This window comes from Xenopus laevis, chromosome 8L (genome assembly GCF_017654675.1).
Source record: "Xenopus laevis strain J_2021 chromosome 8L, Xenopus_laevis_v10.1, whole genome shotgun sequence".
Taxonomy (NCBI): domain Eukaryota; kingdom Metazoa; phylum Chordata; class Amphibia; order Anura; family Pipidae; genus Xenopus; species Xenopus laevis.
The window spans coordinates 26,730,676-26,874,854 of NC_054385.1; the positions used below are offsets into that span (position 1 = coordinate 26,730,676).

At 40.6% G+C, this 144,179-nt stretch overlaps 4 protein-coding genes and 1 long non-coding RNA gene across 12 annotated transcripts; 2 read left to right on the forward strand and 3 right to left on the reverse strand.

Moving 5' to 3' along the window:
• The first annotated feature begins 5,827 nt into the window (after nucleotides 1-5,827).
• Nucleotides 5,828-66,978, forward strand: shroom4.L (shroom family member 4 L homeolog). 3 transcript variants are annotated; one of them, XM_041572560.1, is made up of 11 exons: nucleotides 5,828-6,137; nucleotides 12,465-12,600; nucleotides 38,129-38,280; nucleotides 46,147-46,278; nucleotides 47,093-50,090; nucleotides 51,556-51,623; nucleotides 55,631-56,260; nucleotides 62,531-62,869; nucleotides 63,558-63,747; nucleotides 63,942-64,214; nucleotides 65,526-66,978. In XM_041572560.1, the coding sequence occupies exons 2-11, from the start codon at nucleotides 12,598-12,600 to the stop codon at nucleotides 65,772-65,774; spliced, it is 5,034 nt and encodes a 1,677-aa protein (XP_041428494.1). In that variant the 5' UTR covers nucleotides 5,828-6,137; nucleotides 12,465-12,597; the 3' UTR covers nucleotides 65,775-66,978. The 3 variants fall into 3 exon arrangements, with proteins under 3 accessions (XP_041428494.1, XP_018085114.1, XP_018085115.1); XM_018229625.2 differs by lacking the exon at nucleotides 12,465-12,600; XM_018229626.2 differs by lacking the exons at nucleotides 12,465-12,600; nucleotides 38,129-38,280.
• Nucleotides 66,979-75,611: 8,633 nt separating this feature from the next.
• On the forward strand, nucleotides 75,612-87,705 carry LOC108698266. 2 transcript variants are annotated; one of them, XR_001932605.2, is made up of 4 exons: nucleotides 75,612-75,894; nucleotides 76,860-76,925; nucleotides 79,455-79,550; nucleotides 86,786-87,705. It is a non-coding gene; the product is annotated as an uncharacterized LOC108698266 (long non-coding RNA). The 2 variants fall into 2 exon arrangements; XR_005963262.1 differs by having other exon boundaries at nucleotides 75,612-76,925.
• Nucleotides 87,706-87,750: 45 nt separating this feature from the next.
• XB5960368.L (provisional ortholog of eva-1 homolog C L homeolog) lies at nucleotides 87,751-104,764 on the reverse strand. Of its 3 annotated transcripts, none has more exons than XM_018229623.2 (8): nucleotides 104,601-104,764; nucleotides 97,559-97,758; nucleotides 96,478-96,601; nucleotides 95,836-95,988; nucleotides 92,657-92,800; nucleotides 90,749-90,820; nucleotides 89,937-90,026; nucleotides 87,751-88,547 (listed from the first exon to the last, which is right to left on the reverse strand). In XM_018229623.2, exons 1-8 carry the CDS (start codon nucleotides 104,683-104,685, stop codon nucleotides 88,156-88,158), a joined length of 1,260 nt encoding a protein of 419 aa, XP_018085112.1. In that variant the 5' UTR covers nucleotides 104,686-104,764; the 3' UTR covers nucleotides 87,751-88,155. The 3 variants fall into 3 exon arrangements, with proteins under 3 accessions (XP_018085112.1, XP_041428495.1, XP_018085111.1); XM_041572561.1 differs by having other exon boundaries at nucleotides 97,559-97,695; nucleotides 104,601-104,758; XM_018229622.2 differs by lacking the exon at nucleotides 89,937-90,026 and having other exon boundaries at nucleotides 104,601-104,754.
• A 7,045-nt stretch (nucleotides 104,765-111,809) lies between these two features.
• LOC121396914 (regulator of cell cycle RGCC-like) lies at nucleotides 111,810-118,263 on the reverse strand. Of its 3 annotated transcripts, XM_041572563.1 has the most exons (5): nucleotides 118,187-118,263; nucleotides 115,311-115,457; nucleotides 114,336-114,422; nucleotides 113,760-113,822; nucleotides 111,810-112,760 (listed from the first exon to the last, which is right to left on the reverse strand). In XM_041572563.1, the coding sequence occupies exons 1-5, from the start codon at nucleotides 118,242-118,244 to the stop codon at nucleotides 112,753-112,755; spliced, it is 363 nt and encodes a 120-aa protein (XP_041428497.1). In that variant the 5' UTR covers nucleotides 118,245-118,263; the 3' UTR covers nucleotides 111,810-112,752. The 3 variants fall into 3 exon arrangements, with proteins under 3 accessions (XP_041428497.1, XP_041428498.1, XP_041428496.1); XM_041572564.1 differs by lacking the exon at nucleotides 111,810-112,760 and having other exon boundaries at nucleotides 113,623-113,822; nucleotides 115,383-115,457; XM_041572562.1 differs by lacking the exon at nucleotides 111,810-112,760 and having other exon boundaries at nucleotides 113,623-113,822.
• Nucleotides 118,264-134,866: 16,603 nt separating this feature from the next.
• Nucleotides 134,867-142,794, reverse strand: LOC108698265 (regulator of cell cycle RGCC). The gene is made up of 5 exons (XM_018229621.2): nucleotides 142,677-142,794; nucleotides 139,313-139,459; nucleotides 138,313-138,399; nucleotides 137,743-137,805; nucleotides 134,867-136,295 (listed from the first exon to the last, which is right to left on the reverse strand). Exons 1-5 carry the CDS (start codon nucleotides 142,777-142,779, stop codon nucleotides 136,288-136,290), a joined length of 408 nt encoding a protein of 135 aa, XP_018085110.1. The 5' UTR covers nucleotides 142,780-142,794; the 3' UTR covers nucleotides 134,867-136,287.
• Nucleotides 142,795-144,179: the final 1,385 nt, after the last annotated feature.

The following is a 144,179-nucleotide window of genomic DNA, read 5'->3' on the forward strand; positions in this document are numbered from 1 at the left end:
GTGCACGCGAGTGCACTATTCAGTATTGGAGCACCAATCGCTTCCTTGGATGCAGCAGGGCGGCATGCCGCCCCCAAAATTTTGCTGCCCTTGGCCCGGGCCTATGTGGCCTCACCACAAATCTGGGCCTGCATGGGTCAGAGAAGGAGGTACTGGGGAACTAGGGCACCAAAATGAATCTGTATCTAAAGGATAGGATAGTAGGGCTCCTCCTCAGCTACCTTCCATTTAGTTACCTCCTGAGCATATATAACTGGTGAAACCAGCTATTGGTATAGCATATTAGAGAAATAATCTCACATATTAATGTGTTTGAAGTGTCAAATTAAATATTATTGATATCATTGGATCACTATTGCACTAATGTTTTGATACAACTCATTTTGCACTACTTATATTTAGTTCTAGTGGGTGGAGCACTTATTCTGCCCACTTTTGGGCATTTGTAATTACTTATCTTTGTTAAATAGCAATGTATTTGACAGTTTGTACAGCCTCTTTTTGGTGGGTGGTGCCAAGGTGTCACCAATATTTGTATAAGTTAAAAAAGAAAATGGTTTATGGCGACAGAATGTTATTTTAGGCATAATTTAATCTATCCACTGCAGTGGTGAAGCTGATGTTAAATTCTTTCTTCAGGAATGGAAAGTGTGTATCTTGACGTCACCTGCTCTTTGAGGGAGCAGATATGTTTGGGACACACAGGCTGAAAGTACAAGAATAGGTGTGTAGTGTTTATTGATTCATTGCTACTGACCTTGCACCTGCAGCCCCTTTGTGTAATACTTTCACGTAGTGAAACCGGCCACAAACGCACAGACTGTTTGCATATTTCTGTCATATTCTCACTAAACTTGTGTGTATTGCCATAAAAATCCAAGCAATCAGTTACTTGCCTAATCTGACTGATGGGATCTAAAAATTATCACTATCCACTTGTGCAGCCTCCAGGCTCAGGCTGGCAATTTGTGGGTTCTGTTAAATGCCACTATTTATTGGGCTAGTGGGGGCTATTTGGGCCTCTGTGTATTTCAAAGGCCAGTACCTATTTTTAATCCCAGGCCTGACATGGTGCTCACCTTCCAGTCATCCCTTGCGCTGATTATCAGATATCATTAAAGATGGCCCCTAAGTGGCAGCAAAAGGGGAAAGCTGGAAGTCCTGCTTTAGATGGCAGAATGCCTTGGAATTCCAAAACCAAATATAGGTACAACTTAAATGGGTCATTCCAAAGCAGTCATGGCATCCTGAAAATCCTCCACCTCCTTAGGGTGGTGGCAGACATGGAGATTAGTTCGACAATCGACAAATCTCCTCTTTTGCCGGCGACTAATTTCCCCGTACTTCGCATTTCCAAAGTTGCCCCAAATTGGGAGCGCTGGTCGACTAATCTCCCATCTGCCACCACCCTTAGTCTTTCATCTGACCAAATTGGCTCAGTCTTGACAACACCGTATCTATTGTATGAATGAGATCTAAGGCTCTGTGCGCACTATTGATTTTCTTATGATTGTAGTATGAGTCAGTCAGCCAAGACTCTTTGATTTTATGCTGATCTGCGCTTTTGAATCTGGGTTCTGGACAAAGTGCTGCTCACATACAAAAAAAACCCATTTTAATGCACACAAGGCAAACAGAAATTGCATCCACCAACCATGTTGAAGTTGTAACAGTGGGCCTTTGAACTGGCACACAAATCAAAGAGCTGCACCAGTCTAAAGCTCCCCATAGAAGCGACGATTCTTCTTGCCGAACGACCAATTTTAGGGAAGCCCAACCAATCCTTCCAAATTATCGTGCGGTTAGTGGGATTCGAACGATCGTACATTTTACGATTTTTCGGCCGACATCTGTCAGGAAATTGATTGGCCAGGTCAAAAAATCGTTGTCGGTCCCAGTGCAATCTATCTATGTTTGCAGGGCCAAGCAGGCAGCTCCCCTTTGTTTTCCTGGCAAATTGGTCTTTTTAGTTGATGGTCAATTTGTACGATCGTTCCGAGAAAATCGTGGTCTCATGATGAGGATCGGATCTTTTAAAAATCTCAACATCTATGGCCAGCTTTAGACCAGTTGCAACTGATAATATTCTTGAATGATGGGGCTAAAGGTGCAACATTATTAGAAAACGTGTGCACTCAGTTGTACACGAGTCTGGTCTGACTTTGGATTGGAGTCAAGTTAAAGCATGTATTTTGGTATCAACATATTAATGATATCCATTTAATTAGGAAAGATCTTCCCTTTAGCAAGGTCTGCTACCTGTATAGTTAACAACTCCACTCTTTGGGCATATTGCGCATTCGTCAGGCATGCACAGGTGGCCATACATTTGGCAAGGTAGCAAACCAAGTGAGCCACCCCTTTTAAACATCAACTTGTCAGCGAGCACCCCTGTATCTCCTTAGTCACCTAGCAGTTGCAGGATCTGATTTTATTTTATTATTCTATAATCACTTTACAGTGATTATTCATCATTCACTACCCTCACTGTAAGGTCCTTATTACATTTAATAAGGTTAGTTTTATTAGTAGACAATTAAACTTTTTTGGAACTGGTGTACCCTCAGGAGACACACACAGACACATGGAGAACCAATTACACACCTTGCAGGAATCAAACCTAGGACCCAGCGTAACAGTGCAAATCATTGTACTGCCATGCTGCCCTGCCCCACTGCTTTCTCTATAGTTACATGTCTGTCTGCAGTATTTTCGAAACCTCCCACATACCCCGGTAAGCTTTTATCAAGCCCAGTCGTTCATCTATCCATTTTAGTGAATTCATGTTGGTGAGAATCTCTAAAAGATGAAAGAGATCAGGCCTCTTTGTACTTGAAGTGCTATATGGAATATATATTATATGGAATCTTGGGCTGGACCTGAAGTATATTAATGAATAACCTCCACAGATTTTCTCCCTAAAAAGTCTATTGTTTTTGACTGTCTGTAACATAAAATTGTTGTCCTCGCAAATTAGACACTGTCTAATAAGTTAGCCAGCTGCAACGGTGCCGTGGCCTGCATGCAATGGTGAACCTGCGATTCTGCACTCTGATTCTCATGTATCTGTCATTCCTTAGTTCATTGTTATAGCTATCGATTATAACCATATCCAGTTTGATATATATATATATATATATATATATATATATATATATATATATATTATATATATATATATATATATATATATATATATATATATATATATATATATATATATATATATAAGGAAGGTCCATGCGTGGACCGAAATCGTCACGTCGGCTATTCATGCATAAAATGAATACACTTTGATTTGCTACACAAATATCTTGGTGTTGCTGGTCCTTTTGATGATCCTTGCTGGTCCTTTTTATATATATATATATATATATATATATATATATATATATATATATATATATATATATATATATATATATATATATATATATATATATATATATATCTATCTATCTATCTACAAGTCAGGCTTGACTTTTTCCAGTTGGTGTTTCCTCACAAACTTTGTAACATCCAGGTAGAACCAAGGGGTGTTCCAGTTGTAAGGCTAGGAGCTGTCCCATTTGCCTCACCCCAGCACGTGACAGAGTGGCAAAAGAAAAAACGAGACATGGAGCTGCCAGCAGAGTCCTTGGCTTTTCTGGTGATTGTCTGGTGGATGCAATCACACATGAAGAAGCTCCTCAGCAGAGTGGGGATATGAGTGACAAATTTCCCACCTTTGCACAGCTCCTTGTACATAACTGCCCACTTTACTCTGTCCATATTAGAGCCCCAGATTAAGTGAAAAACTGTCCTTGTCATGGCTCTGCAGACAGTAGCCAGAGGTGGCCATGCTAGGGCCATGTACCGCAGGATCCAAGCACCAGTGTTTCCCTTTGATGGTGAGATCTCTGAGGCTCCAGAGACAAATCTTTTGTCAAACTTTTGCAAGTCTTTTATCCCAGCACTTGAGGGCAGCACCCTCGCCACAAAACCAAACTCCAAGAATTTTGATGAAGTCTGACTTGATGGAAAAGGGGATGGTGTCCAAAGTCAGGTTCCATTCTATAAAGAGCAGGGTCTCTAACTTCCTGCAGTTGATTTTAGCTCCTGAAACTCTACCAAAGGGCTCACAGGTATGGACTAGTGCTCTCACCAACAGATGATCAGCACAGAAGATGGTCACGTCATCCATGTAGAGCAAGCACTTGATCTGGGATCTGGTCCTGGTACAGTGATCCCTCTTATCTCTGGATTCCACCTGATACACTAAACAAAAGGAGGTGAGAGAGAACAGCCTTGTCTGACCCCAGACAAAACTGGAAATGGGTCAGTTTTTCAACCATTTACCAGCACCAAACTGAAAATATCATGGTACATAAGACTGACATACAAACAAAACTTTTCTCTCAATCCAAATCTACCTAGGACCTTGTGCATGAAGACATGGGACACACGATCAACGGCTTTTTACCGATCAAGACTGACCAGGGCCTTGTGTACATGGCGATCTTTGATGTCGTGGACTGTATCTCTAATGAGAGCAATGTTATTTGGGATCTGTCACCCTGGGATACCGCAAGTCTGGTCCAGCTTGAAAATATGCACAATGACTGTCTTTAGCCTGTTGGCGAGTACCTTGCTGAGGATCTTGTAGTCCACATTCAGGAGAGAGATGGGATGTCAATTTGTAGGTCAGATTTCTCCCCCTTCTGTTTATGCAAGATTGTGATCATTCATTCCCTCAGCAACTGTGGCATTCTACCCTCCACAACCATCTCCTCAAACAGCTGGAGTAGGTCCTGATCAATGAGATCCCACAACACTACATAGAACTGGCTGACAGACCTGCGGAATCAATATTGTTAGTGATACCTGACAGCCAATGCCAATGTCTTTTCTGTGTCTTTCTCATTGTAGAGGGAGCTGTGGTAGTCGGTGACCACTCCCATCACTCCATCCTTTCCTGACTGGACGGTGCTGGTCCAAGTTTACTGTGTGATTTGCACCACCATCACACAAACCCTGCAAATTATACTCCCTGAGACCATGAAAAGTTGCTTCTTTAGGTTCAGTGGCCATTGTAGCCAAGCTCCTTAAGCAATGGTCGCGTTTGTTTGGCTGACCCTCCCCTGTCCTCATTTTTCATTAAATGAGGAGCGGTCTGAATCGAGGTGCATGGAGGTTAGCCTGAAAAAAAGAAAGGCTGGAACATGGAGAGCCTCTCATTATTTCCAAGGTGATTTGATTTTTTAGAGTTTATGTTATTTATACTGTATTTGTTGTTTACCTGGGGAAGTCGTACCTCAGTGCAGCAAGCGCCTAAAGGGTTAATCGATTTCCAGACATTCAATTTTAGTTACTGAAATCTTAACCTCTGCAATTTCTACATACTTGTGCGGGAATGTCGGTAACGGAAAAACTATTCTCAGCGCGCAAAGTTATGCCTTTGTGCAAACAAATTTTCCTTTGCACGACTTTAATATAGCTTTTGTGAACCCAGAAACTTTTTCACCACCTCTTCCGACAGTGGAAGAAAGTTTGCGAATTTTATAGTTTGCGCCAATGCGCAGTGAATGTAATAAAACTTCTTACTGAAAAAGTTAAGTTTTCTCCAAAAGATTACGATACCTTCAAGCACTTCTTAAAATTTGCAATGTGACTTCCTGACGGGAGGGTGCTGGTCTGAGTTTACTGTGTGATTTACACCACCTACACACATACCCTGCAAATTATACTCCCGGAGACCATGAAAAATTGCCTCTTTAGTTTCAATGACGATTATAGCCACGCCCACTAAAGCAATGGCCACGTTTGTTTGGCTGCCCTACCTTCTAAACCTCCCCCGTCCTCATTTCCTCATCTATGAGGCTGAGAGTGCACACGGTTCGGACTGGGGGAAGCTTACTCTGTGCTCCTGGGATCATTGGGGCTCCACAATTTTATGGATCTGGGGGTACTCTGGATTAAATGACAAGCAGCTTGATCTGGATTAAAGTCCTGCAGTGCATGGAGGTTAGGAAGAAATGGATCCACAGCCTGCAGATGGGACTTCCCAGTGCATCCATGTGCAGTTACAGGGCGGCGCACCGTGGGGATTCACCCTAAAAGGAGGGCTGGAACATGGGGAGCCTCTCATCATTTCCAAGGTACTGCCCCCCAAAAGATACTTGATTTTCTGATATGATTTCTTAGAGCCTATGTTATTTATACTGTATGTGCTGTCTACCTGGGAAAGTCAGACACTTAAAGGGTTAATAGATTTCTAGCCATTTCGATTTTAGTTAATAAAATCTTAACCTTTGCAATTTTCTACACACCTAATTTATATATATATATATATATATATATATATATATATATATATATATATATATATATATATATATATATATATATATATATATATATATATATGATTTAATCCTCACTTAAGCTGATTAGACAGTTTGTCGTGTATATGTCTAAATTCTGAACCCCGGTCTTATATAAAAGTTTAGGAAACCATGCAATTGGACTGTTCATTGCCTCTACAGGGAGAGAAAGAAGGCGCATACTGTTCATTCTCTGTAGCCATCCCATGCAAATAAACTAATCCTGCGCTTAACCCCTCAGAGCCCAGGAAGCTGCCCCACCCCCACCCCGTCACCTCACAACCTCTGGTGCTCATTTTATTGTTGTTACCCCTAATACATGTATTTTTGGATCTAGATATATAAGATCTCTCGTGGAAGTGCTAGAAATATATGTCCATTTAATACCTGCAAGGTTAGGTCTCTGGGACAACCACACTGGCTAACAATGGGGATAAAAATAAAGAGGACCAACGGGAAAAGAACAGACAATGCTAGGTGAAATTAGATTTTGTACATACAGATTAATGAAGTCACAATGAGGTGCAAGTTATGGACACCCTGGGGGGGGGGGGTTGAAGGGCATTGGTGGATGTTAACCCTTTCACCCTCAGGAACTAGCAGACAGAGGTAGTGTAGTACATTAGAATTCAGTGTGAATTCTGTATGAAACATGGATTTCAGATGCAGAATTGTGTATTATTTGAATTTATTTTGCAGCAATGCCTGAATGCATTTTTGTCTCAAGTAGGAACACTTTGTGCCTTATTAGAAAAGAGTTTTGCTTGGATACTTTCTCCCCCTTTTTCCAATTTGCATTGGCCTAGATTTCACTTGGAAGTGGCTGTGATACAAACCGACTGGATGCCTTTTGTTCAGAGCAGAGGGATGGGGGAGGGACACTGAGAAAGTTTTAGCTTTTTTTTTTTTTTTTTTAAGTTTACTTCTTTCTCCTTAGCTCTCTTGTCCCATTAGGTCTAGTTATACATTAACATCCTAAGTACCAACACATTCTGCTGTGCTGGGGGTGGATTATAATTAATACAACAACACCTGCACCTAGAAGCTATTAGGTGACAATAGTTCCTTCTTCCTTTTACATTAAATAGATCTAGAACCATCTGGGTGATTAAGAATCCTCAGTGACATACTGTAGGGTCACATGGTTGACACCCATTGTTTGTGAAAGTTTTATTATTTATTTATTAAAGTGGGAGCAGCATTGTGATAGCAGCAATATAAACATCCTGCAAAATCAGATTCCTGGTTAATATGTATATAAGGCGCCCTATACGGACTGCACTTTACATTCTTCTGCAGGAGAATTGCCTTAAGGGCAGATTTACTTGTGCATTTTTTCTGCCTTGGTGCTACGACTGCTGCCGAGAACAAATTGCCCAGAATGTGAGTGCTCTACCTCAGTTACAAAAGCATCTGTAGGATTCATCATATGCTGAGGTTTGAGAACTTCAATGTGTTGTGTGCAAGGCAGCAGTTTACTGGAGTCATTAAATATTTTCCATTTATCCTCATTTATATATTGAAGGATTCTATTGCCGTCTTCATTTGTAAAATGTTTCTCTATGAATATAGTTTCCTTAGAGACCTTAACATACCATGAACAACTACTTTACAATATTAAAGGTGAAGGTTGGAATGTCTGAGGTTGAAATCGCAATACTGGGGTCCCACTTGGGGAAATCATATTGTGTGTCTCTAGTATGGCAGGAGCACAATGCATGGAGAGGTGGACTACACTGTTTCTTTACTTCATCTTTTGTGTGCCAGATAGAGTTGCCACTTCACCCCTTTAAAAACTGACACATATGGAATCCACAGCCTGCATGGCTAAATAGCAATTCATTTAAATGCATGCTACAGACTCAACTGATTTATGTGCAGCCATGCATCTAAATTAATTGCTTATTAGCCATACAGGGTGTGGATTGCATATGTGTTCATTTTTAGGGGTGAGGTGGTAACCCTACTGCCAGACACAGCATATGCACTTTTTGGTCCAGACTGGTCAGGAAAAGTAGTTTAATTGGTGCCAGCATATTTTACCTACCTGAGCAGATGTGATTTAATAAGGAAAAAAGATAAAAAATATAGAAAAGGTGTTAACTCTTGTTACTCATTATGAGAGGGGGCAAGCAATGGTATTTGATATCAGACCAGCATGCCCCCTGCCATGGGAGTTGCATAAATTCTTTTTAACTGTATTATTACATTTATTCCAAGGCCTGGGCCTAGGGCACCAGGATTTTAGGGGGCAGCATGTTGCCCAACCACACCCAAATTGGTTCAAAAACACTGGGGATGTGCAGCAGATACAATCGATTTTTAAATTTCCTGTGCAACAATCCCCATTGCTCCAGTCCTGATGATGAAAATTTCCATGAATAAAAGGGAGGGGACAGGAGCTATGAACAGAATTGGGCCTAGGGATGCCCGCTATGTAAATCCAGGCCTGATTATAACAGTTTGGGTACAAGTTGTCACATTGCTTTCAGACTGTGACAAGATGGAAGTTTCTCTCCATAGACATCAACAGTATCTAGTGGAGTGCATGGGTTACCACAAATAAGGTTAACTATTTGGCAGCTCTCTAATTTCCATACCTTCAAATTAGGGATGCACCGAATCCACTATTTTGTGGAATCGAATGTTTAGGCATATACATGTAGTACTAAAGTAGAAGGGAAGTCTGGTAACACTGATCCTATGCTGGCGTATGTCAGACATGTATCTGCTAAAAAGGGATTATTCTAGTGCTTTCCTGTCATGCAGCATGTGGAAGGAGATGATTTTACATTTATAAAACTATACAATATTAAAGTGAATTTCCCTTCTATAATGGGTGGTTCTGAAGAGAAGAACACAAGGGTCTTACAGGGTCAGTAGAAACTTGTACCTTGTATCTGCAGTGTTGAAATCCAACCATGATTTAGTGTAAACTTGGATGTGAGAAGAATGTTTTATCAGCTGTGATGGGGGGGGATATTTTCTACTAATAGATGAAGCAAAAGGACTCTGATTTTAGGCATGCTGAGTTTATAGCACCAAATGGCATGATGTAGTTAAAGGTGAGGGAAGTAGCATTTCATCCTTAGAACTGTCCTTACTGGTAGGGTGAGGGAATTCCTTTGTTGTGCCATATTACATGATTTCTGATGTTTATTAAAAGCGCTAATGTTCGATCAAAATGATTCCCTACACCATAAACTAGTCTTTCCATAGAGGTTATCCCTGGTCATTTGTGTACAGTCGGAAATTGCACCAAAATAGAACCATAATTTCTAGGGGATGGAGACTCCATCTTTGCGTATTTCCATATTATAGGTTGCCATATTCTCATATGCATATTATCTGTACTATAAGTGCCACAAATTCAATTGATTATAATGGCAATTGGTATTAGACTGTTTCTAGCTTTTTGTTGCTTTGGTTTTTCCTCAAGACAAAAATGCAGAGATGTGTTCCATTAACCTAATCTTTAGTAAATTCCAGTATTGGATACAAATGAGTTACTAGGCCATTTATAATGCTCGTTTATTGAGTATGGATGAGGTATTGTATGCAATAATGTAGGAAATCTAACTGCAGGTTGTGGGGGTGATGAGAACGGAGTTAAGGTGGCCATAGACGCAAAGATTCGCTTGTTTGGTGACGTGGCAAAACGAGGGGATCTTTCCCCGATATGCCATTAACAAGCATGGCTATATTGGGGGTAATCTGAACGTTCGGCCGTATAACCAAACGATCAGATTACGATGTGCAATGGGCTCCGGCGGGATCAGCCGGGTCAAAATCAAACCTGTCCGATCGACCAAACGGACGAAAGACATCGGCATTCTCCACACACGATACGAAAATCGTACGAATCCTCGATTCGTACGATAGGATCTGTGCGTCTATGGCCAGCTTTACAGGGCAGCATCGTAGGTGCCATGACTCTTGCACCCAAACCAAAGCTTACCCTACTTTAGTTCTTCAGAATCTGTTAAAGGGCCATTCCTCAATGTCAAAGAAAATGGGATAATTTTAAGCCGGAACAGTGCTGCCTCGCACTATGTTGGGCTCAGGACTAAACAGGTCCAGGCATATGCTGTAGCGACCTGTGAAGGGGTGAGCATGGATGAATTTTGACAAGGTCAGAATATGCACTGCCCTTGTAAAAACCCCTGTCTGCTCCCTGACCTAGTGTGGTTTTAAATGTTCCTGAGAAAATTAACTGTATACTGTGGTTTCTTTCTTGTCCTAAACAGGGTCCATCCAGCAAGAGTATTTCCATGCACTTTCAGAGCCATCGGCTTCTGATATCTCTGGCGGCTTTGCAAAGGTTAGGGGTTGGTTTGGGGCCCCTAGGGTAAGGGAATGCTATGGTGGGCAAAATGTTATGGATCGTCCTGGGCCTAGAGTTCGCTTTACACAAGTAATGTTGACATCCGTTGATATAGAGACTGCATTGCAGAGTTGTACTAGTCCAGAAAGGAGCCAATCATACAGTGGATGGAATAAATAAACAATATTAGGAGCAGTGTTCCCTGATCTTGTTTTTTATTTATCTGTTTGACCTCACTGAAGCATGGTATTTAAACCTACTTTTTAAGATCCGTTCATTTCTCTGCGTTATTCTAAAAGTTGACTTCACAGCTTAAAATTTCCAATTTTATTGCTTTGTCCCTTCCTAGAGAATTAGAAGTCAACAGACTAGGCCCTGTAGCCTTTTAAATGGGAGCCTCACCCCCCAGCCACATTGGGATATAGAAATGCAGAACTGTGCAGTGGGGTTGGCCGACATGTTTGGCCTTGTCACATCCGGTGTTGGGCTCCTTGCCCAGGAGCATGTGCTCTGGGTTAGGACCATGTTGACTTCCAGTGCATCCAGTGATCTCCAGGGCTACTGATTCCAGATGTCATATAGCTAAACATGTCTGCCAACCCAGCTGCCCAGTTCTGTAATTCTTGTTATGGGGGGGGGGGAGGTGGGCAGTGGGGTTTATTCAGCAGGAAGAGGAGGTGGCAGATCTCATATGCAGGGGAATAACTTTAAGGTGATGTGTGTGTGTGTGGGGGTTGTTTCTCTTTAAGAAGGCCGGGATGTCAAACTTGTGGTGCTCCAGCTGTTGGGAAGTAGAACCCCTGTCTCCTCTAACAGTTGGGCCATGTTTACATTGGGTGATGGCTGTCAGGTTCAAGTTTGTTTATTTAAAAAAACAAAAGCAATTTTACTCATTCCCTGCACACACTGACCAGATTGCACTGATGTTTATTTTGTACAAGTCTTGTGCTCTTAGAAACGCACAACTAGTTTAATAAAACCAATAACCTGCTAATGATACCAGAAACAAGCAGCCTATCAAGGGGTATCTGCTGTGCATGGCCCGTGCCACTTACTCACTCTCTCCCTGTCCTTAAAGGGATACTGTCATGGGAAAAGATGTTGTTTTCAAAATGCATCAGCTAATAGTGCTGCTCTGTTCTCAAAAGGGAAAACAGATTTTTTAATATTCAATTTTGAAATCTGACATGGGGCTAGACATATTTCCGTTTCCCAGCTGCCCCCAGTCATATGACTTGTGCCTGCACTTTAGGATGGAACTGCTTTCTGGCAGGCTGTTATCTCTCCTACTTAATGTAACTGAATCAGTCTCAGTGGGACTTGGCTTTTACTATTGAGTGCTGTTCTTATATCTACCAGGCAGCTGTTATGTTGTGTTAGGGAGCTGCTATCTGGTTACCTTCCCATTGTAGGTTGCTGGGGGGGCGGAGAAAGGGAGGGGGTGATATTACTCCAACTTGCAGTAAAGTGTGACTGATAGGTTGCTTGGTTGCTGGGGGGAGAAAGGGAGGGGGTTATATTACTCCAAATTGCAGTACAGCAGTAAAGTGGGACTGAAGTTTATCAGAGCACAAGTCACATGACTGGGGGCAGCTAGGAAACTGACAATATGTCTAGCCCCATGTCAGATTTCAAAATTGAATATAAAAAAATCTGTTTTCAGAGCAGAATTCTGGTGGAGCAGCACTATTAACTGATGCATTTTGAAAAAAACATGTTTTCCAATGACAGTATCCCTTTAATGAAATCAAAGGAAATTAAACTTTTTTTTTCCACAGTTCCCATCAAAGCGTAACATGAGAAAAGGTCTAGCAGAGGAATGGAGCACAAGGTCCCTGCAGCGCAGCACTTCAGACACAGCAGGCAGCATCCAATTCTGCATATTTATCTGAGGCGGATCTGGGAGAGCAAATGGTGGCTACCTTTTGTTTGGACTGTTTGTTTTGTATGGCTTGCTTCGAATGTTTGGTTTAATTATACAGCACTTTTGCTCCTGTGTATTCTGTGTGGCCGAAATTCTATATGCTTCAAAAATGCTTTTGTGCATAAAATGGAACTCGCTAGTTTCTTGTTGAGGTAAATGACAGACATGTCACTGGGAAAAATTATGTGCACAGAAAACATGACATTCCTTCTTGAATTCATGGTAAAAATAAAATAGCATGCAGTAAGTACATATTCTCATGCGATATAAGTAAAGAAGAGAATCTCCATCTGCAATTATCAAGAATACAAGCAGGGGGTTTATAAATTTCTGTCTGCTAGATGTTGCTGAACTACAATTCCCATAATGCCTTGCCAATCCTATAGGCTACAAATAGGGATGTAGTCAATCCAGGTGGAGAAACAGCATGTTGTGCCATTAGCCTTAAAATCACATTATTTTAAAGCACTCCAAAACTCAAGATCATTTATTTATAATGATGAAATATTTCTTTTATATGCAAGTTAGGCTTGGGATTCTATTTGGTATTCAAATGAATATTTGCAGTAGCATTCCATTTACAACCAAATCCAAAAATTGTGGATGTGAAGCATCCATAGTTAAAATCCCACTTTACTTTGTCCATACCTCCCAACTGCCCCGTTTTTAGACGGACAGTCCCTCTTTTGACAGCTCAACCCTCAGTCCCTCATTTGTACTGGAAAGTCCAGTTTTTTTTTTCTCTGCACTGAACAGCCAGAAAAAGAAACAACATTTCTAACTTAATTGGCTTTTGGCAGAGAGCCCAGAACAGCCACAGCAGAAGATAAGATACTTTTGTAACAATTTATAGATAAGCAAATAAGTAATTGTAACTATATAAGATAACAGGTCCCTTGCGAAAAGTTAGACTCACAGCTTAAAGGGCAATTCACCTTTATTAGCAAAACTGTAATAACTGGAAAAAAAACACAGAAATATGTTCAAACTTTCATAACCTGCCAAATTTTGTAAAATGAACATGGTAATTAGGCCACAAAAATGGCATTCCCATATCTAATACCTGCAAAATTCACAGTAGGAGAGATTCTTTTCCATTACGCATACAAGTGCATAGTAAGTGGACAACTAATTGTACTTTGCCCTCTGGGTCCCGCTTTTGGTTCGCTCTGTGTATAATCATAGCGTCTGTAGCCTTTCCTGTGTGGGTGTAAGTAACCGAAGCCTGGCATCACCATAGAGGTCCCACACTGTAACTGCTGGCAGTCTACTTACAGAAATTGCTGTGGGCAAAATTCTCATTACAATCTGCAATCTATGGGTCAACTGATACTGTATTATATCATATGCAAATATAATGTCGATCCCAATAGTGTGCCCTAGAATTTTATCCTGTATGAGACAGTACAGAAAATATAAGGGTTGTGGGACTTTCTGGATATCGAGGGGTTAAGAGCAGTTCGTACACGCTGCAGAAATAGAAACCTAAAACCAGCCCCCTACATATAATGCTGTCTTTATGTTTCGAAATCAAACACCTCCTTGTTTCTTTCCACGCAGCCCCTAGAAATCCCTTCGGTGCGTAACCATAACAGGAAAATACTATGAGGTTTACATCGATTTAAATTCCTCCTTGAATATGAAACATATATTCATATTGTTGCTCGCTAGCTTGTGCCTGGCATAAGGTCATTTTGGTATTACGTGGGTCACCACCAATCCTCTAACCTCTTGCATGTCCCCCACCCAGAAACAGATGGGGAAGTGAGAATTATCTTTGACTCTGGTAGTTACATATTAAGGGAATACACAGCTGCTTTATGGAGGAGTTAGCCAAGTCTGTGTGATTTGAAGAGTTAAGGGAAAATAGATCCTGCTTTTAAATGGGATTTATAAGCATTCACTTCTCTGATGTAAAATAAATATAAGGCCGGTAAGTTTGACATCTGTGGTGGGCAAATTATTTGAAGGCTTGTTAAAGGGGAAGTAAAGTCTAAAATAGAATAAGGCTAGAAATGCTGTATTTTGTATACTAAACATAAACATGAACTTACTGCACCACAAGCCTAATGAAACAAATGATTTATGCTTTCAAAGTTGGCCACAGAGGGTCGCCATATTTTCAAGACCAAGATTCAGTGTGGTCTGGGCTGCGTAGGGAACGTCATAAATTATCAAAACAGCACAAGTATGTGTTTGATGTAAATATTCGGATGGGGTTTTTTTTTACAGTGAAAGCTGTGAAGATGTGGAATTCTCTCCCTGAATCAAGTAGATGATACGTTAGATCGCTTTAAGAAGGGGTTGGATGGCTTTTTTTTTGCAAGTGAGGGAATACAAGGTTATGAAAGATAGTTCTTAATAAAAGTTGAGGGACTTGTCCAATTGCCATCTTGGAGTCAGGAAGGCCCTCTGAGACAAATTGGAGAGATTCAAATGGGGGGGGGGGGTTGCCTTCCTCTGGATCAACTAGCAGTTAGGTGGGTTATATGTGGACTTAAAAGCTTGAACTTGATGGATGAGTCTTTTTTTTTTTCTCAACCAAACTTACTATGTTACTATGTATAGTAGCACTGTTTCACCATGCACATGCAGCCTTATTAATTGGTTATTTTAAACGTATTCACTGAAGTAGCAGCAGCCATGATTGCTTTGATATGGTAAACCTGTTCAAGTTGAGTTGGCACAGATGGGAAAGTTAAAATGGAAATCGCAGAATTTCTCCTAGGCTTCAATCATCTATTGACATAATGTAATAAAAGGCAAACAATTTGCCTAGGTCTTGTAACCCATGGAAACCAGCGTTTGCTTTCTAGGGGTTGGCCAGTAAATGGTGCTGATAAAAGCTATTCTCTGCAGACAGAGTTGCCAGCTTATTTACCCGTTTATGGGGCCTTTCCAAACGTCGACCAGATATCCATTGGGCAGATATTAGTTACACGTTAGACCTGCGGTTGAGCACTTTTAACCGGAACGCAGGAGAGCACAAGAAAAATCGTTGGTGTACAAGCCCTAAAAATCCTACAGACAAGGGCTGCATTGGCTTGGTGATACGGTTCTCTTCTAGTGGGTCTCTGTATATCCTCATTGTAATCCGATTATTGGTCGGGGGGGGGGGGGAAGTAGGATCTTCCTGATTTGACCCAGCATTTTGGTGGCTTAATGGGGTTAAGAACTGCTAGTTTCATATTACCAGCAAAATAAAAGGAACACAAAACATGCAGTAGGGCTCAATTAGCAACACTGTCCAAATCTTCCCCTGGGCAGTAACCAGTGGCAAATATATGTCAGACCTAGTTGATTTGGTGCCCTAGGAAAACCAGGCAAAGAGGAACCGTCCTGCTCCAGTTTACCCTCCACTATTTTTAAATATGTTTTTGAGGTACAATTCCAGGCATTTTACAACATAATCAAGGGATGCTAAGAGTTGTATTTCTACAACATCTGGAAACAAAAAGTTCACTTCACCGTACTCCATAATTCAGTTTATTTTCTCATCAACCCTTCTCTCTCTCCATGTGCCGTTTCTCCTTCATTCCCTTCATAAACAGTTTTTTATATTTTAACTGCTTCAGTATAAGATATGTGATGCTCTATGCACTTGTACAGCACTTTTGCAAGCCCTGGGAGACAATGAAGAGATATATAGTTAATGTTCCTTTTTACAAGTATAAGTAAGTGTATTTAGACAATTTGTGAGTTAGAGGATTAGTATGGCCAGTAACAAACTGTGCTGAAAGTGGAAATAGACATTCTTGGATATATTTCTCTCTCCTAGGAACAAAACATAGGTCAGAAGCCTGCATTATAAATATGAGTTTTACCAGCTTTGCTACCCATCTGTGACATTTTTTTTTTTGTGAGTTGCAATAAAGAGCCTGCAGAGTTAAAATGTAAAACATTGTGAATGTTAATGCTGTTTTGCAGTGCTTGTCTAAATCATGGCAGCAACAAGAACTGTTTTAGTCAAAGTAAAGGTGGTTTGGTAAAAACTTTATTGGCCGAACTAAATATTTCTTTCTACTCTGATACCATTGGACTAGTCCACTGGATACCAGAGTACTCTTCGATATCAGAACAGTCTCAAATTCAGTAAAAATGGGTCAGATATTTTTGTATCTGCGATAATAAGCCGTTTTGTTAATTTTGAATGTGGCCTCCTTGATGGTTGTATTTGGAGAAAGTTTAGATGTTTTTGTCTAGATGGTATTTCACTTGACATGTGGAACATTAGGAAGTATTAACTATTAGGTTATGGCACATAAAGTGGCAATGCTTACCCTGTCTGACACATGGTATGTGCAGGTTTGAGCATTTACGCTTACAACAGCGGTTATAAGAGCTGTTGGAGCAAGGACCGGATCAACTAGCTAATGCAGTCCCTGATTCGAGGGAAAATCAAACCTACCCAATCACCATATGGATGATTTTTCACCCATCGGAGGTACCAATACACGGGCAGATATGCTACTGAATTGGTCTAAAGGGCCCAAATTGGCAGATTATCTCTGCTTGTGTATGGCCACTTTAAGAGCAGGGAAACGTACAGCACAGCCACATTGCGATCCAACAGGGTCCTGATTTCAAAACAGCATATCAATATCAAATCCAGGGTATTCCTTTTTCTGTAAAGACTTTAAAAAGCAGGGACAGCACCCATAGTGTAATTTGCTTTTATTTTTTATTTTTCCAAAATGTTTTTATTTGCACCAATCAACACATATTAACAAACAAAATTGAATGCAAAACAGTGTTTTAGTTTTACATAGGGTTACAAATAAAGGGTAGGCCTACAAACATGGGTTTCCCCCGGCCAACTTAAATCTTCATTGATGAACATAACAAGATAAAACACCCTATTTCTATATATATGTATCTTCGCCGCTTTCCCATGGGGTTACCTAGTTATATTCTGAATCATAATATATAAATGACCACCTAAACCCTCATTGATTCCATTATCTTTAGATGCTTGTAGTTAGTGGATTTCTCCCTGCCAACTCTTTGGACATGAACCTTGATTGTTGGAGTTTCATCATGCTAATTCGAGAATGGTTGCCTTGCCTTTATTTTTTAAAGTTGCAATACGTTTTAAAACCTTTTAAAAATAAAGGCAAATTACACTATTACACTCATTTTACCTTTTAAAGAAAGCACTAAAAACACTTTGTGTGACTTAATTATAATTTTATTTTTAGCACCTTGTAGAAAACACTTTAGCACTTTAAAACACATACGAAAATCTGTGCATATTAACAATATTGCACTAGGTTCTGTGGTTTGTTTTTTTCCCTAGCCTGTGGCGCTGACCTATAATTGTATCTTGATGTCTGTTGCTATGTAAGAAGGACTTGCCTACCTTAATATGTCCAGCTCCTGATATTAGCCATTTTTATGAGATAGGTACATGCTGGTCATGTGTGTAGCCCTGGACTTACTAGTAAGGCAGAGGTATTTGAAAAGGCTATAAGGCTACATTGGAATTAGACTTTCCCTTTTCCCCAATGTGAGAAAGTCATGGGGAAATCCAGGCACTGTCACTTACAGCATCAGTCAGCCTGCAGCCAGACAAGTGGGGTCAACTGAGAAACTTAAGGCCCCCATACATGGGCCGATAAAAGCTGCTGACAGACTGAGTTGGCAGCTTATTGGCCCGTGTTTGGGGCCATCCAACGGGCTTTACCGATCGATCTCTGGCCAGATCTCAATCGGGCAGGTTAAAAAATCCTAGGGCCCACGGATCAGCACCGATATCGCCCACTTCAATGTGGGCATATTGGAGAGAGATTCGCTGTTTTAGCGACAAATGAGCAGCTCTCTACGTCTATGGCCACCTTAAGTTATGGCCACTCTGATTTGCCTATTCCCTCTGCTGGTCAGAGGCCAGAGTTGCATGCTTGGCAAGCCAACAGAAATGCCCTTCCATAGTGAACCCTTGCTGAGACCTTACTTGATGCCATAGAGTTCTTACTACATCATATTCGTTTGTTAGGAGACTGGCCCCATGGCCCAGGTGTATATTCTGTTTTATATTGAGTAATCAGCTTAGAAATTCCCCAACCGGGTTTTTAATGCTTCTCCCATTTGCATTTGCATTTTATTACTGTTCTGGTAATTATTTACAGTTCTACCCATTGCATATCCTCTGATCTTACCAAAGCATGATCATTTCGGGAGATTGAAACTTGGATATTCAAAGTGTTAAGGTGGCCATAGATGCAAAGATCTGCTCGTTTGGCAACATCGCCAAACGAGCGGATCTTTCCCTGATATGCCATTAACAAGCATGGCTATATCGGGGGTAATCTGATTGTTCGGCCGAACAATCCGATTACGATGTGCCATGGGCTCCGGCGGGATCGTTCGGGTCAAAATCAAACCTGACCGATCGACCAAATCGTACGAATCCTTGATTCGATAGGATCTGTGTGTCTATGGCCACCTTAAGGGAAAGGGTAGCATAGATTCCTAGTGGAATGGAAAGTGAAATAATGCATTACTGAATGATTAGGTACAGTAAGCGTTAGGGCAAAATGCAACAGTGGTGTAGAATTGAAGAGGAAGGTGAATCAGAAGCTCAGAGTATTAAAGGAAGGTGACTAACAAGTGCAGAGTGGAAGAGGGTAGTAGAGGTGCAAGATGGCTTAAATAGATGACAATTGGGGGAAGAGTAAAGCAGCAGTGCAGAATGGAACAGTTAGAGGGGAAATTGAATATCTTGTTAACTAAAAAGAAGTAACCCTAACAAATATAGAGCAAAGCGACTGTAAATCCATTGCTTTTGCTAACATGTACCTATTTTAGCCTATATAAAGTAAAAAACAATTGTAAATAATTAACTTGTATTTTTGTGACATTTATCCACTTCGTACACTTCCTTCTTTATTCTAAAACTCTTCAGTACAATCTCTCTCAAATGTTTTGAAATGCTAGTGCAGGGGTCCCCAACCTTTTTTTACCCGTGAGCCACATTCAAATGTAAAAAGAGTTGGAGAGCAACACAAGCATAAAATAGTCCCTTGGAGTGCCAAATAAGGGCTGTGATTGGCTATTTGGTTGCCCCTATGTGGACTGGCAGCCTACAAGAGGCTCTACTTGGTACTATACTTAGTTTTTATGCAATTAAAACTTGCTTTCAAGCCTGGAATTCAAAAATAAGCATCTGCTCTGAGGACACAGAGAGCAACATCCAAGGGGTTGGAGAGCAACATGTTGCTCGCGAGCTACTGGTTGGGGATCACTGTGCTAGTGGATCGTGCATTCTTCATCTTGCTTGGTAACAGATCCCATTTGGAAAAGTACATAAAGTATATTTCAGTCCAATAAAAGGACAGCCACCCTCTTTGCCTAGGGAACAGATTTTGTGAAGGAAGCCTGGGGCTAGATTTAAGGCTTCCCAGCTCAGCTTTCCAAAGAGTTAATGGAGCAAACTGGTTAATATTTGACAGGGTCCCTTCATCCTGCATTCCTAAGGTCTCTTGTCACAGCCTGTGTCACAGTCTGAGAATGTGGCCTCCCACCCAGTCAAAGGGTCCCACTGCCTCCTGCAGGAGGGAGAGAGTATGCCCAGCTGTGGAAGCACTGGCCTTGGGTGTTCGGGGTGGAGGGGGGGGACATGACACAGCTGTATAAAAAGAATAGTGCAAGCAGGACGTAGGAGACAGGAATAAAATGAGGTGGGGGGAGAGGAATAAAATGAGGTGGGGGAGAGAGAATGAGCTTGGAAGAAAAGGGCCACAGGGCAGCGCAGAGAGTGTGTACAGATGTTAAGATAGCGTAGAACAAATGTGGATTGTGAGAGCAAAGTCTCAATGTATGTATAATAATCAGAATTGTCTTTTTAGTGTTTGTGGCTCTGCAGGCCTCTATTATGTGGCACTTTCATCTGTCTGGAAAACAGCAGGGGACAAAACTCCCATGTCACTATTCCTTTTAAAAGGGTGGTTCACCTTAAATTTAACTTTTAGTATGTTATAGAATATAGATTATATGATTTTTTTTATAGTTTTTTTTTTTTTTTTTAATGATTCGTGTTTTTTGAATCTTTCCAACTTTCTATACAGGGTGTCTCCTATTCATGTTTGAGTCTCTTATTGAAATCAATGCATGGTTGATTTGGACGCTAGAAGCCAGATTGCTGAAATTGCAAACTGGAGAGCTACTGAATGAAATCTTAATATCTCAAAAACGACAAATATATAATCAAATTAAAACCAGTTGCAAATTGTCTAGGAAATATAGGAAGGCTGGTATATTTTCCAGAAAATGTGGCAACCCTGACTCTCACTTGGGCACCCATATGTTGTAATACTGTAAACATGCATCAAACATATACAAAAGTGAGAATTCATTTAAGAAGATATAACATTTTTCCTTTAAAAAAAAACCAGTCAGTACATGCACCCTCTTTACAAAAACAGAGCCCGTCTGTACTATGGAGTACACTGACAGTGTTTCTGTATTACATGAGGAAGTGTCATGTATTTAATCCAGACCTTTCTCTTTCGCCTGTCTTCACTCAAAAAGATTTTTCTTATGTTATTGTCAGTCATTGTCGGTAATATTACTTCTCTTGTCAGCCAAGAGTTATGGTTGTGTTCCTACAGGCATGCTGTTCTTTCTCCTTGATAAGCATATGTACTATGATTTCCTTGAGGGCAGAGACACGCGCTGCAATTCAGGGCGACTAATCTCCCCAAACTGCCTCCCTTGCCTTCAATGCCGGCAATTTACATTCTAGGAGCTCTGAGTGCTTCATTTTCCGAAGTCTCCCCGAAGAAGAGGAGATTGGTCGTTGGGAGACTAATCTCCCCAAATAGCATTGTGTGTCTCTGCCCTGAGGCTAATAAATAGTATTTTATATTTTCCTTCTTCATGACGTCTGTCTCCCAGTGTATTCTTTTCCACTGTTCCACAAATAGTACACCACCAAAGACAAGGCTCTCCATTTTTTTTAAACATTTTTCCCCAAGTGCTTTTGTGAGAAACTTGTGACGGGAATGGAATGTTTTAGTTATGAAAACAGGCTGTCCAGTCTGGCTTTGTTTAAGATAAGCGATGCCTAAGATCACATACAAATAAAAATGGGCCATGCCTTTTCAGCAATAGATGTTCGAAAAGGAACGATGGATGAGAGGAGAGTAGGATATTTGTCTTTTCCTGTCTCAAAAACAATGACGCGTATGGGATCATTTTTTTGGAAACCCGTTATCCAGAATGCTGTGAATTATGGGATGGCCAAATCCCATAGACTCCATTTTAATCAAATAATTAACATTTTTAAAAATGATTTCCTTTTTCTCTGTTATAATACACTAGTACCTTGTACTTGATCCCAACTAAGATATAATGTATCCTTATTGAAGGCAAAACACGCCTATTGGTTTATTTAATGGTTAAATGATGTTTAAGTAGAAAAAGGGTGGTCATCCAAATTACAAAAAAAAAAACCCTTATCCGGAAAACTTCAGGTCCAACATTCTGGATAAAAGGTCCCATACCTGTATTATGTTACTGTTAGGTGGAAGGAATTTATTATTTTTCTTGAGTGGAAGAGCTGGCCTCATGTAGCATATTAAGTCCACAATTAGTGATGGGGGGCAAATCTGTTAGATTTGCCTAAAAATGTGCAAAAAGGTGAAAAATTCACAAAATGCATTGAAGTCAATGGGGGTCAAAATAATTTTGACGTGTGACAATTTTGACACAAGTGATTCTTTTGTCCAAATGCATTACATTTTTTTTGGCCACAGTGAATTTTTCACAACAAAATTTTGCTGCTGTTTCACAAAAACATTCCCGGGTGGTGAAATGTGGAAATTCCCCATGAATCCATGCATGGTGAATAAATTCGCCCATCACTACCCACAACTTTTCAGGGGATTCTGCATAGTGGGCATATTTTTTCCTGAAGTGCTACTACTTCCTAATGTCTGTGTTGCATACTATATACTATTTACCCCAGGCATTAAAGTGGTTGTTAACCTTTAATTTTAGCTTTTGCCATTGGAATTCATATTTTATCATTTGGAGCATTTGTTTTTAGATGGGGTCAGTGACCCCCATTTGAAAGCTGGAAAGAGTTAGAAGAAGGCAAATAATAAGCAGAAATTATAAAAAAGAAAAAATGAAGGCCAATTGAAAAGTTGGTTTGAATTTGCCCTTCTACAACATACTAAAAGATAAAGGGATACTGTCATGGGGAAAAAAAATTTTTTTTTCAAAATGAATCAGTTAATAGTGCTGCTCCCGAATTCTGCACTGAAATCCATTTCTCAAAAGAGCAAACAGATTATTTTATATTCAATTTTGAAATCTGACATGGGGCTAGACAAATTGTCAATTTCCCAGCTGCCCCAAGTCATGTGACTTGTGCTCTGATAAACTTCAATCACTCTTTACTACTGTACTGCAAGTTGGAGTGATATCACCCCATCCCTTTTTCCCCCCAGCAGCCAAACAAAAGAATAATGGGAATGTAACCAGATAGCAGCTCTCTAACACAAGATAACAGCTGCCTGGTAGATCTAAGAACAACACTCAATAGTAAAAACCCATGTCTCACTGAGACACATTCAGTTACATTGAGAAGGAAAAACAGCAGCCTGCCAGAAAGCATTTCTCTCCTAAAGTGCAGGCACAAGTCACATGACTTAGGGCAGCTGGGAAATTGACAAAATGTCTAGCCCCATGTCAGATTTCAAAATTGACTATAAAAAAATCTTTCTCTTTTGAGAAATGGATTTCAGCGCAGAATTCTGCTGGAGTAGCACTATTAACTGATGCATTTTGAACATGTTTTCCGATGAAAGGATGCTTTTAAGTTAAAGCTGAACTACCTCTTTAATAGAATTTTCTTTGGAATAACAACTCATGTAATTTCCTCATTTGCAATTCAGAAGCACCATCTAAAATTCAGTATAGAACAGCCAATTGGCCTTTCAAAACCCACACTGCCAGGCACTATGGTCAAAATCTTCCAGCCGAAGCTTGGTATAGTGGTTCCTGTACAAGAAGTGATTTACTGTGTACACTTTAAAGGGGTTGTTCACCTTCCAAACACTTTTTCCAATTCAATTGTTTTTAGATTGTTCCGCAGAAATAAAGACTTTTTTCAAATACTATCCATTATTTATTTTTTACTGTTTTCCCAAAATCTAAGTTTATAGTGTAATGTCCCTGACGCTGGTGTTTTGAGTCTGGCACCACGGTAATTCAGGAGCAGACTCTAAACTGTTACAATTTTGCAACATTTAGTTGATACATTTTTCAGTAGCATCTATGAAGTATTAGCAACTATTGTATCAATTCTAACAGTTGCCTGTAATGAAACCCAGAGATTCTGCTCAGCAGGGACAAAGATAAGAAATGTTTCAACTAAATGTATCCATTTAGAACAGTTTACAGGGTCGTCGACCCCTACTCCCTGGGCTGCTTCAGAAGGTGAAAAATGACACTTTACACTTCAATATTAGAAAAACTGTCACACATAGAAAATATAAAGTCATTGGAAAAAGTCATTATTTCTGGTGAACTATCTGAAAACAACTAGTTGAAGGTGAACCACCCCTTTAAGCCATTTTAAGGGAAAACACAGAGAAAAGAGTGATGGAAACACTAAATACCTCATCCTGCAAGCATTTATTGAAATGCTGTTAGTATGCTTTAATAGACGCAAATATTTTTCTTTGTTGAACGACCGATATTCGCGAAATCCGACCAATCCGTCAAATTATCGTGCAGTTAGTGGGATTTGAACGATCGTACATCTTACGATTTTTCGTCGACATCTGTCAGAAAATTGATCGGCCAGGTTAAAACATTTTTATAGGTCCCAGTGCAATCTATCCATGTTTGCGGGGCCAAGCAGGCAGCTACCCTTCAGTTTTGCTGGCAATGTTTTTTTTAGTTGATGGACACATCGTACATTTAAACGATCATTTCAAGATAATCGTGGTCTCACGATGAGTAAAAGTTCTTTTAAAAATCTTTACATCTATGGCCAGCTTTAGGCTGTGTTTCCCAAACTGTGGAGCTGTGGCACGGAGCAGATGTTTTGGGGAACTTAGCCTGAGTACAATTTGTGGCTGAATGATTTATACATCAATATTCCTATATCTGTAAACTTTCTATGAGTGGGGCCCAGAGTCAAGGTTGTGCCCAGATTTGTGGCAAAATATTAAACCACTTTCTGAGGGGCTGCATCTCGGGAAATTACGACCCTGGTTGTCCCACACCACCCTTCTATGCTTTTGGAGAAAATTCCTTATTTAACTTGACCCTTAGACTATGCCTGGCCTCTTACTTAATGGATTTTAGCCAGATAGTACGTTTGGGGGCCAAAATCCATGCTGTGTGCCAATGGCATGGATTCCAGTTCTGTCAATAGGCACACGTAAAAAAGGTGCAAGAGAGGAGAGTGATCTGTGTTTTTTCAGTAGCGATATTGAACATTTACTTTAAGCCTTAGGCCTGAACTTGTAATTTCCTGGTATTTTTTTTAATAGCTCAGAGTACAGTGGAGGTTCTGCCTTGCACCTGTTTTATTATATGCTGACTGTGTCCATGTTTGAATAAGACTACGACAGGAGAATTTGTTGTGGTTGTTTAAATGATGTGAGAGAGTCTGAAAATGCTTTGCTGGGAGCCCTATGGCCACAGCCACAGGCAGCATTTAAAACCCTTACCTTGCCTGTATCAGCAATAGCCACTTCAGAATTTTCAGGCCCTAAACTGAACAGTGTCTAGTACAGTATTGTTCCGATGGCATACAAAATGCTGTGTGTGATATAGGCAATAGATGTGCAGGTCCTCTGTAGTTATGAGAAGCTTGACTGTTAGGCTATAGGCCCTGTCATATTTGTACAGCATTGTGTGTTAATCATTTACAGGGCATAGGGATCATCTTTATTTTTTTTCTTGCCATTTCTAGCACTAGCCTCTTTTTTTTTTTCCTGGCTCTTGTCCTAACCTCCTTTTACTCTGACATACAAAAGATTTCTTGTCCCGTCGCATATTTTGACGGCTGTGGTGGGATGAGTCCCCACCCTTCTGTAATGACCCCCCCCCCCCTAACTGGGGCTCTGCCACTCCAAGACTCCATTAGGCAGCATAGGCACAGTTTAGCACAGAGCACGGAATTAAACCACCATTAAGGCATTCCATATATCTGGCTATTGGACAAGGTAAATACTCATATAAATAATTGTTTAATGAATGTTTTAATCTGCATTTTACTAACCAGAAGGCATTCTGATGTATATATAATTAGCAACTTCGGACTCGGGTCAGACCAGACTTAAAGTAACAGGATTGGGATAATAAAGGCAGTTGGATATATGGAAAAGTCACTTGAAGAAGTACTGTAGTTTAGATTGACAATGCTTGTTAACAAATCACATTTATACATCAATGGCTCACATTTCTTAGCAGGAAATTGGAAATATTCACAACTAATGTATTAAATTGATCTGTAGCAAACCAGTAAAGCTTGGATTATTGGAGCTTGGAATTGTGTGGAGCATTATCATTATGGGCTAAACTGAAATGAGCGCACCGCACCTAATGCATCACATTGGAAAAGTTAAAGTCAAAATTCAGAGGGTTGAATATTATTCATGTCTCTCTGCACAGCTATAAAACGGAAGTGTTTCTTATATTGAATAGGTCAGTTTCTGCCTAGAAATATGTTCACCTGCTACACTGTTAAAACCCATACATGTAAACCAAATATTTTTACGTTTATGATGATGTAATCCCTTTTGAATTTGTACCTGTAGTCTGCTGTTGGGTGTTTGAGGTAACCGGAGGGCCACAGGTTTTACATTCTTATAAAAGTCCCAATTTGTATTGCAATGTGTTTATCACATCTATGCATTGTACGGCGCTGAGGCTCCTTAACAGTGCTTTACATATAAAATTATATAGTGAATAAAGTACCCCCTCTTGTAAAATATAAGGATATTATAAGTTACCGAGGAGTTTCATGACCATATAAAAACACGAGGCCGAAGGCCGAGTGTTTTTATACAGGTCATGGAACTCCGAGGTAACTTCTAATATCCTCATATTTTACAACTGGGGGTACTTTATTTATTATAATACACAAATTTTAGTAAGTCATGTGACAGAAATGACATCACTACTCACCGTTTATAACTGATGACATCACTACTCACCGTTTATAAGGATATAATTTACAGGATATTCATGGCTTTTGTGTATTATATATGCATACTGTATTCAGCCATCTTTTATCTTTGAGTAAACAGCCTCACCCAGCCTTTTGTGTTCAATGGAACCCACTGCTTCCAGAAAAACTGTAGGCTTTTCAAAATAAAAATATCAAACATTCCAGTGACGTAACTTTGCACCTGCAGGTCCCTCCACCCCAAAAATGCTATATGATAAAGCGGTTGTGAGGGCTATTCCCTGATTCCTCTTGCCGATCTACAAAAAAGGTGGGGAGCCCATCCACTGGACAGCTGGAACTATAATCAAATAACCTGTTACACTCAAAAGATCAATGAGGTGGACTGGAGCAGACCGTTAAAAAAAAAATTTGAACAAGCAGTTGCTATTATTAAACCGATTTAGAGGTTTTATAAATTATTATTAAATAATAGTGTACCCCCAAAGCAACCAGCACTTAGGGAATGGGAAAGAGAACTCTTACAGAGACTGTACAAGTCACTTTGGGAGATATCTTTGGTCTCAATTCACAAAACTTCCTGTGCGATAAGAATTCAAGAAATGAATTACAAATTAATCACTAGGTGGCATTACACACCTGTAAAACTAAAGAAAATGTATCCAAACAGCTCGGATATGTGTTGGAGATGTGATCGTGATAGAGGCACACATGCCCATATCTGGCTCACCTGTCCGAAGTTAAAATCATTTTGGCTAAAGGTTTTAAATGTTATAAAGATAGTCACATGCTGCGCTATAAAACTTTATACGACGTAATAAAATAACCTATGTACATTTTTATATATATATCTATATATCTATCAATTATCAGCAGACCAGCACTCCCTTTTAAAAAGGGTCCAAATGTGGACCGAAACATCGGTTTGATACCATGACAATAAAAAGTATTACATTTTAAAAGGGAGTGCTGGTCTGCTGATAATTGATATACATACAATTACCGTGCACCCCGCTACTAGCAACAGCCTTGGATTGAGGATACTCATTGGAAAGAGTGTATGTATGTATGTATATATATATATATATATATATATATATATATATATATATATATATATATATATATATATATAATTTACTCCTTCTTTACAACTATGTAATTATACGCCCTACCCCCCTTACCCTTCTTGCCTTTTGTTTTCCCCTTCCTATTCTATGTTGTTCTGTAATTAACTATCCTAAATAAAGAATAATATAAAAAAAAGGCCAATTGAAATGTTGCTTTGAACCACCCCTTTAAAACAATGTAACAGGAGTCTTCTCCAGGAGTTTTACAGCAATGACAGCTGGAACGTTTTGTCACCCACGATTATTCTCTGGTACAGGGTCTCTTCTTTTTTTTTTTTTCCCTCTCCAGCAGCTAAAATGGAAATCGCCACTGGGGAAACCTAAGCAGCACTACTTTCTGAAGTAGCCTGAAGTTTTCACATAGGGAAACTTCAGCCAACCTCATGCCTGCATATGTTTCCCCCACAGGGTTCCACCTGGAGAGTTAACAAAAGTTTGATTACATTGCAGTTGACAAAACGTCTGTCATTGCCGATTATCAGCTGACTTGCAACATTGCTACAGCGCTATCCGTTCAGAAAATGTAAATAGCCAAATAATTTTAAATTCATTGAATTTTTTTAAAGGGCATGTAAGGGCAAAAAAATAAAATCCCATTTTTACTTTCTTTAATGAAAAAGAAACCTATTTCTAATAATCTTTAATTAAAAAATGTCTACCGTTTTTATAAGAAACCTGACTGTATGCAGTGAAATTCTCCCTTCATTTACTGCTGTTGATAGAAATTGTCAGACAGTCCCTAACTGCTCTGCAGGGAAACAATCATACTTATGAACAGCAGGGAGGCCACCCGCCTTACCTCCCAACCGTGCAGAACTCAAGCAGCTTTGTTTGTTTCCCTGTAGAGCAGTCGCTGACTGTGTAGAGATTTGTATTGGATTTTATTTTGGCTTTACATCCCCTTTATTGTTTCCAACTCCAACTGCAAGGACAAAGATCATGGAGGCAGATTTAAACAGATAAACTGGGATTCTATTTGGAGGATTATTTTGCTGCAGCCACTGGTTCTGCAGAGTTGGAGAAGGTATGTATTAAACAATACAACAACTATAAAATCCACATTAGGACCCAGTGCAGTCTGCCTATTCTGATTATTAATCAGTCTTGCTGTATCTGCTTTTGGCAGATATTATTTGACTTGTGCTGTTTTGATAATGTATGATCCCTATGCAGCCCAGACCACACTGAGCATGTGCACAGTCTTGGTCTTGCAAAGATGTTTAACAAAGTTACAAGATGGTGACCCTCTGTGGCCAACTTTGAAAGAATAAATCATTTGTTTGATTAGGCTTGCGGTGCAGTACGTTTGTTTAGAATGCAAAATACAGCATTTCTAGCGTTATTCTATTTCAGACTTTACATATATATTGCAAAGTTGCTTAGAATTCAATTTCATCAGTGTAAAAAAAAAAACTAGTGGCGGACCCCTTTAAAGGTTAAAAAAATCTGCCCAGCAATAATTTGAGGTATGTAAATTAAATAAAATACATTTTCCGTATGGGATGCTATTTTCTTTTTGAAAACATGTACCTGTGAATTTATTTAGCTCAATATATAACCCATTAGAATTGTTCATTATATACCCTGGGCTGGGTAGTGTCTGGGTGTCATTAGTGTACATCTATTCTGCCTTGAAAAGCAGAATATAAGGGGTCTAAAATATATTTTGCTGTGTTACTTATAAAATACTGACTCATGCTATTGCCTTTGGTATGTTCTGTAAAATCTCTATGTTCTAAAGTTATACAGTGGTGGTGGGGGGGGGGGGGGGGCACACACTGGGCTCTCTAATTTGTTCTCCGGAAAAATAAACACAATCTGAGAGGGAAGGGGTTATATCGTGAAGCAGGAAATGCTGTCTGGGTGTAAAGGTCCTTTCAAAAACCAATCCCCCAATCACATTCTACCCCCTTAATAGTGCCTCTGAGATGCAACGGGGGAATTGAGGAATTTCGACAAGCAGAGTTCCTCTGACCACACAGAAAATCCTTTTCCAGCATGCAATTCCAATATAACTATAAACCCTGCATTTGTAACTCTGTTCCCATGAAAGAGCTAAGAATGTATCCTTCTTGTATAATACATAATGTGTTTATATGTGTGTTTCATAGACTCACACACTTATATAACCTGCCCTGCTGAAATTCAAAGATCACTTGCTTGCATGTGATATGTGTCTGTTTTCCCATAAATGTGTAGTATATTAAGCATCCGTGTTTTTATGGCTCTCTGCCTGCAGCTGTTTCTAAATAATTTGCTACCTGATGATGATGGAAGAGGTATTTCGGTGGCAGCTAATTTGTCATACTTTCCGTAAGTAAGTAGTAAACCCAAAAATAAAATCTTGTATACTGAAAGCAAGTGTCATTTTTATCAATTTCCTTATATAAGGACATGTGGGGGTTTTTTTTGTATATCAAAATCCAAATTTTTCTGATGTTTTTTAAAAAATAAAGTCAGACCCTTATTTGTCATTAAAATCAGATCCACAAAAACTGCGACTTTTTTGGATTGTTGCACGAAAAATCTGAATTTTTCAGATTTGACGCCTGAAAAGTCCGTTTTTTTTTTTCTTTTTTTTTTTTTTTTTTTGTGGAATCATCAGAAAAGCCCATAATGTTTGGATTATCGTACAAATCCCAGCACAGACCATAATATCTTCTTTTTGCATCCTCCGGGGGTTTTAGGTTGGTGATTGTAATGACTTTGGATACCTGAATTATAAAAGGGGTGGATCACCTTTAAGTTAACCTTTCGTATTTATGGAATGGCTAATTCTAAGCAACTTTTCAATTAACTTAATTTTTCCATTTTTCCATTTTTTTTTAATTATCTGTCTTTCCACTGACTTTTCAGCTTTTAACTGGGAGTCACTGACCCCATCTCAAAAACAAATGCTTTGTAAGGCTACATATATATTGTTATTGCTACTTTTTTTACCCCTCTTTCTATTCAGGCCCTTTTGTATTCATATTATAATCTCTTATTCTAATCAATTCATGGTTGCTATGGTAATTTGTTGAAATTGTCAACCGGATTTCTGCCAAATAAAAAGCCAAATAACTCAAAAACCACAAATAATAAAAATTAAAACCAGTTGCAGATTTTCTCAGAATATCACTCTCTACATCATACTAAAAGTTAATGTAAAGGTGAACAACCCCTTTAATAATTATAGGTACTGGTTAGAGTAGCTTTTGCTACTATTGAAAGTAAGTACTGGGCTAGGGTTGCCACCCGGCCGGTATATTACCGTCCTAGCCTGTAAAACACCTGGCAGGGCCGGTATAGCAAATTTACTGGCAATGTAGCTGCAGGTAATTTGTAATTCTCTTAACAAAAGCCCTTGCCCTCCGGTGAAAACGTACCTTTTCTTCACCATCTTGCCCTCGTGTGATGTGGCTTTGCTCCCTTTTGCTGTATGGCCCACCCCTTTAGTCCCGCCCCCACCACTGGCCGGTAGGTGGCAACCCTAGATCGGGCACTGTGGTGTAGGGTGTCCCTGAAACATGCAAAAGTCACAAATTGATTCGTTTGTGCAGGGGCTGGTGGGGTTTCAGTGGATTTGGGTTTTAAAAGGGTGTCTGGATTATGCAGCATTGGATTCAGGCGTAGATTTTTATTGGCTCCCAATGTTAACTTTGCTAGGGTACACTCTTGGAAGGCTACTAACATGTCCAAATTGGTCCCTGGACTTCTCCCATTGACTTATACATGAACTCGCCAGGTTTAAGGTGGCGAATAGAATTTGAGTTCTTAAAGGGCCAGAGTATGATAAATCTCGAAATTCTAATCAAATTCACAATTTCACAATTCGAATTACATAATTGAATTACATAATTCACAATTCAAATTTAAGAGTTTTGACGAAAAAAAACCCCGTAAATTTGAATTTTCGATCAGACGCTAAATGAATCTGGCCCTTGATATTTTATCTCCATACATGCAATGAGAAAACAGAGTGTTTTGGCAAGTTATACTTGATGCCGCTATTTTTAAAAAGTGAAGATACCGAAATAGGAGCACTGGTACTTTTTATAGTGGTGATCCTATTCTTCAGTGACAGGCCTCTTGTTAGGGAATCTTAGCCTAGCCTAAGATTCCATTGTCTCTGTTGCCTGAAGTTCGATTTTTTCCTACATGCAGATTGTTTGACCTGTTGGCCATAATGAAGCAAATGCCTACTTCAAAGGATAGGCATAACTATTTATTATTAGATAGTGGCTGTCCATATAGACCAGGTGATTATTCTTCAGTAGAGAGAGTCAGCTTCCAGCCACCGCAGGTGTAAAAAGAAGGGCAGTAACTGCAACGTCTGCAGGGGCTGTCAAAATAGTATAGAGAACCCTGTAATGGGTGTATACCAATTGAATACTGTATATGTGTGCAAATCAGATCATCTTCCATATAGAGTGAGGGGGTTCCTAACTATATAGTTTGAGGCCCAGTAACTTAGGCCACTTGCTCCAATAAATGATGTATGATGAACACCCTGTACTCTATAAAATGTAGCAAATGTACTTATTGTGAATGCAAATAATACCATTAAAGATAGTTGCTGCTCACAATTCACCCTCCTATACTCCTTTGCGAAGCATTTGCCTGCTTCCTAGACCTCCCATAGGCACAAATAATTTACATTTTTGCATTTTCTTTGTAATATCACCCTGTTAACAATAGATTTTGGATACTACCACTAGATGGCACATGCGATACATATAGTCCAATCACTCCATACAGTCCCCTTTGTACTAAAAAAAAAAAATAATGTTAAAAGGGGTTTTTGTAGATAACAAGTTGTCTAATTCTGGGCAGGGTCATTATGTGGCTACTAAAGCAAATAAAGTTCTGTCTTGCATAAAAAAGGGCATTAACTCAAGGGATGAAAACATAATTATGCCTCTTTATAGGTCCCTCGTGAGGCCTCATCTGGAGTATGCAGTGCAGTTTTGGACTCCAGTCCTTAAGAGGGATATAAATGAGCTGGAGAGAGTGCAGAGACGTGCAACTAAACTGGTTAGAGGGATGAAAGACTTAAATTAGGAAGGTGACTGTCAAGGTTGGGGTTGTTTTCTCTGGAAAAAGGGCACTTGCGAGGGGACATGATTACACTTTACAAGTACATTAGAGGGCATTATAGACAAATCGCAGGGGACCTTTTTACCCATAAAGTTGATCACCGAACCAGAGGCCACCACTAGAAGACCACAGACTAGAAGAAAAGCAATTTCAATTGAAGCAACGTAGGTGGTTCTTCACAGTGAGGACACTGAGGTTGTGATGGCTGCCTGGTGATGGCTGATTCTGTTAATGCCTTTAAGAATGGCTTGGATGATTTCTTGGACAGACATAATATCAAAGGCTATTGTGGTGCTAAACTCTATAGTTAATATAGATATGGGTATATAGAATTTATGTGTAAAAGTTTGGAGGGCTGTGTGTATGGATGCGGGTTTTCATTTGAAGGGGTTGAACTTGATGGACTTTGGCTTTTTTCAACCAGATCTAACTATGTAACCAGGGCCGGCCTTAGGTCTACAGGACCAATTGTGCCCAATAGGGCCCCGCACCTCTGGGGGCCCCGCACCACAGGGCAGCACAGATAATATTTCCCTCAGCACATGATGCTGCCTGGCCTGCCCCCAACTTTGAGAGTTCAGCCCATCCCAAATCCATAGGTCCAGCCCACCCCCAACTCTGATAATCCAGCCTATCCCCCAACTCCATAGGTCTAGCCTGCCCCAACTCTCATAGGCCCAGCTTTCCTCCAACCTTGATAGGCCCTGCCTGCCCCCAATCCAACCAAGTTTGCTCCCAAGCTGATCGGCCCAGCCTGCCCCAAACTAATTGGCCCAGTCCACTCTCCTATTTCCTCCCTCTCTCTCTTACCCTGTGTGCCCCTATTATGTGCCCCTATTTCATCCCTCTCACTCTTTTACCTTGTCTGCCCCTTTCCTTTCTATTTTGTGCCTGTATGCCCTTATTTTCCTAAATAATTGGTGTGTCAGTAGCCAGCAACACTTTGTCTAGGGGCCCCGCCAACATGGTCCCAATTGGGCCCCACATTTGATAGGATCAGCCCTGTATGTAACTATGATGTTGAAATGCACCTAAAATTGCCATTTTAACTTCCATGGTACCTTGTGGAAAATGTATGTTTCTTTTGGCAAAGTATGCCAATTACCTAGTTACAGTGGATTATTGCTGTGATTTTTTGTGCAAAGACAACAAAGGAGCTACACTATGCTTTGGTTGTAAACTACTTTACGCATTTTTTTTAGCTTGCATAAGTGCTTCTGAGCAGAGGCCAGCCTCTTCCAGCTATGTGTTGGTAGGCAATGCCAAGGAGAAGAGAAGATGGAGATGCAAAGTGGCAAGGAATGTATATAGTGTAATAGTGAATTATCACTGGTAGGGACGTGGAGATTAATACAGACGAAGGTGGACTGGTGTGGATCAGTAGCATACAATAGTTCAAAAGACTATGGCTGTATGTTGGTGGTGCTCTATCCAGAAAACTTGCTGCTTGACTTGGTTCCCTTGTTCCATATAGTAAAGAAGTAGGATGGCACACACTGTTGCAATCGTGCTAAAACATAAGTGTTTTATTTTGATCTCAAACACAACGTTTCGGAGGTACAACCTCCTTTCTCCTTTAAGGAGAACATTTGATAAAGGAGGTTGTACCTCTGAAACGTTGTGTTTGAGATCCAAATAAAACACGTATGTCTTAGCACGATTGCAACAGTGTGTGCCATCCTACTTCTTTACTATATGGACTGGTGTGGATCATCTGATCACAAGATCTTTTAAAACAATATTGTCTTGTAGTTTTTTTTTTTTTTTAGTTTTTTTTTATTTCTATTTTGTCAGGTGCCTTTACGAAGCCAAATATGTCCCAGGAACTAAAGTGTCTGTCTGTTTGACATGACAGCCTCGCTTGGTGCCTGCCTCCACTTCTCTCCATTTGCTGGCTAAAGGACCTCTTACAACAATGTGTCAGCCCACATTCAACACATGCCACTTTAATGAACTATTTAGTTTGAGGACACAAGCCTGAGCCCTAAAGTTAATAGAACACTTTGTGCTTTTCAATGGCTGGAAAGCGCACAAAATTACCTCCTGCAGACTCAATTGAGTGGAATAGGAAGTGCCTAATAGTGCTGGCACTCTCAGACATTCCCTATTGAAGTCAAAAGACTGCCTTAAAATTTGACATGCAGTGGGGATTATGTAAGCATTACATTCGGGGGGCAGATTTACTAAGGGCCGAGTGAATTTTCGAAGTTAAAAACGTAGAATTTCGAACTATTTTTAGGGGACTTCGACCATCGAATAGGCCTTAATTCGACTTTGATTCGAATTGAAAATACTTTGAATATTTGACCATTCAATAATCTAAGTACTGTCTCTTTAAAAAACGTTGACTTTAAAACTTATCATCTTAAACCGGCCGAATTGCTATGTTAGCCTATGGGGACCTCCTAGAACCTATAGCCTTCTAAGTTTTTAGAAGTCGAAGTAAAATCGTTCGATTTGACTTCAACTGAAAACGGCCAAATTCGATTAAAAAAAAAACTTTCGACATTCGAAGTAATCCAAATCGATGGTAGAATTTCTAAGTATTTTCCACTTCGAAATTCGACCCTTGATAAATCTGCCCCTCAATGTGCCTTCCACCTTTATCAATGATCTAAATTAATATATTGCTATTTAGAAAATGCATGGCATGTGTTAATGTCTTGAACAAGTTAAAAGTTAAACCCATTTTATTCACTAGTCTCCCCAGGGTACAAGGTTTACTGATGCATCCGAATTCCCATTTATTGATACATCCGGGGGTGGAGAATAAAGTTCCATTTGAAATGTAGTGCCTTGCAGTCTCTTTATCAAAATGTGTGCATAATTCCTCATATGTCACTGCCTGCTCTATTAATTTAGAAATATTGACCCAAACTCCAATGAAATTGCACTCCCAGCAGTCATTTGAAGTGCACCATTAAAGGAGAACTAAAGCTTAATTGGCTTAAATATTTTTTTCACCCAGTGACGCCCATCACTGTACCCGTTCCAAAGTAACAGGTGGGACTTGAGATTTGAAGGAAAATTATTTGGATTTAAATTTAGAAATTATTCAAGACTATAAGTAGAATTTTGAGGCTCGCCTTCTAGCATTCCATTTTATTAAAGAGCCATTATGCAGTGAATAATGTTACACTGTTAGAGTTGGTATCACCCACACATCTGTACACTGAATATCATGTGAGCAAACTAAAATTTCACAATAGACAGCAAGAAGAGAATGTGTACTTGTTGTATTAGGAGTGTACATATACACTGGTACTGAAAGACCGTAGCTAAATATGTGATCTGGAACTCAAAATGCAAATAAACCATACTGAGCTTTTGGGCAAATAGCGGTTATTTTCCGATTTTAATTTTATATACCCTTCAATTAATGAGGAACAAATTTGTGAATTAGCGGACAACCCATGTTTTCCCCTAACACCATTGATTTTCCTTTAAACATACATCCTTTTCACTAAAGGAGTTTGCCTCTCATTTTCCTGAAATACAAGTTGTAGTTAAAAATTACACAGTTTAACTTTTACTTCTCTGTATATTTATATTTACTCTGTACTTGGGTTATTGTCATTGGTTAAAGCTTTCTACATACAGTAGAACACAATGCCAATGTTTCAACTAGAGATCACAAAGGGATTGTTGGTGTTGGCAAAGACAAGCAATATGTCCTCTCCATCTTGTATTTTTGTTCAAAAACTATAGAAATTGGCACTTCATAGAATACAATGCGTTATTGCATGAACCACTCGCTGTTTTACTTGGACCACTGTTTCAGTGGGACCAGCAGTTTCTCTCAAGTGCTTTATTACAAGGTCTAGCCTTGAGAAAGGATGGTGGTACAGCTGAAAAAATGTTATCCAGAATGCTTAGGACCTGGGGCTTTCCAGATAATGGATCTTTATGTAATTTGGAGCTTCATACCTTAAGTCTGCTGGAAAATCATGTAAACATTAAATAAAGCCAATTGGCTGGTTTTGATTCCAATAAGGATTAATTATATATTGGTCTTGATCAAGTACAGTTTTATTATTAAAGAGAAAAGGGAAATCCATTTTTGGATTATTTGGATAAAATGGAGTCTATGGAAGACAGCCTTTTTGTAATTTGGAACTTTCTAGATAGTGGGTTTCTGGATAATGGATACCATACGTGTGTTTGGTATTTGTACTTGTATTTGTCTATATGTATTTTGTGTTCACAGCCTCATTGCACCCCTGCCTAATGGGGAGAGAGAGAGAGAGATTTGTTGCAAAGACCCGCACACCAATGTTATTTTCCTCAAAAATAGTGATTTTATTTAGTACATAAATCCGACGTTTCGGCCTACATTTGGGCCTTTTTCAAGGATGATGTATGTGTGGGTAAAGGAGGGGTGCATAATTTGAGTGGAGAAAACAGTGGGAGAAGAATAGACCTGTAGGGAGCAGTGGACAGGAAAATAACTAAGACTAAGAAGCTGGGGGGGCTTGTAAAGTGAGTCACATATGGGTGGGTGGCTTGAGACAGCAGTTGGGTTGTGAATTATTGGTTTGGGTGAAGGGTTGTAAAGTGTAAAGTAGTTTCCCCTTTGGTACCAATGTTACTTGGAGGGGGTCTGGTTGCAAATACATTATACTGTGTGTGTGTGTGTGTCTATATATATATATATATATATATATATATATATATATATATATATATATATATATATATATATATATATATATATATATATATATATATATATATATATATATATATATATATATATATATATATATATATTGTAGCTCAGATTATGTTCTGCAGGAGTGTGAGCAGTCATTTTGGTTGTTTGACTTTGACTCATTTTTCATAAGTCCGTGGAACTGTGTGTAGATAATATCCATGGTGAGCTGCAAGCCAGCAGAGAGTTTAGGTTGCCACTAATACAAAGTGAAAATGTTCTGACTTATCAGTCCTGTAAGTGTTGCCTTGAGCTTTGCAAATAGTGCAACTTCCACCACATTCCTATGTATACCCTGCTGGCCAAAGGTGTCAAGTCACTCCATATGCTATGAATTTTGACATTTGAGATTTGCTGTTTGTATGAGATGTGTGTGTGTATATAATTTTTTCTGTACTTTTTTATATAGTGAAAGGGTTAAAGTGGCTCTATCTACTTTATGTTTTCAGATTGAAAATGGTGGGAAAGCATCGATGTGTGAGAAGATGGAAGTTGGGGATGAGCTGGTGAATATAAATGGCACTCCATTGTATGGCTCCCGACAGGAAGCTTTGATCCTGATCAAGGGCTCTTACAAGATCCTCAGAATGATTGTCAGGAGGTAATAAAACTTTTATCAACCTACTAGAGAGAGAGAGAGAGAGAAGGGGCTGCCTCTTTGGTCCTTAAATTATCTCTGTGCCTTTGTTTATATCAGTCCACATTGTTCTGAGAAACCTTCCTGCCATCGTGTGGTGAATTGAGGCAGCTGTACCTCGGCACATATGTTCCAGTCAAAATATGCATTACATCCATCTCCAAGCTGTTGTTTATCTATTGATGTCTGTGTGTTTACTTTACAGATATTATCATCATAACATGTCCAAAATATATACATGTTTGTGGCAACAATGTAAAACTTTTCAGTAGTGTGAGACATTTCCAAAATACATTTTGTGCAGTACAAGATCCCTTGTGCAAGAGTTTTCATTCAGCCTTACAGGCCTTATGTCTGACACCCATGGTGGCCTTGGAACCCAAGAACAGGGCAAAACTAAATAAAAATCAGGCCCTTTCCATTAGAGGCAATAGAAGGGAGGGCACATGGTTACGTGCAATTGAAGAAAATACTTTAAGCTGACCATAGACGCAAAGATCCGATTGTACGAATCATCGTACGATCAGACTTCCCCATTGCCCGACCTGCCACTAACCATTCCGATCAAATAAAGTACAAAACAATAGATCAGCTGATGTTCTGCCCCTGAACGCAATCGTATGAAAGTTATGTCCGACAAAAGCTAGCGACAGTCTCCCTCTGAAAATCGTATGATTGGCAATACATGCAGAGATATTATCGGCAGCCGACAGAAATCTTTTAACCTGTCCGATCGACCATACGAAAAATGTCGGGATTTGTACGATATCTATGGCCAACTTTAGAGTAGGTTGGTATGTCACTGGCCCTGCCTGTTGATGATGATAGAGAAAAAGTTCACCAGTATTTTTACCTCAAAAGGCAACCATGCCCTAGTCTAGGTGTCTTAGTTTATAAGGGAAAATCCCCTTGTACATGAACTTGTAAAAAAAACTTGTAAAAAATAGTGTATCACCCACTATGGAAAGCAGAGGAGTTTCAAGTCCCAGATTGCATCACATTACAATGGTAAAAGGTGATAGAGCGGTTTCATTTCCAAAATGTTTTTTTTCTGTTGTGTGATTCATGCAGAGGAGCACCAAAATGAAATTGAACATGGGCCACTCATGGTTCCAGGTTGTTTTGGTTTAGTTTGCATTATAAAGCTACATAAAGGGAAATATTTCAGATTGATCTATATATATGCCTGTCTGCATGCCAATATTAAAAATATTCTGCCTTGTTTTTGACATTTGTAACAAACTGCATGGGTCCAGATCAAAAGTACTCACATCTCTTAAACTGAGAGAACGCTCAAAATGACCCCTCCTCTTTGCTTCTAAACATGCCCTTTGCCTTTTTTTGTGGCTCACTTCTATTTTTATTTATTTTCATGCAGAAGCTGCCCCTCTGTACAAATAGATTGGTAAAATACCAATGTGTGTTCTATTATCAGAAGACATTGTCCTTGTCAGTGGCGTAACTACCAGGGGTGCAGGAGGTGCGATGGCACCGGGGTCCGCACCATATTGGGGCCCACCGGAGCCACGATAATGGGGAGATCGTGGGTGTTTGGGCAGGGGGAGATTTTACAGCGCACGCGATTCATAAGGGGGAGGGCCCGACAGGGGGGCCCAGGTGCTCATCCTATACCAGGGCCTGCCGGTGAGTAGTTATGCCACTGGTCCTTGTGTTGTGATTGTTGTGAGGTATCGGTGACCACCATGCTCAGAAGCTAAATTGACATATACATTGTCATTGTCAGACATCCTGAAGCTGAAAGTCCTGATGTTATATAGGTATTGCTAGTGTACTGCTTTAAATCGGTATGGCAGGCATGTCCAAAGTGCGGCCGGGGGGCCAATTGCTGCCCTTTTTCACAATTTACACTGGCCCTCAGCCTCCATCATGAAAATAATAATAATGTGGCCCCCAGCACAGTGCAATCAGGAATAGCATAGCCATAACAGTAATATTTGTGCACATTAGTGAAATGATCTGCCACTTGGTCTATACTGCTGCCTGTGTGCTGAAGGTGTTGGCAATAGACACATACTGGAACGTAGAGACGAGCTGTTTTCGCATACTTTTTTGGGGCTGAAGGTGTCAATAGAAGTACTGACGTGCCAGTACAGTAAACTAATGAAGTATGGCGTCACTATGTTCCAGTATGTGTCTATTGCTAACACCTTCAGCACACAGGCAGCAGTATAGACCAAGTGGCACATCATTTCACTAATGTGCCCAAGTATTACTGCTACGATTACTCGATTCCTGTAATTTAATGTTAATGGTTCAAAGAATGTCGTGCTGAATAGTCGGCCCCCACACATTTTCACCTCACCAAATCTGGCCCTCGGTGCAAAAAGTTTGGGCACCCCTGAGGTATGGACATAATCCACAGTGTAAGCATTCAGCTGAATAATATATCCTGCACAAAAGATGTCCTTCTACTAAACTGATTTTTTCTAAGGTTATGTATTCTCTTCTAAGCACTGGGAAAACCTTGTTTCTTGTTAACCCCAGTCCAGTTTACTGCGATCAGATGCTTTGGTTTTTATTAGGTTAATACATACTTTTCAGAAGTATAGATGCTGGCATTATTTCTATATTTGCAATATTTTTAGACCTGGCACATATTTCAGAGGATCTACCCTTCATTTTCATTTATTCTTTAGCTACCCCATAGATGGAATCTTGCATTTACTAGCCTGTGTCCTGAGCCAAACTCCCATAATCCTCTAGGAGTGACAGTCGCATGCATTGTTCCCTGGATTTCTGTCTCCCTCTTTCTCTCCCTATATAAATAAACACTGTATTGTTTGTAAGACCAAGGCGCTTCCTGCCAGGCCGGCTAATTGCCTAGAGATTTCCTACACTGGTGTGGGGGGAGCTATGGAATGCGGCCCCTCGAAATAATATACATGGGGAGGGGAAATAAACAGACATAATGGCTCACATTCTTAGGTAGTCACGACAGTCCCACAGGGGGTGGGAGCTGAACATGTTTATTGCATTTATAAGGTAATCTTATTACAGAGGGCAGAGGCTGGGTATAAAAGGAGAATGCAGCCCATGTATGTATAGTAGATATGCAATGCCACGTTTATTCTTCTGGATAAGGGCAAGAGTAACAAGTCTTGTACTTTGCAAAACACGCAGATTTGTCTTCAGGAGTGTGAGTGGAATTGATACCCCCTAGCCTTGCCACCCCCTATGTGGCATAGTGTGTATAGTAAGGCAAGATATCATTGGGAAAATAAGTATAACTGAGGATTTGTGTGTATAGAAAGGCAAGGTGGGGTCAGTGACGTTATTTGAGGTGAAATATTGTGAGAATTACAGGTTAAATTATAAATAAAGGGGCCCCACAATTGGCATTTTGCCCTGGGCCTGCACATACACCTGCGGAGGTGGTTACATTTGTCCCATAGCCCATTCCTCTCAGGAACAGCTACAGTCCATGCCCACTCAACCTTGTATCTGTACAGCAGCCTATATTATTCCGTGTCCCAGTGGGACATACAGGCTGCCCTCTTCCCCTTTGTGATATAATGAGATCCCCAGACAGCTTGGGAACAGCTACAGTCCATGCCCACTCAACCTTGTATCTGTACAGCAGCCTATATTATTCCGTGTCCCAGTGGGACATACAGGCTGCCCTCTTCCCCTTTGTGATATAATGAGATCCCCAGACAGCTTGTGCATTAAGCAACCTGCATCTTATTCACTATGTTCTGCCTGCTCTTATCTCGCTCTCCTCCGTTTCCTCAGCCTTTCCTGAAAGGTTCAGGAATGTCGGGGAGGGGACCACTGGCAACGTCACACTGTATTTGGGGACACTCCTTCTCCCTCAGACACATCTTCAGCAGCCCCCCCATGCTGTCCTGGACGTCTGCAGGGCACCTCTCTCCCTCTTGCTCTCCTCCCAAAAATCACTGGAAAAATGCTCTCATTTTTCTTTCATAAAACTAAACTCTGGATTTGTGTCAGCGACAGATGGTGCTCCTTTTCCTCTCAGTAGATCTGAAATTGAGACGGTTAATGTCGTCTCCCTCTCCACCCCCACTTTTGCCTCTTTGGGCTGTTTTGATTTAATTCTACACTTGAGCATCTCGCTACTGATTTGCAGTCTCTGGTAAGTGCTGCTGCTCTTGTCAGCTGTGCTGACAATTTTACTGCCTGTCCGATATCCGTTTGCTAAGTATTACGCGCCTTTTGGTGCCACTGAAGGAGTTAACAATTTTAAGGTTGGATATGGCGGGGCAGTGGAGCCATGGTGGGTTTTTGTTGCCTGCTGCCAGTGTGGTTACTGTAAACGCTACAGATTTTCCCATTGCGTTCTGGGTTCTTGTGCATGGTTTTTGTGTTTATAGTGTGAATATAAAGGTGTGTTGGCCTTTGCAGTCTCCTGGGTAGTTATTCTTTAATTCCAACCTCAGCAGTGTCAGCTTGCTTTCTTCATGCTGTTGAAGGACTACATCTCCCAGTAGTCTTTGGCTGTTATAGGGATGCTGCAAGTTGTATTCAACTATCAGCTGCTGGACATGTGACATTATTTTTGTACATCCATGGGCACAGGGAACCTTGCAGCTCTTGGACTGCTAAACTAAAATTCCAGCATCCCCTGCCAGTTTCTTTAAGTAAATATATATATATATATATATATATATATATATATATATATATATATATATATATATATATATATATATATATATATATATATATATATATATATATATATATATATAACCCACTTAAGCTGACCATAGACGCAAAGATCTTATCATACGAAACGAGGATTCGTATGATTTTCGGACCGTGTATGGAGAGTCCCGACATTTTTCGTCCAGCGGAGATCGATCGTTTGATCGATCGTACAGGTTAAAAGATTTCTGGTGGCTGCCGATAATATCTCTGCCTTTATTGCCGATCGTACGATTTTCAGAGGGAGACTGTCACTAGCTTTTGTCGGACATAACTTTCATACGATTGCTGTCAGGGGCAGAACATCGGCTGGTCTGTTCTTTTACTACTTTATTTGATTGGAATGGTTAGTGGCAGATCGGGAGATGGGGAAGTCCGATCGTACGATGATTCGTACGATCGGATCTTTGCATCTATGGCAAAGCTTTAGACTGTAAGCTGTATGGAGCAGAGACCTCCTTCCTCTTGTCTTTTTAACAATTGCCAATTTATTTTGAGATTATTTGTATTTTTTTGAATTCTTACAGTATACAGGGCAACCTCAACAACTTGTGCTATATATATATATATATTCTAATATACTGTACATATACAGTTATTGAAGTTATTACCTTAAAGGGTGTTGTTCACCTTCCAAACACTTTTTTCAGTTGTTTTCAGATTGTTCCCCAGAAATAAAGATTTTTTTCAATTACTTTCCATTATTTTTTTTCTACTGTTTTTCCAAAATCTAAGTTTAAAGTTTAATGTCCGTGTCTTTGGTGTTTCAGTCTGGCAGCTCAGTAATTCAGGTGCAGACTCTAAACTGTTACATTTTTGCAACATTTAGATGATCCATTTCTCAGCAGCATCTCTGGAATATTAGCAACTATTGTATGTCAAACAGCTGCCTTTAATGAAACCCAGAGATTCTGCTCAGCAGGGACAAAGATAAGAAATGCATCAACTAAGGGTAAGGCCACCCACACTGGGCGTTTTGGGGAGATTTGGTCGCCTGTCGACTAATCGCCTCGTCTTTGCAGCGACCAATCTCCCCAAACGCATTCCCTCTTTCTGTGCCGGCTAAAATGAAAAAACGCCGGCGCTAATCACATGCGGCGTTTGGGCGACTTCGGAAAACGAATCGCCGCGTGTGATTAGCATCAGCGTTTTTTTCATTTTAGCCGGCGCAGAGTGAGGGAAGGCGTTTGGGGAGATTGGTCGCCGCAAAGACGAGTCGATTAGTTGCCAGGAGACCAAATTTCCCCAAAACGCCCAGTGTGGCCTTACCCTAAATGTTTCAATTGAGATCAGTTTACAGGGTCGCCGCCCCTTCCCAGAGCTGCTTTAGAAGGTGAAAAATGACACTTTACACTTGAATATTAGCAAAGCCGTAATAGAAAATAGAAAGTAGTTGGAACGAGTCGTTATTTCTGGTGATCTATCTGAAAACAACTAGTTGTTTGAAGGTAAACAACCGCTATTAGACAAATCCTTTACTCTTGTGCATTTTTTAAAGCAAATCCCCTTTGTAATTTTTTTTTAGCATTTAAAGGGGAAATTAACATATAAGTATATCATTATCGAATAGAGTATATTAGAACTTTTCAGTTGATGATTTGCCATTCGCTTTTGCCTTTTTTTCTACCTAACCTGTAACTGGTCAGCCAGTTACAAAGTGGACATATGGTAGGAAATCTTTATTGCTGTTTCTGATCAGTCCCTTTCTATTTGGCCTCCGGTATATCATTCAAACAACTGTCTGGTTGTTAGATACCATAGTGACCAGCTAGTAGTTTATGTGCAAATAAGTTGTAAATACAAAAATAAAAAAATATGCGTAATGTAAAGAATTTTTTCAGTTCCGTTGGTTTCAGATGCTGCACCTGAATTACTGTTCTGCCAGATTTAAACACCAGAGACACCAACATTTAACTTTAATTCTGGGGAACAATCTGAAAACAACTGATCTAAAAAAGGGTTTGGAAGGTGAACAACCCCTTAATATAATTTTTGCAACAAGTATTTTGGCACTGATCCTCAATGGAAAAAGAAAATATTGGAAATATGTGTATGTGATAAAACTGTTTTCTTATGGAATTATTTGACATAATAATGATACCTTTATTAACATGGGAAAAACGGGATAGGAACAAGGCTGTGTATTTATTTTTTTTGCTCAGTTATCTCAGCTTTATCTGGCTTGTGATCAACTATTCATATTATATACATCAATGTGTTTAGTGAATATAAACTTACTAGGCAATATTTAGGCCTGTACTATTTCAAGTTCTATTAACTTTGCTTGTGAAACCTTTGCCCCTGAATCAGCTGTACAGGCTGATACATTAGATAGCTTTAAGAAGGGGTTGGATGGCTTTTTAGCAAGTGAGGGAATACAGGGTTATGGAAGATAGCTCATAGTACAAGTTGATCCAGGGACTAGTCCGATTGCCATTTTGGAGTCAGGAAGGAATTTTTTGGAGAGGCTTCAGATGGGTTTTTTTTTTTTGCCTTCCTCTGGATCAACTGGCAGTTAGGTTAGCTTGATGGACTTGGTGGACGTGTCTTTTTCCAACCAAACCTACTTACTATGTTACTATGAGTTTTTAGCCTCCCATTTAGGCTAATTCAGAAAGCAAAGTAAGGGTTCTGGGACACAGCACCCCTGCAATGGCATCATTCAAAATAAATAAATAATTGGCATATGCAGGATGTTATATATGTTAGATTAAGAGAGTGTTAGCTTAGTGGTGTCTTTACATCTTTAATATGAGAAATATATAGTAACAACTCAAGGCAAGGTGTCTTATCCAATCATTGGCCCTAGAGTCATCTGCTGGGGCCTATAGGGACCTTTTAGACGAGCAACGAATCAATGTGCTCCTTGTCCAACGGGGTTGGTCCCATACAAGGGTAGATAAGTTGCCAACCCTCTGAAACATCTGAATCGGCAGCTTGTAGCTGGCAGTGTATGACCACCATTAATTGCTTAATTGCATTAATTGCTGTGCTTTGTATGTTAATAGCCTATAACGAAACATGCAATAATTTTCAGTAGTGATGTTTTCCTTTTATATTCAATAAGTGTTTATATCACTTGTATTTGATTTTTCGGTCTGAATAAATACTCATTCGCTTTATCACTATTATGTTTATAAGGAGGAACGCTTCAGCAATCAGACCCCACTCATGGCACCTTGCAAAGCTATCCGAAGTCCACCCGGATGTGGCCAGCATGCAGTACCCCACAGATGCCTTCAGCTTGTCTTGGCACTCAGGCTGTGAAAACAGGTGGGAAAATGTTGGGGAGGATCTCATACTTATAGGAGAACTAAACCCTAAAAATGAATGTGGCTTAGAATACCATATTTGACAAATTGAACTTATTGTACCAGGCTAATGTTTCAGCTTCTCAATAGCAGCAATGATCTAGGACTTCTAACTTGTCACAGGGGGTCACCATCACGGAAAGTGTCTGTGACACTCCAATGCTCAGTGGGCTCTGAGCAGCTGTTGAGAAGCTAAGATAGGAGTAGTCGCAAATTATCCATCTGAAAATTAAGTTTGTCTATAATATAAGCTGATGCTACAGGGCTGATTATTCAATTATGATGCTAGTTGCATTGGTTTCTGTGCTGCCATGTAGTAATTATCTGTTTTAATTACTAATCAGCCTTATGTGACATTTATATTCTATGTGTACTGTATATTGTGAGCTGTGCCAGAACTTTGCTCATTCCGCAAATGAATGAGCAAAGTTCTGGAGGGGAGTAAGAAAATGCTTAATCCAAGAAGCTATTCCCTGCAGTATTAAGGTAGGAATCTTAGGAGAAATGTTAGGAGTGCCAGTGTGGCATTTGCTTTTTGTGGGCTTGGTAATGTGTGCCCTTTGGCTTTGATTTCCTATGAAAATCTTTCAGAAATATATATTTGTTAAAATGAGAAATGAATTTAAAAATTTAATACTTCTCGCTATAACAAATTACAAGAAATCTGTTCTGGTTTCACTGGGTTCTTAAGCTTTTAAATTTAAAGGTAGTTGACAAAATTTAACCTGGCAAGCTTGGATAATTTGACTAAAAAATGTTCTTCTTTTCTTTTTCAGTGAGCTCCCTATGCAGTGGAATCCTCTTTCCCGACACTGCAGCACAGATAAAAGCAGTTCTATTGGTAGCATGGAAAGTCTAGACCAACCTGGACAGAATTACTATGAGGGGACGCCGTCACCTATTGATCCCAGCATGTACCAAAACAAAAGGGACTCTGCTTACAGCTCCTTTTCAGCTAGCTCCAATGCTTCAGATTACACCTTATCTGCAAGGGCAGAGGAATCATCTCATATAGATTGTGTAGCAGATGCTAAACCATCTGATGGCCGATATCTTCACACTGGGCAAGGTGCCATAGAAATTCAAGAAGAGGCTTCTTCCCCCAGCCCAGCTGAGCATCAGCAGAGACCTTCTTCTTTCCCTTTTGATTCAAACCATCTGCGTTTTATAAAGTCTCCACCCCAGCCACCTATTCGGAGGGACAGTTTAAGGGCATCTAAAAATCAGATGTGTCATGGTGAGGGAAGGAGGGCTTCAGCTCCAGGGGATTCTTTGCAGATATCAGGAATGTGGTCCTCAGAGGACCAGCAGCACAAAAACTCTGACACATCACAGTGCAAGTGTGGCATTGAGTTGTGCACTGTACATTTAAAAAATGGTTTATCATTGGACCAATATTATATGCTTAGCTCTCAGAATGATGGGGGCAACCAAAGCACTGACCAGCTTGCACTGGGTGACAAGGCGATGCCAAGCATTTGCTCTGAAATGCAGTCCAAGTGGCAAAGGGATGGTAGAAATGTTAAACAGACCATCAATAAGGAAACCGAGAATGTATCATACCAATCAGTGCAAGCTGCCAAAGACTCTCTTTTGAAGCATCCCTCCTGTCTTCATATAAAGTCAGTCAGTCTTCCTTCATCTGACAGAGAGGAACCAAGTGTTCAGACAAAGTTTCTGAAAAAAGAGTGGAGAAAAACTCAGTCAAAAGAAAACACTCTGTGCCAAACAAACAAGTGCAATGGAATATCTAGCCAAGAGCACAAGTGCAATATTAACAGGGTTTCTGAAATCTACCAAGTGGAATCAATAACAGATACAGGTGATTTTAGCCATCTCTCAGGGAAAAATAAAGAACAGTCACAGCACAATACTGCATTGGAGAGATCAGTTAGTGAGCCTAATGAAGTAAGAGAAACATTTCCAGTCTTATTGCCAAAACACTCTGTAGGAGGCATGAGATCATCCTGTAGTTCAGAAAAATTGCTAGAAGAGAGTCATGAGCAGGAAGAGAGTCAGGGTCCAACAAAAAAACCTGGATCATCACGGCATCGGTCTGCTCAGATGCGAAGGAAGAGTGACCGATTTGCAACCAACCTGAGAAATGAAATCCAAAGACGGAAAGCTCAGTTGCAGAAAAGCAAGGAGTCTTCAGTGCTTCTTTGTGGGGATGAGCCTGTTGAGGAGAGAGAAGAACCAACAGAGTCTCAGTCTCCACCTCGAACTATGCCTCCACCTCCACCACCTAAGAACAAGTTACGACTCTTGGAACTCAGGAGAGCAAATGCAGAACAGTTTCATAAAGGTACAGACCCCCAACATCTGGAGCTGAACAAACAAATCCTCCCCTTGAAGAGGGAGACTGATAAAGATAACCAAAAGATTGAGACAGACGAGAATTCCTTGAATGCAGTGGAGAATGTTACCAGAACAAATGATAGGTCATTGATCTCCAAAAGCATATTACAGAATGAGTCTAATAAACCATTCATATATGATCCCAGGCAAAATCAAAGAATACCTGCAGTATTAAATAATGAAAGTATGGCGCCATCAGCTGAAAACTGCAAGGAGGAATGGAGAACAAGAGAACCTGAATTTCAAAGGCAGAATTCCAAGTGTTTGGAACAGAGAGAACCTGAATTAGGAAGTGTTTCTGAGTGTCCTGACACCTGTATAAAGAGGAATGAAGTGTCTAGGGTTTCGCCAAACTCTGATGTAAAGGTTTCCCATGAAATTTGGAGAACAGGCTCATCTCTAAGCATTAATAGTGTGGGGTCACAAACTGAAAATTTTAGAAGCGTTAGTGTTGAAAGCCACAGCCACTACAGTGGCCATAAATCTTTGGATGCAGATGCAAGTTGCAATGGCCTTCTCTCTAGCAAAGAACAATTCTATTCAGATGGCTCATCTAACGATGAGTGGCGGGTAAGTTGCCTGGATAATGATGAGTCAATGCAAAGGAGCAGGGAAATTATGTTTTCAGAGCCGGGAAGATCAAGTGACCATCCATCTCTCTTTGCAACACAGTGGAGGTCTCGCCATTCATCTTCAGATTTTGAAGATACTGTTGTTCAGCAAATGCCTAATGGTGGCCGGTGGAAGTGGTCTCCAGAACACAAGCTTTTGCCTCACCCACATCTGGCAAAAGGAAGCCCTCCAGATGTCAGTGTTATGCATGTTGAGAGCTCCAATCTTCCCAATTGGGCAGCTACAGAGGAAAATGTTCTGATGCCCTTTGCTGATCGAAGAAGATTCTTTGAAAACAGCAGCAAAGTCCCCAATGTTTCCCACATTCCTTTACAAGTTAAAACAAACAAAAATAATTACTGTCCCAGTTTCTCAGACCCACCTCTCTCTCAGAAGGTTGTTTCAGCTGTAAGAAGACATTCTGTTGACCATACCTTCCATCCTTCCTCTCCCAGCAGACCGGATAGTGCCTTACCTTACTCTGAGTATCGTCCCAATCATGCCATGGATCCTTTGCTGTGCTGCAGTCAAGGAGGACATGCTGCTGATTATATTCACCACCCTAATGGGTATGGATGCAGAGTTCATGAAAGTTGCCTCTGTTGCTCAAGTGATCTTTGCCCTGCATTGGTAAAAAGGAATATGCCTATGAGTCATGTAAGCTGCCACTGCCTCCACCACCATCATCACCATCACCAGTGGTCACGGTGTGGAGATTTTTTATGCCCTGTGCAACATAGCACATTGGATGATGGTACATCTGTACATGCAGATCCTTGGCATTTGAGGAAACCTGTGTTACAGGTGAGAACTTACAATGCTATAATTTTGATAACCTATTATTTAATTGAATATGTTAATTGGCTTTATCCTAATCCAGATCCAAATAAGCTTATGAAAATGAGATAAAATATGAAATATTCTCCTACAGAGAAAGGCAGTACATCTAAAAAACATTGGGAGCCAATCAGCTTTGTATGAAGAACATCAAGTACACAGTGAATGATATATTTGTCAGAGAAGAATCTATTTCTGCAAATACTTTATTTATGGTGCTCCTTTTTCCATGCTGAGGGCTCCTGAACTAACCCTAGTTCCATGTTCAGACCATCCAATCAGTAGCACAGTGATTTCATGTGAGCAAAGCAGAAGGTGCCGTCTGTGGCCTCCTCAAAGGTCCCATCAGATTTAAACATATGGTATTCTTTTGATCTGCAGTTTAGGGCAAGTGGCAAAGCTATCAATTGCTATCTGCCATGGCTTTTCAATGAAACATTAACCCCTTTCAGTTTCTGACACGTATCTGGTGAGAAAAAGCCATAAGCTTTACTTCCCCTATATAAATATACAAATAATCAGGTGGTCATCATCATAACTTTTTTTTTTTTTTAGATAAAACTGATCTTTGCTTCCTTATCAAACACACTTGGATTTGTAAACTATGGGGAAAATTTAATACAATTTTGCGAATAAAAATTTGCCAGTTGCAATGTAATATTCTTTGTTAGATTTTTATTGCATTTGCGAATCTTATTTGTGCATTGCAGGCCTTTAACACCTGCTCTGGAGTTTCGTAAAAAATGGTTTGCGATTGCAAAATATTATTACATACACTGCAAACGTTTGCAAAAGCAATTTGGTGTCAATCTTTGCGAGAAAGTCCTTGAGGTCTTAATCAGTTAAAAATGGAGCAAGCATGGTCGCTAACAGGGGAAAGCGTCTTTGCGAAAGTTTTTTTGCGATAACAAAGCATATTATATTCCCAAGATTGTATTTTTTTATGTAATAATAACAAACAAGCAAACCACACCTTGGCTTTTAATGCAATGGGCCCTACTTGCCACTTACATAAACGTCTCCACCTAGGTTCTAAGGCATCTCCTTGGTCTTATTTTCTACCAGTGGTTAGGTTTGGGCACTCTTCAAAGAGCAGTCGTTCAACTGGTAACCAAGCCAGTTAAACAAGTTTGCTTGTGGGAAAGAGGGGCAGGCGAACAATGCATGTTCTTTTTCTTCTCTCTAGTCGTTGGTTTACTCTGCAATGCTTTTATCCTTTCTCTGTCGAATCTTTTGCCTTGCCTTTCTGTTTGTATTAAGCAGGGATAATTCAGTAGAGGAATGCAGAAACTTTGACCCACTTAAACATTTATAATTCTAAAAGGGTCCATAAAGAACTGCTATTGACCTTTTGTTTAGGCTGAATCATACATTGTTAATTTTGTTCTTTTTTTTTTCTCTTTCCCCCTGACTTGTGGAATGTTGGATACAGGAAGTACCGCTCAAGGAATGGACCCAACAGCTGAAAATCCCAAACAGGAAATGCAGCCAGTCTGGGAGGTGAGATTTTTTGTTTTAATGTGACAGCTAGCCAGGGGGGCAGTGCATGATAGGGTAAAACCTCATGTTTTTTTGGCATGTTTTGTAGACTCTGGCATACTTCAAAATCAAAACCTGCTTATTTTAAGTAATAATGAAATAGAAATGTGGTAGAAGCAGCTTGGGAGTTTCAGATATCACATTAGGGAGTAAATTATCACTATAAGCCTTATGGGCTCCCTCAATCTAGATAAGGCTGGTCCCATTAATGGGATAACATTTCAAAGTTTTAGGCCCACTTTCATTAAGGTACTTAGGGGCAATCTGTAATGACTTCTGGTTAGGATACGTGACAAAGAGAGATCTTCCATTTCCTCTGACTGTCTGGGAATGCCCGTCCTAGAGTGTCCTGTTGCTTCCGAATAAGGTCTGCTCTTTGTAGTTCTAAGGAAGTGATTTCAGACCCGATCCCTTTTTAGCAATGACATCTTGACAAAAGCTAAAACCATAAAAGGGAAACCAATCAGGGTTTTTTTATGTACTTGTTTTGTTTGCGTCAAGTTCAAGATTGTTTCCTTACATTCTGTTTTATGTAATGGGTGTTATCATTTGGCATTTAGCCTGGTAGGATTGTTCGATTATTTCCTAGCACTGTGGATTCATAGTCTGGCTCCATTGCTATTTATGTTGGTAAGAAGGTCAGATAACTGTATGGCCAAGTTCAGCTAAAATAACATGGAAATGTCACAGAAAATGCTCTGTATTTAAACAATCACTAAATTTAAATTAGTGGGATTTAAAAAGGCCACCCCAATATTCCCATGGCATGGGCATGAGTTTTTTTTTGCAGCTGTACAACTGCCTAAACCTCTAGCCCTGGTTCTCTGTGTGGAAAGTCAATCTGCTGATCTCTTGCAAATATGAATGTAGACAGCAATGACTACTAACAGCTGTACTTGCATTTTTAAGCAAAAATAATCTAGAAATCGGGTCCTGGTCATGATGAGCATACAGTTAGTTCCTTTAAATGTGTACATTAGAGAAGCTACTTGGACAAGAACAGTCCCTCCTATTGAGAAGTATTATGTGATCTTGTCAAAGAAGAGCAAGAATGTAAAATACTTGTGCATGCCTGTTGTTTAGGCAGCCACTATTTGATTGAAAATGTCTACTTCAATATTTCTTTAAAAAAATTTGCTTTAAAAAAAAATGGGACCACTGCACCCTGCATCACCCTGGGGGCACATGCAGTATAGCAGTTTCAGATCTATCTTTACTTCACAGGCACCTATCTTGAGTCAGTGCAAGAGATGTCTGGGAGCAGGGAGAAAATGGGGAGCAGAGCTCTGGATTCCAGGGCTGTTGAATGCTTTCTAGAAGTGAATCAACCCAGAGTAAATTGTAATATTAGTGACGGAGGATGCCTAAAAATCGTACACCTTCTAGTATTTTAGGCTTTTATTCTCCTTAACATGGAGATATACTTTTCAATATGAGAGTTTTCTCAATACATCCATTTAGTTCCTTATTTTAAGGAGACCTCTGCTGACTGTGTTTAATAAAAAAAAAACAAATGGTAACATCCCTTGTTTTAGTCTGGCACTGGATAAGATCGGTAAAGTTCTGATGTGGCCAAGGGCTTATATTCATGGCTTACTTGTCTAAGGCTATGGGCACACAGTGTGACGGCTCCGGCTGTTGTCAGCCTGCGTATTTTTTCAGGCTAAGAGAAGCAGATCTGCTCAGTGCCCTGCTCCATTGATTTGAATGAGAATGCAAAAATTTGCAGGCTGACAACAACTGGAGCCTTCAGCCCGTGTGCCCATAGCCTTAGACAAGTGAGCCATGAATACAAGCTCATGGCCACATCAGAACTTTACCTAACTTATCCAGTGCCAGGCTAACGAATAGTTTCTATATATTTTAACAGACTGGAGTGTAGCTACGTTTTGTTTAGATAAACTGGTTAATATCCATTTGGCTAGTTTTTCTTTTCGCTGTGGCTTCGTAGTCGCAACTAGAATTCAAGATCTAGTCTATGATGCATAACTGTAAATGTATAGGCTTCCAGTAAATATTTCCACCCTGCTCCCTCCTTTGATTTGGAGTTCCTGTGAGAGGGTGTGCCTGGCTTAATCTCCTAGCTGCCCGCCCTAGCCAGTTGCTAACAGGAAAGTAACATTTCCATGATTCAGCTCACATTGAAAAGGACAATTGAGGACTTGCCGAGTAAGAAGCTTAGAAATACACATTTTGCAAAATTCCTAATTGTTCTCATATAATACAACTTTCATGTAGATTGTTTGGAGGTACATCTATTGTGCTGAATATTTTGGATCTCTGCAAGTAATTGTAGTTGGGTTTGAGCCTCCATCAAAAATATTCAGCATTATAGATGTGTATATGAAGACCGTTTTCTACAAAATTCTGACCCTTTTCAACAGTTTTCTGACCCTATAGCCACACTAAACTCCTTAATATAGGTGAGCATGTTGGCTTCTTCCTCAAACCATTGCCATACCAATTATTGATTGGCCAGAAAGAAAAGCCTCAGAAGGCACTCATTTAAAAAAAAAAAAAAGCACTCATTTTAAAAAAAATTCTTCTAAACAAACAGTCTTGGTAAGAAAACCAATAGAAGTGGGTAAGAAGAAAAACTTGCAGAAACAAATGACCATAGACTGATACATGACCTGGAATTAAAGTGAAAATTAACTTTTATTTCATTAAAATCACTTTATTTTATTAAATAAAGTCAACAGAATCTCTTTATGAAATGTTATTTAGATTGCGGCCATTAGTGCTGATTGAGGCCTTCTGTCTGTAGCCAGATAGACAATGTAATGTCACTGCTGACACTTCATTTTGTGGCAGTTCCCAGAGGCTGTTATGGTCATTATCCCAGGTGAATCCTGGCCTTAGCCCTAATCAAATAATATTATTAATATAAAATGATTTCAATTATGCAATTCAATTTATCTAAGTCATCCATTGATAGATTTGTCATCCAAGCTTTGATCCATTTTGAAACAATTTGCCTGACACATTTTGTGCCCAAGCACACTTGTGCCTATGATTAAGTACGCTTGTGCATGAAACGCGTCAGATTAATTATTTTAAGATGGATCAATAAAGTCAAATTTTAATAGACATCCAAATGGTGGAAGTTGATTAAGCTGTTTTCATTTTAATGAGGTTTGCTCCCTCAAGCTACGGGTTAGGGGCTTGTTGCACCCGGACCACCTGTTGACTATGGTGAGCTAAATTAAATGTGTCTGGAAATGTGTCAACAGTTTAATGAATTTGGCCATGTCAGACCGTCTGCTATTAGCAATGCAGATGGATTTTCTTATCAGCTTAAAGGGGTAGTTCACCTTTAAATTAACTATTAGTATGATGTAGAGAGTGATATTCTGAAACAGTTTTTATCATTTGTAGCTTTTAAGTTATTCAGCAGCTTTTTCAGCAGTCTGGTTGCTAGGGTCCAAATTACCCAAGCAACCGATACTGGAATATGAATAGGAGAGGACCTGAATAGAAAGATGAGCAAAAAAAGTAGCAAAAACAATAAAAGTGTATCCTTACAGAGCATTTCTTTTTTAGTTGGTGTCGGTGATCCCATTTGAAAGCTAGAAAGAGTCTGAATGGGGCAAATAGTTTAAAACTAAAAAAAAAAAATGAAGGCCAATTGAAAAGATACTTAGAATTAGGAATCAAATAACATACTGAAAGTTTACTTAAAGACAGACCACCCCTTTAATGACATTTTCATTAACAATAATTTTGAGGTTGATAGCAGTAGTGGATTATAATTATATGTCCCCCCCCCCCTGAGGCAAATTGGAGAGGCTTAAAATGGGGCATTTTGCCTTCCTCTGGATCAACTAGTGGTTAGACAGGTTAAAATAGCTAAATAGGTTGAACTTGATGTATGTGTCTTTTTTTCAACCTAACTTACTATGTTTTATAATACTATGTCAGAGAATTCCCACAATAATTTGAATGTTTTCCTGCATTCTGAATTTTAGTGATTTGTGCCACAGTAATTCTGGATTCCATCGGGCTGGCCCCTTCAGACCATGTTGTGACAACAGTGAGCAGGACTTTCCCCAGTGCTACAGGACTGTGTCTTCCTATGACCTCTCCTGTGAACATTCCATCCGGCCAGAGCTGTCCTCTCTCCACGATGCACCTGGTGAGCAAAATCTAAGCAGAGGAAGAGCCTACTCTGTGAGCCAGCTGAATTTAGATTGTTTTGCTCTCAGGGACAAAAAAGAGACTTCTTTGTCTAAGCTTGAAGAGCAGGTGCCATCTACTCTAGTGAAAAAACAAAAGCCGCCTCGCCCACCTCCACCAAACTGGGACAAATACAAAGAGAGACGGGCATCACATCAGCTTACAAACTCTAGCCGTATTTGCCATCAAGAAAATTCTGTTGGATCCGGTCATAACATAAGCATGGAATCTGTACGGCAGCGGTCTCAGAGTCTGCCGATGGAGAGGATACTTTTAAATGCAAAGGAGATCTACCACCCTTCCTTTGAATACGAACCTCCACAAAATAGAGATTGTAGCCCAGTACCCTCTGATTTAAGACCTGCTCAGCAAGAACCTGATGTGCCTTCTGAAACCATTTCTACAATCCTTGAGCATGAAAGGTAAATCAATTACACATCATTCATTTGCATTTACCAGACTGACCTACATCATATCCCCTCTAACATGCAATTGCCATTGAAGTACATTGAAAATTTCCAACAAATTCTGTTTCATATTGTAATAAGAAGTGCTGTAAATTTGGGCTATACCTGTACAGGTATGGGACCTTTTATCCAGAATGCTCAGGACCTGGGGTTTTCCAGATAACGAATCTTTCCGTAATTTGGATCTTTAAACATTGTCTATTAGAAATAAACCCAATAAGCTGGTATTGCTTCCAATAAGGATCAATTATATTTCGCGTTAAATCAAGTACAAGGTACCGTTTTATTACTACAGAGAAAAAGGAAACCATTATTAAGAATTTGGATTATTCGATTATAATGGAGTCTATGTGAGACAGCCTTTCTGTAATTCGGAGCTTTCTGGATTATGGGTTTCTGTATAATGGATCCCATTCCTGTATCTATCTTATCCCTTACCCCATTAATGAGTCATTCATGGCCACCTCTCTCAGTAGGTAGTTCTATAACCTGACTTGCTTTTATTAAAGAAACTTTTTCTATAGTTATGGTTTTATGGGTGGCACAGAGATCCTTATAAGCCAGCGCCATAGATTCTTCGTTCTGATTATAGTTTTTTGTTGTGCCTAGTTGCATAAGTTCACGTGTCTAACACTTAAGAACACTACAGTTCCCCAGAGTGTGCAAACCTGGAACAAACAAATGTAACATTATGCAATAAGGCATTGTAACATTAAATGGGAACTCCACAAAAACACAACTTAAAGGGCATGTAAAGGCAAAAAAATAAAATCGCATTTTTACTTTCTTTAATGAAAAAGAAACCTATCTCCAATATACTTTAATTAAAAAATGTGTACCGTTTTTATAAGAAACCTGACTATGCAGTGAAATTCTCCCTTCATTTACTACTGTGGATAGGAATTGTCAGATGGTCCCTAACTGCTGAGCAGGGAAACAATCATACTTATGAACAGCAGGGGGAGCCCCCCGCCTTACTTCCCAGCCATGCAGAACTCAAGCAGCTTTGTTTATAACGATCCCTAAGCAGCCCAGACCACACTGAGCATGTGCACAGTCTTGCAAAGATGTTTAACAAAGTTACAAGATGGTGACCCCCTGTAGCCAACTTTGAAAGCATAAATTATTTGTTTGATTAGGCTTGTGGTGCAGTAAGTTCATGTTTATATTTAGAATACAAAATACAGTATATCTAGCCTTATTCTATTTTAGACGTTACATGCCCTTATTAAACATAATTTCAAGCAACTTTGCAATATACATAAATTCAAAATATGCAGACTTTTCATGATTTTTCTGACAGTTCCCTAAGCCTAGCCCCCCGCTCTTCTTCTGATCTTTCTGACTACTTTGCTGAGCTAGCTGACTACTGTTACTTTGTATCAACAGCCAGCTGTCCTTAGACTGCATCCTCCAAACCCCACAATTCCCTGCACATGTGATTTCAATAGGGATATGAACATCATAGTGCAATGCATTGTGGGTTATGTAGTTCCTGCGTGCTGTCTGTAAGCTGTGGATAACTTGTTACAATTTGTAACATCAGTGTTTTAGTCCCTCCCTCCCTGCCAGGATTTTAAATGATACAGAAAGAGAAAAACTGTTAACCAGCGGGTTTGCAGCATAGAAAATGGAATTTATTAATACTTTTTAAAGAAACCAGTAACTGTGAGGGGTTTCTGTGTTATCTGGGCCTCTGTATCAAATTTTGGTTTGGAAGCCGGAGTTCCCCTTTAAGAATGAACACCATGTGCACACCCGGCAAGGAACTCTTGTCTGTTAATTGGTGTCCTGGTTCATTTCTCTCCAATTAAAAATGACCTGGTCACTGAAACTGATAGGAGGTGTCAGAAGTTAGCATTGTGTGTTAAAGGGGATGCAAACCCACAAATGACATTTTGCCTTATGAAATAAGCTGTAAGCTATTGGCATGGGATCCATTATCTGGAAACCCGTTATCCAGAAAGCTCATAATTACAGAAAGGCTGGCTGCCATAGACTCCATTTTATCTAAATAATCCAAATTTTTAAAAATGATTTTCTTTTTCTCTGTAATAATAAAACCGTACCTAGTACTTGATCCAACCTAAGATGTAATCAAACCTTACTGGAAGCAAAACCAGCCTATTAGGTAGACTTGAGGTGAAGATGAAGATTACAGAAAGATCTATTATCCGGAAAGCCCTTCCATACCTGTACATGTAATTCCAAATTACAGCAGCAGACAAATATTAATATCAATGGCATTTACATTTACCAAAACATTTCAAACGTAGAAAGTTGCTTAGAATTAAATTTTCTTACATTGCACAGACTTTTATTATTGGGTTAACAGCCCCTGGAAAGGGGAACTAACGCAAAAATAAAAAAAATAGTCTAAGGTCTATCTCATCAAAGTAGGAATCTTTCTAAATTTAATCCATTAAAAATTCTTTCTGAAAACAATTTATTTTTCATTTTCTCTCTTGTCTCTCTCTCTCTACATGGAGCTGTGTGGTTATTTTGAAATTGCTCTAGGCAAAGGAAGCGCACTCCAATGTATTAAGAGCTCAAACTGTCAAAATCTGACTCCGATTCCTGAGTGAAGATTAGCTTGATTATAGAAAAGCTACACATTTTTTTTATTGATAATATATCAATACTTTTTTGTAGACAAACCCCCCAATTTTTCAGTTGGTCTCTGCTTTTTAGACTATTCATTTGCTTCAATTCTGCTTTGCTCATCCTTGTTCAAAGATTTGTAGCATGCACGTGATTTTGTTGTCCTGAGAATGCATAGTTTTTAATTTAAAGAGTAGCAAGCTCTTTATTGTTTATACAGGTATACGATCCTTTATCCAGAAACCCGTTATCCAGAAAGCTCCAAGTTACAGGAAAGCCATCTCTCATAGGGGTACATTTATCAAAGAGTGAAGTTCTGCCACTAGAGTGAAATTCCGCAGCTCTCCATCCATTTCTATGGGATTTTGAAAGGCGTATTTATCAATGGGTGAAAGTTCACCCTTTGATAAATACGCCTTTAAAAACCCCATAGAAATTAATGGGAAGTGGCGGAATTTCACTCTAGTGGCGGAACTTCATTATTAACTTCACTCTTTGATAAATATACCCCATAGTGTCCATTTTAAGCAAATTAATTAAAAAAAAAATGTATCTGTAATAATAAAACAGTATCTTGTACTTGATCCCAACTAAGATATAATTAGTTTGTATTGGAAGCAAAGCCGCCTGTTGCGTTGATTTAATGTTTAAATGATTTTTTTAGTAGACCTAAGATACGGAGATCCAAATGACAGGAAGACCCCTTATTTTCGATAACCGGTCACATACCTGTATAATGGAAAGCGGTTGGTCAAGGAACCATGCTTAATTTAAGTGGTGTTTAACAAGTGTCTTAACATTATGGACTGCTAGGCATCCTGTGTCTAAAGTCATTTCTTTAGACTTTGCCCAATACTTATTACCTGTTACTCAAATGTATATCAGATTTACATTGTGCATATAGCCATTCTTCTGTGTTCATCTTCACATACTTGTGTATTTACCTTAATATATTTCAGGATGTCCCCCAGTTCTACACTTCTCTTTCCTTCTCACACACGCAGTGAGCTGTTCTCATAGTCCCCACGTAAGATTTCTTCCTCCTCCCCCTCATCTCCGGCCTGAATCATTCCTCTGTTCCAACCTCTCACGCTCTGTATCCCACAAAAAGCATCTTTAAAGGAAAATCTGACACATTTCCTTCCTTATGGACTTAGAAACACAGGCGGTGTCAGTGTGACAACCCTATTCTTTTTTTAACTAGCTGTGCGCTCTGTATAAGAAGCTTTCTGGCTAAACGTTTCAGCAGTGAGATTAGGCGAATGCAGGCACCACCAACTCCCAATGAAAGAGGACCATATATATATGAATTGTTAAATGTTCATAGTTAACAGTTACTGGTCTCCAAAGCAAAATCATTTTACAGCCCCCCCCCCCCCAAGTAGTTCTTTATCACATATAGTGGCCTCCAGAAGGGGCAAGCGTTGTTTCTCCTTTTGTAATGCAACGAAGTAGTCCACATTCCACCTGGCAGTGTTGATACATGCTAGTTTAGCTCTAGGTCAGTAGCCATTTTATGTGCAGGATAAATACAGAATGTGATTGTCCAGGTGATCCTTTAGGGCAGGGGTCTCGAACCAGTGGTTCATGAGCAACATACTGTTCAACAACCCCTTGGATGTTGCTCCCAGTGGCCTCAAAGAAGTTGCTTATTTTTCAATTTCAATGAGGCAAGTTTTGGTTGCATAAAAATCAGGTTTATGGCCAAAGAGAGCCTCTTGTAGGCTGACAATTCACATATGGCTACCAAATATGTAATCATGCCCTTATTTGTCACCCCCTGGAACATTTTTCATGCTTGTGTTGCTCCCCATCTCTTTTTACATTGGAATGTGGCTCAAGGGTAAAAATGGCTGGGGACCCCTGTTTTAGGGCCTTGACACATGGGGCAATTCATCACCTGGTGGGAAATCTCCTCTCCCAAGGTCAATGGAGAGCTTTACAATGTCTGCCTTTTCACATTAGTTGGAATTGCAGCATTCCCCCCCCCCCCCATTTTTGAGTGATTACCCAGGATTGCCGGATTCAATGCGTTCATACGCTAATTCCAACTAGTGGCAAGCGTTAGCCAGCGCTTCATGACCAGCGGGAAATGTGATGATGCACCACTTGTGCACTTTGGTCTGACAAACTGTTGATGAGAAGGAGGGCTATTTTTGGGGGGGGGGCGGCAAAAGGGTTTACCCTGTTCTGGTATGTTCTTTCTTTTTTTTTCTTTGAAGTATGGAAACATTTATCTGTAAAATTACAACAAACCCTTTTAAGAAAAATAAACTGATACAGCTACCCTGAAGCACTTGCATGCCCTTAATGGATTGTTTCCTCTAGTGCGGATGTAATTTATTTTTAAATATTTCCTTCATGCCACTATATAAATGTTAAGGCTGTTTGCCATGCAATCAGATGCTTGCTTCCCCTTAGTCTCATAGGATCGTTCACAATAATGACTCTGAAACAGGCCTGTCGTCCCTTTGGTGCTGTGTCTGGATTCCAGGCACGGAGGGTTTTAATGCCAGCCTAAATATTTTTAAGTCCAGGAAGTTGCATCTCTCCAGTGCTTAGTGCATGCTTAGGTTCTTGTGAGATGCCACTTCTGGTGGTCGAAGAGGTTCTCATGAAGGGTGTTCCTAGGCGTTTCCTTTCTGTATAATCTGTGCAGTCTTGGTTATTCACTCTGTCACTGGGAAAAAGGGAAAAAGATGGGCATGTCTAGACATGTTATCTGCCATTTTTATAGAGTACATGTATCATTCATTGTGCTTTATGTATGTAGTTTTTGGATTTAGTAAGTAAATTATGATTTACTGATTTTTGTAGCCCAGGACCAAAATACCTCAAATCCCCCCCCCCCCACCAACAAAGTGCAGAATGGGAGCCTTGGGAGCTCAACATATTTGTATAAATCAGTTACACAAACTCACCACTCATTTTTTCATCCACACACAGTGTTCCCTCTCCAGAAGCCTCCAGTGCCACCATCATGTGGAAATGCAGTAGAAAGGTGCCATTAGCTGTTGAGTGGGTCTGCCCTCCCAATAATGCTTTCCCCTACTAATATCTTGTGTCCAGCATACAGTGACCAAGTTTATTTCAAGCGGTCTATCTACAGCTCCTGTAGGATCTCACTAACCTACTCCTAAACTCTCCAGTTCCCTAACTGGTACACAGTCCCCAAGGGATTTACTCCAAAGTTCTCACTGGGGTTACAAGTTGCAGATACCTCTCACCTCTGAGGTGAGCCTGATATCGAGCTTCTAACTTGCCTAGTCTTAGCAGGGTGCAACTCCCACCTGGTCCTTTGATGTTTTCAGGGCAAAGAGGGTCCCAGGCTCCTGCATGTTCCTTTATATAGGCTTCTGGAGAAGAATTCAGTTCAAGATAACTATTATCTGATAAAATATTATCAACTATTTGTGGGCAAGATTATTTTTAAAAAAATATGTCCTTTAGAGTCTGTGAAATGCTGTATTGTGTTCCTCCAGGTGGACAGCCTTATCTGTATTTGTTTTCTGAGCAGTAACTATTGTTCTCACAAGTCAATTAACCAGCCCAGAAGTACAAACATTATACAATGTCTGCTCTCTAGGTTTGCAAAACTAAAGTTTTAATAATTTGTTTCCCTAGACAGGAGACATTTTCAGATTGTCAGAAGTCACTCAGAGACAAATCTCCACCCAGGACTGGTCATTCTGTACCTTCTGACCCAATTAATTCATCCCATCATGAGACAACTGACTTCTATAGTCCATTAGAAGCTGGTAGTATTGAGGAGCCAGTCAAATCTGCTGCAGAAGAACCCAAAGATGGGGGCACCCCTCCTGATTCCTCTCATGACAACAGATCCCCAGATATTGCTGAAACAGAGCACCCTGCTAACTTACTAGATGCATATGAATCTGGCTATCGGAATTATGAGGATGAATGGTCAACAGACAGAGAATCCGAAATCTCCATTCCAGACAGGTTTGTTTATACAGAACAAGGAAGCTGTGCATGTTGCATTTTGAACATTTGTGTGAATGGTTGTAACTTGTACATCTTACATCAGCATTGTACATGGGAATCCATTAGATAGCTAGGCGTTAATTTAGGGGCCCAAACAGGCAAGGCCATTTCATATGATTTGATTCAAAAAGGACTCGGGATCTCTTGCACTCAACAAAATCTTTTAAGAATATTTGTATTCTTGAAACTATTTATTTTTTCCTTATGCTACATCACACCCTTGTGGCCTTTCTTGATTAGAAGACTCTCCTGTAATGTCCGCAAGATCCTTCCATAGACTGGAGTACTGTTTTCAATTGTAAATAGCCTAAAGAAGAATTGTGCCAGCTCCAGTATGACTGCAGAGGAGCCTTAAGCCCAGTTGGCGTGTCAGCTCATATAAGTATCACCAGGCTGGGGGAGGCTTTAGGGTACTTTTGGCCAGAAATATTTAGGCGCTGCAACTCTTAATAATGACGTTCCCATAGATTTTCATAGGAATGAGATTTAGGCTGCTGAGTAAAATCCAGAAGCGTGAATGGCAAGGCACTGAAAAGATAATAGCAGACAGGTGAAGTTTGTGTACTTAAGTTATGAACTAGGACAAACGGCGACCAGTAAAATGACATCTTGTTTACATGTAAATTATGAAACAAATGTATTCCAGGTATGAGTTCCAACCCATCTCACCACCTCCAGTGTGTGGAGCAGGTAGTCCCACCTCTTGCTCTGCCTACTACAACACGTCAGCAGCTAAGGCTGAGTTGCTTAATAAGATGAAGGAGCTGCCTGGCTTGCAAGAGGAAGTTGGGGACCAGGTAGAAGTGGAAGAGGAGGATGAATTGTCAATGAAGAAAGTAAGTATTGGGACTGCACTATTGGTTGGAGGTGCAATTTGACATTAGCCAAATTAACTTAAGATAATATGTAAACTTCCTCATTTTCCCATCAGTTTTTTGCATTTTACCTCACTATTCTTTTGACATACCCGTGTGGCTTCCACTTTCATTTTCTAATCACTTTTTTTTTTTTTAATTGCTTTGGGTTACAGGTGCAGCTTATTGAAAGTATCAGTAGGAAAGTTTCTGTCCTACATGAAGCTCAGCAAGGACTTCAGGAAGATATACATGCAAACACTACCCTTGGTTGTGAAGTGGCAGATCTCCTCAAGAGTCTCTGCAAACCTAATGAGTATGAAAAATTCCGGACCTTCATTGGTGACCTAGAGAAGGTTGTGAACTTGCTGCTTTCACTCTCTGGGCGCCTGGCCAGGGTGGAGAGTGCCCTGAGCAGTGAGGATCCTGAGCCATCAATGGATGAGAAGGTAAGGATTGCTAATCTGCTCAGACCTAATCTAGGTACTCTTTTAAAGGGGATCTATCATGAAAATTTTAATTTTAAGCTTTATCTTGCTGAAATTAGAAACTTTCTAAATATAATTTATAATATAATTTAAACAGTGCAGTTTATGAAATAATAAAGTTACTCTTCACTCTCCCACTCTGAGCAACCTGTCTCTGACAATTAGGTTTAATACATCCTTTAAGGGGGTTGCACCCTTTGCCTAGAAGATGTTTTAGAGCTCACTCTTAAAGGAAAACTATACCCCCAAAATGAATACTTAAGCAACAGTTTATATCATATTAAATGGCATATTAAAGAATCTTACCAAACTGGAATATATATTTAAGTAAATATTGTCCTTTTACATCTCTTGCCTTGAACCCCCCTTTTGTGATGGTCTGTGTGCTGCCTCAGAGATCACCTGACCAGAAACACTACAACTCTAACTGTAACAGGAAGAAGTGTGGAAGCAAAAGACACCACTCAGTCTGTTAATTGGCTCATGTGACCTAAGAAGTATAGTTTTTGTGTGCACAGTGAATCGTACGATCCCAGGGGGCGGCCCTTATTTTTTTAAAATGGCAATTTTCTATTTATGATTACCCAATGGCACATACTGCTAGAAAACTATATTATTATGAAAATGGGTTGTTTACATGAAGCAGGGTTTGACATATGAGCTGTTTTATGCAATATCTTTTTATAGAGACCTACGTTGTTTGGGGGGTATAGTTTTCCTTTAAATAACCAGATCTGATCGCAATCTTGTTCTCTGCATGCAGGGTGTTTGCCAGAGTGTGCTATTTCATTACCTTTTGTTTATGCTGGAGTTATGCTGAAGTGGTTATTAAAATTGACTGTAAACCATCTGCACTGAGAAAGGGATAGCTTTCAAAAAACATATTAGACTCACCTGTCAATCAAAATCTGACCTAGAAATTCGCATGACAGGTTGCTAAGAATAAGTTACGGAGAGTTAACTTGATTATTTCTTAACCTGTACAGAATTTACTGATTATATTTGCAAAGTTTTAGTTCTGTAAGATGAAGCTTGTTTTAAATTTTCATTTTTGCCTATAGATCCCCTTCGTATTTATAGACAATGTAGATACTCGTATACTATATATATAATCAATCATTTATGTATTGCACTGTTAACCCATTAAAGTAATGACTTTATTTGTATTATTGCTAGTTCTTTAAACTGTGTTTTTTACAATAATCAGACTATATATACGATTGGCTTTTGTTGTACGCTTTATGGCACATATTTCCTCTATCCCGCTCACAGCTGAACCTGCTAGAGAAGAAGAAGCAGCTTACTGAGCAACTGGAGGATGCCAAGGAGCTGAAGGCACATGTCACTCGGAGGGAACAGATGGTTCTCGAGACAGTGTCCCGTTACCTTAATGAGGAGCAGCTTCACGACTATCATCACTATGTCCGAATGACCTCGGCTCTGATTGTAGAACAGCGGGAGCTTGAGGACAAAATTCGTTTGGGAGAAGAACAGCTGAGGTGTCTTCAGGAAAGTCTGTAGTTTGGCACCCCAAAAAAAGGATCTCAAAAGGGGTTTTGCCATTCTAGTAAAACAGCAAACTCTAGCCAAGGCTTTTGACCCTCAATGGCTCTTCCTTAATCAGTACTTTCAGTATCAACATTTACTGAGGGGGCCAGTTTCCTTGCAATAAGTGTGTATGTAACTCTTGTGTCAGTTTGGGCCTGTCCGTGTCCTACCTTAAATGCACTCAGCTGAGTATTAGAGCTGAAAAATACAGAGAAGCCATTTTTCTTGATATTTCTGCCTGCGAAACAACAACTACTGTGGATCACGCAGAACCAGAATAATCGTTTTGACCAAATACTATTCCATCCTGCTGCTTTTCAAGATCCATATGTGGTTTATTTGCTCTATACTGAGATAGTGGTGTTCTGAATGTGAATTTTCCAGAACTTCTAGCTGGAACATCATCTATGAACAAGAGAAGCATTGGTAGCAAAAGTCGCTAGTGCAGCTTACATGCACATCTACTACATAGGTAGTGTATCTGAGAGATGTACTTGATATTGCCTTTTATGCCTTTAAGCTTTCACGAAGATCAGCAACTCTGCATAAAGAGTGGGCTCGGAGGAAATAATCTGCACAATAACCAAGGGCAGCACTGAGTTAGTTAAGTGTATCTGAGTGTTAAAGCTTTTACTGAAGTCTGTTCAGTACATTGTAAATCAAGTAGCTTTATCCTACAAGGTCGAAATAACGCACTATGAACATTTTACCTCTTTTGGATTCTATGCAAGTGCCTTATTATAAACTGGCATATGGGCTTGATGCAAATGTAGATCTCCTGGATCTTTCATCCACAGCATACAACTGGAATGAAGACGTTTGAGTGAATACTTGTTGCCCTATTGAGGGTAATTTTCAGGCAACCAAAGACAAACACTTTGATACAAGTTATGTATTGCTCAATGTTGGTTTTTGTAAACCACAAACCTCACCAGGGAGTCTGTTTCAAACCTTAATGAAATTTATATGCAGAAATGTTGTAACCCCCTGTTGTGTCAGCTTGTTTAGTTGTCTACTGTCATAGGCCTAACCATTATGCCTTTGAACCACCAACTTCAAAACATATCTTTATGTAGATCTCCTCCAGTAAACATTTTTTTTTCATTAGAGGCAAAATATCAAGCAATTAGTTAAGCAATTCTGGATTTGGAAAACAATAAATATTCTTTTAGCATCATGTGTAAAGCAGGGGTACCCCTATGTCTGGGACAGTGGCTTAATTATAGAGGAAGCAGGGTCGGCTTCCTCTATAGCTGTAAAGACATTCCGCCACCCAGGCTGTGAGATATGACCAGGTGGTCAGGGGGATGGGACTTGGCGAGCATTCAGTTGCAGTGCATGCCAGGCGCCTCTAAAGATGTGATGTGCAGGCTGACTCGACCCCCATGGGACCTGCGGGTTTACCACTTTATCACTCCACCCGCAACCTTCTACTGCCCCACTTCTGTCCTGATGTGCTCCTTTGTATATACATGCATTGATGTGCCCAGCCCCCTTCCATGACATCATAGCAGGGCAGGAGCGTGTATATATATATTATTACACAAATGATATCCTTATGTCTGATGTCATCAGTTATAAACGGTGGGTTCTGATGTCATTTCTGTCACATGACTCACTGAAACTTGTGTATTATAATAAATAAAGTACCCCCAGTTGCAAAAAGTTCCATGACTTGTATAAAAACTCGGAATCGTATTTTGATATGGTCATGAAAACTCCTCGGTAACATAATATCCTTATATTTTATAAGAGGGGGTACTTTATTCACTATATATATATATATATATAACACTAGATAGGTGCACTCAGATAGCCATGTTGATGCCTAGGTGCTGGACAAAAATTCATATCTATAAAGCAAAAAAACTTCTGCACACATAGGTCTTGATAAGTGAAAAAAAGCTGGTAGATTTATTTCAACGTTTCGGCTTACAAACTCAAGCCGTCATCAGGAAGACTTCACTATATATATCGCACTGGGGCACATTTAAAAGGTTGAATTGGTTTGTATTCATTACATCTACCCTGGAGAACTGTTTTGTTAATTCTTGATCCTAATGCACATGTTCTGTGTACTTGTGTCTTTTACATAGCTGACACCCAGGGGGTCAGAAGATTATATAATAACCGCTACCTTGATCTGCATATAAAGCATATTTATTTTTTAATTATTATCACAAACATTAGCCTTTTCTTCCTTCACCAGGAAAATCATTTTAAATTTAGGACTTGGTGTTTTATTAAAAGTATTGACCGTTTTATTTTGTATATTTTATTAAAAAAAAAAAAGAAGGGAATTTGCTTTTGAAAAGAGGAAGAGGAAGAATTAGAAATGTGTTGATACTCAGGATGAAGCCCAAGAGACCAAAATGCTTTAACATCTCTAAAGATTTTATGCCAAATTCAACTTAAATGTATCATGGTTTTATAAAAAAATGTTTATAATTATTATTATTTTGTATGTTTTAATATTGGTTTTTTTTTTTTTTTTGCACATTATGGATTATGACCCCTTCACAGCTAAAAGAAATTTGGTTGGTCTGTAATAGTTTTCAAATTACCATAAGCAGTCTGGGCTAAGGGATTTTTTTTCAATGTTATTATATTGGCATATTTTGGAGCTAACCACAATAGAATGTTCTAAATTACATTTGCTGTTTTATGGGAGATTTTCCTTGTATTCTTCCATTGTAAAATATAGCAAGACAGTATTCTGCAAGGAGCAATGGAGGAGTTATTTTATTGCAGGTGGCTTCTATACATGGGAATACAGCTGCTCTGCGCTTTGCTTGAAAGATAAAGGTATGCAAAAGTATATTTTGGAAGTGTTTGTTTTATTATGCCTAGCTGTTCTAGGCAGTGGCGGTGTACATGGTCAGACTGGGCCCTTGGGGGCCCCGCCAGCCTAGTCCCACTATTGGTGCTACCCTCCGACCCCCGGTTGTGGCCATGAACAGGAAAAAGTTAAACGCTAGGGGGCCAGTGGGGGGGGGTGCAGCTACGAAGTGGAGGAGTGCTTGGCCAACGTGTCTTTGCTGCTGGGGCAGGGGGCAATGTGGGTGCCTTAAAGCAGCACTCCCAGTGGGCCCCGGGTCCCCCAGTCCGACACTGGCAGTGTACATCCCACAACCAACAGTTCTGTGCCACATTATCTGTGATCTGAGTTCCTCTGTTCTGGGTTGCTCACAAGGCTCCATCTTTGTTTGCAGAGTTCTGGCAAGTTTTTTCAGTTGAGCTTCTGTAAATAAGGTATATATAAACACTATCTGATCTGTCAAACCTAAATATATAACTTGCAGTGTCCATTTCCCTTACCATTCTGCTGATAAAGTACAGCTGGCCATGCACGGGCAGATTTTGTTGCCACCCTGCAAACATAGTAAGTAAAGCTGGCCATAGACACAAAGATCCGATCATATGAATCCTCAATTTGTACGATTTTCAGACGATTTGTGTGAAGTGTCCCGACATTTGTCGTGCCGTGCCGATCGGACAGGTTAGAAGATTTCTGTCGGCTGCCAGTAATATCTCTGCATGTATTGTCGATCTGAAGATTTTCAGTGGGAGACTCACCAGCTTTGTCGGACATAAACTTCCGTACAATTGCTGTCATGGGCAGAACATCGGCTAAACTGTTCTGTTACTACTTTATTTAAACTGAAGGTTAGTGGCAGGTCGGGAGATGGGGACGTCCGTTTGTTCGTCCGATATTGCAGGTAAATCTGCAAGTGAATGGCCACCTTTAGGATGACAAAAGACACACGTCCATCACGATCGTATTGGCTAACCAATCGTTTAAACGAACGACCCAGCCATCAAACACTGTCCAATTGACTGCTGGGACAATGTGGTCAGAATGTCTGTAAATACACCCAATCAATGTAACCATAAGTAAACGATTTTATTGGATCATCCTAAAATATATATATATATATATATATATATATATATATATATATATATATATATATATATATATATATATATATATATATATATATATATAATCTTAATTTTTTAGATAGTGTTTATGCACTTTATTTAGGTAAGCCCAATTAAGTGAGTTAATATAAATAAGGGGGTATATTATTAAATGGAGGAAATGCTAGAAGTGAATTCAGACAGATGGTTCATAAGCTTGATCATATACAATGTGTTGTTAGGCAGTGACTGCAAGTTTATGGGTTGGGTTGTCAACCTTGAAGAATACTATCTTAACTATATTTTTATTCCCTATTAATAACATTGGCATATATCATCACTTTCACCCACCATTTTTCAACTCTAGCTTGGTTTGGTATATGGCATTAAAGGGGTTGTTTACCTTGAGTTAACAATTGGTATGATGTAGGTTTTTCAGTTATTTAGCTTTTTATTCAGCAGCTCTCCAGTTTGTAGTTTTAGCAACCTGGTTTCTAGGGTCAAAAATACTGTAGCAACCATATAAGAGTTTTTGAATTTGAATAGGAGAGGGCCTGAATAGAAAGATGAGTTATAAATAATAGAGCAATAACAATACATGTCTAGCCTTACAGAGCATTTGTTTTTATATGGGCTTAGTGACCCCCATTTGAAAGCTGTAAAGAATCAGAAGAAAACAGCAAACAGTTAAAACTATATATAATGAAGAAAAGTTGCTTAGTATTGGCCATTCTATAACACACTAAAAGTTAATTGAAAAGTTAAACCACCTCATAAATCCTATTATGGCATTTGGGCTATTCCCTTTGCCCATTTACCAAGTAAGGGTGTCCACAATTGGCTGAATCTAAATTATTTATGATGCCCGCTGTTCTGATATTGTTTCAGGATATAGTAAAACCAGTGTTTGGCTATGAAGGGGTTAATAATCTATTGCATAAGCTTTGAATCTAATCTGTATTATTTTAGTAAAAAAAAAAAAAAAAAGTGTTAATGTTGTGTCTCCATGTGTAAACCTATGTTCTTGTTCTCATTGTGAATGCCATCCTTTGTAACTTTATTTCCTGGAGAGGGGTCCCCAATGGCTTCTCCTGCACTACAGTAAATATAAAGTAATGGTGCTAAAAGTTTCCAACAGGGTTCTGTGGCACTTATTTGTGTGTCTTCTGTATGTATATTTGTGAGACATCTGAATGTACTGTATATTGCAGCAGTAGCTGTGTGTCTCTAATTGCTGTGCCTGCCAGATATGATTGTACAATGTGGTTGTGGCTATGAATTTCCATACTTCCTAGTGTTTCCAGTAAGGCAGGACAATCCAAAATCATGGGTGAAAGGCTTACAGAAATGTAAATGGCAGCAGCGTAACAAAGTTGCATTGGGCCCCCCATGCAAAAACACTTAAGAGGGGCCCTCGCACTGCACGTTCAGCCTGACACTCCCTCCCTCTACCTGCCCACCCAGTTGCGTCCCTGCTCCCCCGGCTGACTGCGTCGGAAAAGGTAAAGAATCGACTGTTCCCAGGGCCCCCTGCGACCACTGGGTCTGCTTCTTCTATAGTTACACCAGCGGTGAGTGGGGTTTAGGGGCAGAGAAGTGTCGTAACTTGTTGTGATCGGGGAAGGCTAGGGACATGGCCTTAATTATACAGCTTCTTAAAGGGATACTGTCATGGGAAAAAATGTTTTTTCGAAATGAATCAGTTGTTAATGCTGCTCCAGCAGAATTCTGCACTGAAATCCATTTCTCAAAAGAGCAAACAGATTTTTTTTTTATATTCAATTTTGAAATCTGACTTGGGGCTAGACATATTGTCAATTTCCCAGCTGCCCCAAGTCATGTGACTTGTGCTCTGATAAACTTCAATCACTCTTTACTACTGTACTGCAAGTTGGAGTGATATCTCCCCCTCCCTTTTCCCCCCCAGCAGCCAAACAAAAGAACAATGGGAAGGTAACCAGATAACAGCTCCCTAACACAAGATAACAGCTGCCTGGTAGATCTAAGAACAACACTCAATAGTAAAAACCCATGTCTCACTGAGACACATTCAGTTACATTGAGAAGGAAAAACAGCAGCCTGCCAGAAAGCATTTCTCTCCTAAAGTGCAGGCACAAGTCACATGACCAGGGGCAGCTGGGAAATTGACAAAATGTCTAGCCCCATGTCAGATTTCAAAATTGAATATAAAAAAATCTGTTTGCTCTTTTGAGAAATGGATTTGAGTGCAGAATTCTACTGAAGTAGCACTATTAACTGATGCGTTTTGAAAAAAACATGTTTTCTGATGACAGGATCCCTTTAATATTTAAATGTTGGGTGGTCTGCACTCCCATAACTGCTTTCCAAATTAAATTTCTAGGGTCAAATTAAATCATTGTCCATTCTCCATTCATGGGTCTATGCAACTTCGCTCTGCATAGTGCTCATCTTTTAACTCTTTACTGAGACACTTTTATAGTGCTTAGAGTACTAGATTGAAGTCAATTACAAAATTAATATGGCATGGACTTTCATGAGGGCCCATTAGTGGGGAAGCTTTGCAACCTGTGCCCCCTTAAAGAAACAACCCCCTCCACATACACAATTGTATTCAGCATTTTCACCAGGAATCTAGAATACACACAGATCAATGCATGTCCATTAACTTTATTATAAAAGAAAAAGTCTGCGTGAACAACTCACTAGTTACACTTTAAAAGCTGTCTTTGTATAACAAATTAGATAAAAAATAGTTCAAAACCTAATAGTAACCTGACACAAACAAAATACATTAGGAAAATAGTTCCCATTAAAGGGGACACATATACCATATTTTTTTATTTCTCAATTGTTCCTAGGCAGTACAAGGGACAAGTGTATTAATACAGCTCTCCTCTAGGAGGATGAATGATGAAGCAAAAATTGTGGGTCCCTCCACCAGGGGCCATGCTCTACCTTGTATTAAACCTGCCTTCTTCAGTTCTTTTCTATCCTGAATGGATATAGGATGTTTATTTAATTAAATTTTACTTTTCAAATTGGACATGCTACAGCACTGCCCCACTTCTCTCAGAGCCTCATCTGGCTGAATCAGTAAACTGTTCCTATTAAAGGGGGACATGTACCATATTTTTTGTATAAAGCACCAGTAGATAGAATATAGTCTGAAACAGAAAGTAAAGTCGTTTTTAGCATAACAGGCATCAAGCTTCTCATGGCTCCCCAGTGCTGCTGCCAGCACTTTCCCATTTAGACACAAGGGTGCATCATGTAAGTAATAATTGGGTGGGCAGATTCTATAACATACTAAAATATATTTAAAGGTAAACCACCCCTTTAACTTGCATCTGACCCTAATGTTGCCATTTTTGGACCTGTGCCCAACCTGTACCCATGTCTTCTTCCTCTGTACACTACTTCTGTGTGCACCTCTGGTTCCAAGGCAGTGAGTGTTCAGGAGCAGTGGAAGAGTGTACTTCCCCAGTCTGACCCGCACTCAACCCTAACCCACGATGGTTGACCAAATTTCAACTCAAACCCTGTCAACCCGTAGGTCACAGCAGGCTTTGGATCAACCTGCACATCACTTTTGCCTACTCCATTCCCTGATCACCACCAGCACACATTACCATCCACCCCCATCACCTCCCTGATCACAAGCACAGATCGCACTGGGGGGAGGGTTAAGACTATGGCTTAGGTCCATAGCTGCACCAGTTTCACTGACCTAGATGTTATTCTAGTCCAGGGCTGTCCAACTGTCCAAAATTTCTGTACCACAGAAGTTGGACAACACTGTTTTATTCTGCCCTGTAGAGTTTGCCCTCCTATGCTGAGCAGTCCAGTGTAGCAAGGAGTGGGGAGACAAAACAACTGCTCACCAAGCGAATGGCTCAGCATAGGAGGGTGAACTCTACAGGGCAAGACTCTGCTATCTTTCTAAACCTTAAAGACAAGGGACACTCCTATGAAGACAGCAATGTCCAAATCTTGGATAAATAACACCGCTGGTTTGAAAGAGGTGTGAAAAAAGCGATTCATGTCAAGGTGGAGAAACCATCCCTGAACAGAGGTGGGGGCCTTCAACACCACCTGTCTGCTTAGCAGACTCTACTACATAAAATGTTCTAACATATGTACTCTGGCAGTTTCATAAAACTTCACACATCCATTCATGCAACTCTCACAAGTAACACTTGTTTCTAGTAGTTGCATGACACATTGGTAATCCGATCACAATAACTACACAGGATCAACACCTGTGAATTTCAGATGTCACCTCTCTGAAGACAGAGAGAAAAAGAAGAGAAATTGTTTCATGCACATTCCCTGGTCCCCTGTCATATAAGTAATCTATGCAGAGGCAAATATTTACAAAGACAGGGTTTTTTATGATCATAAGATTGATAAGCCACCATACCACGTCAAGGTAAAACCCATACGGTGGTCCCTAACTATTTACCTCTGATCATAATATCAAATGCTAAAGCCTCCTGGCATAAGAGCATTACCTGAAATAAAGGTCTCCCGACCTGGGCATTGGTTTTAATCATAGGGCTTAGTCCTCCCCCGCCATTAGCTTTCAAAGGGGAGAGATAACCTAGACCCCAGCATTGGTTCCATGAGATTAATCCTCCCCCGCTTGCAGCTTTTAAGAGAGAGAAACTGCCCAGACCAACACCCATTTCCAAAGGCATTGTTCTACCATTTAAATAAAGGGACGGGTGTGGGGGTGCTACAACCACATGGAAGCCTGGCCTGCAGCATAGCTGCTGAACTTCCAAACAGAATAGATCTGCTACAATAGTTAATTTGGCCAGATCAGTAGCACTTCCATTGTATTTTATTACATTTTTATTAAGCCATGGAGTGCTCCCACAACCTTTCCTTTTTGCAGCTCTCTGAAGAATTACAATGTGCCGTTGTGATTGGATTAGTGGAAGAGTCTATATGCCGAGAATTTACCACACCAGTCAGTTGGACTGAAGAAGCTGCTCAGATGAGTAGTGAAACGTCTTCAGTAATGACTCTGCAAGTCCAATTTTTATTCTTTCTTTTTTTTAATCACTTATATTAGACATATACGTAGAAGTTTCAGCAAATGTAAAAATACGTAGAAGTGACCTAGTAGAGATGGGCAAAATTTTTAGCAGTGTTGAAAAAAAAGTTGCATAAAATAACGCTCATTGACTTCAATTTGTTGTGCACAAGTGACACGGGACAAATTCACCCATCTCTAGTACCTTCTTCTTTTTCACATCTCCAGCTGGGGTTTGAGCTGTTCTAGTACAGTTTGTATATTTTAGCTGGGCTTTAGTGACATCTAGCGGCCAATTTATAATTTATTTTATTCTTACAGTTTATTGGGAATTATGAGTACTAGTAAAGATTCTCTACCATAGTTTATCTAAAAATACTTTTTCTAGATCCTTTTCCTAGATGTTGCCCCCATCTTTATTGGATACCTGCAAGAGGTGTTCCCTTATTATTATTATTTATATCATATTTTTAGAGTACCAACATATTTAGCAGGTCTATAAAATAAATGTATTTATACATTTTATATTTAGACCATAGTATATTTACCTGTGCAATATCTGTAATATGAACAAAAATCATGCGGTTCGCATCGGAGCTCACCTGGAAATGTTGTGTCTTCCCAGCCGCTGCCTTTGCGAGACGCCAGCTACTCCATGCTGGTAATCATTGTAGAACAAACGGTACTCTCACATACTCGGTGCCGATCCAGGACTCCGTGTGAGGACAACAGCGTTCGTGTAGAATTTTCGGCTTTATTTCAACAAACACACAGGTAAGGGTGCTGCGGTGGGTGTACAGGGCTGACTACACCCACCGCAGCACCCTTACCTGTGTGTTTGTTGAAATAAAGCCGAAAATTCTACACGAACGCTGTTGTCCTCACACGGAGTCCTGGATCGGCACCGAGTATGCGAGAGTACCGTTTGTTCAATATCTGTAATAGCTTGTTCCAGTTCTAACCACATTTTCTTTTTCTAGAGGCCCATTTAAGGATGCGGATTAAAACAGCATACAGGCTGGTATCTGGGAAGGAAAGGCCTCCCCATCCTTTGGGAGTAATAATAGTTTATATTTGAGTCTGGGGTTTTTGCCTGCCCAGATAAATATTGTAATCATGGACTTCAAACTAGAACAAGAAAGACATTGGTAATAGCATGGGTAATACTTGTATTCAGTACATAACTTTGGGCATTAGCATCCTTTTTATTGCCTGTGTCCTGTCATACCATGATCGTTTCAGCTTCCCCAATGTTCGATTATCTGTTGTCATGCACAAAATAAAGGAGTATAATTTTCTTGGTTAAATTGCTGTCAGTGCTGGTGGAGCCCGGTTACAGGAGGTGCTCCAGATGCAATCTTTGCTCTGGAATTGGATTTGCAGAAGGCTCTGGCGGGCCCAGAAATGGTGTGGGCCCCCCACATGCCTTGTAGTCTCTTTATGAGACCTGCTTTTATTTCTTCAAAAAGGTTTTATGTGGTTTACTTTTTGACTTTTTTGAACAAAAAAAATTTAGTGTGCACAACCTTGTGACTTACCCCTATAGTATAGGTCAGGGGGCACAACAAGCAAAAGTGAGAGAGATTCTGACCCCTCAAACACATCATGCATTGCAAGGCAGAGGGTACTGGCACGCTGGGTATGTTATACAGTGGTTACTGAAATTCCAAGAATATTAAGTAGTGAAAGGCAGTAGTTACTGGTATTTGGGAACTGGAACTTCAATTTTTCAGTAAGATGCAATGGGTACTAAACATCAGTCACACATATATTTGTATGTTGGGGACCTATCTCTGCATCAGGTCTGCAAATTTGAGAACTATCAGCAGTTTTACAAATGACCAACTCAGTACCAGCCTCACTATCTTTCTTGGGGTAGCTTTCTGTTTTAACAACAATTCTTCTTCCATGTACCATGTGTCAAGTCAATGGTAGGGAAGCTAAAGCTGCCCATGCACTGGACATAGTGCAGAATACACATCACACTACTGCTTTTCCTTTCTTTTTAGTTGTCAGACAAATGATGTGTAAGCATTGGGCACTAGTGATAGCTGTATTTGATGGCTTCATTCCCAACATTATTAAAAGTAGATTAATGTTATTTTTTTTGCAGTTTTGCATTTATTGAAACATAGGAAAGGGAAGAAGTGTGAAGAAGTGAGCACAGGCACAGGACAAGGTAAGATTGCTGTTGTACAGTGCATTGTTCTTAACACCATATAGGTGTCATATGTTTGAGGAAGGCAACAATGTCCTGGGGGGTAGTAATAGGCTTTACTACCATATTGTAGAAGATGCAAAGGTCTGATCATACAGGAGGATGCTTTTACTTTAATATGTATGTCTTCTATAGTTGGTAATGTATGCTTTTTCCAGTGGCTGGCAATGAGGGATTGGCTATCATAAATTATATAGATAGTAATTTGCTTATGGCTCTCTTCTATTGGTTGTAAAATAATTCCCAGTAGTGCTATCTCAGGTTGAGATTTGAGTGTAGAATCGGGGATATTTTGAAGCTGTGAATCATAAAATAGTGTTCTGGTTTCTTTTCGGCATCTCCAGAAAAGGTTATATGCATTTGAGTATGCTTCCTGGATTTTATCCGAGGTTAAAAAGAACTGTACATCCGCTTTATTGTTGTCTCTTGGTGATTTAGAGACTGGGAATATTTTGGTGTTTGCTGATGTAGGAATTCCCAGTGATCCCTGTCTATTTCCATTTGGAGGTCTATTTCCCAATAATCTTAGAGCTGGTAGAATTTCTTTGATGTGTTTCAAGATAAGCTGCTGCAGTACCCTTCTTTTTTGTGGAATTTTGAAAAGATCTTTGATCAGACTGTGTCTGGGGGCTTGTTACTAGAAGTTGGCTCGACTGGAGATAGTGACGTATTTGCAGATAAGTATACAGTTGACTGTTGGGGAGGTTATAGGGTCCTTGAATGTTTGAGAAGGCGTTTATGCTATTATGATCATAGAGGTCTCCCAATTTTTGTAGGCAGGCCTGGGTCCATAAAGTCAAGGGCAGATCTTGTATGACTTTTTCCAGACTAGTAAGGGGAACCAAGGCAGCTGGGGGTTTTGTTTGTTTTCACTGCCTGTCAAACGAGTAGTATTGCCTTAACTGGTAGTGGCAAGAGTTGCATAGCCATTCTCTCTAATCTGCCATGTGCTCAAAGATGTATTGTTATGGCTCGATTATGCTCGTTTTTTTTAGCCAGTGTTGATGATCTATCCAACTCTTTCTGTTCGAGGCTAAGTGCCAGTCAACCATATGGTTCAGTATGGTAGCTCTATAGTAAGTTTGTAGACTCTGGCATGCTAGGCCCACTTTTGTCTATTGGTTTACATAAGGGGGATCATTTATGGACACTGGGCAAATTTGCACCTGGGCGGTAACCCATGGCAACCATGCCATGGGTTACTGCCTGCTTAACCTGCTGCTGGCTAAAAAAAGCTTGGTTGCTATAGGTTACTGCCCAGTGTTTATAAATGAGCCCCAATTTCTTGGAGCTTGGTGTGGCCTATCAATCTCTGAGTCCAACATAATAAGAGGAAGAAGGAGAGGGAAGAGAAGAGAAGAAGGAGAAGGAAGGTATTTTTTTGTCTGGGGGTGCCAAAATTTAGGCAAGTGATTGTATTTACTTACACCCCGAGCCTGTGCTCCTGACATGACTCTCTAGGAGACTTAAGGTATGAAGATCCATATTACGGAAAGATTTATTAATCAGAAAACCTCAGTCTGGATAACAGGTCCCAGATTCTGCCAGCGGAGTTCCACGCATCCATCTTCCGGGTCCTCAGTAAGCTGACTGGAAGATCATCAATTTCCGCATAATTCCGCGCCTGCGCAGTTGTCGCAAACCGGCATACTCCAACTGCGCATGTGCAGAAATTCCGATCTCCCAGTCAGCTTACAGGGGACCCGGAAGATGGATGCGTGTAACTCCGCTGGCAGAATCTGCGTTGAGGGGTAAGTATATAGTATGGGGCATTTCCCCGGGGGGGGGGGGCAATTAGCCTGGGGGGAGGTCTACCTGGTGTGGAGGTGCTCAGTTCTTTACAAATCGGTTGAATTCTCCTTTAAGGCAATTTGGCTACATGGGTAAAGGCTGATGATAGATCTGCACAGATTTTTATTTTGTTTTAAGGCTGAGGAAGGGATTTTTGTTTTCTCATGAATTGCATATGGCCTTCTTTAATGTGGTAGAAGTAAATTCTTAGGATGAATACACAAGGCACCCCACTGGATGCATTTTTAGGCTTTTCTGTGAATTCTATCGAACAAGAGATGATCATCAGGGGTCTCTGGCAGGGCTGCTAAAATAAGATTTTGTTTGTATTCGCAGAGTTAGGGTTGCAGGGTGCTCTCTGGCTCTCCTCTTACTCTAATATCATTTCTTCTGGAGCGATCCTCCACATCTGCTATTTTATTTTGCAGGGCTGCGATGAGGGAGTCTTGTGAATTTAATGCTCTCAGCCTTTGTATTGTGCACTAATTTAGCTATTTTATTTTCAAGGTGGTTCTGTGCGGGCAGCTGTAGCTTGCAGTTCCATTCTCAGTTCTTGTACAGTTAGGGTTGCCACCTTTTGTGGAAAAAAATACTGGCCTTCCTATATATTTATCTTTTTTTCCCTATTAATAACATTGGGTGGCAGTTGTGACAGCAGTGGCTGGCTATGTATCTTATCTGTGCTGTGCTCTTTATCAGGTTCGCTGTTTGCTAGAGATGATTCTTTGGAGGATGACGACACCATTTTGGCTGTTTTCATGGAGCAGAGCCTTCGGCTGTGACCCATAGATGGTGGTAAGTTGGAGAGAGTGCGCCATCCCTTTTCATTTGACTTTATTGTATCGATTTTAGCAGGACTTTTACCTGTGATTTATCAGTACAGGTAAGGGATCCATTATCTGGAAACCCGTTATCTGGGAACCCATTATCCAGAATGCTCCAATTACAGAAAAGCCATCTCCATTTTATCCAAATAATCCAAATTTAATTTTTCTTTTTATCTGTAAAAACAAAACCGTACCTTCTAGTTGATCCCAAACAAGATATAATTAACCCTTATTGGAAGCAAAACCAGCCTATTGGGTTTATTTAATATTGATACGATTCTTTAGTAGACTTAAGGTATGAAGATCCAAATTATGGAAAGATCTATTATCTGGAAAACCCCAGCTCCTGAGCATTCTGGATAGCAGGTCCCATACCTGGATAAGCAGCCCCAGAGCACTTTCCCTAACTCACACCCATTCACATTTTTTGGGGTGGGGAATGGTTGGGAGGGAAAGAATAGGTCAGGGTTGTAACTGAAGGGAAAGGGCAGAGGGATGTTTTAAACTAGGGTATCGGATGGGGTTGTAATTGGAAGAGAGGGCAAAGGGTTTTTTTTTTTTTTCAAACTGGATAATAGAACAGGGGAGAAAAGAGGTTTAAAAAAGTGGTGTAGCCCTCCATTCTGTGCAAGCAATACATGCTATCAGAACCCACACAGGGATCGTGACGTGTGACACAAAACAAATTCTCAATATGTTCGGTAATTTTTACACTGAACTGTACTCAGCCGACAAAGCCCCAGAGGCCAATCTAGCTAGGGAATCAAGCTTCCTGGCAGAGTGGACCCCTCCCCAAATTACCAAGGAGGACCAAGATATGTTAGCTTCAGCCATAGAAATAGAGGAAATAGAAAATTTAATTAAAATCTCTAAATCAGCTAAAGCCCTGGGTCCAGATGGCTATACAGCAAAATATTACAAGATATTTAACAAACTCTTAGGCCCACACTTGAAAGACCTCTTTCAATCGCTCTTAGATGGATCACTCTTAACAAAACACATGCAATCGGCAACCATAATAATGATTCTAAAATCAGGAAAGGACCCCTACAATTGTGATAGCTACAGACCGATTTCACTAATAAATGCTGATGTCAAGATGTTTGCTAAAATATTGGGCAATAGACTCCCCAAGATAATTCATAAGGACCAGGTGTGATTTGTACATGGGCGACAGGTAGGGTTGCCACCTGGCCGGTATTTTACTGGCCTGGCTGGTAAAAATGATGGCTGAGTCCAATGTTATTATTAGCCCTATTATTAGGGAAAAAGTTAAATATATAGGAAAGCTGGTATTTTTTTCCAGAAAAGGTGGCAACCCTAGTGACAGGCGGCAGATGGCATTCGCACAGCGATTGATTTGATAAGCTTAGCATCAAAACTATCCACCTCCTTCCTTCTTCTGTCCTTAGATGCACAAAAAGCTTTCGATAGAGTGGACTGGAATTACATGTTCGCTGTCCTTGAAACGCTGAGAATGCCATTACCATTCGTCACAGGACTCAGACAATTATATGACACCCCCTCAGCAAGAGTACTCAGCATGGGTCTATTATCTAATGAAATCAAGATTAAGGGAGGGACGCGCCAAGGATGCCCCTTGTCACCATTAATCTTTGCACTATCCCTAGAACCCCTGGCCAATGCCATTAGATGCAACCCAGACATTAGAGGTTTTCAAGTAGGGGACAAAGAACATAAAATAAATCTGTTTGCCGACGACATTCTCCTCACGCTTACATCCCCCAAACCACCTTACCTAATGTGCTACACACCCTAGAACGCTGCCAACGGATTTCAGGTTATAAAATCAACTCAATGAAAACACACGCTCTTCCCTTGAAAATACCCAAGTTAGAACTAAAACTTCTCCAGCTCAACTTCGACTACAAATGGGAAAGTGAACACTTAGAATACCTGGGAATCAAGCTCACGCCCTCCTATGATACTTTATACAAAGCAAATCACCTCAATTGATAGACAAGCTTAAAAAAGACCTATCTATCTGGCACACATACAACCTCTCTTGGTTCGGCAGGATAGCATTAGTAAAGATGACACTGTTGCCCCGCCTCCTATATTTATTTAGGACCTTACCAATCAACTTCCCTGAAAAATTAGCTCTCTCTCTTCAAAGAGCTATCTCGAATTTCATCTGGGGAGGGAAGAGACCCAGAATTAAAGCGTCAATCTTTGGGGGGTCTGGGAGTCCCACATCTACACAGATATTACCTGGCAAGTAGGTTAGTGGTCATGACTCACATGCATACCCCTTCGGTGGAATCATGGAAAGAAATTGAGAATCATTTTACAGCACCATTGCAACTAGCGCACTTATTTTGGATTCCGAAAGCAATTAGAGCCACTCCCAGAGATCTCTTACCCTCCTCACAACATGCACTGGATCTATGGGACTCTGTGGCCACTAAAATGAAATTGAGTACAAGTAACACCAGATATAGAATATTCCAGAGGGTACCCGTCAGACTTTGCACCATGGATAGAGGTGAACATTCTCACACTTGCAGCCTTCCGGCCAGACCAAATCACCGTATCATTTCAGCAACTCCAAGAGCAACATAACATTCCCCACTCTCGATTTTTTCGTTATTTACATATATATATATATATATATATATATATATATATATATATATATATATATATATATATATATATATGACACAGAACTCAAACTTCAGAACGCTCAGACCACGACCTACTTTGAATCTATGTGTTTCAAACGTTTATACCCAGCACATTTGATATCGACACTATATACCCAACTGTCATCCGATACCACTGATCTTCATCAGCTCTATATGGGAAACAGACTTAGAACTCACGATCTCAGATAAGATATGGGCATAAATTTGGGACAGTGCCATCTATATGCGCAACCTCCAGTGAAAGAGCTTACACGCATTACCAAACTGAGTGGAAATCCAGAACATGCCACCTGCTTTCCGGGATGCGGAGAACTAGGGTCCTTTTTACACACATGGTGGTCCTGCACAGTGGCCCAAGAATTCTGGGAGATGGTAGCATCTCTGCTCTCCGAGGTTCTACGCAGCACAATTCAGGCAACCCCACATACATTTCTACTAGGCATGAAAATTGGGGCCATACACTCCAAACAATCCCATAAACTATCTACACACATCCTGACAACAGCAAGATCTCTCCTAGCAGCAAATTGGAAAAAGCCAAAACTACCTGGTCGGCAACCGCTGATAACCAAAGTGAATTGGACCCGAGCGATGGAAAATATCAGATATAAGTTCCTAGATAGGAGCTATGAGGGGGAGCTGGAGTGGTACCTGTGGGGCTTAAAACCTGGAAAGAACCCAATCTGGGTCTGACCCCAATGAGTCTGGAACTGTTTGAGCAAAGTAACAGATGAGAAGTCATCTGGTAATGATATGCTGAAGTCAAAATAACTATTTCTCTCTATATATGTTTTTCTTCTTCCCCCTTCCCCCCCAACTATCCTTCCTTCCCTATCTAGATGTCAGCTGCAAGATAAGTAATGAAACGGAATAACCCGAGAGGTTGTGGAAATGACCGGATGTAGGGAATGTTCCGCATGGAACGCCTTGTAATAATAAGGCTGGACAAACTTATGGATGAACATATATTGTAATTTCTTGCATTTATTCTTTGTTACAATGAAAACTAATAAAACATTTTTTAAAAAAAAGGGGTGTAGCTGGGAGGGGTTGTAGGTTATAAAACTGGAGGGGGTGATAGAGTTAGAGGAGATATAAAGAGATGTTGAGATGGGGAAACTGAACTGTGGTGGGCATAGCATCTTTATTAATTTTGGCCTTACAGGTGTTGATGAAATGACCAAAAAAGATGGAGCAATAGTGATGGTTAAGTGACCTAGATGCTATGGACAGGTGTGGTCAGATGCAGTAGATGCTGATGACTGATGGAATAGATTGTAGAAGGAACAGCACACGACTGGGCTAGATGGACAAGGCAGGATTGAATATGGAGTCAGATGGCTATTGGAGGTGATGGAATGGACTTACTGAAGTTTTAGATGTAAAAGATGATATGGCCAGATGGTACACTTGAGTGGAGTTGATGCCAAGGCCAGGTGGAGTAGGTGATAAGGAAAGACTCCCACTGGGATGAGGGAGGAAGCCAAATGTAAAACTTACCTGGCTGGGCCTGATCATCTACTCCATCCAGCTGGGACTTATGTAGCAAAGCCCTTGAATGAGAATTGTACTCTGATGGATATTGCAGGACCTCTATGAATGATGACCTGACCTTGTTTAGATCCTCAGGTTCTTCCTGTTTAAGAAATTTCTTTTGAGTCACAAAATAATTCCCCCCACCAATGTAGTAGCACAATGTTAAGGCTAAACCAGAGTAGCTGTAACCATCTGAATGTTTAGGGAACTGTACATCACTATACATTACAGATTTTCCATTGTATGTGTTATAATACAATATCCCTGGTATGGAGGACTGAAGAAACATTACTACTAGAGAAGAGGTGCTGGCAAGTAGTGATGGAGTCTTAACATATATTGTATTCTGTATTCTGTAGTCATGAACTTACTGGTTCTGGCTGGAAAGGTGGTGGTATCCTCATACTTTCCAGTGCTTCCCAATCAATGGAAGCATAAATGGGATGTTGCCGGATACTTCCATTGATGCCAAGGCGTTTGTGAGCCTTCTTTTTCAGAAGCTAAAGATAGAAAAATGCTTCAGAAGAGATAAAAAAAACCTATTGTGGGGGAGAGTAGACGTGAAATTTGTTCAGACCCACCTTTCTCAGAAGATTCCGTAGTTCTGAGCTGATCCATCCTGGAATGTTGGGCTGATGTTTGAGGATGGATTTTTTTTACGTTGGGCAGGTCACGTCCATCCAGAAATGGGGATTTTTCAGTGGCCATTTTGCATAATGTAATGCCAAACGACCACCAGTCCACAGCTGCAGTGTAGTTTAGCACCTTGATAATAAAGATTAGATTAGTTACCAACCTACAAACTGTTCTCTGTACAGTTCTTCATATTAAGTGAAAGTGGCTCACGCCCCCACCAGGTCACATGGACATAAGCACAGAAACCGTAAAAAAAAGCATTTTGGCAAAAGGGTTATTAATCCTGCCACCACATGGGGCCCTTCCTTGGGGGGGGGAATCAGGGGCCTTTCCTTGGTGGGGAATCAGGGGCCTTTCCTTGGGGGGGAATCAGGGGCCTTTCCTTGGGGGGGAATCAGGGGCCTTTCCTTGGGGGGGAATCAGGGGCCTTTCCTTGGGAGGATCAGGGGCCCTGCATGGGGGGATCAGAGGCCCTGCATTGATGGTTCAGTGGCCCTTCCTTGGGGGGATGCAGGGGCCTGCATTGGGGCTGGGGGGCCAGAATTGGGGCTACAAGGGCCCACATTAGGGCTTCAGGGGCCCACTTTAAGGCTTCAGGTGCCCATATGGGGCATCAAGGGCCTGCATGGGGTTTCAGGGGCCAGCATTGGGGCTACAAGGGCCCGCATTAGGGCTTCAGGGGCTCGCATTAGGGCTTCAGGGGCCTGGGGGCCGCACGGGGTCCAGCCGCCCACACGGGGGGTCACATTGGTGTTCAGGTGCTCACATTGGTGGTCCGTGGTGCTGAATGGTGGGATCAAGGGCTCACATTGGTGGTCGTACTTACCTACAAGTGGGGGACTCCAGTGGCGACTTCTTCTCCAGTGGCGACTTCTTCTCCAGTGGCGACTTCTTCTCCAGTGGCGACTTCTTTTCCTTCTTTTGTGCGGTCTTCTTCTTCCTCCAGCGGTGTCTTCTGCATCTTCACCGTCTCCAGGAAGCAGTTCTGTCTCCAGGAAGCAGCTCCTTTTCAAGACGCGTCTTCAATCTTCTGAGTGTAAGGCGGCAGGCGGCGGTTTAAATAGAGATGCGCCCATGCCTACTGACGTCATGCGTACACACGGGACACAACCAATGTAAATTTTGCCGGCGAAATCAGTTCATTGCGGCGTGGCCGGGCCCCCCTCAAGGCTGAAAATCCCCCAGGCCCGGGAGGACTGTCCTGTAACCCCCTGATGGCAGCCCCGGACATGACTCTGTACCTAGCTCTGGAAAGCTGGGTGGACAAGAATGGATGCCCCACAGCAGCCCTCAGGACCCATTGCCTCCTTCTCAATGGAGGATATATTCTTTGGCTGCTTCCTGCCGATCTTGATGGCCACAAGTTTCCTGGTCATAGGCGTGGAAGGCAACATGACCTAAGAAAGGCAGGGGAATAAGAAAAAGTATTACATTCGTGGTCTTTGTGTCTTAATGTTACTGCCAGGAATAATGAGCTAAAGGATCACTAGAATGTAAGAATCAGCCATTCCACCTGTGCTGTGTGCAAATAATGGGTTTCAGAGAAAATAAAGCATGTGTGTTGTGCCCATTTTGTTGCACTTTGTAACTTGCTCCCTTTTTAAATTCACCCTTATATCTCCTCCTCCAATTATGGATAAAGAAGGCTCCCTCCTGGGATGCACATAACTTGCCTTAGCAAATCCACCTGTTTCAAGTAGGTAGTGGAAATGGTACTTTGTAATGTCCAGTAAGATAGGCCTCCTATATTCAATTCATGATCTCCCTTGGCTACTTCCTTCTTCTGGGAAAGGAGAAATTCCATTCATTTCACATCATGAAAACACATTTGACTGCCATTATATATTATATTATATATATTATATAGTCATGTATATAGTCATGTATAAAATATACACTAGTATTATAATTATTGTAAATCCAACTGCCAATTGGCCCTGAATCAGCACAGTATTTAGGCCAATGCTGCCCTAGGCACTGGAACTCAGCCGGCAATCAGCGTGTAGTTGCATCTCCAGTACTACATATACATGCCTCCCAACATTTGAAAAATGGAAAGATTAGCATTTTCAGTCATAAGTGGACTTTGGTCCCTGGCCAGTTTCTAGATCAGTAGGAAGATGTGTGCCAATTGTTCCCTGTCCCTCAGAGCAATACAATTGATACAATATTCTACCTTTCTACCCATGTGCGATTATCCTTAGGCAGAGTAATTTTTTTACTTTGGTTCCTGTGAGATCAGTTTACAGTGGGATCTATAGGGCTGTACAATGATAAGTCAAGTCCTTACCATATTCTATATTCTGTTCTGGTGTTCTTCTATAATGAGCAGAGTATTAACATTAGTGAATTGTTGTTTCAGGTAAAAACCAACACAGAGAAAAAAGACTTCCAGTGCTTTTTCTGCCGTGAGACATGAGGACCTGAGATGGCTCTTTACCAGAGGCAGCAAATGGCCAATACTGGAACCCCAAAGTCAATGGCCTTTATTGCATATTTATTCATACATTACATTCTTAGATCAGCTGATTAATCTTGGTTTCTTTATAAATAATACCCATCACCTTTGTGTATGTAAAGAAATGACATGATGAAATGATACTTGGTCTCTGTACTGCACAGTTACATGTATGGTGGCATTATTGTGGCATACATGTTGCATTTATTACTCTCATACCATATAGTGGTAAGTAGTAAAAGTACTTGGCTGTGTACTTCAGTGGTACGTTCCCTCTCTAAAGAAGAGACAACTTAATGAGTAGTAGAAGAGACCGTTTCCATTTACCTCAATGGGGAGTGGCTTTAGGATTATGATCATTATGTGAAAATGACATTGGTTCTGATTGTGGAACAGCAGGCGCTTGAGGACCAAATTCATATGTTAGAAGAGCAGCTGAGGTGTCTTCGCGAAAGTCTGTAGTTTGGTGACCAAACATGATTTCTAAAGGTGTTTTGCCATTCTAGTAAAATAACAAACTAACCAAAAACACAAATGGAAAAAAAATCAAAGACAGGCAAGTTCATGTTGACTGATAATGGTTATTATGACATGAAGATGAGGATTATGAAGATCTTTATAAAAGGTTAATATCCATTTTCACCTTGCAGAAATATTATAAATCCCCTTTTTTCTATTATCTATAATTCTTCTATTATCTATTTAATTGCCCATTGACATATGTTTATGAGTTTGGTGGAATAACTAAATTAAGACTTTTAAATGGGGGCGCTGCAGTTTAGCCACTTTGTAATCTGTGCCCCCCCCCCCCCAATGAACCACCCCTAAAGTATGCAGCATTTGCAACAGAGACATAGAATACACATAGATGAATGCATGACAATTTTATTATATTTCTTCAAATAAGTATTGTAAAGCATGGTTACACAAAGTGGATATATTGGTTTGCCTTTAAGCCTTTAAGGAGAAGGACTTTGAAAAATGGGATCAGCCATCTTGGTAGTGAGGAACAGTGTTTCTTACACTGTTGGATAGTGGCTATCTCTATTGTCTTGTCAACCATCTTGTAATCCAGTCTTGTTGCACTCTGTTATATTACTGAGAAAATGCTTTCTTGATGAGGAGGATTTAGTTAAAAGACTTAAGATTAATGGTTACAGGAATAATGTAAATGTCAGTTGTGGAAACCAGAATGTCCAGTCGGAATTAGGAACAAGAGAAATGGCATGAGCCATTCCATCGAAAGTAGATCAGAAACACACAAGGTGAAAAGTTTAGTTTGGCGATTCTTCAATCTTCTGGATGGCATAGGGACTGGCTTCCTTAGGTTTCCACATATCGTCAGCATTCTGGCTCCTTATGTGATTTGCTTCATCCTGGGGAGTTGTGGCTTCCGGGCTGAATATATTGTTAGGGAAAAGAAAGGATCGGCTGAGTCGACGAAAAGAAGATTCAGAAGAGCTGTCCTCATTGTCCCTGCTCTCGTCAATTCTCCGCACCACCAACTTTATTCCTCCCAACATCGGCTCCTCCGTCTTTTGTGGTTCCCAGAAAGCTTTCCTCATGTCTTTAAAAACTGTCATTTTTGGTGTAATGATACAGAGGAGCATCACTAAACCTGCAGTTACTCCACAGAGGAAGTAGAGAGCCACCTTCTCTGGCATATCTGTAAATGGATAAAAGAAAAAATATATATATTGTTATAGGAGTGCTTGTAACTGTGATCCTGGTCAAATAGCAGATACCCACATAATCAGTTCTAGGCCATAGTGGCAATGATATCATTTCAATAAAGAGACTGTTAATGTAAAACTGCCGGCTATTGCTTTTATCTGGTCTGTCTGTATAGGTATGGGACCTGCTATCCATAATGCTCAGGACCAGGGGTTTTACGGAATTTGGATCTTCATACCTTAAGTCTACTAGAAAACAATTCAAACATTAAATAAACCCAATAGACTGGGGTTGCTTCAAATGAGGATTAATTATATCTCTGTGTGGATCAAGTACAAGGTACTATTTTATTATTACAGTGAAAAAAGAAAATCATTTAAAAAAATGTGGATACTATGGAGTCTATGGGAGATGGCCTATCCGTAATTTGGAGCTTTCTGGATAACAGATTTGCAGATAACTGATCCCAGACCTGTATAGCCTTTGTTGTAGATCAATTTGTCAGGCTGTCCTGAAATTTATACCAGACTTTTATTTGCCCCATTTGTTTCAGTACTAGTTTCACCTACCCTAAATAAGGGTAATTCTGAGCTTTTTGGATGACAGGTTTCCAGATAACTGATCCGATACCTGCATCTGATATTGTTTAATTCATTCAAAAATGCAAGGATAATGGATCTTTCTGTAATTTGCATCTTCATACCTTGCCTACTAGAAAACCATTCAAACATTAAATAAACCCAATAGGCTGTTTTGCTTCAAATAAGTTTGGATCAAGTGCAAGGTACTGTATTATTATTACAGAGAAAAGAGAAATAATCTTTTAAAATCTGGATTATTTGGATAAAATGGAGTCAATGGGAGACGGTCTTCCTGTAATTCACAGCTTTCTGGATAACTGGTTTGCAGATAACAGATGGCAAGTGTATCTGCTCTCTGTGGTCTGTCCCTTTTTGCCTTGATCTTGTTACTTGGTGGTATGTATATATTTGTATTAAGACTATTGTGCATAATATACCAATTTGACTGATGTGTGTGTATACTGTATCTCTTTTCTATACACTATATAACAGAGAATTTTTAAAGTACCCCCTTTGTTTACTAAGTATTATTTTCTTTATTGAGTGTGCATCCCCTCTCTATTCTTATATATGACTGTGGGGTTATCCCGGGGTTATTTGCACCTCATATTTCTCAAAAAAATAGTTTTTTCTCCTTCCAATATTGGGAGTGCCCTCCATTAACTTATATTTGCAGATAACAGATCCCAAACATAGCTTTTGTTGTAGATCAATTTGTCAGGTGGCCCCATGTTAAACTGCTGAAATTTATATCAGACTTTATTTTGTCCCCATTTGTTTCAACACTAGTTTGCACCTACCCTGAATGAGGGCAAAGATTTCCAGACAACCATTAAGTATCATCACATCCTCGGTGAGCCTGGACAGTCTAGGGCCAGTGTACCAACCACCTGTGGTGACAAGTCAATAGGTGCAAATGGGGGCAGAGCATTGCATTCGCAGTTTCTGTTTTGTACATGAGGCTATGGAAAGCAGTTTTACAAAATAACTATAAAGCAGGCAGCTGATTCACATGTAGAAGAAAGGGAACACATTACACCATAGCCTTATACACAAGATATTAGTTGTATTACTGAGGGACTGTATTATTAAGCAGCAGAAAACATATTAGCTTGATGATACTGAGGATGATTTACTAACATAGTTGATACATTGAGTATAGATAGGTGTCTTAAGGATGTAAATTTGACCATTGCAGCAACTAATTAGATCTTTGGTTTTTTTTTTTTAAAGTTGGCCAGATACGTGGAGATCTACTTATTTGGCCACCTGGGAGCTGGAACAAGTTGGGCAGATGGGTAATAATTCCATCAAAAATTCCATAATGGGTAATAATAAGAAGTCTTCAAGAAGCCAATGTTTGTTTTTTTATGTGGCAGTCCTGAAATCAGTCCCCAGACTCTGCCAGCAGGGGTCTGAGACATCTACTTTTATTAACCCATGTTTGACCAGCTAATGGTTGGTGGGTATGGGTAACTGCACTGCTGAAATTATTGTGCCTATGTTAGCAAATCAGAAAACCTTTCGAAAATATCTGTTATTGTAAAAAAAACAGGTAGGTCATTCTATCCTCAAGTGATTGTTAAAGAAACAGACAACAAGAGCTTCTCACCATGAGTATAATCGGACAGGGCAAATGGATCATGGGAGATTGTACCAAACTCTTCCAGAAGTCGTCTAGGAACTGGAACCAAAACAGAGACAAAGGAGAGATAACACTACTCATGCATTGCTTTTATAGGCAGTCAGACCAATGACACATACTGTATAATGTTTGTCTGCCTTTACATGTCAGTAGGTAAGAAAATGCCAAATACCTTTCTGTGCCCCATGACATTTAGATGAATGCAACTCATCTCTTATCAGCTTCCATTCATCTAAATGACAGGTGCCAAAGAGAGGTATGGGGTGTTTCTCTGCTGGCTGAAATACACTGGGAATAAACATTAAAGTGGACCTGTCACCCAGACACAAAAATCTGTATAATAAAAGTCCTTTTCAAATTAAACATGAAATCCAATTTCTATTTTTTATTAAAGCATTCATAGCTGCTGTAAGCTCATTTAAAAATCTCAGATGTCAATCAAATATTGTCTGCCCCTCCTCTATGCCATGGGCATAGAGGCGGGGCAGACAATTACTTTCACTTTCCATTCAGCACTTCCTAGATGTCACTGCTCTCCACACATTCCCCTGTTCTCTTTACCATTTAATTGTGTAGCCAGGGCATGGGAATGGACATCGGGTCCCCCATTCTGGTGCACAATCAAGATTCTGAGATGATGCAAGGCTTTCCTTAAAAACAGTGTCCACAAAATGGCTGCTGCCTGCTTGCTAACATTTTAAATTCCCAGACTGAAGGAAACACGATTCAAATAATTTATACAGTGTAATTAAAGTTCATTTTGCTTGACTAATGTGGATTTTGAATAATTTTTTTGGGAGACGGGTCCCCTTTAAATGAGAGTTTTTTTAATTGAAGGAAATAATATTCCCCTATGGAAGTGATTGAACTTTCAGCATATTTAGCAAGTTTGGCCAGGAATTACCTAAGTATAATGATAAAAATGAGTAATTTGAAAAGTGTCATCCCCAGGAGATCAGGTGCTACAGGGACTTTGTAGGGGTTACATCTTTCCTATGTACTGTATTATCAGCTATGAATACAGCTGACTAGAGGGACCAATTCTGCTTTAAATAAATTATATGTACATGTACGAGATAGAAATAAATATCAGGTTGAATTAAATTAATTTATATTTTAGCATTACTGGAAGAAATGATACTGACACATTTCAGCTTTTTACAGAAGTTTGTCAAAGACCAAGGTAATTAAATCTTTGATCAGCTCCCCCCCAAACCCAAAATCTCAGCTTCACCAGAGAATACAAAGCATTTACCTAGATAGACTTTTAAAGTGATACTGACACATGCTTGCATTTTACAGGTGTATGTTAAAGTACCACTTCCAGCCTACCGGGCCTATGACCCGCTCGCTAACATGGCAGATTTATCAACAGCAGCAGAAGGTGTGTTGGGTTCTGACACAGGTAAAAAATGAGGTGGGTTTCATTTTAGAAGTAATAGCGCTAGATAGTAATTAAATATGCCTAACAGAGTCACACAGCAGCAAATCCATGCAACTGAAAAAGAAAAACTTGTAAACTTGTCAGCTTGTCTTGTATCTATTTTGGTGACTTTGCCCCTTTTTCCAAATTTGTGCTCTTGTTTTGTCCCATAGCACACATACAAAGGGAATTCATATAGAAAATGTGCATTCTAGGAATGATACCTTTTTGCATTTCTCCCTCTGTGTGTTTTTGGAGACCGTGTACAGCCACCTATTTTATCATGTTGGTATCTTCAAGATTAATAAGTGGTTGCTATAGTGTGTGTATACTAGTAGTAAATGACAGAGAGAAAGTATTCTGTAAGTGTTGCTCTGAGATCTGTAAAGTATGTGCCATCCTCATTGGTTTAAGTATTGCAGAGACCCCAACCAGCAACATTTGGTTCTCACCACATGTGTAAGAGACAGTTAGGTATTTCGGCACGCCTGGAAAACACGGGTCTCCAAATGTTTTGGTGTCAGCTGTGATGGTGCAGTTATGTCTGCGATGACATATCCTGGAGACTTTCCTTAAAGCTGTCTGAGCAGAACACTCTGAAGAGATTAAAACAAAGATGGAGTAATAAAAACCTAGTTATGGGTTGACACAAAGGAGCACACAGATATTAGAAATAACTGCTAAGACACAAGGGGTCCTTTACAGTAACCATGGGTGGAAATCCTACAGCATTAAGGGGAGGAAAATCACCATTCCTAGTGTCAATTCAATAAGCACTTGTGTCTGGGGACAGCCGCAAGTCATGAGGGGCACCTTGCAGTCTTCACCCACTGGTGCTCCCAAACTTGTAAGTCTGAATGGCAGCGAGTTATGGAGGTTTGAGAAGTTATGCTTAAATGCCTCCTCCATATGTCCCTTATGAATACTGTGATGCCAGAGTTCGGCAGTGAAGCATTCATGAGGGGCGAATGTTATTTAGGCCTGTACAAGACTCATACTTGAAGTCAAATTGTAGTGACATAAAAGAGAAATCAATATAAAAAGGAAAAGTCCTTCTTTCCATAGGACGGTGATGTGGCGTGACAAAGTTACCTATACCATCTGTCTAACCGAGCTGTTAAGGAAGCAGAGAAAGAGGAATGTTTTTTTTAGTTTTGTATCATAATTTAATTTATAGTTGAACTGTGGTGTGAAATGTGGTGTGCAAAAATAAATATCCGTAAAAGGCAATCTAAACAGTGGTTGGGTGAGTACCATACATCATGCATTTATACCAGTAAGCTTGTATTTACTGATTTGCTTAAGAAGCATCAGTGCTAGTGACAAGAGGCAGAATGTTGATCTGTAAATATAAAACAACTATGGATCAGTAGTTGGAAATGCAAAATATGGTCTAAAGCACCATGTCTTGCACTAAGTACATCATCATAAAGTCATCATAAAGATTTGTTAACTTGCCAGGAAAGTGTAAAGCTTGGTAGATTTCAGGCTGCCTTGGCTGTATTTGTTAAAGGTAGAGGAATACATAAGGATATATTTTGTAGAAAAAACTCTTTACTTGAACTTAAAGGTTTCCCTGAGATTTTTATCCTCTTATGGAGAAAACTGTACAACTGGACACTTCTCACCTTGAACGGATGACAATGTGGAACCAGTAGAAGGGTTCTTTGCCTATAAAACTTCTAGTGTTTATACATGTTTTTGATGAGGTAATAAGATGTTGGAAGGTGGGGGAGCAGTAGATGTGATCTATACCGTGCCCCACAAACGACTGCTTTCTAAACTAAGACTGTTGGGCTTAATGAAGTCGTTTGCACATGGATAGGAAACTGGCTACAGGATCGGGTACAGAGGGTGGTTGTTAATGGTACATTCTCTACTTGTAAGGTTCTTAGTGGGGTCCCTCAGGGCTCAGTGCTGTGTCCACTTTTATTTAACTTGTTCAAATATGACTTATGGGAGGGTATTGTAAGTAATCTATCAGTGTTTGCAAATGACCCAAAACTATCCATCCCAATTAATTCCATCCAGGATAAGGCATCCTTGCAACAGGATCTTGACAAACTGGTAACCTGGGCAAGTGGCAAATTAGAGTCAGTGCTGATAAATGTAAAGTCATGCGAATGGAATGTAAAAATGCCACTGCACTAGGCAAATCCATAATGGAAGAGGACCTTGGCTGCAGCAAACAATGCCAGTCAGCAGCATTAAGGGCAAATAAGGTCTTAAGCTGTATTAAAAGTGGCATTGATTAATGGCAGGAACGGGTAATTTTTCCACTGTATAGAGCACTGGTAAGGCCTCCTCTAGAATATACTGTACAGTTTTGGTCTGTAGAATATACTGTACAGTGCTCAAACAGGACATTATTGAATTAGAGAGGGTACAGAGAAGGGCAACTAAGCTGGTAAAAGGTATGTAAAATCTTAGCTATGAGGAAAGACTGGGCAAATTGGGGATGCTCACACTGGAGAAGAGGTGATATGATAACTATGAATAATTATATAAGGGGATCATATAATAATCTCTCTAATACTTTATTTACCAGTAGGTCTTTCCAGCTCATGCATGGTCACCCAATACAATTAGAAGAGAAGGTTCTGCCTAAATATTTGGAAGGGTTTTTTTTTTTTTTTACAGTGAGAGCTGTGACGATGAGGGGGTATATTTAACAAAGAGTGAAGTTAGAGATCTCCACAGTCCACAGAGTAAAATACAGCCTCTCTCCATTCATTTCTATGGGATTTTTAAAGGTGTATTTATCAAATGGTAAACTTTCACTATCACCCTTTGATAAATACACCTTTAAAAATCCCATAGGAATGAATGAAGAGAGTCTGTATTTCATTCTGTGGACTGTGGAGATCTCTAACTTCACTCTTTGATAAATATACCCTGAGGAATTCTCTCCCTGGATCAGTCATACAGGCTGATACATTAGATAGCTTTAAGAAGCAGTTGGATGACTTTTTATCAACTCAGGCAATACAGGGTTATGGAAGATAGCTCATAGAACAAGTTGATCCAAGGACTAGTCTGATTCAGGAAGAAATTGGAGAGGCTTTTTTTTCCTTTCCTCCGGATCAACTAACAGTTAGGCAGGTTAAAATAGAGTTAAAAGATTGAACTAGATGGACGTGTTTCTATGTCAGTGATCCCCAACCAGTAGCTCATGAGCAACAAGTTGCTCCCCAACCCCTTGGATGTTGCTCTCCGTGGCCTCAAAGCAGGTGCTTATTTTTGAATTTCAGGCTTGGAGGCAAGTTTTGGTTGCATAAAAACCAGATATCCTGCCAAATAGAGACTCCTGTAGACTTCCAATCCACAAAGGGGCTACCAATAGCCAATCACAACCCTTATTGGCACCACCCAGGAACATTTTTCATGCTTGTGTTGCTTCCCATATCTTTTTATATCTGAATGTTGCTCTCGAGTGAAAAAGGTTGGGGACCCCTGTTCTATGTTATATTGTGTTGTTCCAAGTACTATCTCCATTGTGAAAACAGGAACTAGTTGCTTCCCAACTGAAGACAAATGGAGATGATTTATAGTAATTTCTGTACTGTGATTTCTGTGGGATCATCTTGCAGTGGAATCTGAAGTGCGGCACGGAGATAAGGCAGACACTTACCATAATCCGGGATTGTCCTGTTTTCAAGCTCACATTCTATTTTCTTTTTTTGTGTTCTTCCATAGTGAGCTGAGTATATCGACAACAGAGAATTGTTCTTGCAGGTAAGATAAAGTTGTTCATTCTCACAAATGCTTCTTACTTTGTAATGATCTTAAAAATAATAGAACAATGCAGAGTCATTTTGGCTATGTAGTGGGCACTTATACTGGCAGTGGTAGTCACTATTGCCCCATTAAGTCACATATGGAGGCCTTCTCAAATACAGATAGCAAGACACATATTGCACGTGTATTCTGCAGGACTGGACAATGCAAAGCAGCCCTTCTAACAATTCTGCAACACAACTGAATTGACAACATGAAGCCCCTGAATACCTTGTATAGGTAGAGGTATTTGTGAAGATCCTTTTACCAAAAATCCACTACCAACATGCTAGTGGATGAGATACTTAACAATTCCCCACCTTGCATGCCATGTCCATAAAGTCCTTGGGTATTAGATTCAAATAAATCATATATTTTTTGTTTATTCCACAATTGCCCAATATGTATATTATAATTTAACATATATTGGTCTCATGGTATCTGCAATTTCATCAGACATCCGTAATAACAAAAGGAACTTTATGGCGCAACCCACCTGGCTTACACTTGTAGGACACCAGCAAGTACTTATGAGTCCCAGGACATGGATCTGATCCAAAAATTCGACTGTTGACTGAGAAATGACAGGACCGCCTGTCCTGACATTCATCATGAAGTTTCTTGACATGAAAATAACAAGATTGACTTATTTTTCAGATTACCCACAAATGAAGCGAACAGCAGACTTTATAACAAGGACACAGACTTCTTGCATCTCGTTATGTAAGTTCCATAATCTTCTTGAAATGAAAACTAGTATCTTGCTACGGCTTTGACAGTGAAAGAGAAACCATGTTGGTATCACTATAGTCAGGCCCTCCAATATATAACTTATGTTTTTGCAGCAGAATATACAGTGCAAAGGTGGTTCAACCAAAATCAGCCCATAACAGTTCAGATGGTGAAATATTATTGGTTAAGGATATGATAAGATTCTATTAACATGCTGCTGCCTATATATTCATTGTGCAGTGTCACCTCTCTGCAGCCATGCATGTCTTTATGATAACTTACCAAAAACTTGTGGGGATTCTGAAGTAAGAATAAAACTTAGGGAAGTCAGAGCCAGCCTCTTACAAATACAAGAAAGACCAGTCTACCATTTACCTGAAGGCACACCGACATTTAGTAGACTGATGTCTGGAGACATCTATATTCGATTTAACAATGATAGTGAAATAGCGAAGGTTTAGCTTAGGGAGAGTAAACCACAACACATAAAGAAATATGACCAAATGCATGCTTTCGACTGACTGCCATTTTGAGTCATTAGAGCCCCCAGAGACCAAAGTGCTATATCTAATCTGGTTGACCAATGTCATGGAGTTTGACCTTTGAAACTTTTAACCTTATTATAACCTCTCAATGTATATACAATGATATGATACCTTTTATTGGCTTACATATTTGATTGTAAAATGTAAGCTTTCGGAACAACTAAAGTCCCTGCTTCAGGAATGTTATCTGACTGCATATACATTTACATTTTGTTCAAGTAGACCTTGTGGTTGGGCACAGGCTCCTTGTAAATCCCATATATATTTACAATAATGCAAACAGAAAATATAATGATGTACCTGAAGCGTGTTGGGAGAGCTACAGAACATGTTTTCTTCCGAACCTCCAAATATGGAAGGGCAAAGGTTCTGGCTGGAAATCCTCCGTCCATAAAAAGCAGAGAGGATGCTGACTGTTGTCCTATGAGGACAAGAAACTGAGACAGAATCTCCATCACATGCATGAATGGTGTGGGTCTTCAGGACCTTTTGTAGGTAGGCTAGGGTTAAACAACACAGGTTGAGGTTTCATTGTTGTTTTTTAAATGTAGAACTTTCCTCACAAGCTGCCGTGTTTAGATGGATCACTCATCACTATAAATATTAATTGCCTGGGTTCTTAATATAGTGAAATATAAACAAAAGCAATAGCACACCACAGGACTTTAAAAATAAAGCAAAATAATTTTATATTAGTATCCCAAACATTTCTTTTACATAGTCTTTAAAGGACAATTAAGGCTACTTTATTAGCTGCCCAGCAAGGTTGGTGCTCCTCCTTAAAATGCTCACCAGCCCCCGTGGTAGATTTGGCAGGGCCACCACTACCTCCCCTGATCACCCTGCTAAATATGACCAATTGAATTTTTTTTAAATGCAGGCAAGGTTTACTGATATAAAAGAAAGTCTGAGGCTGGCAGACGTTGTTGGGTTACAGCAAATTGATACACTGATAATTTAGGGGCTATTACTTTGGTATGTCCCATCTGCTTCTGCTGCTTTACCCATGGGAAAAGAGTTTATTGCTTCTGTGATTTCTATCACCGTTTATTTTGCATCCAAGAACTGTCTATATTCATGTGGAAGTGCTGGGAGCGTAATACTATCTAAGAAGGTGTCCATAAATCCTACTTCCTCAGGCAGTTGGGAGGAGTATAGTGAGGAATAGAATTGCTTAAGTGTGTTTGATCTCATCTGGGTCTGTAGTTAAAGGTGGCCATACATGGAGAGATCCGCTCGTTTGGCGATGTCGCCAAACGAGCGGATCTCCCTCCGATATGCCCACCTTGAGGTGGGCAATATCGGGCTGATCCGATCGTGGGCCCTAGGGCCCAACGATCGGATCCTAACGATGCCCAAACGGGCGGTCAGATCGCGGGACCGCATCAACGAATAGATGCGGCCGCGATCTGTCCCATCCGATCGAGATCTGCCCGACTTTCGGCCAGATCTCGATCGGTGAAGCCCGTCGCGGGGCCCCATACACGGGCCAATAAGCTGCTGACACGGTCTGTCGGCAGCTTTTATTGGCCCGTGCATGGCCACCTTAATGTACCTTGTGCATTTTTTAGGGCCGTAATTGTTGTAGGTGGGTTTTGCGAGCGGATCTCCCTCCGATATGCCCACCTTGAGGTGGGCAATATCGGGCTGATCCGATCGTGGGCCCTAGGGCCCAACGATCGGATCCTAACGATGCCCAAACGGGCGGTCGGATCGCGGGACCGCATCAACGAATAGATGCGGCCGCGATCCGACGGGATTTTCTGTCCCATCCGATCGAGATCTGCCCGACTTTCGGCCAGATCTCGATCGGTGAAGCCCGTCGCGGGGCCCCATACACGGGCCAATAAGCTGCTGACACGGTCTGTCGGCAGCTTTTATTGGCCCGTGCATGGCCACCTTAATGTACCTTGTGCATTTTTTAGGGCCGTAATTGTTGTAGATGGGTTTTGTGAGCGGGCCACATACGCAAGTAGTTTTCCTGCCACTTCCTCCTGCTTAAACACCCTGGCTTTGGCAAAAAAATGCTTATACTGCGCTTTGTCATGCATTAGTTTAGCATACTGTTCTTGTATAGTTTTCAGCTGCTCTATTGATGATGCTGCGGGGTGGCTTACCAGTTCTTTCTCCACTTCCAGCATTCTTATTTCCAATTGGGATTGCACCCTTTTAGTTTGTCTTTCAATAATCTCTGCATTGAGAGTGCCTCTAAGGTAGGCTTTGAAGGCATCCCACATAATAAGCTGGTCTGGGCTTAATAGGTTTAGCTGGAAAACTTCTGCTATTGTCTGGTCTAGCTGTGTTTGGTTATCCAACAAGTTTAGCTATATGGGGTTAAGTGACCATCTCATGGTTGTGGGGTCCTGGATAGACTTAGGGTTAGTACTAGTGGCGAGTGGTCGGATACCCCTCTTGCTCTATAAGAAATGTGGCTTATTAAGGGTAAGGTTTTGTGGGTCACTAAGGCCATGTCAATTCTTGACATGGTTAAGTGTGAGGCTGAAAAACAGGAGTACTGTTGGGTTGCTAGATATGTATGCCTCCATGCTTCTACCATTCCCAGGGAGCTCACCAGGTTATTGAAATTTGTGGGTTTTCCCCCCGTTGTTTTGCCATTTTTGTGCCATCTGTCTAGTTCGGAGTTCAGCACTTTATTATAATCTCCCATTGCAATCAAGTATGCTCTAGGGTGGGACCCCTGAAACTCTGCTAGTTGAGTCACTATATCTATACAGTATATGTATGGAGGGGGGATATATATACAGATGCAATTATTATCTAGTGTTTAGCAATGTACCCATGCACGAATATAAATCTTCCCAATAGGTCCATGCCTACCTCTTGCAGTTGAAATGGGACTGTTTTTGCAATAAGTAATGCATGTGTAGCATGTGTGGCATGGTATTGCCAGCCGACCCATGTTTTTTTGGATAGAATCTTGCTCCCTACTAAATGAGTTTCCTGGAGGCATACCAGTTTAGCGTTTTCCTTTTTGATTCAATCCATTACCAGCCGCCTCTTGATCGGGTCATTCAGCCCCCTGACATTCCAACTTAATACCTTACATAACATTTCCAATTTTTGTCATATTTAACAACATTGCCTTGCCTGACATAAACAACCAACAAGTAAGTCCCCGTCCCATTATTTCCCTCCCCATCTACCATATCCCCAACTTTGGGTAGATTTAAGCCCCTAACTCAGATAAAAATAAATTTTTCTTGAATTCAGGCTGGTTCGCCTGCTGAGTCCCTAGCTTGGAAACTCGTGAGTTGCCTGCTCCTTTCCACCCCTGCCTAGGCTGGGCTTTTAATTTTTGCCATTACCCCTTTTTTTTGGGATATATATAAATTTATATATATATATATATATATATATATATATATATATATATATATATATATATATATATATATATATATATATATATATATATATATATATATATTTATTTATTTTTTTTATTTTTTTTTACCCCCCCTTTGTAAACTTGCTGCCTTCTATTGCTGCTGGGTTGTTACAGGATTTGGTCTTCCCCCAAAGTCTCATTGTGTAAGTCCAATTGGTAGCCGCAGACTGTTGTTGTCCAATGTTTTGTATACAGGGGTCTGTATTGTTGTGTATGAAACAACCGATGTCCCAATGGTACTTGCCTGCGTCCGCCTACGCAGCGGCCGTTGTTTACAATCCTGTTGAGCTTTTAGGTGTACATCTTGGGGTGATTCCGGGGGGTGCGTTTCTTTCCCTCTTCCACTACTGTCTGCCGTCCAGCCAGTTGTTTACCTTTTGCGGGTTGGTGAAAAAGAGGGTTCTGCCATCCGCTATAACTCTGTCTGGCAGGATACATCATGGCGTATTCAAGCTTGACCTCTTTGAGTCTTCTTTTGGCTTTGCCCTTTGGAACCTAAGAGACCTCTCTGATGAAGTACATAGTTACATAGAGCTAGCATTTCTTTTTTTAAACTGATGTAAACCAATAAAGGATGATTTTTTAACTAATAATCTATTTGAGCGATCCTTTCGACTTTGGTGTGCGCTGCAACGACTTGGATGTGAATGGGTCTCATTATCTCCTCCACTGTGCTCACCCTGGTCTCCAGCTCGCCAGTGCGATCACATAGTTTCTGCATGTCCTGCTTTATTATGGACAGATCGATCTTTATCTCTTCTGTTTTGGAGGTTATTAATGTTGTACAAGTATCTTTTGACGCTTGTATCTTGTGGTGTAGGTCTAATAGCGTTAGCTCTGCTGGGGCTGGCGATGCGGGCGGGGAGACCTTCGCTGTGCAGATACCGCTGGATCATTTCCATCTTGTGTTTCTCTGCTACCCCTTGCGTACTTGTCTAGGTGGTTTGCCGCTTCTGAATCATGTTTCTGCGCTCTGTTCTGCCCCATTATTAGTCCTCTGTGGAAGAGGGTCCAACTGGTCACTTTGATGTTCCGTGTTTGCGCTGGTATGGCAGTTAAATTAGGATAAAAGGCCTGGGCAATGGAGCGTTCAGCAAGTTCGACTACTCACATCAGATGCTGGCCACGCCCTCAAGTGCATATTTTTAAAGAAGAGAAATGCTGGCCTGATGTAAGAAAGTCCTGAGTGACAGATATTTAGCCCCCCTTGGAGAGCATGTGGGTGACAAAATAGTTCTTCTTCTCTACTAAACATTACAAAAGTGCCAAACTAGTGTAGGGCGTGTAAAGATACCTTTCCTCTCCCCTCTGCTACAAGTACTACCCACCACATTTGTTTTTGTGCAGAAGGCCTACAGGGGAGAACTGCTGCAGGGAGAATCAGGCAGAGATGGGTGATGGTGTAAGTGGCCTCCATGCACATAGAAAGTAAAGCGGGAACCTAAGTGTCAAAAAAGCACCCTCTTTTCAGAATACAGAAGAAAAGGGAGCCCTTTGGCTCTGAAGGCTAACCAAAGCATACTCTTCTCAGAAAGTTCCAGGACTGCCACTTCAGTTGGGATTTTCCACCAGATCAGAGGCCATAGAAGCTGCAGGTCAGTGTGTAGTCAATATAGTTTACATTTCCAATGCAAATAAACCTTTTAACAGTTGTGAATGTGGTTCTGATAAGTTCCTAGGAAGGGGTATTATAACACGATCTGCCCTAAACCTGGGTGGAAGTAATTTTTGATTTATTGCATATTATTGATAATTTATTGTTATACCTGCTCTCTCATATAGCTGAGATAATAAACTTTTTTAAGTGCCAAAAAGGAAAGTCAGTGCAGGACTTCCTACAATAACATGAGAGGGCTTTATGCATAAAAGCAAGGAATTGTGTATCAGAGCTAGACTGTAGACACAATCTTGGTTTGGTAAAAAAATTGTTTAAGGGACTAAAATTTCTGCTGTTTCCATTTGGACACAAGGAATCACCAGGTGTAAGTGACCACTCTGCCTTAGTGATCTTGGTGAGGAAAGCAGCTGACTGACATTACAAGATAACAGGGGAATGTGAGACAATGCTAGGCTTTGCTTGACCATACTGTGATGCTTCTGGCCGCACAAGCAGATACAGGAAGATTAGTCGCCCCAGCGAGAAATCTCCTCTTCTTCAGGTCGACAATCTCCCAAAAATGCCTTCCCCTTGCCCTCCACCAGCTAAAATGAAAATCGCCTGGGGGAAGGCATACGCGCTGCTTCGTTTTCCGAAGTCACCCGAAGTTTCCTTGTGAGGCAACTTCGGACGACTTCAGAAAACAAAGCGTTGCTGGGGTGACTAATCTCCCCGAATCTGCTCGTGTGGCCAGACCCTAATAGGCATAATGTAGTACTGAGAGTCAAATAACAGGTCTTGCTTCAGATCCAACCACACACAGGCTCAGACTGCCCAGTGGGCCATGGCCCTGGTAGGCTACATCAAAGAAAAATTCTTATCAGAATTCCACCATAAACCTGTGCTAAGGAGTCGAAGCCCAAGGCTGAGCACGCAACAGCACAATAGAAGACACCAGGGTTATTTTCTGACCCTCCTTCCTAATGTAGACATGCACTGGCAAATCTTTATCATTTATCTGGCATATGACTTTTCCTACTGACTATAATCACTTGCAGCTTTTCAGTGAGCGGGTCACAACTCAAAGACTCAATGTAACACAACATATAACTCTAGTAGTAAATCATTGATGCTGTGTGCTTTATCACTTAGAACCTTAATTTATTTTTTTATCTCTTTTGGAATTACAATTCAGAAATATGCACATCTGCTTTTCATGGAAGTTTCTTAATACAGTTATGAGGAACCACTGTAAAAAGCAGGTTACATAACCTATGGGCTGTGATGTACATAATGTTATTAACCCCTGGTTCAGGGTTGGACTGGTCTGCCGGAATACCGGGAGAAATCCTAATGGGCCCCAGTCCTGATGGTCCTTGCCAGCCAGGGCCCCATTGCTGATGGGCCCCCAGAGCCCCAGTCCTAATGTGCTCCTCTGGCTAGGACCTCAGTCCTGGTTAGTTGCGTGGTACCTGTTGCCCCCACAGGCTCCACAGAGACAGAACTACTGTTAAGCACCTTCAATATTTCACCACTTGGGGTGCAACTTGCATTGGGTGGGGTACCTACAGAATACCTGTAAAGTTGTTTTGTTGGTTTAGTTTAGTTGGTTTTGGGCAGAAAGACCCCAGATCCCTGACTATACAGGAGGTCCACAGGTACCCAGCATGGGTACACGGGCCAATTACAGGTTCACATTCCACCCACCTCCAGATGTTAGACTAACCTTTTCCCCCTGACCTGTTTGATTAGCCTCTAATGGGACATGACTATGAAATGAGAGGGTTAAAGAGGTTTAAAAAAATATTGTTATGGTCAGGGAGTTGAAGGTGGAAGCTGGAGTAAATGGCACATGGTGTATAAAGAGAATGGCTTGTGGAACAAGGGAGGACAGAGGGGAGAACAGCACAAAGGAGATGGGAAAGATAAAGATCAATGGCACTTTAGGGTAGCAGAAGGTTAAAAACAGACCAGCAGAAGTAAACAACAATATTTTTAACAGGGTAAAAGCATATTGGTAAAACCAGGCTGGCGGGTGGCACCATAACCCAAAGTTTCAACAGCAGTTGGTATTTGCTGGAGGTTGGGGGGGGGGGTAGAAAGTGTTATCATCTGGAGTGGTGGGGCTTTGAGGTCAGATGCTTTGGTGGACCTTGGGTACCCCAGTCTGACACTGCCCTGCTTTATACAACAGCTTTAGTAGCTGATTCAGTTATGGGCAAAGTACAATGTAACTTCTTTTAATTTCCCTAAGGGAAAAACATTCACAAAGCTGTGTGTTTCCAGGGCAGACAATAATATCCATAGACCCTCCAGTATCCCAAAATAATTCTTACCTGAAAATTCATTTGCAGCTCCTGTGAAACCAGGGAGTAAAATGAAGGTGAACATTACCCAAGCAGGAGCGTGCAAGGTTGGCATGGCTGCAGATCTGTGGTACCAGGCTGAAGTAGCCAGGGCATTATGTCAGGCAACTGCTCACTGTCCTCATGAAGACAAGGCCCTCTTTATTAAGGGAATAAACAAGTATTCTGAATAAACAAGTATTCATCCGCTCACTGCAAATTACACTAAAAAGCCATTGACAGTTCTGCGTTTTCTTGATTCATTGATCAGGGACAAAATGTGCCCAGGTACTGTGACCTGGGCACATTTAGGTGCCATTCAGGTTCTAAAAGTGGACAATATTCTAGTAATTTGCTGTTAAATTACCCAAGCAGGAGCGTGCAAAGTTGGCATGGCTGCAGAACTGTGGTACCAAGCTGAAGTAGCCAGGGCATTATGTCAGACAACTGCTCACTGTCCTCATGAAAACAAGGCCCTCTTTATTAAGGGAACAAACAAGTATTCTGAATAAACAAGTATTCATCCGCTCACTGCAAATTACACTAAAAAGACATTGACAGTTCTGTGTTTTCTTGATTCATTGATCAGCGACAAAACGTGCCCAGGTACTGTGACCTGGGCACATTTAGGTGCCATTCAGGTTCTAAAAGTGGACAATATTCTAGTAATCTGCTGTTAAAATAGGCAGACTGGGCAGCTCACAAGGGTTCATTTACATTGCAAGTGCAATGTGAAACACAATTCACCATATCTTTTGCCCACAATACAGCATTTTTCCCCCAATTATGTCTGTGTATAAAATTAGTTTTCCTTTAGTTATATAAAGCTGATTTTAACCTTTAACCTTTTTCCTGCCAAGCATGTAGGTAACCTTTAACCCTATATAATAAAATGGCCTGACTTTGTCTCAAAACAATATTATTATATAAATATTATATTTATAATATCCCTGGTGCCACACACTTGGGTAAACCTACATACATTTGGCATCAAACTGCTCAGCAGATCCCTAGCTTTCATTTTTAGGATGTTTTATCCTGGTATATAAAGATTTGTAGGAGATCAGATGCTGTAAAATGGAAGCTCTGACATGGTTTTAGAAATTCATCAAAACTAAAAATGCAGTGTAGTAGTTGAGTTCAGTTATCAGGAAACCCCTAATCCAGAAAGCTCAGAATTATGGGAAGGCCATCTCACATAGACTCCATTTTAATCAAACAGTTCAGATTTGTAAAAATGATTTCCTTTTTCTCTGTAATAATAAAACGGTACCTTGATCCTGATAATAAATCTTTATAGGAAGCAAAACAATCCTGTTGGGTTTATTTCATTTTTATATTGTTTTTTTTACTAGACTTAACCGTAAAACCTCAGCATTTTGGATAACACATCCCTTACCTGTACTTACATTCAAACATACTCTGCATGGTTGCTTAATTGTACCTATTAATGACGGGGAATCCTGGAGCTGGCGTTACACTGGACAAGGCAGTAGCTCCAGGGTTACAACAGACCCGGCTGACTTACACCCACTGAAATGAATGCTGTTTTGAATACATGATCTGGAAGTGACGCAACTTGTACCTGATTTGCATTACAACACAAAGGCAATTGCATCCCTTCTGATGAGTCAGCTGCAGTAATTATGAGAAATTATGGAGAAAACACTACATTTGGGGTAAAAAACAGTGCATTTTCTTTCCAGTATTGCACTTGTGTTTGTAAATTATCCCTGTTGTTAGGGAAGATACAAAAAGATCATTTTGACTTTATAGTAGGGGGCACATATCTTACTCCAGCAGCCTGAAAGGGTTCCTGAATAACAACTCATGCAGCTGACTTGGCATCTTTGAAAATGGAACTTGCTGTCCCTTCCAGCTAGTATATATATTGTAATATCTGTGCTCTCTCTCTCTCTCTCTCTCTCTCTCTCTCTCTCTCTCTCTCTCTCTCTCTCTCTCTGTATAAATATATACATCCTTGTAGATATTACGTAAAGCACATGCCAATATTTCCTTAAAAATGGTTTAACAGGCTGAGAGAAACGACAATGTAGTCATGGGCTTTCTTATCTTTCCCACTATTCTTGTGTCAACATTACATGAAAATAAAGGGATTTAGTATGCTGACTTCTGTTGCACTAGACTGAGCTCAAATCCCAGCCGTGCCTCTGACCAGTTCATTCTTTCTTTGCTGCACCTCTTGCAAACCTGCCTTCCTGCCGGCTAAACTATGCATCTGCCTCCACCCGTTCTGTTGTGTCTTCTATGACTGCACTTAAGTCAAGTCCCTTTGTGCAGCAGCTCTGCTGTTGTTGTTTTTGTTGTAGGATGCTATAAGCCCAGCTCACTGTGTGAAAGCCAAATAGAACAGAGGCAAGCATACCCATGGTTTAGTGGGGAATTGCATACCTGCCATTAAAATCATTTCTTGGATGTTATACAGGACAAACTGTGTGTAACATGCACAACATTTCAGGCAGAGTCGGACTGAGACACCAGGGGCACACCCAAAAATCTTAGACCAGGGGCACACCAAAAGACCTTAGATCAGGGACCCACTCTCAGTATTATTATAATTCCTCTCCTCACGCAACCTCTATTCTGCTAGTCTCTTTTCTTTACATGCTATAATCTATTATTTAATCTATTTAGTCTCTTTGTTCTCATGAAATATGCCAAATGTTTTGAAGCAGGAGGGCCCACTGACACCTGGGCCCACCGGGAGTTTTCCTGGTATCCCTGTGGGCCAGTCCGACATTGATTTCAGGGGACTTCTTCCTTCTTTCCCTACCCCTAATACAGACTCCTACAGGCTCACCCTTAAAAAAACGCTCTGCTCCGTGTCCCTTCGAATTGACTGATGGACACCTTCTAACGGTCTCAGCCCAGAAACACAGTAAGATTCAGGGGTAGCCAATCTAAGCCCCGCACCTTCACCTGCTTCTCCTGCTAGTAATTTCAACCCGATACTTAACTTACATGCTTCATTGAAATGTATAAAATCCTCACCCAAAGGCCTTCTATATCGTTAAAGAATGTGAAGCTGAGAGCACGGCAGAGCCGGGAGTGAATGGGGCAGAGCCAAGATGCTCCTGTGACATTTTTTATTCAGGTTGGTACCTATGGCTCTGGCATGTTGAAACCTGCTTGGCACTTTTTAGTATTGCCCATTTCTTAACCCCATCACATTTTTTCTTCTCACATTTGAGAGCTACAGAAAGGAACAGGCAGAAAGATAAGTAGACAATCTGTATGCACATGATAGAATAGAGAAATAGACCACAGTACATATATTTCACCAGAGATAATCTTTCATTTCTTTTTGCAACATCTGGATAAACTGGTAGATTGGCAGATACAGTAGATAGAATAGATAGATGATAGCTAGATAGATAGATTGATAGATGCATAGATTATAGATCAATAAATAAATTGATTGTTGTAGCAAAAGAATATAGATATATGATAGATACATAGACTATAGATAGGATAGATGATAGAATGAAGATTCATGGATATAGGGGTGGATAGAGTTTGACAGGGAATGCAGAGAGAACATTAGAAGTGACTCCTCAGGTCATATCATATGTGCAGTGCAGCCCAGCAGTTGCTCCCGGAGATGATCAGAGACATTGTTATTATAGAGACCTAACAGCACTAGCTGAGACAATGTGTGGAAATTACACTGATGAGGGGACAGGAAGGTAACAAGGGGGTGTGCACCATTCCTGAGCTCCCCTGTCACTGAAATATTTTTGGTGGGTTTGTCCTGGTGCATTATCGCTCATCATTTAGGGCCCTCACAACCAGACTGTGTAACAGTTTCTTCCCCCAAGCCATAAGGCTCCTGAATACTCAGGCCCGGACAGATCTCTCTCACACACACTCCATCTGACCTTACTATATACCACAACGTTACACAGCCACTGTACGCCATTATATAAATAAATAGCCATTGGATACAATTGTTCCCTATGAGCACATCTGCACTTTATCATGTTCTTTATCATGTTCTTACTACTATCATATCACAATGATACACCCATCATGTCTGACGTTTAGCATTATTTACTTAACATATTACATCTGCCGCACTGTCTTATCCTATCCCTGCACTATGCTGTCCTGTCTTGCAGGAGTTGCATATTTTGCACTTGCACTTTTTGTCTGTTGTCCGGTACTTCTATGTTGTGTGTTGCACCATGGTCCTAGAGGAACGTTGTTTTGTCTCACTGTGTACTGTACAAATGTATGTGGATGAAATGACAATAAACTCACTCTTGACATCTATATGTGATTCTTTAGGTGCGAGGATGTTGTGCCCATTGATAGAGCCCACATTGCTTAATTACTGTCACATTTAGGGTGGCAGTAGCTCAAGGGGTTCCCTTGCCTCAGTAAGTGCACTTGTGTGTGTTTCACATTCCCTCTTCCAGGAACAGTTTGATGCCATTAGATTGTAAGCTTCGTTATGCAGGGCCCTCTTTTAGCATTTATTGGTGTATTTTGTATGTAAATCTGCATGATCAACATATACACCCATTTATTGTACAGTGCTGCTGAATATGTTGGTGCTATACAGATATGTGTTCAGAAATGTTCGGTTTTTTTGTAACTGAAGACTATTCCTAGTAAAAAAAAAAAGCCCAAGGGGCGTTGAGGCCAGTTTTGTACATGAGAAACAAATTTCTAGAAAGAAGTTTCAAGATGGAGTCATTAGGATCAATAATTCAGGTAATCTCAGTCAGAGATTGGCTCACAAACATAGATCTAAAAGTCGCCAACTTTCATGTCCCCATTTACATTGAACACAGAAAGTATCTGCGGTTTGCAGCAGGCAACGTTCATGTTCAGTTCACATGTCTTACCTTTGGTCTGACCCAATCACCAAGGGTGTTTACAAAAATCCTGGTATCGCTCATAGCTGAGCAAAGGAAGCAAGGAGTAGCTGTATATCTGGACAACATATTGGTGACTGCAACTTCAAAAGAAGAATCTGAACGTCATACAGGAAAAGTGTTAGTGTTCCTTCAAGTTCATGGATAGTCAATGTGAAAAAGAGCAACCTGTCCCCAACAAGGTCCCTATCGTTTTTAGGAGCATATTTTCAAACAGAAGAAAATATAGTGAACCTTCTAATAGAAAAACAACGGAAAGTTGTTCAGGCAGTGAAGGACTTCAAGTCTCAATCAATGGTTACAGTCCGTCATTGCCTGCGGATCTTAGGTTTATGTAGTCAACGATCCACGTTGTAAAATGGGCAAGATGGCATTCAAGGGGTCTTCAAAACTTTGTTTTAAGAAGGATGAAGAATGCACAGAAAAAAATTACATAGGAAGCTGAGATTGTCTCAGGAACTAAAAAGGAGGTTAGACTGGTGGTGCAGTCAGGGAAATCTGGCAAAAGGTGTGTATTTAGAAGAGCCAGAGTGGACTATCCTGACGGCCAACGCATCAGGAATAGTTTGGGGCGCCCATTTAGAAGAAAGATTTGTCCAGGGTGGAAGAGGCAGAGCAAATTTTCCACTGGGCAGAAGGGTGGCTAGAAAATTTCACAGCAGTTCACCTGCCAGGGGAAGAAAATGTGAAAGCAGATTTTTTAAGTCGGGTCGGGTCACTATAGATCCGGGAGAATGAGGTTTACACAAGGACATTTTCAAGACCTCGTAGATACTTGGGGACTGCCAGAAGTGGACGCCATGGCGTCTGTGAGAAACAGGAAGTGTAAAAGGTTCTTTTCAAGATATCCATTCAGAGAAGAGGCAGCCGTAGACAGCTTAACACAAGATTGGTTAGTGGAGTTGATTTATGTGTTTCCCCCAATTCCTCTCATATAGAAGGTACTGAAGAAATCTGGTTAAAAGATTTTTTTTTACGCATTAATGAGAGTAAGACTGTGTACTAGGAAAGTATCACCACCATGGGATCTTCCATTTGTGTTAGATACATTAACATGATCCCCGTTTGAGCCACTAGAATAGATTCATTGTGGAACCTCACATTGAAGGTTATCCTCAGCATGTCGAGTGGCGGAATTATCTGCTTTATTTTCTTCAGAGCCTTTTACCTCCCTGATGTCAGCTTTGGTAGTTCCCATTGGGGAATGCTTGCTATGGGTGACTAGGGAAAACTGGAAATTGTTTCTTACCGTAATTTCCTGGTCACCTTCCATGGCAGCATTCACCAGGGAATTCCCCACCCTTGAAAAAAGCTTTACAACCAAGAGTAGAGGAGGGGCTGACCATTTAACTTCTTTCGGGGAGGTCCTGTGCCTGTCCATTGGCCCGGAGGGAGATTAACCAATTGGTTAATGCTGCCATGGAAGGTGACCAGGAAACAGAAATTATGGTAAGTAAGAAACAATTTCCTGTTTTTACTTTAATTAACATGTAAATGTAGTTGCAGATTAAGGCAGAATAGGTTTATCTGTTCTCTGGACCCATCTGGTTCTTACACATGAGCGTATTCTCTACTGCCTTTTAATCAAATAACCAATTTCACTAGTGCCACCTTATTGTAAGTGTTATCTTCTTTCTTCCTTCTTGCTATTGTTAGTGCCACCTTATTGAGCATTTTCAGCTGAAAAAGCAGTAGTTCCAGCGCTGACACGTGTCTCCTATTCCAGTGGGTGGGAGGCAGAACTGGTGGTGGTGATGGATAATTTCCTTCCTAAAAACTTAATTGCAGAATATTATCCCAAGATTGGAGGGCCATGACCAGAGCAAAATGCCTTTATGTATCTTGTGGCATCCAGAGAAAGGCCCAATCTGCCAGTAGATCCAGGAGAAACAAACCCCTGCTGTTCAAGTAATTATGGGATGGCAAGGTTTCAGGCTGACCCTTTGTGTTAGAAATGCAGCCCCAATAACTTATAATTAGGTTACTAAAGGCTTCAGCATGGTGGTGGTGCAATGGTTAACTGGGTTCCTGTGCTTGTCTGGTCTCTTCATGTCTGTGTGCTTTTCCTACAGGTTACTCCACTTTCTTGATAAAATTGCCTATAGTGTGTGTGTGTGTGTGTGTGTGTGATATGAACCTTCGAAAATGGGGGAATATGTCGGCACTATAGAAAAACAAGGGTAATTTTCCTCTTTCGGGTGGAGTAAATGGAGCTTGAACAGAAACTAAAGCTAAACTAAACCCCATAATTAGGAATTTAAATGAAAAACATTAAGTACAAAGAGCAGTCAGAGTCCAAAAGACAGAGTTTGTTTTTATTTAAAGAATATATATATATATATATATATATATATATATATATATGACGCTCTCCAGGACTTCATAATGAGATCAAGCAAAGTTTATTTGTCAACGTTTCGGTCCAGTCTGGACCTTTCTCAAGACATATATATATTTATATAATAGTATGTGCAGAATGGAGCTCAGTGAGTTGCGCCTCTGTGTCTGCATTGAATAGTGCTGCAAACACGACGGGTGGGGGAGAAAAAGGCACATGGACATCCCTGGCTTGTATGTCATTCAGAACTTGGGTCAATAAGGTTAGGATTCAATACACTCATGGTTTGTTGCAAATTTTAAACACTTAATTGTCGGTGTTACCTTCGGTCACCTGACTTAAAGTGAGAGTTAACCAGTAATGGAGAGAAAAGAAGATGCACTCATTAAATTCGATGTGGCGTACACAGGGTACCTCCAATATTTTATTGATGCAGAGTACAAAAATCATTTAGTACTCCACACCAATAAAATATTGGAGGTACCCTGTGTTCACCACATTGAATTGGATGAGTGCATATTCTTTTCGCTCTACTGATTCAGAACTTGGAAGCTGAGAAGCATTAGGGAGTGCAGGGTGTATATTGGCTGGTATTGAGTACTGGGCTCCCATGCATCTTACTATGTATAACTTAATATGAAGCCAGTGCAGGGCACAGAACACAGTGCAAGTCTTTAGCTCTCCTGCAATTGCGCCTGGCTCTTCGTTGTTCCATTATCAAGATTTTGTGGTTGCAGCATCACCCCCCCCCAAAGCATCAGTTTAGAATTTTAAGAAAGGAATACTTGGGGAAACCAGGTGTAGATGAATTTGCTCATCATATGCTGAGCAGCAGCACAAAAGGAATTGCTGCTCGGAGGCAACAGGAAGTGCTACTTTCATTTCTGATTTCCCACTTCATGTTTCAGAGATCTGAAAGTAAATACAACAGAAGAAAATGTATAAACTTTGTGTCTCTTCATGAGAAAAAGTGAACAGGAATCAGACCCCCCCCCCCCCGCTGTTTTAATTGCTCATCAGGAACTAACCAGTAGGGTTCCCTGGTATATACTGAACTACAGATCTCAGCATCCCAGACAACAGCTGGTGGGGTAGAGACTAAAGCTGCCCATACACGTTCCAAACCCAGTGAGTAGTTTATCTGCAGCCCAACTGCCTAAAATAAGAATCAGCCTGTGTTTTGTTTCACTGTGCCCATCTATATGCTGTTAGAGTGGGTCCTGGTTGTCAGACCTTATCTCTCTCTCTCTCTCATTCTCTCGCTCGATCTAAAAACTGAAAATTATAAAGAATGTGTATTGGAACCTGGCTTAAAGTTGTTTGTATAGATAGTTGCTCATGAAAGTAACATCTGCTTGTGGCCTTGCACTGCTGTTTCTGATTCCTGACAAAACGTAGCAGAAAAGATTAAGCTGGTGAAGAAATAACTTCTACCACATTTCTTCAATTATCCCGAAAAATATTGCATAAACAAATTCTACTTTCAGTAGCCATTATACATACAAATAACTTTAAGGCTAATGTTACACCTGGAGATTCTAATCGTCTCTTCTTTGGGGCAACTAATGACTGCATACTGGAAAGTCGCTTCGAATGATATTTTCTTTCATTATATAAAAACAGCAGTTTGAATGGAGATCCATCTTAAAGGGGTGGTTCGACTTCACATTAACTTTTAGTATCTATAGAATGTCCTTTTCCTAGCAACTTTTTCAGATGGTCTTTTTTTATGTGCCTTCCTACATTTTTCCAGCTTACAATTGTGGGTCACTGATGCCAGCAGCCAAAAATGATTGCTCTGTGAGAATACCAATGTCCATTTCATGCTAAAACTTGATTTTAAGGTGTAAATTTGTTACAACTTGCAATAGTACTTGCAATAGTTACTTGCAATAGTAAATCCTGACATACCATCCAGGACTTTATCCAGATCGGCTATATAATTTTCCAGCTCCCTTGTGTCCCCAAGTTTTGCTGAAACAGAAAATGACATTTAGTCGGTTGGCTATGGTTATTTCATTGGTTTGAATGATGACTGTGAGATATTCCCTAATGTCACTGGCTGAAACACAAGATGGAGTAGACATTAATGAAGTAGCTGCAACACATCACTCAGCCACTCACGCCAATGAAACCTGAGGTAAAGGTTTCAGTAAAGTCTGCTCCATCAGTTTCCAGCATATCGTGGGAGTCTCACAGTAGGAGGGTACAGCGGAACTGAGACTGCCCCAGAGTGGGCCCAGCACATTCTAACTTGATACTCAGAGATGTTTCTGGCAAGTGTATTGAGGAATAGAGTGAGAGGAGTTGGGGGCCCCGGTATTACTTAGCATAAATCCATCTCTGTGCTCTTGTGCTGAATAACTGCAGATTTCTGATCCAATGCAGGTGCAAAATGCATGTTGTTTTGCTATGCAATGAAAACATTTACAGAAGGAGATCAGTAAAATAAAATGTGTAAGTCACTGTTATGTGCATCAGTCTCACCATTAGGGTGCTGTCTTGCACTGGCCATCGATTGGTTTAAGTTCTCTTCACTTGTGTTGAGACTGTTTCCTTGTGAAGAACTCGTACCTAAGAAGGAACAGAGTGACTGGTTGGTTGACTCTGAAATGAGATAGATGAGTTTCTAGCAAGGAAGGTTAGTTCCCAGTATGCAGTAGCATCAGTAGAGTTTAATCAAGGGAGTTATCTCATTGCAATTCGGTGCTGGGGGGCTACACACCCCCACGGGTTTTATTAACAGCATCCTGCTATAGATTGTGTTTGCCCTCCATCTTGATCAGTATGTTAAATGGTCTGCACAAGTGAAAAGTTTTCCAAAAGGCCTCAAAGGCAAAAACCAGGACCTCCTCTGCCTGATTTGGTCAGTGAACTGGTCAGCTAAATTGGGCTTATCAGAATGTGTGACCTTTGGCACAACTACCAGATCTGTCTGCCTGTTGTCAGATGAGGCTGTGAAGTATGGGATTTTTCCATGTAGCCCAACTTCTGCACGAATCTGGGCGCCATTAGTGAAACAAGTCCACTGAGTCCAGTTACAGGTACTACTCAGCCTGATGTCGTAGCCTGATTCACAAAACACAAAATAGATGGAGCTTGTGGTAGATGGACAGGTTTGAGCATATCCAGATAGATTGTAGATGTGGTCAGGCATTTTGTATTGGGATGAACATTTTTCAAAATTGTGGCCCTGTTCTACTTAGTTGGCAGGGTTCACAGCCAGAGGACTCAGATGGACCTCATATATTCTGATAGTGGCCCTGTTCTGAGTGAACTTAAATCAAACAACAGTCCAAAAGAAAATAATTTTAGGTTCATGTGGGGGCTAAAAGCCAGCTCCAAATTCAATAGCTAATATCACCCATGTATGGAATTTTTTTTACAATCTTGCCTGATGAAAGACCAGGTTTTAAACATTCTAGAGCAACCGTTGTCCTACACAGTTGCCAAATCTCTTACTTGAGTCACCAAGACCTCTGTCATAGGATGTCTGTTGCTCTTTTAGTTGTTTTAACAAATCATCAGACTCACAAGGACCCTTTGAGAAGTCCTCCAGGGCATCATTGAACTCCCTTAGTATATGGGTAAGATCCTCACCTAGGGACACTGTGGGGAAAAAGTAAATATGTTAAAAATACACCATCACAGAGGGAGTGAACTGGTTATGTAAGACGTTTAAGATGTAGTCAATGTGAGTTCCACACCTTCCAGTAAATGAATGGAAAGTAGATGCATAATATAGAAAGGGAAAATGGATCTGGTTATGTACTAACCAGCCTGCAGCAGTTGCTTACAGTATATGTTGTATAGAAACTTCTTGCCTAAAAGAAGAATAAGATGGATCATGTATCTGGATGTGGTGGATAAGCTGAAGGCCTGGGGAAGAGCAGCCCTGTCCCAATTTGCTGCCATGTTTGTGTGCTGAGTGGGGCCTATGGTATTTGGAAATTAGATTTACCTACAACCCACAGGTTGTATCTTGAATTATTGGGCATCTCAAGTTTATTCACTGAGACACTTTCCAATAATTTGAATCATAAGACACTCAGTGTTGCACAGGTTATGCATTATGTGCATTCTCTATACTGTAACAGATGATCTCTTCACAGCAGCCAGAGGCATAACTAGAAGTTACTGGGCCACTAGATGTTTTTTCATAAACATATATTGAAGCTGCTCAACAGTCCGTGGTTCCCATGTCACCTTATTCTTCCTGGGTCCCCCAACATTTGCAGGATCCAGTTCCTTTAGAGTTTCCATGGGGATGTGGGGCCACTTCTGCTTCTCTGTGAATAAGCACTGTGGTTGGGGACCAAGGAGAGGCCTGAGAGCTAATAATATAACAATGCAGTTGCAGTATGAGTAGGGCTGCAGTTACTTATAATATATTAATGCATTTGCATTACAGGTATGGGATCAGTTATACTGAATCCCATTATCCAGAACGCTCCGAAACACAGAAAGGCCATCTCCCATAGACCCCATTATAATCATATAATACAAATTTTTAAAAATAATTTCCTTTTTCTCTGTAATAATAAAACAGTTGCTTGTACTTTACCCAACCTAAGATATAATTAATCATTATTGGAAGCAAAGTCATCTTATTTCAGCTTATTTAATGTTTACATGATTTTCTAGTAGACTTAAGGTATGAAGATCCAAATTAAAGAAAGATCCTTAATCCAGAATACCCCAGGTCTTGAGCATTCTGGATAACAGGATGAGTAGGGTTGCAGTTACTTATAATATAGCAAGGCAGTTGCAGTATAAGTAGGGCTGCATATAGAAAGGCAAGTGCAGTACGGGCTGCAGATTAAGGGCTGAGGTGTGAGAGAGGATGTTATCAATGTGAGATGATGCAGGTGGCAGGAAATGTAAAACATTGCAGAGGAGATGTGGTAGATAAAGAGCTGGTAAGGGTGGGTGGAGTGAGAGAGAGTAAAAGGGGTTATTATCAACCAGGGGAGTTGCTAGGCCTAATAACATAGGGTATATACTGTACCCCATTCCCCAGGTACACATAACAGTAAGAAATGGCATTTTGTATAGAAGCTTGTGGCACTGTGCCAGTAGTGGGCACAATGTATTATAAGAAAAATGATAGCTGATGCTCAGTCCTCCATCAGCTTCAACTATTTCCACCAATGCTACAAAACATAAATTCAATATATGTTTCCCAAGGTTCATATTGGAATCATCTTTGCCAAGGTCTGGGGGGCACTGAAGAGAGTTGGATCCTGCCTGGTGTCAGGGTGAAGCAAAAGCAGCTCCAGCTTGATGTTATGGGGAGATAGTCATCCACTCAAGACATTTAAGTCTCCAGGGCATAATGTCAGTATGTAGCAAGTGGCTTGATAATATCAGCTTGGAACCAGTATCTTGCTAAGGACACAGGTTGGAAATACCATATAATATAATATTAGAGAGAGTGGGCTTCAAGAATAAAATACAAAGCAGTATAAGAAATGCAGCCAAACAGAAGGAAGATCTGGGGAAACCTGAAGGAGATGCATAATGTACATATGTTGAATTAATTTCCTACATCAGAAAGGTAGAGAGAGATGGGCATATTTTCTTTAGTATTAGTTCTCAGAAGGAAATGACCCATTCAGCATTGCTGTGTGTAAGTAAATTAGCACTGGCTTTATAGTATAGTAACACAGTGAGAAGCAATGCAGCACAGAACAATGCAAAGGGAGGCAGAGCTACAATATAGATAATGACTCCCAGCTCTTGATGCAGAGCGGATGCTGGGAACTGTAGTTCTGAAGCAATAAAGGAAATGTTATATATTAGCAAAACCACACTCGTAATTATATGCACAGGGGCATAACATGCCGACTGCAGTTTGCTAAGTGTGTGATTTTTTTGCAATGATTAAAAAAAAATTAACTTTATAGCACTGACATGTTCTGTACAATAGATGAGTGCATCACACCACATTAGAAATACAGAATGGAACACCAGAACCATGACAAGTATTCCTTGTGGAGGTACAAAGTTTTAGCCAATAGTTCCCCCTCCTGCGCTTCAGTAGATGCCCGTGCACAGGCGGCATTAACAATCAAAAGGAAAATATAAGTAAGGAGGCACCCAGGAACTGGCATACTGGCATGGTCAGTTAAGTCTTAATTACTGTATATACATATATAATCCTGATTGTTATGTACACGCAGAAGTGATTCTAATAACAGTGAGGAAGAAGCTTGATAATATGAATGACTTAGTTGGTGGTGGACAAAAGTCTTAGTGTTATTCTTTACTGGATCAGCATTAATTCCACCCGTTCCTGTACCCCAGTGCATTAGTGACACATGGAAATGCCCCCCTACCTTTCCTTTCCATGCCTTGATGTGTCCTCTGTAGCAGGCACTGTGTGTTCTGACACATGAGCTCACTAGCGACAGAGTGTTTATGCTAAAAGCCAGCCCACATATTCCAAGAAGACAATACAGTTAAGAGAACACAATAGTCTGGGCTGGAAACACTCACACAGGCTTGAGGTTTCTGTGGTTTCCAATCAGGTTGGGGGAAATAACTCATAGTGACAGTTCCCCGTGCCCCAGTGAATGGGACGGCCAAGGCTACATTATTATGTAAGAGGACATTAACCTTATATTAAGTTTAATTATTTATTATTTAGTTTTCATTTATATAGTCCACAGCTTTATAACTGAAATCAGTCCCTGCCCCAGTGGAGCTAACTATCTAAGATCCCTATCACATTTACACACTTAAATGTACTAAAACTATATGTTTTGGAGTGTGGGAGGAAACCAGAGGAAACAGGGTTTCCTAGTTTTCACTATAGCCCCTGAGTTAAGGGGAAGTGCACCATGGTCTTATTACTTCGTCACATTGGTTGCTGTGGGACTTAATTTTAAATGCACTACAAACTTATAATGCTCACATAGTGTAGGACTCACGTTCAATCAGGGGCCTTGATGTGGCACGTGGGCTTACATATTTTGGCCAAAGTCTGGTACTAACACCTCATTTTTTTTTGTGATAACTATTTTTAAAGGCAAACTGTGCGCTGGCAAATTTTCTCTTTCCTAGTGTCAGTCTGTGCACTTGCACACATTCATCAGAGCAGGCTGGGTAGGTGCTTTGGTGCAAGTGATAAATAATGAAAAATTGCTTGCATAAAATGGCCCATTTGCAACCAAACAGCACTGGAAAGCATGGATAAAATGCTGCACTCCATTTCTGGTGCATGTGAATCAGCGAGCCCACAATAGCTATGAAGGACTGCATTTTGGGTAAACATGTGATATACATGTGTATTTGTGCTTTGTTTGCAGGTAGCATTAGTTTTGTTCTAAGTGAGTGTTTTGCAGAGAATCCCTTCACCATTTTCTTGCATTTAAATTTCACTTAAAATAAATATGCTATTTCAAGGAGAAAAACGTAAGCCCTCTAAGGGAAGCCAAGTCTAATTTCCTTTTATCATGTGCAGCCATTTTTTTTTTTTGAATAATGCTCTTTAATGTATACAAGACCTGTCCAGGAGTAAGAACGACAGTAGCTGTTGGAACTGGACCTTGTGGGGCTCCTTAAAGATGATTCCAAAATATGTATTGGGGAAGGCTAGAGGGATTGGACATCTACATGCCCCCTTTCCCTCTTGAACTTCCAATGAGTTCTTGACATCTGCAGTTGTGCCCAATTGGAAAGCATTTTACTATACACCTATGGCCTGCCCTTGTAACACCCATTTTGTTTTTTGCATATTTCACTGTGCACAGGTTAGGAAATGGTTATGCTATGCTATTATTTTAGGTGAACTTGACCTGCTAGCACATAACAATGAATGCCCCATTCTTCCCTAGTACACCACACCAAGTGCTCTATTTCCATAGTGAGTAACAGAGGCTAACAGCCAGTGTTCTCTCTAATTCCTTCTCAGCTATGTGTGCAAAAAATGTCTTTTGTGCGCACATTTTAAACTTGTGTCTGCAGGTCAGAATTAATTCAAAATGTTGTGTTTTCACACACAATTCTTTGTGCGCACCACAATTTGTTGCGTGTTCCAGCCTCAATTTGTGTATGAGCGCACACCTTAGAGGGAACATTGACCCCAGCCCTGTGTATTAGCTCAAGTGAGGCTTTTCCCATTTCCCTTTATTATCCTGGGCTCAACCACTAATAGAGCTTACATACAAGGTAGTACTGTAATTATGACTGGGGAAACAGAAAACAATTAGATTAGCGCTCAAATCTAACCATGCAACATGCAAATACTTTGTTCACTTGTCAGGCATGAGCATAAATAGTCTGCATGGCATAAGTGATTCAGTCAAGGACAATCTGAAGGGAAGGGCGCATACTGGAATTGATTAACAAATAAAAAGAATGAGAGAAGAAAATGTGCAGAATGAAATAAAAGAATGCAAAGGGAAAAGGGAGTAAAAAGAAGAAGATGGAAGGAAAGAAGGACAGAGCTAGGCATGCTTACCGGAGCCCCATTTGGACTGGATTCTGGCCCACAGTCCATGGTGTGGAGATAACAGGGAGACTCTACACTCTTGAAATAACTTAATGTTGTTGGAATGGTAGACTTTCACTCCCTTAAATGAGATACCACATTCTAAAACCAGGAAAAACTATAGGCAGGAAATCACACACTCACCACAATACAGGGTGTATGTAAAAGGCACACTACATAATAAATACAGTAGCTACAGAAAGTACATGTTGTCAGTTCCATGTTTGCCACATGGTGTCACTATAATTAAAATAGTACAGATCCTAAAACAACCAATCATTACACAGTTATAGTTAATAGCAAGCTGATATTGAGATCATCTGGTATTACTTACTATGTACTGACTACTCTGCCAATATCTATGCACAGAAAAACACATAATAAAGAACTTACTCACTACAACTATATGTAATAGAGCCTTGTGATGTGTCAGCCTGGCCTTATGTGTCAGCAATTGACAGCGTGATTAGAAAGAAGCCCTTGCTGCACTCACGCCACAAACAGTCACTTGTATGCAAAAGCTCATTTAGACAAGCCACAGTCATTTTGGAACAAAGTGCTTAGGACTTCATAACAAAAAGCGATTTGCATGGCGGAAGAAAAACACTGCATTCCAAGAAAAACACCTGCTACCTACTGTCAAATTTGGTGGAGGTCCCATCAGGCTGTGGGGCGGTGTGACTAGTTCAGGGACTGGGGCCCTTGTTAAAGTCGAGGGTCGGATGAGTTCAACCCAACATCAACAAATTCTTCATGATAATATTCAAGCATCAGTCACAAAGTTGAAGTTATGCAGGGGTTGGATATTGCAACAAGACAATAACCATAAACACACTTCAAAATCTACAAAGGCATTTATGCAGAGGGACAAGTACAATATTCTGGAATGGCCGTCACAGTTTCCCGACTTGAATATCATCGAAAATCTATGGGATGATTTAAAGTAGGCTGTCCATGCTCGGCAGCCATAAAATTTGAATGGTCAAAAATACTGCCATCAGGGCCGGACTGGGAGTAAAAAGCAGCCCGGCAAAAAAAAAAATCAAAGCAGCCCACATGTAAACACACAATGGTTTTTGTACTCATTCACACATATATTGGGGTAAAACTACAAAAATTATGTGCATAAAGAGCTGCCTTTCTCACTTAACTGTAATTAATGTAAAATATTACAGTCATTAATGAACTATTATTATTACATTATAGTACAGTAACATATTTTCTACTGGCACCACACAAATCTAATGTGTCCTTATTAACCATTTTGTTGATTTGCATTTTATTGACAAGGATTCAATAGTTTACCATTACAGTATGGGGTACATTGCTTCTTATAATATGCAAGTGAAAAAACAACTCACCCACTTTCTACTCTTCTACTCTTTCCTATGGGATTTTCAGAAATGTATTTATCAATGGGTCAAAGTTAGACATTTTGCTCTAAAAGGCATTTAATTGTAAGCTATGATTATGAGTACCTTAGCACAGAACATATACGATTTGTTGTAGTAAAGTCTACTTTTTGTTTACTGGCCTGGTGTGGGTTTATTGTGAGTGCTACCCCATTCTGTACAACTACTACATGTGCTGAAGGTCTTGTTGGGGCATGAATGAATGCCTAGGCACCACATCATTGTTGGCAAATGTCTACTTTTCTGCAGTGCTGCATTGGCTATATCTTTATAAGTTTTAACTACTCCTTAAGACTAAGTGCTGTAGTTCCATGAAAATCCAGAACAGTAAATAAGTAATCACCTAAAGGACACAGTGCCAGTTCCAGCATTTTAACACATGATTCCCAGCTGAGTGGGTGGCACAATGTTCAAATGTGACTGCCTCAGGGGTCTATTACAGAGGGCCTGACCAGTGCCCTAACCCAGTCCACCCAAGCTCCACACCCTTTTTGTTGTATTGCCGACTTGTAAATTTCAGTACTCTGAGAAATGCCCTAGCAAGTCTCCTTCCCTCGCCCTTTGCACTGACTGTGTGGAGCAGTGAAACAGACCGTGCTGTCTCTTGTACTTCTCCTAATAATCAGGCAGGCTGCAAACAGCAGACCATTTCTAATTGATGCTCACTCTGCAATCCACTGATCATGTCTGCTGTCTGCAGCCTGCCAGATTTGCCAGCAGAGAGTGGATTATTAGGAGAAATACAACAGGAGACAGCACGGCTGCAGAAAGGTCTGTTTCACTGCTTCACTGCAAAGGGCGGGGAAAGTGAACTTGCACGGGCAGTAATCATTTGACTCCCGGACAATAGATCAGGAGCGGCCTACTTAGCAGGAAACAGAGTGGCCCCTCGGGCAATTGCCCGTATGGCCAGATTGTCAGTCCGGGCCTGACTGACATCCAGAATCCAGACACTTATCAAAGGCTATAGGAGGTGTCTAGAGGTTTACATTTGCAAAAGGAGGTTCATTTGATGTAATATCTCTGTTGGGGTGCCCAATTTTATGCACCTGTCTAATTTTGTTATGATGCATATTGCATATTTTTTGTTAATTCAAGTAACTTTATGTCACTGCTGAAATACTACTGTTTCCATAAGGCATGGTATATATTAAAAGAAAGTTGCTACTTTAAAAGCACAGCCAATGATAAACAAAACTCCAAAGAATTAAGGGGGGTTCCCAAACTTTTTCATGACTGTATTTAATGTGTGTTTTGCCAGCAGCAGTAGTATGTAAGGCTTGAGGTCAGTGCCACATAGCAGGGGATTGGAACACTGAGCCTTTTCTGCCCCCATCACGTGGACCGTGTTCTTTGCTTAATTAGGACAATGTTCAGTTTCTCAGTGTGGCCTTGGTTACAATGGTGATATGGGGACAATAATAAGGAAATATATTGTGTTAACAAACAAGAATGTGCCAGTGCATTATACTCTTTTACATATAGAAGGAATGTGCTGAAAAAAGTAGTATTTTTGGTTACTTTATTGAAAAATCCTTGAAAACCCTACTAGTTACATTTATCTGCTTCCTTTCCGGGGCTGTGCAGGGGAGCCAGCGGCACTCGGCACGCTGCACTGTAGGATAGGAATCAGCAGTTAGGCTGACCTGACAGGGAACTGAAATCTGTCTTTGCTTGTGTGACTGCAGGGCTGTGATTGGCTATTCCCCTCCTACTGTGCTTCTGGCAGGGAACATTAGGACACATCCACCCCTCATTTGAAACAGGGGGTAAGCACTATAGCAGAACTATAGGATGCTCCAACAAAGGGACAATTTTTAAAGATATTAATTTTCAGTTCAAAGTAAAACCAGCAAAATATAGTAATCATTATTGCCTACAAAATTAAGGTTTTTTTATGTCTCCTTTTATGTCTCCTTTATTGATTTCTCCTGAATTCAGATACATGATTTATAAGTGATCTCTGCTGAGACAGTTTTGAAGTGTTGGGGCCTTAGCTGATCATTCGATGTTGAAAAGCAATGTGCAGCCCAGAATTAAAGTACAATAGGTGATGCTCTTCTGTGCTCCTTAGTTTCATCTTTCTCCAATGCCAATCAGTGTATTTCTATCCCTACAATGTTACTGGAGTACGTTGCTGGAGTATTTGATCCCAATAACCCTCTGCTGTGCCTCCTGTCCTTGATATGAATGAATGGCGCCAGTGACATGGTTTTCTAACCAGATATACACATTGAAGATGTTAAATATGAGATAAAGTAATTGTGCATGTTTCCTGTTGAATCTCCTGATACTGTTCTAGTACTATATACGAGAACAGTGCATATATGAATACTCATACAGTGCCAATAAATACGCTGGTGATTTATGTAAACGTGGTACAGAAGGGTTAGCACAGAACAAGATTTCATTGGCACAATACTTTGAAGGGCAATGAACTAGGAAGATTTAATCAATGGAACACAATTCTGTTTAATGGGGTGCAAGTGTTCAGCTCTGCTTGGCAGCACCACGGAGCACTATCACCCATTTTAATCCTTACTCTCCAATGCAAATCTCATGTGAGAAGAAAGGACAATTATCTTCTGCTCTGGAACATATCATACGTTGTTGAATCCACAAGTTGTTGAATAACACAAGTGTTAGTAATGTTAATGATGAATCAGCCACCATGACTGATTTGTGTTAGCAAAGCTGATGGACCAAATGGGATACACATATATGCTTTTGGAGGTTTTAGAGCTTAGGTGTCATTCACTTAACACAAGGATGCTAAAAGTACAAAAAAAACCATGCACACTGACAACCTCATAGCCTCATCTACATAGCCTCAGCTTTCTGTACTTCGCTTTGCAGCACAGAGGCTACTCCTATACATGTATGTATCCAGCATGCTTTGGACCTGGATTTTTCCAGAAAAGGAATATTTATGTAATGTGGATCTCCATAACTTAAGTCTACTAGAAAATCATGTAAACATTAAATAAACCCAATACGCTGGTTTTGCCCCCAATAAGGATTATTTCTTAGCTGGGATCAAGTACAAGGTACTGGTATGTTATTTCAGAGAAAAAGGGAATATTCTTTAAAACATTTTTCATTATTTGATTAAAATAGAGTCTATGGGAGATAACAGATCCTATACCTGTACTAAATGACCATGCTCTCTAGAGAAAAAAAGCATTAAATAAGATACTCTGTTCTAAGCAGTAGTGGACTGGGCCCACCAGGCCATAAATAAACCGCAGCCCAAGGACCTCAACCTAACATATTTTCTGCTTTTTCTTTCATATAGAACTAATATGAAAAATATGTATCCACCTACCCCTAATGTCTGAAATGACTGGTTAGTTAGAAGTGTCAAATTGAATCAGTATCACCATAATAAAAACATTAGGAACATGTAGCTATGCTATTGGCCTTGGTTATGTTTAAAGTCATGAGTCCACGTGGAGCTGTAGGCAAAATACACTGTGTGTTCTAAAGGTGTTTGTTACTGAGTGTTGTTGAGAGAAAAGTCATATGTAATAAATTACATATTTAAACCTACACCAACAGATGGGAGTAGAAGTGCAGCTATGGCTGAAGATCCACAGATGGAATAGTCCTATTTCATAATATGGTCCCACAGCATCTGTATTGGCCTGCTTCTACTAAAAGTAACCCTGCGTAGATACAATCAATAACCTCATTTTACCAGAATGCTCTTTTTTCAACTTTTCAATTAGATAAAAGAGTGTCATCCAAATATGTACCAAGAGGCTCTTCTTAATGGTCACCTCCCGCCAACTGCCCAGGAAGCGCTAATTGTCCTTATCCAAAAACCTGGTGGGGATATAGAGGACTGTGCTGCCTATAGGCCTATCTCCTTACTCATGTGTGACAACAAGATATTAGCAAAAATCTTAGCGCTGAGATTAGTACGAGTAATAGAGACGTTGATTCATCCAGACCAAACTGGGTTTATGCCCGGGAAAGCCACATCCATCAACATACGTAGGCTCTACACCAATATGGAATATTTAGCCCTAAGCAAAAATCATGGAGCAATTGTCGCTTTAGACATCAGGAAAGCTTTTGACTCCCTACCCTGGGAATTCCTATGGGCAACTATGGAACGCATGGGCTTTGGAGCCAACTTCCTCAAATGGGTTAAACTACTATATACAAATCCCACAGCTAGAATTCAAACTAACCGTAATATATCCCCCTCCTTGACGCTAAGCAGAGGTACGAGGCAGGGCTGTCCCTTGTCCCCATACTTATTTGCCAACGCCATAGAACCATTAGCTGGCCTGATTCGTAACGACCCATATATCCTTGGTTGTAAAGTGGAGGCATTGGAAGAGAAAATTTGTCTATATGCTGACGACACCCTAATCTATTTGAAAGATGCACACCATTCACTTGATAGAATGCTACAGGTTGTTGACCAATTCGGGAAAGCATCGGGTCTCACAGTTAATTGGTCCAAATCCACACTTCTACATCTGGGTACATCCCTGCAACGACGTCTAAGTCAGACACAGGCATGAACACAGGTAGATCACTTCAAATACCTAGGTATAATCATTCATCGGGATCTCTCCCAATATACTGCCCTAAACATAAGTTCTCACTATGGTCCCCACTCCCACTCAATCTAATAGGCAGGGTTAATATGATAAAAATGATTATCCTTCCTAAGTTGTTGTATATGTTCCAGAATGCACCTAATGTTATGCCGGCGGCACTGTTTTCAAGGTTGGACTCCATGGTGTCATCATTTATTTGGGCAAACAAACAGCCTCGAATTAAACTAGCAACGCTAACTGCACCTAAAGAACTTGGGGGCCTAGCCCTGCCTCACTTTTTTATATACAACCTAGCATCTCAACTCACCCATGTGGCAGGGAGGCTCAATCCTTTAGCTGAAGACACTGCCAGCATAACTGCTGCTGCAGTGGCGGGTTCCTTTGAGTCACTAGCCAACCTCCCATTTCGTGGCATCACTCAAAACGGGTGGCCACTCTCCACATTCCGTACAGGCATACACTTCGGCTTTACACAAACACACCACCCCACAAGTATCACCCAATATGCCACTGTGGTTGAACCCATCCCTGCCACACTTAAGAACAATACCGGACCCGCAATTATGGGCGGCCTATAACATCAAATATTTGGGTCAGTTGTATCAAAACCAGACACTAAAGTCATTTACAGACTTGTCCCAAGAATTTCAGTTACCACGTACCATGTTCTACCGGTACCTTCAGGTTCGACATGCTCTGAATGGCCAATTCTCAAATGCACCCCTACTGGAAACCCCAGCCTTGGAAACTTTGCTTAAGGTACCTGACAAGAAGAAACGACTGTCTAATGTATATAATCTGTTAAATTCTCAAAGAGGTAACCCATACGCAAAATGTTATAGTAAATGGGCCCAAGATATCCCTACTTTGGAACTGGATGATTGGTAAGACATCACAGCGACCTTTGTTCCCACGGTAATTAGTAGTGGGGATAGGCTTATACAGCATAAAATGATACATAGGTTGTATTATACCCCAGTACGTTTGTATCATATGAGATTGATCCTGGATAATTTGTGTTATAAGTGTGGTCTAGAACCAGGTACCTTTATGCATGCTTTTTGGTCCTGTACGGTTATCAATACTTACTGGAAGAATCTAGCCATATATTTACAAACTTTCCTCCGGTTCTGTTGCTGGAAATTTTTCTACTACGTCATATAGACCATTTAATCCCGCAGCAAGCTACACGACAAATGTTCCGATTACTACTCTTTTATGCAAGGAAGGTTATTGCACTTAAGTGGAAACTCCAAGACCCCCCTATGGTACCATTGTGGAAAAAATTGGTTAACGAAGCACTTCCCATGTACAGGCTGACCTACATGAGTAGAGGTTGTCCAGAACAATTTTTTAAAATTTGGGATGCGTGGACTACGTGTCAAGAAACCAACACAGAAATGGACTAACTCTCCTGGCATAATATGTCTCCTGGACTGTCCAACGGGTGGCCCAACCACCATTCCCCCCCCCCAACCATTCACCCCACTTCCCCCCTCCCTTTTAAGTTTCCTTCCCACTGTATGACTTGTGTTATTGTTAATGCAAAAATAAAAGCTTTAAAAAAAAAAAAAGAGTGTCATCCAATCTCCAAATGTATTGCTGCAGCCTAGGTGCAATCCCTCTTAACTGGAGTTTAACTATGGAATGTTCTGACCAGGGACATACATGTATTGAGGTATATGTTATTGAGGGGCATCTAATTATGGTTTAAACAGATGTCAACCTTGCTGTTGAAAAGTAAACACGAGTCTTGGGAGGTTATGTAAGGGGGCATAGTTTGCTATAGTTCTAAAACTCCTGCCAAACAATCAACAAGTTGCTTCAGCTCAGTCTGCAGGATATTCTCAAATTCCCTGATTGGTTGCTTTGGGTTTGTCAGGGCCAGATGGCTGTAGTAGGTAGGAGTCAGGGCCAAGGAGGAAGCCTGCTATGCAGATTCACCAGATAAAAGTCCAATTTGTGGTACCAGCGGGTTTAAACAGATCAGAGTTGATTAACAGAAAAGGAAAGCAAGAGGTCAAATCCAGTAATCAGTCATAAATAGTAATTTAGAGCACCCAGGAACACTTGAGAATTAGGACCTATATTTGGACATTGAAGTTCAGGAATGCCAGCGTCATTTATTTGGAATATGGTGACAAAAACGCTGATGTCACTGCTCTGTGACACGTCACACGTGGGCCATGGGCTCCGCCATCTTGGATGCAGCACCAAAGAGGAGAAGCACTCTTCCAAGTACCTCCTCCCCCATGGGGGGCATTGGTCCACCATGACCAGGCTTCTGTGGCTGGATGGCCACCACACCAGATGATTTAACAAGTCCATTACCTTTTTTCTACCTGGATGCTCAGCCTTCCTAGAGCAGTCTGTTCAAGAATAGAGTGATAAAGTTCAGGAGGGATATAGGCCATACCTATATGAATGAATCTGTATCTCAGAAGCAAATTGTGGGAGCAGAGATGCAATAATTTTTGTAGGGGAAATGATAGGGTCATTGTCTTCTCCATGACGATACTCTGGAAGGAAGCTTCTGGAGAGTGTGTCTGCCTATTTGTTTTTGGAGCCTGGATGGTAGGTAATGACAAAATTGAAGTAGGTACAGAAGAGTATCAATTGAGCCTGCCGAGGATTCAGTCTTTTGAGAGCTTGAATATACTCCAGATTTTTATGATCGGTGAAAAATCATGATGGGATGTGCTGTGTCTTCACTCTCCCAAGGCTAACTTGACAGCGAGTAACTCTATTCCTAATGTTGTAATTTTGTTCAGCAGAAGATCATTTTTGGAAAAGTAGGCGCAGGGATGAAGTTTCCCATCAGAAATTTGTCTTTGGGACAAGATGGCTCCAGCTCCAATGGCTGATGCATCCATTTCAATAAAGATGGGTTAGCGAGGATCTGGATGTCTGAGGATTGGAACTGACGCAAAAGATTCCTTCTAAGATTCAAAGGGCTTGTGAAGGCCACCTGCTGTGTTTTCCACCTTTACGGATAAGAGCCAAAATTGGAGCTATACGAGAAGAGACCCCCTATAACCCCCTGTAATAGTTAGCAAAGCCAACTCTGTATGGCTTGGCTCTGTAAATCTCTGTATGGCTTGGTGCAGGTAGGAAGAGACCATTCCTGAATTGCAGAGACCTTGGCAGGATCCTCTCAAACCTCTCTTGGTAAATGATGTAGCTGAGAAAAGGAATCTTCGAAGACACATTTTTCCAGCTTAGCATACAAAGAATTATTTCTTAGACGAGAAACCACTTCTCGTACCGGGGTTCTATGGCTGGCCAAGTCCTTTGAAAAGATTAGAATATCGTCTAAGTAAATGACCATGGGTTGTCTTAGAAGATCCCTGAAAATGTTGTTTACAAATTCTTGAAAGACAGCCAGGGCATTACAAAGGTTGAAGGGCATTACTAAGTGCTCATAATACCCATCTCTTGTGTTAAATACTATCTTCCACTCTTCCCCTTCACAAATCCGAATCTAGTTGTAGGCCCCACGGAGGTCAAGTTTAGTGAAAACCTTCGCCCCTCTGAGCTGATCAAATAGTGCGGAGATGAGGGGTAGAAGATATCGGTCCTTAACAGTTATTTCATTGAGGTTCCTGTAATCGATGCATGGATAAAGACCACCATCTTTCTTCTCTACAAAGAAGAATCCAGCCCCAGCAGGATTGGTAGATGGCTGAATTAAGACATGTTGAAGTCTATCTTGAATGTATTCTTTCATAGCCGAGGTCTTGGCCAAAGATAAAGGATAGGTACGGCCTCTAGGGGGCATGGTCCCAGGAAGAAGATCAATGGGGAAGTCGTAGGGGAAATAAGGAGGAAGCGCTTCAGCAGAAAAAACTTCAGCAAAATCTTAGTATGCAGAGTGTAAAGAATAAATACATACAGAGGCAAATGATACCTGATGGATGACCCTGGCTGGTAGGTAGTTCTTCTGGCAGTAGGAGCTCCAGCAAGAGATCTAGCTGGTGGACCAGTCGATGGATGGATCATGCAAAAGCAGAAGAGTCCATGAAATTCCAGAGTCAAGGAAGACTTGCAAATCTGTAACGAAAGGAGGAATTGATGAGAGTTCTTTTGGGGCGAAGGTTCAGTGCGACCTAGATAAGACTCCTCAATATCAAGGACTTTCCTTGTGCAAACCTGCTGAGCTTCATAGGCCTCCATACGAGTTGCCATGCCGCAAAGAGTTTTTTCCCAGTTTCCCTCAGTTGGGTTTGGCCCAAATATACTGTCAAGGCCAGGTGGCTGTAGAAGGTAAGAGTTGGAATCAACAAGGAAGCCTTCTATGCTTGCCAAATAAAAGTCAAATTCTTGGTACCAGAGGGGTTAAGCACATCAGGCAAGGAGTAAAGGGCAGGCAGCAAACAATGAAGTCAGGAGCAAAGCAAAAGGACAAATCTAGTAATCAGTCAAAAATAGTAATTTAGAGCACTTGGGAACACTTGAGAAGTAGGACCTATAATTCGGCATTTGGGCGCTCCTCACAGGGTTTCAGCATTGGGGCACTGTTGCCCAGGGTAAGTAAATGAGCCTCACAGCCTTTTCTGCAGGAGAAGCAGCACCAGGTTCAGTAGAATTATTCATATACAGTATATAAATATATATATATATATATATATATATATATATATATATATATATATATATATATATATATATATATATAAAGCTTTTCAGCCTTTCTTGGTAGGATATTATTTAGAGGTATATCTACATACTGTATATATTGGTTTAGGTCTATGAAATCTAATTGTTCAGGCAATGAATAAATAAAAGGGATAGTTCAGGCTGCTGATAGGCTGCTTTTGGCTGACCTAACCATCTGGGCTCCAGCCACACCCTATGACCATTTGCCCTGATAGGCTTTTGTAAAGGTAATTCCTTTACCCTTTGCTTGCCATATATCATATTTCCAATCAGGATCTAGGTGCAGAGTGCAACTACAGCCTGTTTGTAGAGAGAGAAAGGGATATCATTTTGCACCTCTACAGTGCTGCTGTCATGTGGCCAGTTGAGAAACTCCCCTCAGTCAGCTCCAGGTAACTTGAAGGAGAAATAAACCCTAAAAATGAATATACAACAAACAATACCATCAGCGCTATCAATGTTCCTAAAAGGGGAATGTTTTTCTATATAAAAAAAATTTCATTAACACCCTTTGGTAACGATAGGCTAGTTAACTGCTCACCAATTACTTTAGTAGGTTCGGTGCATCAAGCCCCGAACCCTGCACTTAAGAGTTAAATCAGCCTCCACTTCAATAGTGTAGTTCAACGACTCTCAAAAGGTAAAAGTCTTACCAAATCGATGGTTTGACCCCGGTGTCCGTGGCAACAAATTCACGGCAGTCACAGCATTCAATCATTTTCCGACAGCGCACTCCGGATCCCACACACAGACCGCCGAAATCAGGAGTTATAGTTAAAAGGTATAAACTTTATTTGAACATTAGGTATATGTAAAAGCGTCCGAGGTCTGATGTGTTTCGTGTCTACGCACTTCCTCGGAAACAGAAGGTGGCATGCTACCTGCTGGCAAAATTACCACTGGGGACTTATTTACAGCCAATTGAATCTCCCTCTTGCTCAGTGGAGTCAATTGTGCCAGAGTAACAGGGGTGGAGCTGTGAGGGGAGGGTGAGTGGGTGGTTGTGCACCCACCTGAGTAACGGAGGAAGATAAGCAGCAGATTCTTGTAGTTACAAGAATCTGCTGCTTATCTTCCTCTGTTACTTAGGTCTTGAAAAGATATTTAAAGTCACAGCCAAAAGTTATTACAAAAGCACTGCTTACACGAAGGGCACTATTCTTCAAGGGAATATTTTACTGATAATGTTACAGGGCAAATAAATGGAATTCCTACAAGTTCTTTAGTGTTATATAGATCTATGTATACCTTCCATTTGGAATATTCTGCCAAAGTGCACACAATCTGATCTGATGGAAGAACAGACTAGAAGGAGATTTTATGGCTGGTGCCGGTACCTGGGTCAGTACAGTTCTGGTCTCTTTGAGTCCCCCCTTGTGGAGGTTATCGGGCAGACCACTTTAAACTTAAGGGAGAGGGGGAGATAGCCCAGTGAAGCCCTAGGCATTATGCAATTTCAGTGTTTGTTTGTGATAGAAGTAATTTTCCAAGTGTTATGGGGACCTATAAAGATTTTGATTTGTGGCCCACTACTTGTAGTTGTCCCACTGCCATCTCAGCTGGATTCTACCTATCTCGGACTTTATTATGGAGTGTCCTTACACAGCTCCTCTCCTCATGTCTCCATGTTAGGCAGACAAGTACTAGGAGTTGTTGTGCTCCCCTCTCAGGGTGTTAAGAAAACGTGTTGTGAAATGATGTCTTTTCCTCTACAGACATGCTAGCTCATACAGTTTTTTTAGGTGTCACCTGGATTTAAGCCCCCGGTACATGGTTGCCTGTATTTACAGGTCTGCACCTCCGGCTAGAACTTTCAACCCAATACCTAACTTACATGCTTCCTTGAAATGTATAGAATTGTCACCAAAAGGCCTCCAATATTGTCAGAGAATGTGGAGCTGAGAGCACGGCAGGGCTGGGGGTGAATGGGGCAGATGCACCTGGGTCATTTTTTATTCAGGTTGGCACCTATTCCTCTGGCATGTTGAAAACTACTTGGCACTTTTTAGTACTACCCACTTTTCTTCTCACACTGGTGAGCTACAGAAAGGAACGGGCAGAAAGATAAAAAATCTGTATACAGATGATAGAATATACAATTATGGCTAAATAGAGAAATAGTCTAGACAACAATACATATATTACACAGAGATAATAATTAATTTCATTTTGCAACATCTAGATAGACCGATTGATAGATACAGAGATTATAGATTGGTTGATATAGATTATTAATAGCTGAAAAGATAGATACATAGCTTGTAGATAGATGATAGATTGATTAATAGGGAAATGGTAGACAGATAGATACAGTAGATGGATTAATGGATAAATAAATAGGTGATGCCTCAGGTCTTTTAGTATGTGCAGCCCAGCAGCTGCTCCCGGAGACGATCTGAGACATTGTTATTATGGAGACATAACAGCACCGGCTGAGACAATGTGTGGAAATTACACTGATGAGGGGACAGGAAGGTAATAAGGGGGTGGGTCCCATTCCTGAGCTCCCCTGTCACTGAAATATTTTTGATGGGTCTCTCCTGGAGCCATCGAGAGCTTTCCTCTTGTTCTCTGTACAGCGGCCATATGCAGGGAGCACCGTCTGTGTAATTCTTTAGATGCCAGTATGTTGTGCCCATTGATACAGTCCACAGTGGGGACTATCACATTTAGGGTGGCAGTAACTCCAGGGTCACCTGCATCAGTAGGTGCACTTGTGTGCGTTCTTTTAGAGCAGATTGGGCATATTGGCACAAATACATGAGAGTCCTGGTCTAGCTGGCAGACGTGCCCGTGACCCACTAAATAATGATCAGACCTGCTGACCCACACTTCAGTATCTTTGCCAGGCTATTCAATTTGTCACTAAAACCAGAACTGAATTCACATCTGGGTGGATTAACCAACAGACATAAAAAATCATTTTTTTTAAATGTAATTCTTAGATTTAGGCTGCCCACATGCCTCCCGACTCCCCCTGCAGGGTACACACAGACCCCAGCACATGGTCGGGGGATTGGGGTTATTTGCCTGATTCCAGACCTCTATTCCTTAGGTACATGACCAAATCCTTTCCATTATAGTGTGACTGATCGTGAGCTCTTATCTGTTTGATGGGACAGTACGCTTGTGAGGCTGCAATTGGAGTGCAGAGGATCAAGATGGTGGAACACAAAGACATAGGAGGTAGGTTTGAGGACAATAGGTTTAATGTTGTATAGAGTCTGTGCCACAAGGATAACATACTCCCCAATATAAGGCAATTGAGTTAAACAGCCTTAAAGTGAAGGAGCATGTTCCCATTATTCTGATGTATGTAAATCATGATATGACTTGACCAAGGAACAATATTTTATGGCTCCACTGAGGAAAGTGTCACCTGGTCACCGTGCCATTAGGCAATTCCATTCTCTTGCAGGTCCCCAGAATAATTATTCTCTGCTTCCTAAAAAGATCACATTATGTTCGAGTTCCACACGTTGGACGGTTTTCTCAGAACGACCTAACGATTCACCATGTGTCACAAGAAAGGAAATGTATGACACGTGAAGCTATGAGTGCAGCATAAATATCCATCCTCAATTTCCCTTTTCTATAGAACTTACCAGGGAATCTCCCTCTGTCTTTCTCCTTCAAAGTATAAAATCAGGCCTTCCTGGGATTTTCCTGCAGCACTTTAAAGGAAAATTGCCTCTTCCATGAACGATTGTGAGGCTATAAGATTGTTTTTTGCTTGTAAATCTGCATGATCAATTTATACACCCATTTATTGTACAACACAGTAGAATATGTTGGAGTGGAGCACCGTTAGTAGAGAGAGAGAGAGATAAGAACTGTGTTCCAGGGGTTGTGTTGCCAAATAAAACAGTTACAGCCAACATTTCTGTACATCTGAAGTTTTATTTCTTAACAATTGGGAAGTACCAAGGTGTGAAACACAACATAGGAGAGGTGGATATTAGACTGATGGCACACAAGCATATTCTCTGCTGCAATTTTTTAATCAAATGCCCAAATTCACTAGTGCCACCTTATTGTAAGTGCCCTCTGATTTCCTTCTTGCTATTGTTAGTGCCACCTTATTGAGCATTTTCAGCTGAAAAAGCACTAGTTCCCGTGCTTCCATGTGTCTCCCATTTCAGTGGGTGGGAAGCAGAACTGGTGGTGGTAATGGATTATTTCCTGCCTAAAAACTTCATTGCAGAATATTATCACTGTGTGCCATTTCACTAACACTAGATTGGAGGGCAAACCCCAGAGAAAAATGCCTTTATGTGGCAAGTGGCTTTTAGAAAAAAGCCCGGTCTGCTTGTAGATCCAGGAGATACAAACCCCTGCTGCGCAAGTAATTATGGTGTGTGAATTTAGTGCTTTATTGGCTCCAAAATGAACATAAATATTGCAACGTTTCAAGCTAACCCTGGTACTTTGTGATTGTGTAGCTCCAAGAACTTATAATTAAGTTACTAAAGGCTTCAGCACAGTGGTGGTGCAATGGTTAGCTTGGTTCCTGTGTTTGTATGGTCTTCCCATGTCTGTGTGCATTTCCTTCAGCTTACTCCACTTTCCTGATAAATTGACCATAGAGTGTGTGATAGGAACCTTAAGATTGTAAGCTACATTAGCTCAGGGATTTATGTGAAGATGTGTCCTTCAACAGGTGGATTTAAATGAGATTGTCCATGTCATTTGATTTGTACACGTTATATGGTAATACATACACCTAAATGCACCATGGAACAGTGTCCAAAAAAATCACAGCACAAAACATGTGAGCAAGACCTATTTCTGGCTAGAATTATATTGGCAGTATTAATGAGCTAAAGCTTAAGTTTATGTTCAAGCTCCATTTACCATACAAAAGAGGAAAATGATCCTCATGTATTTCTATAGCACCAACATATTCCACAGTGCTTTACCTCTGTAAAGCGCTGGGAAATATGTTGGTGATATAGAAATTGAGTACAGGGGTCCTGTGCATCTTACTATGTATTACTTAATATGAAGCCAGTGCAGGGCACAGACCACAATGCAAGTCTTTAGCTCTCCTGCAATTATGCCTGGCTCTTTGCTATTCCATTATCAAGATTTTGTGGTTAAAGAATCACCCCCCCCCTCCCCCTAAGCTTCAGTATAAAAGTTTTAAAAAATGAATACTTGGGCAATACTGGGTCTTGTTAATTCTGGGATTTGTTAATCATGTACAGAGAGATACTGAGCAGCGGCACAAGAGGAATTGCTGCTCGGAGGCTGACAATCAACAGGAAGTGCTACTTTCATTTCTGATTTCCCAACTTCTCGTTTCAGAGATCTGAAAGAGAATAAAACAGAAGAAAATGTTTTAACTTTGTTAAATTGGGTTGAAAAAAGACAAAGTCCATTTGTGACTCTGCTTGAGAAAAGGTGAACAGGAATCAGCCCCCCCCCCTTTAATTCTTCATCAGGAACTAATCAACAAGGTTCCCTGGCATTTACTGAACTACACATCTCAGCATCCCTGACAGGGCCTGGTGGGGTAGAGACTAAAGCTGCCCATACTCATTCCAAACCCAGTCAGCAGCTTATCTGCTCAGATGTAACTGCCTCCCCAGCAGATATTTGGTGCAAAATCAGTGTGGCACTGTGTGTATAGGCCCCATAGGTAAGAATGAGCTCCATTAACCCCTGCCTTGCCTCACGATGGAAACCACAAACAATCCTCAGAATGAGTAATCACTTTTGTGTAAGAGCACTGGGGCTGCTTTCTCTTCTGCTTTATAGGAACATGGCAGCTCAACTGCCTAACATGAGAATCTGCCTGTATTTTGTTGTTTTCATGTGGAGGGATGGTCAGTGATGTAATGGGACTGAGTGATGATGCAATTGGGCAGGGGTGGTGACGTATTGAAGTATGAATTCGGGACAGATAAGAGCAGATAAGGGGGTAGGCAGACCTAGAAATGGGGCAGATCAGGGCTTAAATGGACAGAAAACTTCAAAGAGGCTGGAACAAGCCTGGACCCACGAAGTAGTAAAGCCAGACTGAGATTGTAAAAGGGTTAAAAAGTTTACATTTTATTTTCCATAATTAAGAACTAGGCCTGACGCGTTTTGGGTCTGCGTCAGGCCTAGTTCTTAATTATGGAATATAAAATGTAAGCTTTTTAACCCTTTTACAATCTGACTCCGGCTTTACTACTTGTGGGTCCAGGCTTGTGCCAGTCTCTTTTGATGTTTTCTGTGTTTGGCTCCCCTTGCTGAAGGTCTGGGGCGTGTGCACCCGGGCCCAACGTATACATCGGTAAGCTCAAATAAAACGCTTCTAAACTCAGCATATACTGGTTAAACAATTTGTTCAGCTTAAATGGACAGGCAGGGTTGAAACAGGAAAGTATTACAAATTTACCAGAAACTACAGTAAATTGCATTTTGCCAGCTGTCTAACACTATACCATTTGCACTGTGTCCATCTAATTGCTGTGAGAGTGGGTCCTGCTTGTCAGACTCTCTCTCTCTCTAAGCAACTTTCCAATAAACTTTAATCTTCCTATACATTCCCTCTCTTATTTATATTTAAATCTGTCATTCACACCACTGCCTGGTTGCTAGGGTGAATTGGTCCATAGGAATTGTATAGCTGCTTATATTCCAAATCTAAACAAAAAGATACGTTACTGAAAAAACACAAAGAATTAACACCTGAAAATTGCAAAAAATCTGAATTTCAATGTCTATTTTCAAACTGAAAAATGTTAAGATGTATATTTGGCATGACGTACCATCCAGGACTTTATCCAGATCGGCAATGTAATTTTCCAGCTCCCTTGTGTCCCCAAGTTTTGCTGAAACAGAAAATACCATTTAGTTGATTAACTTTGGTGATTTCATTGGTTTGTGGGATGAATATGAGATATTCCCTAATGTCACTGGCTGAAACACGAGATGGAGCAGACTAATGAAGTAGCTGCAACACATCACACCTGAAAGCCACACAAGTCAATGAAACAGGGGGAAAAGGTCTCCTTAAAGTCTGTTCCATCAGTTTACAACATATCCTGGGAGTCTCGCAATAGGAGGGTATAGTGGAGCTGAGACTGCCCAGAGTGTGCCCAGCACATTCTAACTTGATACTCGAGATGTTTCTGCCAAATGCATTGAGGAATAGAGTGAGAGGAGTTTGGGGCCCGAAATACTATCTTGTCTATGGCCAATTTAGTGTAAATCCGTCTCTGTACTCTTACGCTGAATAACAGCAGATTTCTGATCCAATGCAGGTGCATGTTGTTTTGGTATGAAAACATTTACAGTAGATAAAATAAAATATGTAAGTGACTGTGCATCAGTCTTACCATTAGGGTGCTGTCTTGCACTGGCCATCGATTGGTTTAAGTTCTCTTCACTTGTGTTGAGACTGCTTCCTTCTGAAGAACTCGTACCTAAGAGGGAACAGAGTTGGTTGGCTTTGTAATGAGTTAGATGAGTGTATAGCAAGGAAGGTGAGTTCCCAGTGTGCATTAGTATCAGCAGAGTTTAATCCAGGAGTTATCTCATTGCAATTTTTTGCCATGGATTTTATTACCAGCCCCCTATTACCTAGATGTTGTTTGCTCTCCATCTTGATCAGTATGTATAAGGGTCTGCAGAAATTGAGTTATCCAAAAAGCCTCAAGGGCAAATTTTTGCTGCTCTCAGGACTTTCTCTGCCTGATTTGGTCACTGAACTGGTTGGCTAAATTGGGCTTATCAGAATGTGTGACCTTTGGCATAACTATTGCATCACTCTGTCTGTCTGTCTGTCTGTGGTCAGATGTGGTTGTGATCTATGGGATTTTCCATGTAGCCCAACTGCTATACAAATCTGGGCACCTTTAGTGGAACAGCCGGGGGTCCAGTCTCAGGTGTTACTCAGCCACATGCCATAGCCCGATTCACAAACCACAAAATAGATGGAGCTTGTGGTAGATGGGACAGGTTTGGGCAAATCCATAGTGTGGCCAGATGTCTATGGTAGATGTGGTCAGGCTTGTTATATTGGGATAAGCAGGAACTGTTGCCTTGTTCTACTTAGTGGGCAGGGTTCACCAACCAGAGGGCTCAGGTGGACAGTGGGCTACCAAGTGGTATGGGATCCCATAATTTCTGATAGAGGCCCTGTTCTGAGTGAACTTAATCACACACCAGTCCAAAAGAAAATCATTTTAGGTACATGTGAGGGTTGATAACTGCCAGCTCCAGGGTCAACAGCCAATATCACCCATGTATGTTTTTTTTACACTCTTGCCTGATGAAAGACCAGGTTTTAAATATTCTAGAGCAACCGTTGTCCTACACAGTTGCCAGATCTCTTACTTGAATCACTGAGGCCTCTGTCGTAGGATGTCAGCTGCTCTTTTAGTTGCCGTAGCAACTCATTAGACTCACAAGGACCCTTTGAGAAGTCCTCCAGGGCATTATTGAACTCCCTTAGTATATGGGTAAGATCCTCACCTAGGGACACTGTGGGGGAAAGTAAATATGTTAAAAATACACCAGCACAGAGGGAGTAAACTGGCTATGTGAGACATGTGTAAGATGTAGCCAATATGAGTTCCACACCTTCCAGTAAATGAATGGAAATTACATGTGCATAATATAGAAAGAGAAAATGGATCTGGTTATGTCCCACAGAGCCTGCAACAGTTGCCTACATGTTGTTTAGAAACATTTTGCCTAAAAGAAGAACAAGTGCAGGTTGGATCAGGTATCTGTATGTGGTTGATAAGCTGAAGGCCTGGGCCCGGAGCAGCCCTGTCCCAATTCACTGCTATATTTTGGTGCTGAGTGGGGCCTATGGTATCATCCCTTATGTTAAAGGAAGGTTTGTGGTGATAGGTCCCATCATTCAGCAGTGCTTCCTTTATGGGTGACAGAGCTGACACTCAAGTGACACGAGAACTACATTCTATGATTTGTACTCACTGTTGTACTTTTCACTGAATCTTAATATGGAAACACATTTTAAGTTTCTGGTGGGCTTTTTAACACCTGGACCATTAAAGAAAGCGTGAGAGAAACAAATGCACTAGCGGAATGTGCAGTGTCAAACTGGCCCACCGGGATACCGGGAAAAGTCCCGGTGGGCCCAAGTGTCAGTGGGCTCTCATGCTGCTAGATATTTGGCCTATTTCATGGCCATTCCCTATTTCAATGAGAACTAAGTGGCTTAATAGATGGAATAATAGATTATAGTATTATAGTATGTAAAGAAAAGAGACTAGGAGAATAGTGAGATGGGCCCCTGGTCAAAGGTTTTTGGGTGGGCCCCTGGTGTCCCAGTCCGACACTGAGAATGTGTTTGACTGCAGCTACTATTTCCTTGCTGCAAGGTCTCAGGCATAAAATGTATATTTACAATTAAAAGATGCTCCATATACAGGATTAATAATAGTTTTTAACAGTGTCTAATTGTCACCTTATGCAGGCAACCAGATCCAAAGCAATAGATACCTACTAATTAGAACTGACCCACAGAGAGTAAGAGTAAACACTAACCATAAATGTGTATATTATATCAATATGGCACAGGGATGGCATTATGGTTAACACTCAGCAGTTAGTACCCCCCTTTGGCACCTTATTCCTCCTGCCCCCTCCCCAACAGTTGCAGGATCCTATTCCTCTAGACTAGTTTCCAAGGGGGTGAGCAGGTACACTTTCGTTTCACTGTGAATAAGCACCGTGGTTGGGGACCAAGGAAAGGCCTGAGAGCAGTTTCTAATAATATAGCAATGCAGTTGCAGTATAAGTAGGACTGCAGTTGATATAATATAGCAAGGCAGTTGTAGTATGAGTAGGGGTGCATATAGAAAGGCAGGTACAGTATGAGTAGGGCTGCAGTTACTTACAATATAGAAAGGCAGGTGCAGTACAGGCTGACATGTGGCAGAGGTGTGAGAGCGGATGTTGTTAGTGTGATATAATACAGAATACAAGTGGCAGGAGATATAGAGATTATCAACCATTACCTATACCATTCCCCAGGTATAGGTTACAGTAAGAAATGGCATTTTCTATATAAGCTTGTGGCTTTGACTGTGCCAGCAGTGGGCACAATGTAGCTTCTCCTTGTACCTCTATTACCAGTAAAATGATAGCTGATCCACACAAATGCATCAGGTTTAAACCCATCTTGAAATAATTCCTAACCACTCCATAAAAACAATGTTCAACAGACCCTAAGGCTGCTGGCCCTGGTGCACAAATTCGTTAAATGTTTTCCAAGGATCATCTTGGAATTATCTTTGCTAAGGTCTGGGGGGCACTGAAGACAGTTGGATCCTACCTAGTGTCAGGGTGAGGCAGAAGCAGCTCCAGCTTGATGCCATGGAGAGATAGTCATCTGCTCAAGACATTTAAGTCCCCTGGGCATAATGTCAGCATGTAGCAAGTGGCTTGATAATATCAGCTTGGAACTAGTATCTAGGGCACAGGCTCAGTTGATTGATTGGAAATACCATATCATATAAGAGAGTGGGCTACAAGAATAAAATACAAAGCAGTATAAGAAATGCAGCCAAACAGAAGTAAGATCTGGGGAAACCTGAAGGAGATGCATAATGTACATATGTTGAATTCATTTCCTACATCAGGAAGAGAGAGAGAGATGGGCATATTTTCTTATTGTTCTTAGAAGGAAATGACCCATTCAGCATTGCTGTGTATAAGTAAATAAGCACTGGCTTTATTGTATAGTAACACAGTGACAAGCAATGCAGCCCAGACCGATACAAGGGAAGGCAGAGCTACAATATAATGCTATATATACATATATTTATATTGTAGCTCTGCCTCCCCTTGCACATCAGCTTCTATTATGAAGCTCAGCTCTTGTAGCAGAGGGGATGCTGGGAACTGTAGTTCTGAAACCATGAAGGAAAAACACACCTGTAATTATATGCACAGGAGACTAACATGCTGACTGCAGTTTGCTACATGTGTGTTTATTTAGACCCATGCCAGGAGTATGGTCATGATAACAGATGATTATATGAAAGGAGTAAATACAACAGAAGATGAAACACATGCATGCAGCAGTGAGATCTTGCCTTATGGTCTGTGAGTTCTGACATGAAAACTAAACTGCCTATAAAGCTGAATAAAGAATATAGTATTAGTCATGCACACACACAGCTGAAGGCAGTCGGGGGTTCTAGACATTGTAGTTCCACAATATCTGAAGGAGGGACGGCAGGTCGGTCATCCCAGCAAAAGAGCTAATTGAATCACTGGAGACTTAAGTACAAGAAGCTCAGGTGAGTTGTCCAGTGGCATGAGATGGTAGTAAAACTGCAGATCCAGATATCAGATCCACTGATACAGCTCTACTCACTCCTCTCTGCAGAGGGTTTACCGACTTGATGGATATTCATCTTTTTTTCCAGCTTCAGCTAATATATAACGTGAACAATCATGACATGCAAATTGTGTAAATCCTATCACTGAATTAATATGCCTATTTGGCTCAGATGAAAACTAAGTTAAATCTTAATTATATAGAATTCTGATTGTTATGTCCAAGCAGAAGTGATTCTAATAACAATGAGGAAGAAGCTTTATAATATGAATGATTTAGTTGGTGCTTAATGTTATTAGTGTTATTCTTTACTGGATCGGCACCAATCCCACACACCCAGTACCCCAGTGCATTAGTGACACATGGAAATGCCCCCCCTACCTTTCCTTTCCATGGCTTGCTGTGTCCTCTGTAGCAGGCACTGTGTGTTCTGACACATGAGCTCACTAACTACAGAGTGTTTATGCTGAAAGCCAGCCCACATATTCCAAGAAGACAATACAGTTAAGAGAGCAAAATAGTCTGGGCTGGAAACACTCACACAGACTTGAGGTTTCTGTGGTTTCCAATCAGGTTGGGGGAAATAACTCACAGTGACAGTTCCCCGTGCCCCACTGAATGGGATGGCAATGGCTACATTATTATAAGAGGACATTAACCTTATTTTAACTTTCAATTATTTGTAATTATTATGCTTCATTTAAATAGTGATATATATATATGTTGCACAGGTGCATAACTGAAACCAGTCACTGCCCCAGTGGAGATAACAATCTAAAGTCCCTATCACATTTATATACTCTATTTTTTTTTAAAGCTGAATGTTTTTCATTTATCACCCCAAAAAATGCTCATTGCACAAACAAATTGCACAGTGCAATCAGCACATCAGCGAACCCTCCCTCAAAGGGGTTGTTCACCTTTAAATTAACTTTTAGTATGATGTAGAGAGTGATATTCTGAGACAATTTGCAATAGGTTTTAATTTTTTTTATTTGTGTTTTTTTTAATTTAGCTTATTATTCATCTGCTCTCCAGTTTGAAATTTCAGCGATGTGGTTGCTAGGGTCCAAATTACCCTAGAAACCATGCATTGATGAGAATAAGAGACTGTAATTAGGGATGTCGCGGACTGTTCGCCGGCGAACTTGTTCGCGCGAACATCGACCGTTCGCGTCCGCCGAATGTTCGCGAACGTAACGCAACGTTCGCCAATTTGGGTTCGCCTTAGCTGGCGCTTTTTTTTGCCATTTCTCCCCCAGACCAGCAGATACATGGCAGCCAATCAGGAAGCTCTCCCTCCTGGACCACCCCCACACCCCCTGGACCACTCCCCTTCCATATATAAACTGAAGCCCTGCAGCGTTTTTTCATTCTGCCTGTGTGTGCTTGGAAGAGCTAGTGTAGGGAGAGAGCTGTTAGTGATTTGAGGGACAGTTGATAGTAACTTTGCTGGCTAGTAATCTACTTGATACTGCTCTGTATTGTAGGGACAGAACTCTGCAGGGATTTGAGGGACATTTTAGGTTAGGTAGCTTTGCTGGCTAGTAATCTACCTTCTACTGCAGTGCTCTGTATGTAGCTGCTGTGGGCAGCTGTCTGTCCTGCTGCTGATCTCTCATCTGCATCTGTTCTTCAAACCACTGCCACCTAGCTGTGTGAGCTTTTTCACATTCTGTCTAAATATCAATAATAATACCGTCTCCAGAAACACCACCTGAGTGACGTTTTCCAAGCAGCAATAATATATTCCGTATCCACTGCTGTAGTGTATACGTTGACCTTGCAGGCATTATTTGCCCAGTGTGTTCTTCAAACCACTGCCACCTAGCTGTGTGAGCTTTTTCACATTCTGTCTAAATATCAATAATAATACCGTCTCCA

Excerpts from the sequence above, each read along its gene's own strand:
- shroom4.L (XM_018229625.2), top strand. The coding sequence starts at position 6,015 with ATGGATCCACAGCCTGCAGATGGGACTTCCCAGTGCATCCATGTGCAG. Across the intron at positions 51,624-55,630 it reads AAATGCAGCCAGTCTGGGAG|TGATTTGTGCCACAGTAATT; the intron begins GTGAGATTTTTT and ends TCTGAATTTTAG. Across the intron at positions 62,870-63,557 it reads GAAATCTCCATTCCAGACAG|GTATGAGTTCCAACCCATCT; the intron begins GTTTGTTTATAC and ends AATGTATTCCAG.
- XB5960368.L (XM_018229623.2), bottom strand. The coding sequence starts at position 104,685 with ATGCCAACCTTGCACGCTCCTGCTTGGGTAATGTTCACCTTCATTTTA. Across the intron at positions 97,759-104,600 it reads AGCTGCAAATGAATTTTCAG|CCTACCTACAAAAGGTCCTG; the intron begins GTAAGAATTATT and ends GTTTAACCCTAG. Across the intron at positions 88,548-89,936 it reads AATCTTTGCCCTCATTCAGG|ATATGCCAGAGAAGGTGGCT; the intron begins GTAGGTGCAAAC and ends ATCCATTTACAG.
- LOC121396914 (XM_041572562.1), bottom strand. The coding sequence starts at position 118,244 with ATGTGTCAGAACACACAGTGCCTGCTACAGAGGACACATCAAGGCATG. Across the intron at positions 114,423-115,310 it reads CAGAGGTCTTGGTGACTCAA|GTACGAGTTCTTCACAAGGA; the intron begins GTAAGAGATTTG and ends GTTCCTTCTTAG. Across the intron at positions 113,823-114,335 it reads TGCAAGACAGCACCCTAATG|CAAAACTTGGGGACACAAGG; the intron begins GTGAGACTGATG and ends TTTCTGTTTCAG.
- LOC108698265 (XM_018229621.2), bottom strand. The coding sequence starts at position 142,779 with ATGTGGGCTGGCTTTCAGCATAAACACTCTGTAGTTAGTGAGCTCATG. Across the intron at positions 139,460-142,676 it reads GCAAGCCATGGAAAGGAAAG|TGTCCCTAGGTGAGGATCTT; the intron begins GTAGGGGGGGCA and ends TTTCCCCCACAG. Across the intron at positions 137,806-138,312 it reads TGCAAGACAGCACCCTAATG|CAAAACTTGGGGACACAAGG; the intron begins GTAAGACTGATG and ends TTTCTGTTTCAG.